The sequence below is a fragment of the Apodemus sylvaticus genome, chromosome 14 (genome assembly GCF_947179515.1).
Source record: "Apodemus sylvaticus chromosome 14, mApoSyl1.1, whole genome shotgun sequence".
NCBI classification, from domain to species: domain Eukaryota; kingdom Metazoa; phylum Chordata; class Mammalia; order Rodentia; family Muridae; genus Apodemus; species Apodemus sylvaticus.
The window spans coordinates 90,730,357-90,874,535 of record NC_067485.1 but is presented as its reverse complement, the minus strand read 5'-3'; the positions used below and the strand labels follow the sequence as shown (position 1 = coordinate 90,874,535).

Below are 144,179 nucleotides of genomic sequence, written 5' to 3'. Positions count from 1 at the left end.
CCTACTGCCTTGCAGTGTTCCTTGAATTTCAAGTGTTCCTCCTATCTTAGGGGCCATGCACTAGATGGCACTAATTTGTGTCAAGTGGTACTGTCTCTGGGGGGACTCAGTTCATAGCCATTTATTTCACACCACTGTCAGGTACTATATCAAGGATGATACAAAGGTAAATGAGATGTAGGATTTACTAGTCTTCCATGGTCTGGTAGGGAGGCAGATTATTCCAGCATTAAATAACAAGGATGGTGGCTAATATCAATCATCAACTCAGCAGGATCTAGAATTACACAAGAGACAAGTATCTGGGTCTGTCTGCAAGAGTGGTTCTAGATTAGGTTGATTGAAATGGGAAGATTCGCCCATGTGCATGGCACTATTCCATAGGCTGGAATACATAAAAAGGACAGGGAAGCTGAGCAGCAGAGTTTGTCTTTCTCTACTTCCTGACCATAGACACTATGTGACCAGCTGCTTCAGACTCCACTGTCTTGACTTCCCTACCAAGATGGGCTGTACCCTGACACCGTGAATCAAAATAAACCTTTTGTTCTTGAGTATATATTCTTTCTTTTTAAAAATTAATTTATTTGTGTGTTATAGATAATATATTCTAGTCACACTCACCACCACACAAAGAAGCATTTGTTAGGTATTTCAACATGTTCCTGAAAAAAAGTTATGCAAAAGTTATGCATAAAAGGAAAGACAGGCAGTGGGGAAGAATTCTTACCCAACTGAAAAGAGAAAGGACCAAAGAAGGTTTAATAGAGGAAGTGGTCGGGGACAATGGCTTTAAAAGAAGAGAAGACAGCCTCCACCTACACATGGGACTGAAATATGGTATTTTATGGACAAATCAGAAAGTGATGTATAATTAATCAGAAGTGTGTGCTGGGTCCAAAGCAGGAAAGGCTCTGGAGTTATGTCTGAAAGCTAGATGTATAAGTAGCAAAAGGTCACTGCAAGATTTAGGCCAGGTCTGGGGTGAGGTGATACTGGATTTGAGAAAGGAACACTTGGAGTCACAAAGAGCACAGGAAGTATAATAAGGATCTAACCAGTTTGGTGACAGCAAAAAATCCAAGGTTATACACAGGTTTAAGAGCCTTGAAGAAGGAAAACTGGCAGGACCTGATCCCTGTTTCAGCCTGAGATAGGGTATAGGGGGAGAGGTGCAGCAGAACAAGACAGAGATTGGAGACAGCTTGGGACCCCAGGAAAGCAGGCAAGGCAATGGATATATTGGTGGACCTATGTTGGATTTGAAATTCTAGTCACTAGAATCTAGTCACTAAAGCTTGAGAGAAACAAGCTGAAGGTCTGGGTTGGAATTCTAGATTTTGGGGTTATTGACTTAAAAGTGATTAAAAATGATGAAAAAGAAAGTTGATCCTCAGTAGACTGTGTGGGCAGCAAAAAGCCAGGACCCATAGATGGGCTTGCTGGGGAAAAGGAGTAGCAGCCTCTAGTTACCTGTCCAGTGATTATTAAAGTCCCATTGCCTTCAGACAGGCACTCATCTTGATGCCAATATCTAATAGACTCATTGCTTGTATTGATTTCTTTAATCTTCTACAAAGTCCCCAGAAGTAATTTTCCCATATTCTAATTGTTAATTAGTAAGTGGAGACAGGCATCCCTGGGGGATGGAGTTCTTTAAGGAGGGGAGTCAGATGATGGTGTTTCTTGACCCTCATGAGTCAGTGGCCAAATACTTCTTTCAATGTTCCCCACCTTTCTCACTGACAAAAAGCTAACCACGATTTTGATTGTTAACTACACCAATTTTGAAAAAATTGGAAAGAGAGAAATCATCTTCCAATCATGTCAAGATTTGAACAAGATCTTCAGGGATTAATTTTGGATTCCCTCTGGAGTCCTTGTGAAACTCAACAAATGTTTCTGAGAAAGGCGAGGGGTCCGCACTGTGCCTATAAGCACATTTTGTTCTGGAAGTTGGCCATGAGTGGGAAAGAGAAGCAATCTGTGTGAAGTGCACAAAGCGCACATAGATCATTGACATTCCAGTGGAGGATGAACATGCTTTAAAGGCCATCCCTGTATTTACTTCATGATTTCTGAGTTTAAATGGTATATTAAGAAACACTTTCCTGTTAAAGAATTGTATTATATAGCTTCAGGAGCTAGATCTATATTCGTTGGTTATACTAGTGCCATAGCAAAAATCCCTGGCAGAAACTACTTAAGGGGGAAAGGGTTTGTTTTGGATACAGTCCATCATGGGGGAGAAGGTATAGCAGTAGGGATCTTTTTTAGGACTCCTCACATCTCTATAGACAGGAAGCAGAAAGACCAAAGCCAGATGTAGGTCCACACTATGACCTTCAGGGCTCGCCTCCAGTGATCTGCTTTCTGCCAGCCAGGCCTCTTAAAGCTTTCACAGTATCCCAAAACAGTGTCATCACACTGGGGCAGGATGATGTGACATATCCAAACCACAAGATCTATAACTCATATTACTGACTATTTTTTAAAAATGTTTTTATTGGTTCTTTGTGAATTTCACATCATGCACCCCAAGCCCTCCATATCTTCCCTCTACCCTTAGAAACAACCCCTCAAAAGAAATAAAAAATAAAAATAAATAAAAATAAAAAAGTAAAATTAAAACAAGACAAAGCAAAACAAAAAACAACTCCCAGTGGAATCTGTGCTGTGTCACAAACACTATACCTTTTTCCCCCAAACTGCCTAACTTGCAAATGTTCATTACAATGAGTCATTGGTCTGGTTCAAGGCTTCTGGATTCTGCCACACTATAATACTGGATCCTCACCAGGATTCCACTTCTAGAAATCTAGATTTGAACTTCAGACAGCTGTATAGAATCATCTAGAACTTGCCAAGATGCAAAACCTCTGACTTCCTGCAACCCCACTACACAGAGGGCTAGCATGAAGTCAAGTGCCTCTCCCTACAGTTCCACTTAAAACCCAATATGAACCCCAAAGAGAATTCCTAGTGACCTCATCTGAACCATTTACCTCCTCTTCCCACCTTAAAAAGTGATAATAACATATCACACAACAGAGAGGACAGGGATGGAGAGAAGGCTTGGGGGTTAAGAGCACTGATCACTCTTCTAGAAAACCCAAGTTTCATTCCCAGCACCCAGATGAATGCTCACAACCATCTGTAACACCAATTCCAGGATGTCAGACATCCTTCTGGCCTCCATGGGCACTGGACATGCAAGTGGTGCACAGACCTATTATATTCAAACAAAACATCCATATACATATAAAAATAAAATAAATCTTTGGAGAAAAAGTGTTCTGCCAGAGAAGTCTACTCAGATAAAAGTTTAATCCAATGGAAAGTCTTTATTAGCCAGCTAGCAACTATGCTGGGTGTTTGGGATCCCAGGGATCAAGGGTCCCAGTGAGGCACCGAGCCTTTCTCAGGATGAACTTTTAAGCATAAAAAATATCTTCTGGAATAACAAATTTCAGCTAACAGTTAACCAGAAGCAGGACTACAAAAGCCAGAAAACAAGATTATTTATATTTAGAGATTTTCCCCAGAATCATAGACTTTGAAGGATTAGTTTTTGTTTCTGCAGTTGGTAGTGTCTATGTGCTGAGTTTTATGGCCTGAATGGTACTTCCCTCGTAGAGTCAGTTGTACTAAAGTCTGAGGGCTTTCTAAGGTTTAGGGACCCTGTCACAAAAGAAAAAATGAAGGGGATAATTAGTAAGAAAAAAGAGTAAATGAATCAAGAAAGTTTGGGGGTGGGGCTTAGAAGATCAACATGGTAGCCGTGTAGTAGACAACAGGACAACAAAGGAACCACCTGTGAATGGGGGCAGGATGTGGTGGTTTTTCAGAAGCATATGTGCATGTGGTAGCTGGAAGCAGTGTGATCTCAGCATTGATTGATCTCACTGGCACTCTGGGCACACAGCCTTTCCTGACGCTGTAGTGAGAGCTTCCTGCAGCAGCCAACCTTTCCACCAGACAGACGCTGGGCTTGGGGACATCATGTCTCTTGCTCCTGCAAATGTTTCCAGCCTCTTGTTGTTATGAGTGTAAATCAATTGGGGCCGATGTCAACTCATGACCCTACTTTCTCCTGGGACTCACACTCCAGCAAAGAGGATCATGACTCCCTAAAATTGAGTGACCCAGTGCTATGAAAGCTCAGCTCCTTACTCCTCATATCGAGGAGAGGTTTTCTATGGGAGAAGAGCTTGAAGCCAGCCTGCAGTTGAAATACAGCCAGGCTTGGTTCTGCAATTTGAGTGGCTTGCCTATCTGAAAGGTGATATTGAAATTAATCCCTGATGTGTTGCTTAGGAGTAGGAACAGCCTGACTATGGTATTTAGAAATGAGGCCTTTGGGAGATGAATAGGAGCTGGTCCTGAAGATGAACCCCATGACTGAACACTGGGAGAAGAGAAAGATGAGGACAGAGAGAAAGAAGAGGAGAAAGAGAAAGAATGGGAAGAGAAAAGGAAAAGAGAGGAAGCACAAGAACATGTGTGTGTGTGGGGGGGGTGTATTCTGTCTCTGTGTGTCTCTTTCTCTCCCCCCGCCCCCCCATGTGATACCCTGGGCCACCTAAAGATTCTGCCAGAAAGCAAGCCAGATATGGCTTTCTACATTGTTGCTCAACAAGCACTATAAGTGAAGCCCAAACTTCTTTTTTATTGGCTATTTTCTTTATTTACCCTTCAAATGTTACACCTTTTCCTGGTCCCCCGCCCCAGAGCCCCAGGCCATCCCTCCTCCCCCTGCTTCTATGAAGGTGTTCACCCGCCCACCCCCACCTTCCCACCCTGGCATTCCCCTACACTGGGGCATTGAGCCTTCACAGGACTGAGGGCCTCTCTTCCCACTGACGCCTGACAATGACACCCTCTGCTACATTTGCAGGTGGAGCCATGGGTCCCTCCATGTGTACTCTTTTGTTGTGGTTGTTGTTTGGGGTTTTTTTTTTTTTTTTTTGGTTTTTTGTTTGTTTGTTTGTTTGTTTTTATTTGATATATTTTTATTTACATTTCAAATGATTTCCCCTTTTCTAGCCCCCCCTCCCCAAAAGTCCCATAAGCCCCCTTCCCTCCCCCTCTTCTCCCACCCACCCCGCCATGTGTACTCTTTAGTTGGTGCTTTAGTCCCTGAGAGCTCTATGGGGTCTGGTTGGCTGATATTGTTGTTCTTCCAATAGGGTTGCAAACCCTTTCAGCGTCTTCAGTCCCATTCTAATCCATTGGGGATGCCGTGCTCAATCCAATGGTTGGCTGTGAGCACCTGCCTCTGTGTTTGTCAGGCTCTGTCAGAGCCTCTCAGGAGACAGCTACATCAGGCTTCTGTAAGCAAACACTTCTTGGCATCCACAAAATTTCTGGGTTTGGTGACTGTATGTGGAATGGATCCCCAGATGGGGCAGTCTCTGGATGGCCTTTCCTTCAGTCTCTGCTCCACACTTTGTCTCCGTATTTCCTCCCATGACTTTTCTTCATAACTTACCCAGTTGCCAGTACTAAGCTAGTTAACAACAGAAAATGGCTAAAGACATATACTTACTAGACTATCTATAAGAGCACTCAGTACCTGCTGTTGTTTTGCTAGAAGGTTTAAGTCATACTTAGTGCGTGTGTAAGGAAAGAAGGTTTCTACCATCACAGACAAGTTCGAACATGATCCTGGCTTGGTGGGAGGACACACTCACTTTAAACAGTATGCATCATTAAAGTTCTGGCCTAGTTATTATCTGATGGCAGTCTGAATAAATATGACTGGGGCAGCTTTTCTAAAACTTTATAACTTTAATAACCAGAACACAATGTCTTTGAATTTCTTGGCATCTGTGGAGATGATTCATGCATCTTATAGCTGCAGAGACTAAGAAGGGACTGACTTACACAGGGCCAGACAGCAAGTCAAAGAATACCATAAATCTAACACCATGGGGTCACCAGAAATATTTGGCCTCTTCCCTGCCCCTGTTCTGCCATTGAGTCAGATATAAATACTACTAGTAGAGTGATGAAGACCCACTGAGGGGATGTGCAATACAATCCAAGTGTCCATGACCCCTGAGGTCACACACCCCTGGATTCACTCTCTTCTGCAGAGGCAGGAGAAGTCCTGGAGGCACAAGCTTGAGCAGGCAGTCACATCTCATCTATGGTCAAGAATGAATACTCAGCTTACTTTCTCTTTTGTATTCAGTTTGGAATCCTGGTCCATAGGATGGTGCTGCATTTAGTGTGGACGCTCCCACATCATTTAACCCAATGCAGTCGCTCCCTCACAGGCATGCCCAGAGGCTTGTTTCCTAGATGATTCTAGAGCCTGTCAAGCTGACAATCAGTATTAATCATCATGATGGTGAAAGTCTTCCTCCTCAACTACTCCTGTTTCAAGAGCCTTTGGAGGTCAGCCATGTGTTTTTGTATTGTTTCTGCTTTTCTGGAAATGTACAGTGGTTTTCTGGGCAAAACAATGTCACAGGAAAAGTTGAAAAGTACACCGTGATGTTTCTTCTCGCTGTTCGTGAGCATTTTGTCTTTACACTGGAAGAAATGCAGTCGACCAGTCTACCATGGTATAGCTGGTTCCTCAAGGTTGGATGTGTCTATCACCGGTTGCCATGGTCCATATGAGACCTTCAGGACAGATCGGGCCTAATAACAACCCTTATGAAGGCATTCAGGAAGTTTACAAGACTCAGGAAGCTCTTGATATGCTCATTAGGTGTTGACTAGATTTTTACAAGACCCTTTCTTGAGATTACAGTGGGACTCTTCTGTGGTGTTGCTGCCTGTACGATACCTTGGGGACTTTCCAGGTGTGTTGCTACCTTTGAGTCATCTATGTTCCTGTTAAGTAAACCCAATAAACTCATTGGTTTCCCAAGTCAGACTTTGATGGTATCTTTTCTTTGGTCTTTAGGCCTTCTCTACCTATAGAGATATGCCTTTATGTCTCCCCCAGGAAAAGCCACCCATTAACATCAGGGATAGAGAGATGTTTGCTCAAGTCTTCTAACTTCTTGGACACAGTGGGTACTACAAACAAAGCACTTCAAAGAACATGCACTTCAGCTAGGAGGAAAACTATATAGTTTCATCTTATCCTCAGGACACAAAATATTTAAGAAACTTCCAGATGTCAGATAATGTATTGTTATCAGGAAAAGACATAAAAATAAATAGGGCTCAGTCCCTGCTTCCCAGAATTGTGCTGAGTGAAGCAGATGCCATCTTGATAAGTAATGAGCTTTGCGGTAAGTCTCCAATGAGAGGTGAGTGCACAGAAATCTGAGGAAGCACAGAGGAGGAGATTCTGACATCATCTGTAGCCCTGAGAGAAGTTGTCTTACACAAATTTACTGATGCCTAAGCATCGTGAAATGATACTTATTATCCCCAGAGTTATTTCTTATTATCATGGAGTTTATGAAACAAAACAAAACACAAATCAGAATAATGTCCCCAACAATTCCCACATCTTAATTTCCAGACCTTGAGAATATATTGTCTAACATAAAAAAAAAAAAGGACTTTGCTGATATTAATTAGAAGGTCTAGAGGAAGGGAAGAGCGGAACAAAAAAGGGCAATGGAAGGAGGAAAATGTGTGTTCTCCTCAGATGTGGACTCCAGATGTGTAGGTGTGTGGCATGAAAAATAGAAAGGTGACTGTGGCAAGAAAGGGGACACTATGGGGAAGGAAGGACAAGGAGGTTAATGAGGAGGGCAGTGACTCAGGGATATATATATGTTCACACACACACACACACACACACACACACACAATTAAGAAAAAATAAAAGACCAGGTTAATATTAGAAGATGAGGCTTGGTCTTTCACTTCTAGAACTCAGAAAAGGTGAGAAAACTATCCTGCTGACAGCTGATGTGGCCTGAAGATAACCTGTGAACTTCTGCAACTGCAAGAGAATAAATTTGTGTTGTAAACTACTCGCTTTGCAATAGGAAATGACATTGAACTTGAGCAAGAACTTGCCAGATGCTTCACATAATGCTGCAATGAAGCCTGAGTTGAAATCAAGTGTGACAAAGTCTAGAACCAAAGGGGCCTCTCCCAAGAGCTCAATCCATTCTCACGTGGTGTTTGTTCATTGTAAAGTATGTCTCCCTGTCCTTTATTTCTTGTCTAAGGCACAAATCTATGCAAGTGGCATTCTATGCTAAAATGCAGGGAACTAAGACATAAGACAAACACCTACAGATCAATGAACTGTTTGGTTTTTGAAGAGCATAAAAGAGCTAAGTTCAGAGATTTAGCAGTTCCAGCTGGGCTATGGTGTCCAACACCTTTAATTCTAGCATTCAGGAGGCAGAGATAGGTGCATATCTGTGAGTTCAGGACCAGCCTGGTCTACATGGAGAGTTCCAAAACAGCCAGGGCTACACAGAAAAATCTTGTCTCAAAGACAGACAGACAGACAGACAGATGATGAATAGATGGATAAATGGATTGAGGGATGATGGATGGATAGGTGGATGGACAGAGAGACCTAGGTTTCAGTCTTAGCTTTACTACAAACCAGTTCTAAAAATAGAGTAAAAGTACATTTCTGGGTTTTGCTTTTTCTACCTGTGCAAAAAAAAAAAAAAAAAAAAAAAAAAAAAAAAAAAAAAAAAAAAAGTCAGCTTGGCTTAAATGGGGTTTGTGGTTCTTTTTAGTCTTAGGCTTCTGCAGTCAAAGATAGTCAGATTGCAGCCCAGCCTGCCCGCCTCCCTGCAGACTCACATCCAAGTCCCAGATGGGTTTGCTGTCCAAACTGCTTGGTAACAGTTCACCTATTATTAAACCAAGAGAGAGGAGAGAGAGAGAGAGAGAGAGAGAGAGAGAGAGAGAGAGAGAGAGACTGCTGAAAGGGGAGCTTTAAATAAGACCTGGCCCATTGGCAGATGATCTGGGGCTCCCAGGATGCTAGAGGGCCAAGCTGTCGCAGCTTGGAGCTGCGACAAATGTCGGAACATTCATATGAAAGGACAGTCTGTGGTCCTATGTGGTTCTGAGGTTTTTGCTGTGCTGGAAGGTTGACCTGTGGGTTTTCATGCAACCTTATTGATGGTGCTTTTACGTTACCTCTTTGCATCTCTGAAGCATGGAAACCACAGCACATTTTTTCCTTCTGTTTAGTACGCTGGTCTTCAGTACAGGTCTATGAATGGATTTCCCTCACATTGTTCTTCCTGTATTAGAGATGCCAAATTATATGCAGAAAAGCATATTAGTAGCTCAGTCAATAAATAATTAACCATTACACAGCTCTAAACGACTTGCTTTCTTTATCTTGAAATACAGCATGGGATTCTCCTTTGCATTTTCAGTCCATGATGCTTAACTGGGCCCCTTTCCATAGCTGCTGAGCCTAGTTCCCACCTCTAACATTTACTCTGCTGGCTCTCAGCCTCCATCACCACACTCCATTCATGGCTCTTTCTTCTGCACGCTACCTCCCTTAACAATGGCGTCCACTCTCAGGGCTCTCATCACACCATTGGTGTGGAGCGCTCTGCAGCTTACTGTGGGTGGTAAGTCCTTTTGTAAGTCAACATCCCTGTCTGAAGGACACCAGATCCCAGATCCCAGGCTGAAGCTCATTTCTGACACTAATAACAGATGTGCAAACATGGACAGGTGAGTTAGGCCTCAGTTTTCCTATCTTCAAAAAGGGGAGAATAATAGAGTCTACTTTACAGTAAGCATTCAGGAAGTTACTCTTATAAAGCGCTTGGCTATGATAGCCATACAATCAATATTATCTACAATTTTATTTGAATAATTGAGCTTCAGAACTTGAATGATCTATTAGCCAATTCTATAGTCATCTTACGTCTCTAAATAAACAAAATAATCCCTCTAACCATCTCTATTTCTGTTATCAGTGTCAACTGCACTCCTGTTTTTTAGACCCAAAAGTTTGAATCATCTTGGAGCTATTTGATGTTTTTGATTTGTTTGTTTGCTTGTTTTGAGACAGATTCTCACAATGTTTCCCAGGCTGGCTTCCAAATTCACCATCCACCTGCCCAGTCACTGGGTGTATTATAAGTAAATTCTGGGATTATAAGTATATACTCCACACATGGCCCTTAGTGCCTGTTTCTTTTGCTCCTACTGTAAAGGCAGGCTTTCCCACCCTTGCATAAATTCTCCAAAATAGCAACACTGAGATTTCATTATATTTTTGAATAAATGCTTAGGCCATAAGCTTGGACCTGTTCCCCAACTAGCTCATAATTTATTATCCTATTTGTTCTATTCTAAGTCCTGCTGTGTGGCTGGTTATCTCGTCCTCAGTTTCATACAATCATCTTCTGTATCCATGGGAATATTCCTGTGCCTCACTCAATCCCAGAATTCTTCTCTTTCTGCCAGATGTCCTGCCTTCTAGTCCTGCCTCAGCTCACTGATCAATCAGCATTTTATTGACAGGTGAATGCTTTTACACAGTGCACAAGAGATTATCTCTACATCCTACACAGAGTCAAGTACCAAATCCCACCTCTCCATTCACATCTGGTTCCTGTTACTACTGTTTTAGTTTCTATGGAATACCCCTTTGGTTCTCTACCTAGTCTTTCAACACTCAGGTATTTCTTACCACTATTCCATGTGAACATCACAGAAATATTCATCCTTGCACAGACTTGCCACTGCTTGTTACATAGTCCTAAACACATGCATGTATACTTACTCATGCTGCCCATGGAAAGCCAGGCTCTCTGTGGGCTTCTATGCAGTATTACAGAAGCTCGGCTCATGTATAGGGGCTGGGACGCTGAAGGCTGCCTTGTGCACAGCACAAGTAGGCAGCAGCTTCTGGTGGGAGAAACTATGAGTCACTTACCACATTCCGTAGGCAGCCAAAGGTTTTAAAAGGAAGGACAGGCAACAATATCTGAAATAGCAAAAACAATGAAAATAATATGTACATGAAGAACATTCAGTCACAAATATTTGTCACTTATCTGTTTTGTGCCAGACAACACAAGAGCGTTTTGGGGACCCTGAGATGGAGATGGCTTGACCCTTCCTTTCCAGGAAGGGCAGCTGGGGAAGGAGGTAGAAAAATCTAGTCTCAGACACACCATGAGGACAGCAGGACTCTTCTATGGGAAGGTGAAGGGGACATGCTCACATGTGTCAGAGAGCATAAAGGAAACTTCTAGAAAGAAGCAACATGGCTGAGAGGAATGGAAAGCACAAGTTAGGTGAGGGTAGAGAGATAAGAATGGGAGTTTTCAAGGCCAAGGGATGGCCTAAGATCCAGAACACTAGAGGCTCCATGTGATATTGGCATGTGACCTACCTGGGGACAGAAGAAGTCATGTTGAAAGATGCAATGCATTTCAATGCACCTGTGGTGCAGAAGTCAATAATTCTATCATATCTCCATCCATCTATCTATCTATCTACAGTGCCTACAGTACTGAGGCTTTTTGTACTCTGACATTGAGGTCTGTCCACAGTCATCTTTTCTGTTTTAATTTTTGAGATAGGATCTCACTAAGCTGCCTAGACTGGTCTTGAGCTTACTCTGCAGCACAGACATGTTTGATCCTCTTGCCCGCACCTCTCAAGTAGCTGGGATAACAGGCCTGAGCCATCTAGGCCCACAGATACATATATTTTTATCTGCCAATGGGGGGGGGGGAACTCCTATGATAAAGGATGCAGTTAAAAAGCAGAGTTGAACCATGAAGGACTCTAGCTTGAGCAAGAGAAATGCTGGCAAGTTTGAAACAGGGAGTAGGTTCATTGCACTCAGAAGCTGAAAGAAGCTGGATTTGAGTTAGAGAAAGGCAACATAGACCATAGCAAAAAGAACTCAGGCTGCATGTGCCCATTCGCCAAACCTGTTATGGCGCTCACTGTCTCCCTTCTGTTGCGTTAGAGATGGCCAGGGCAGCCACCAGGATGTCCACTCTGGTCTTATTAGGGGAAAATTATGACAGTCTGAGGACAGCCATTGATTTAGATATAGAGAAAATAGAGACTTTCATCAGTCATCTTCAAGAATTATTGACTTCACTATCAGAAGTAGTACTACAGGATAGGAGGGCTCTGTGCTGCCTTAGCTGAGGACTGTTGTTCTTATGTAGACCATTCGGGGCTGTTAACCCTGTTAGGACCCCTAATTGTTCTCCTGGGAACTTTTGGCCCCTATATTTTGAACTGCTTAGTCACTATTGTTAAGAAACACTTAGGTACAGTACAGACCTTAGAGCAGAGATACGAAGAACTAGATACAGAAGATCAGGAGTATGAGCTATCAGAATACCAGCAATTGCTTCAGGCTTGAAGGATGCACACACAATAAAGGGGGGAATGAAAGGGTTAACTCAGAAACTTTGAAAAGGTCATAGAACACTGGCCTCTCCCAGAAGGGCAAGTGTCCTACCCCCTCCCACCAGAAGGGAAAGACTAAATTACATTCCTCAGACCACAGGGTGGTCCCTATGGCTAAGAAAGTTCATTGCCCACCTACCTCATCCCCTATCACCCAATTAGTTTAATCACAACCAATCACACTGTGCCTAATGGCGGCTGCCCAAGAACTGTATAAAAGGCCCATGCAGGCTGGAGTGCGGGTCGTTCTGTCTCCATGTACAGGGTGGTCCCATCATGCTGGATAATAAATAAAAATCCTCTTGCTTTTTGCATCAAAAAAAAAAAGCCCCTCCGACTGATTTCATTGGTGACAAGAATCTTTATTCTAGCTAGTTACCACTAAACCCTGAAGTACATAGGAACTGAGTGGCGTGTCCGAAGACCAGGACTCTGGGATGCCAGCACTCTGAAATGATCTCAGGCAGGGCTTACTTCAAAATAAAAGGGATATGTTGGCTAGGATAAGAGGCACTCATGAGGCCTCATCCACCCTCAGGATTTACAGACAGTTAACATTTGCTGGGAGAGGGAAAGACATGCTCCTCAGTGGTGGAACCATTGGTAAATTACCCACGCTACTGGAAATAGCCCCTAGTCATCCCTAATGAAACTCATGGGATCACAATAAAAGAAAAAAGAAAAGGAAAGGATATGAAACTAAACGAAGAAATAGGAAGAGGAAGGGGATCAGCAGGAGGGGGACATGATAGAGCAATACAGAAAGAGCACAAAAATATACTAACTACGGGTAGGAAATGTCATAACGAAACCAGCTACTCTGTGCAATTAGCATATACTCATATAACAACATAAACTCTTGTTAAAAGAGGTGTCGTGAATGCTGGGTCCTCATCTTTTCTGTCTGGTGCCTTCATCAGCACTGAATGTTCACCTTCTGGGGCTGTTGAATGACTGTGACGTGGCTGGAGGTGTGGTGGGGGGACTGAGAAGTCTCTGGGCTGATCAAGCTGCCCAGACCCCGCCCAGGGGGACAAGTTACAATGAGCCTCCACTCCGATAAGTTCCCCTGAGGAAGAGAGGAAAACAGGGCTATGCAAAGCGAGACACAGCTCTCACCTCAAAGGTAGTAAGATATAATTTATTCTTGAGCCAAATACGAGTGACCATGGCCCCTGAATATGAACAGTTTACCCCCAAACACGTTGAAACATGGAAGTGATTACATGAGGATACCTTATTAGTTACAGGACAAGGAACACAAATCACAGCATTTTCCAAGGGCGTTTTGGGGATCTTAGGTGTGGGTCTGAGTTTCATTCCACTACTGGGGAGTGGAAAACGCTGCTGGGCAGAAGAAATGCGGAGATGTTGGACTGCATTTACCCTGCAGTGCCACTGTCTGGTGTTGGCACTGAGATACCACTCAGGTAGTGGGGAAAAGCAGCCTTGGATATCAGAGGCCAAAACTGGGTTCCCACGCTCCCAGGCATCCAATCACCTCTGGAAAACTGCACAGAGTTGGGAACAAAGTATCTGGAGTTCAAGGGCCACAACGAGGCCTGAACCAGACTCTCCCAAACTCCAGGACATCCAGGCATCGCTGGGTCACTGTGTTGCATGGAGTTGGGAACAAGCTTGGCAGACTACAAGTCTGGGTCAGAAGAGTGAGAGCCATAAAGTTTGGCTCAATAGAGAAAGTCCTTGGCTCAGCAGTGGCTGTCTGGGCGCGCAGAGGGGCCTTCTACCGGAGACTTAGGCTGCGGCTCTGTCGCCCTCTCCGTGTTCCCCACGGCAGTTTCGATGGAGACAGTCTGTGGTTCCAAAGTGTTTCTTGATTGTTCATGGAAAATGGGTGCATATCCTCTCCTCAGGGTGGACCAGAGATTAAATACCTTTTGTAGGGAGGAATGTCCGGAAAGGGAAGCTTATTGGCTAAGCCCTCAGGGCCTCTAGGTACCTCATTAGCATGGAGAACTCTAGGGATGTGCAACTATAGGTTACAGTGTTGCACCTGTTCCAAGCCAGGAAGCTAGTAGGGAGTAAGGAGACACCGACTGTCTCAGGAGGGTGCCTGGGTGCTAGGGTCTCAGACCCACTCAACTTTGCTAAGTTTCCTGTCATGGTCCACTGCCACATACTTGGGTAGGCAAGTTATAGCAAAGTGGAGAAAACAGCCGTTATCTGAAAACACTCTGGGCTTTGAGATTGGTGGAAGCTAGTGGCCTCTACGAATACATTTAAAAGCTCCTGATGTTAGGGCAGACATAGGGTGGGCAATGGAGGGCTTTCAAAGGGACTAAAAATAGGACATGATGATTTGATTCTGATGTGTAGAATTCCAACTTTCCACAATCATGAAGGTCAGTCACTGGGCCTTGTCATGATCACTACATGGAAGGTGTTGAGTGTCTTCCTTAGTTTTGAAGACAGATTCTCTCTCCGAGCCTGGACTAGATTTTCCTGTCTGCCTCCCTAGCTGCAATGCCCAGCTTCTTACATGAGGGCAGGGGATCAAGCTTGGGTCTTTGTGGTCCTGCAATGAATATTTTGCCACCCACTAAGCCATCTTCCTAACCCTCCTGTAACAGCATCTTTAACACAGGTGTGAGTTTTCTTTTTTCTGAGAACGTGTATGCAGGAGGTAGGGAAGTTAGGCTTCCCAAAGGGAGGAGAACTCTGCCTGGCTATATTAACAGACTCTGTCTCATCCAGTTTTGAGAGATGCTGACACCACCTCCCCTCCAGGTCCACTCAAAGGCTGGCTAATAGGATTTCGTCCCACGTGTTTCATGTCATCAGTAAAAGCTTGTGTCGCAGTGGCTGAGTCATCCCATAGCTCTTAAAGCCCTGGAAGAGGGTATTAGTCACAGAACTTCCATCTGATTATCCTCACAGCGAGGCTGAGGAAGCCACCCTCCCTCAAGCTCAAGGTAGTTTTTGAAGGTTTCTAGAGATTTCAGCATCTCTATTCTCTGACAGTCCAGGGTCATGCCCTGACTTTGTTTCATGGCTTTGTCACCTGTCACAATTGATTGTGCCAATTGATATCAGCCTGGTGGTTTCCCTTTCTGGGGACACTGGTGCCTCCTGTCCTGCTTATCTGTTGCTATTGTTTGTCTGCTCTCTACTTCCCTTTTTATTTATTTATTTTTTGTTCTTTCTTTTTTCCTTTGCAGTGCTGGGCTTTGAATCAAGGGCTTTGAATCATGCTAGGCAAGATCTCCACCACTGAGCTACACTCCCCACTCACTGTCTTCTTACTTCTTTTTACATTGTGTCAATTCTTGAGAGAAATTGCCCAGGTTAGGCTTACCCACCCTACAGTCCAGGCTGGCATCAAATTCAAAGATCCTCCTGCCTTAGCCTCCCTTGTAGCTGGAATGACAGAGCTGCACCACCAGGCCCCACTTGTCTGTCCACTTTTGACATCTATCTATATGTCTGTCTGTCTGTTTATCTCTATCATCTGTCATCTACCTGTCTATTATCTATCTATCATCTATCTATGCTCTGTGGACACACATTTGGAGTTCAGTGTACAACCTAAGTGAGTTGGTTCTCTCCTTCCTCTCCTTCCTATAGGTGGGATCCTAGCAATCAAGTTCAAGTCGTCAGACTTAGAAGCAAGTGCCTTTACTTGACGAGTAATCTCACTGGTCCTCATTTGTCCATTTTCTAATTACCAGGCTCACCTAGATCAGTCTGTACATTGCTCTGCAAGCAGGAGCATGTAGATCAGAGACAGCCTCACAGGCCACTGCTAGTCCCCAGGCCTGCAGATGCCAGGGAGATTTTACAGTTTCCTTTGCAGTTGCCCATCACAATCTGAGAGCCCTTCGCTTTCATAGGAACACCCAACACATCTTTTCTTTCCCTTTTTAAAAAATTCTGGTGGTCCTAGGAACCAAACCCAGGCCTGTCAACATGAGAGGCAAAGGCTCTCCCTCTGGGTGGTGTCCCCAGCCTTCTTGTGATGTTTTATGTTGAGATACTCTAAGTCACTGACACTCTTCTCCTTCATCTTCAGCCACTTCCTATTTCCCCCCCAATACTATAGCATCCCTTCTCTGCTGGGAACTCACTGACCATAAGATTTTACACCCAGAGTACCAGGATTCAAGGAGCAGAAATGATGCTTCAGGAGAAAACTATGCTCTGATGAAGGCAGCATCCTCCATGACACAGTGGCCAATTGCATTTGTAAGTCAGGCTATTGCCATCTTCCCAGTGCTCCCAAGGTGACCCTTGGGCAAGAGGCTGGCCTTTGCATAGGATTTGAAAGATGGGACTAGGGAACTGTAGATAGAAAACCTAGTAAGGTCGAGCAGATTCAGAAACCCTACCAATTCTCATAATTGAAAATGGTAGGCATTTAAATCTACACCCAACCAGGTTTCTGTCTTGGAACATGTAAGTACAATATCCTATGGAGAGCGTGTAATAATCAGTCACATAAGAACAATACCTGAAGCCCTTCTACTTGCAGATGAGGCATCCCTAACATATCAGACCAAGCCAATAGACAGCATCTGCCTTCAGATCCCAACCTAGCCCAAAAATGTGTATAAGATCCTATCCACAAGGAATAAAGTGCATGCGTTATTTCAACCCAAGATCGTCTGAGAGTGCCTGTCTAATCGAGGTAACACACTAGGGAAGAGAATTCTTTCCCAAAGTTTCCTTCCCCGGAAGCTACTTGAGCCTGCTGCAGCCACTTCCTATTCAGTGGCCATGGCTTGTAGCCACCGACTCCGGGGCAGCTGCAGCCACAGAAGGGGCCCAGCAGCCCACCTTGTTCTGGCTCCCCCCCAGAAAGCTGCAATTTTTGGCTGCTCTGGCCAAGCCCATCAGATCCCCAAGAACAGTGCCTGGTACACAGACAGGTGGGGAACCTTAGGGAGCATAGAGAGAATAGAAGGCTGAGGAGAAACAGGCGCCATCTCTGAAGAAATGGCACCTTGTTGCATCAGACCAAGCCAATCAAGTGACTTCATCAAGTGCGGGGCAAACCAGATTGAGTAGCTACTTACAGCATATGCAAACATTGTGTCTAGCCAGGGCATCTCTAGCGGGCTGCTCTCTCCCTTCTCTTCTCTTCTTTTCCTTAATTAAGCTCCTAGAATACAGAACACATCTTTACTCACTGCATAATCATGTTACTGAAGTTGCCAGGATGAAATCCTGGACTCTGGCAGACCTAACAAGCTAGGCCAGCCACAGAGCTTCATCAAGCCAGTTGAAGAGACAAGCAGCAGTGAAAGGCAGAGAAAGGTGATTTGTTTTCAATGTGACCACATTAGGGAAAAGAACAAAGGTCCAGTCAATCCTCCCACACCACTTAGGGGTCCAAACATAAGGCTGGGGTTTAAATAGAGGGCAAAATTTTAAGCATTCCTAATCAAGGTGTCATCTGGCCCAACATTGATTTATTGTTGCCTCTGCACCCGTTTCTTCTGTTGTGAGTGAGTGAGTGAGTGTGTGTGTTTGTGTGTGTGTGTGTGTGTGTGAGAGAGAGAGAGAGAGAGAGAGAGAGAGAGAGAGAGAGAGCTCAGCATGGACTCCTAGGGAAATTCTAACTTCATAGGGTCCATTGTTTCAATAGACTGTTAGCCAAAGGGAGGGGCATGAGAATCTCTTTAGATTATATCTCCATTCCTTCAGGATGGTTGCAATCTCAGCGACTAGGAGCTTTGTCTAAGAGGTGTCTCCACCCCCAGCATCTACGTTTTTCCAGCACTCTTCACAAGCCACATGCTACATGGTACCTGAGAATCCAGAGGTGCTGCTCAGGGCAAGCACAGTCCCTATCGACTCATTTTCCCTTGTCTGGCAGTTCCAAACCCAGTCTCCATACCCAGAGAGCAAGGGTGATATGCCAGTGAATACTAGTGGTTTCTGAAGCATGGCTTGGAGTATATTCCAAGTGGTTTATGCAGCATTCTCTTTGGGTTCTTGAGATTGTTACGTTCTTATTTCAGATACCAGAAGCCAGCAACACAGAAAGTTTAAATAATGTGATGTAAGTAACCTAGCTTAGATAGGAAATCTAGGCATGTCTTTTGTCATGGCTGCACTAGACAATATTGTTTACCCATTGTTATGGTTTGAGTGTGACATGTCCCCACAGGCTCCTCTGTTAAATGCTTGGCTCCCAGCTGCTGGGGTTGGTCTTAGGGTTATCACTCCTGTAACCAAGCCAACTTAGGGGAGGAGAGGCTTTATTTGGTCCATGCTGCATATCATTGTTCATCACCAAAATCAGGACAGGAAGTCAAAGAAGCTACAGGCAGGAGCTGATTCGAGGCGATGGGGGCTGCTGCTCCTCATGGCTTCTCAGTCTTGTTTTGTATAAAAACCAGCACTATCCACAATGGCTGGGCCCTCCCACATCAATCATTGCTTAAGAAATGCCCTATAGGCTTGCCTATGGCCAAATCTTATGGAGGTATTTCTTAAATGGAGTTCCCTCCTCTTGAATGACTTTAACTTGGGTCAAATCAACATTAAAGTCACCAGCAGAGGGTTAATTTTGAAAATTTCAGAAAGGAGGTACCTAGCTATAGAGTCAGATCACTGGGATTGTTTGGGTCCTTGGGAAATAGCTTGTCACTAGCTCCTTCCTAGAATCTCTCTATTTCCTTTCTGTCGGAGAACCACTTACCTCCACCACAGGCTCCCCAACCATGATGCTCTTTCATGCACATGGGGCCAAGCAATCATGAACTGAATCCTCTGGAACAATGTCCAAAACCCATTTTTCCTCCTTTCTTGTGTTTAGTCAGGTATCTCATGACAAGATGTGAAAGTAGCTAATGTGCCTGAGAACTCTCAGTGCACCATAGATGAACTGTGGAAAGCAAGGTGAGTTATTGATTTACTAAATCAGCAAAACTATGGGAAACAAAAAGATGGTCAAGGTGGGGAGGGCCTGCAGACAGGTAACCCTGCCACTCAAATGGAGAAGATGATAGGAGTCCGTTCTTTTCTCCTCAACAAGGGTCAAAAATTATTTTCTTATCCTCAGATCTAGAGAGAAACTCAAAGCATCATACCACTGTTTTCTAAGCTGAGGTCATTATCTATGGTTGAGGCACAAGCCAACTTAATCAGTTGTCACCAGTGCTTTCTTATTTGTAATTAGAAGAGCATTTTTATTGTGTGAGTGTTCATGTGTGTGGAGTTATATATGTGTATCCAGGTGCTTGTGTACACAGGCTCACATGCAGGGGAGGTCAAAGGGCAGCTGTGAGTGTTTTCCTCAAGCACCGTGATTCTTGCCTTTGAGCTATAGTCTTTCATCTCCTGGAAATCACCAAGCAGGTGAGGTCCAGGAATCTACACCTACCTACTTTTGGAATTAAAGCTGAGTTTATAAGCATGTGCCACCATATCAAGATTAGATCATGTAGGTTCTGGGGACCAAACACAGATCCTTATACTCACTGAGATATCTCCCCGGCACTGTCCAATATTTCTTTTAAGAATATAAAATGAAGCCAAGGAGAAAATAGAGCACCCAACACCTTTCATTTGGAGTTCTGAGAAATTATTTAACCCTATGTCTTGTGATGGCATGTGTAGGCAAGGCCACATGTATTATGTGGGTGCATACGTATGTGTGTGTACTGAGATGTGAACATTTTCGAAGCGTCTGAGCCAGCCAGTTCTCTTGCAGAATGCTCTGCCATCTGGACGTGTCTGTTTCCATGTGTGTTGGAGCTGTTGTTCCCTTACAGCTGATTCACGGAAGGTGTGAACTGTGTGATATTTCTGGAGAGCAGTCTGCCTGCTTGCATGGAAAACAGAACTGAACGTACACTTCCAGGAATGTCTCTCAAAGGAGGGGATGACAGGTGTGCAAAGACTTTCATGCAGTCAGCATTCCCAAAAGCAAAACAAACACCACCAATTACAAGAACCTAAATAATAGTCAGGAAAGATTAAATAAGCCTCACTGTATTATTCTACATCGTGTGCAATGAAGCAGTGGCTCAGTGAGATAAACTGAGATAAACCAGGCATGCATATGTAGCGCATACCTACAATCCCAGTGCCTAGGAGATGGAGGCAGGAGGATCAAGAGTTCAAGGCTCACCCATGAGTGGTGGTCCACAGCTTTGATCCCTGCACTCTGGAGGCAGAGCAGAAAGATCTCTGTGAGTTGAGGGCCAGCCTGGAAACAAGCAAAATTGAAAAAGAATCCAAGAGCTAGGGAGACTTCTCAGTGGATAAGGTGTTTGCTCACAAACGTGAAGACCTGGGTTTGGATTCCCAGAAGCCATGTAATGCATAACAATGTGTCTAAGCCCAGTGTCTCTGTGCTGAGATGGGAGGTGAAGATGCTGGTTAGCACGGTATTTATGCAGTAGCAAACTAGTTGAGACTTGCTTCAAACAAGATGAAAATCCACATGGGTGTTCCATGTTTTCATACCTGCTCTTACATGTGCTCACACACAGTTTAAAGTTATCCTTCCATCTATGAGGAGTCTGAGGCTAGTGTAAGCTATAGAGGCCTTGTCTAGGGAAAAAATGCAAGACTTAAAAATAGCGACTAGTTCTCCCGTGTGCTTTAGCAGGAAAAAAATGCAGTTAAGAAAACTGTCAAAACTGCTGACATTTTTAAAATGAAAGTTAAAATGCTATTTATGAACAATTGAGAGAGGTAAAGGTCATCTAAAGAGAGTCAAATGGTGTTAAAGCAGGATGTTTATGTCTCCTAAAGGGAAAAAAGAGGAGAAAGACAGAGAGAGGGAAAGAGAAAAGGAGAGGGAGAGGGAGAGAGGGAAAGAGAGAGGGAGAGAGAGGGGAGAGGGAGAGAGGGAGACAGAGAGGGGGGGGGAGAGAGAGGAGGAGAGAGGGGGAGAGAGGGGGACAGAGTGGAAGAGAGTGAGAGAGGGGGAGAGAGGGGAAGAGAGTGAGGGGGGGAGAGAGGAGAAGAGAGGGAGAGAGAAGGAGAGAGCAAAACTCAAACAACAAATGTCCAATGTCTGCTGTTCTTGGTGGTCATCGTATGGTACTGGCATCTCCAAAACACTGCTGACTTCTACTGTAATTAGGCTTCACCAATAGCCTCTCATAGGCTCTCTTCATGGTGACAAGCCTCTGCTCCTATGCATGACCTCTTCACATCCTGGGCCATCAATTGCAACTGAGGTTGCACCTTCACCAATGGCCTTCTGTGGCCTCTCACTGTGCCAAGGGCCTCAGCTGCTCTTCATGACCCCTTCATGCCTTCAAAACCAGTACCATCTGGGTGACTCTTACACAGTACCAAGTCCAGTCACAGCGCAAAATACAACTGTGGCTATCACTGGAACACACTCTCTGTGCTCTCAGAAAACACTTCCAAGAAGATTTCATCTCAGTGATGCTGGTCTCTTCTTAATCACTGCTAATTTCTTAGCTCCAACTAACCAGCATCAATAGTCCCAATAACACAAAGGGTTGCTTTAGTGGTTCTGGTATCTTGTTACTCACAGCTGATTCTTCAGCCCCAGCTAACCAAAACCACAGAATCTTCACAATCAAAACATGGCCACTGTAAGAGTCTTTAATCTTCTCTCTGAAATTTCACAAGCCAGGCCTCCATCTTTTGCACTGTTCTTAACATTGTCTTCCAAGCTCCTACAGAACTTTCCACAGCTTTTCTAGCTCAAAGTTCCAAAGTCCTTCCACAATCCTCCCCAAAACATGGTCAGGTTGTCACAGGAATACCCCACTATGCTGGTACCAATTTGTCTTAGTCAGGGTTTCTATTCCTGCACAAACATCATGACCAAGAAGCAAGTTGGGGAGGAAAGGGTTTATTGAGCTTACACTTCCACGTTGCAGTTCATCACTAAAGGAAGTCAGGACTGGAACTCAAGCAGGTCAGGAAGCAGGAGCTGATGCAGAGGCCATGGAGGGATGTTTCTTACTGGCTTGCTTCCCCTGGCTTGCTCAGCCTGCTCTCTTATAGAACCCAAAAGCACCAGCCTAAAGGTGGTACCACCCACAAGGTGCCCTCCCCACTTGATCACTAATTGAGAAAATGTCCCACAGCTGGAGCTCATGGAGGCACTTCCCTAACTAAAGCTCCTTTCTCTGTGACAACTCCAGCCTGTGTCAAGTTGACACACAAAACTAGCCGGTACAGGCTTCCTATCTACCCAAGCTGTGGCTGCAAGAGCCTGGAAGGAGCACTCGGAAACTGGCTCAGACGCTCTAAACTTGGGGCTCTCCTGATAAGGAGGCTGAGCCTCCAGCACAGGAAATTAGTCAGGCCTTTGGAAAAGAGCCAAGGACCAGCAGGAAGCTCGGAGTGGGCCTCAAAGGAGCGATATGCAGTAAAACAACAAGTGCAGTGATGTTGACAGAATCACTTGATGCTCTGATTAAGAGGCATGAGTTGTCACTCGTGATGGGCACTGAGAAAGACAGCCTGGAGACATCAGCTGGACAGGCAGCCGTGAGCATTTCTGAGCAGTCAGGGCTGCAGACTTACCAAGTAGGCTGTACTTGAAAGAAGTGGGGAAAAGGTAGCATTGATTGGCATGTGCTGACATCCTTCCAGATGCTGGCTGGAAACCAGCTACCTGTGCATTTCACCTGCTACTCCAGTCTTTATTCATTCTGGGCCTTTCGTCTGAGTGTTTTGTGATACTCTTGCTATTTAGCAAAGCAAGACTTGAACTTGTGACTAGCCTTCTACTTCAGTATTTGGAATGTTGGGATTGAAGGAGCCAGCATGCCTACAAGATCTCATATATCTCAGACTGACCTCAAACTTGCTATGTAGACAAAGATGATTTTGAACTTCTGATTCACCTACCATTACCTTCTGGATGTTGAGATTAAGGACATGAACCACCAAACCACATGAGGTTGCAGGAGACGTGATCCAGGACTTGTGTATACTAGGCAAGCATTCTACCAACAAACTTTTGGGGACCATAGCTCCAGGTCTGTTTCTCTATATTTTTAATTCACATCTTAACCTTGCCAAGAACTTGGAAATATGATTTGCATAGCTAAGAGCGTCCACATGTCTATCCATGTGTGCTCTTGAACTTGTAGCCTAGTGTTGTTCACACTCTTCCAATGTGGGCTTGGGGTGCCCTGAACTCTGAGGTAGTCACCAAAATCTGGGGGTGTCTTCCATAGAAATAGAGAGCTCTCTGTTCTGGAGATGCCTGCCTGGAGCATCACTGGAGGGATGTTCCCTTAAGCCAAAGACATACAGCATTGGTGGTGCATCACATGCTGGTGCCATAGCTTATGACTCCATATCAGAGGCTGCTACTGGCAGAAAGGAAATGACAGCGCTCCCAGACCTCAGAGGACACTCTACGGTTTGTACTTGAACTGTTCCATTTCAAGAGGTCACATGACTTTTTTTCAAACACAGGAAAACTTACAGGTCATATATAACATACCTCTTCCCTCTTTCTTTCATCCTTCCTCCCTTCTCTTCATTGAACCCTGCCTGACACAATGAACCATTTTAAAAGGTACCATTCCGTGTTATTTAATGCCTTCCACGTTATATGCACACTATGCACATATATACACTATGCACATTATACAAATACTACACACATACTATATACTATACACATTACATACATACATATGCTGCACAGACATATGTACACTTAGGCATACATATCTGTCACACACATAACTACTCAGTATACATACGTGTACCCTATGCCCACTGTACACACTACCCACACTGTCTTACTTAGGGTTACTATTGCTGCAATAAAACACCATGACCAAAAGCAAGTTGTGGATGAAAGGTTTTATCCTGCTTACACTTTTCTATTCCTGTTTATCATGGAAAGAAGTCAGAACAGAAACTCAAACATGGCAGAAACCTGGAGGCAGGAGCTGATGCAGAGTCCATGGAGGGTGCTGCTTATTGCCTTGCTTCCCCTGGCCTCCTCAGCCTGCTTTCTTATACAGCCCAGGACCACCAGCCCAGGGATGGCACCTTACACAATGAGATGGGCCCTCTCAGGCCTGCATGCTGGCCCAGAATAAAACATCGAAAATGTCTTCTGTTCTTTCCTCTTCAATTGCCTTACCATTGGTTATCATGGAGGCATTTTCTCACTTAAGATTTCCTCCTTTCAGATAACTCTAGTTTCTGTCTCAGCATTTGCCCAGCTAGCACATACACACTAGCTGCACATAAACACACTCACAAATATACCACACATGTGCACAGACTTAGCACACACACACACTCACACACACACACACACACACACACACACACACACACACACACACACGCACGCACACACTGTTACCCATAGTCTGTGTAGCATTGGCTTTGTTGTTTTTTTTTTTTTTTTTTTTTTTACTTTAAATGATGTAGAGCTCCTTATGCATTGTTGGGGCAGAATGGTGTGGTAGAGACAAAAAACTATAGAGCACTTCCTTAAAGTGATAGTCACAAAGTCACCCCATCCCATATATATATGCCACATATACACATACAATTTACATGTTGTACTGTCTGATTTTGTGTGTCAACTTGATACAAGCTAGAGTCATCAAGAAGAGAGGAACCTCAGATGAGGAAATGCCTCCATTAGATCTAAGTGTAAAGCATTTTTGCAATCAGTGATCAATGAAGAAGGTGGTCCCATCCCTGGGCTGGTGATCCTAGGTTGTATAAGGCAGGATTGCTTATACTCCGTGTGTGCCAAGCCAGTAAACAAGACCCTACCATGGCCTCTGCATCAACTTCTGCTTCCAGGGTCCTGCCCTATTTGAGTTACTGTCCTGACTTCCTTCAATAATAAACAGCAGTGTAGAAGTGTAAGCCAAACAAATCCTTTTCTCCCTAATTTGCTTTTTAGTCATGGTGTTTCATTGCAGCAATAAAACCCTAACCAAGACACATACACTATATAAACACTATACACATATACCGTATACATTACACATTTACCCATACATTTCACACACACTCTACTCACACAAAACAAATATACTGTCCACAAATACATACATCACACACACCACACATCACTTTACATATATATACACATTATACATATTGTTCACTGTGTGTGTGAGTATGAGTGGGTGTGTGTGTGTAGGTGTGTGCGCGCGTGAGAGAGAGAGAGAGTGCACACGCATGCGCATGCATGCAAACACACACACACACACACACACACACACACACGGGATAATTGACAGAAAGCTGTACACCTCTCAACTCAAACTGTAGCAACTAGCCTGTGTTATGAGCCTTATCTAATTTAGTAAAGACTATTGAGAAAAATTCTTCATGGTGGAGATTTTTAAAGTCCCCATTTAATGGCTGCAGACACCAAGATTCTGTGAGGTTCACTTACTTTCTTAAGGTTTTGAAACCAAGGCTAGGGATATTAAGAGTTGATACCTGTCACTCCTGGAGTCCAAACTTCCTGTCCAAAATGTATAGACAGGATCTTTACAGAGGCAATCAAAATTAGGTCGTTAGGGAAGGCCCTTTTCTAATATGTTAATGTCCTTATAAAGGGGAGCATTTGGCTCAAAGGCAGGCACACAAAAGAGAAGGCCATATGGAGATGAAGGTGGGGGTAGTTGTCCCAGTGATGTCACTGCAGCCAGGGAACACCATGCATGAGGCTCTAGTGTCATAAAGAGGCAAGCATTCTTGTTACAAACAAATTCACCCCACATGTACATATGCTTATATGGGGTGTTTATGTGTGCACACAGAGGCCAGAGAGACCAGCCAGGGGTACCCTTCCTAAGGAACAACTCACTTTATTTTGAGACAGGAACTCTCACTAGCATGGAACTTGCCAAGTAACCTAGGCTTACTGGTCAACGAGCCCTAGAGAACGGCCAGTCTCCACCTCCCAGCAGCTGGAGTCTGTCACCATGCCTTGCCTTTTCTACATGGTCCTTAAGCTTGTACAGCACCTTACCAGCTGAGTCCCAGGTCCCAGGCTCATGACTTGAATGCTTAGTCTCCTGCTAGTGCTGTCCAGGTGACTGTAAGACCATTGAGGGGCAGGATGCCATTGGAATAAAGAATCACTAGAGGTGAGCTTTTGAAGGCTATACCAGCATCCTGGATCCTACTGGTCTTCCACGCTGTGAACAGCATCTGCCACATGCTTCTGCCACCTTGATCTGCATACCTTCGCCTTACTTTCCCTACCAGGTGGAACCTGTCCCTCTGAAACCAAGAGCCAAACCAAATATATCCTCTTGTTTTATTCAGGCATTATGGTCACAGGGATGCAAAACCAGCTGCTTATATATTCAGACTCACAGACTCACAGACACACATGCACTTGCTCAGCTGGCAAGAGTGTGTGTGTGTGTGTGTGTGTGTGTGTGTGTGTGTGAGAGAGAGAGAGAGAGAGAGAGAGAGAGAGAGAGAGAGAGAGACATCCAGGAACATTGAAATTCTGATCGCATCTCTAAGTAAAGAATACTGGTATCAGAAACCAAGAATGTGACAGTAAGATGACATTGTATACTTAAACCCTAATGTTCAATTGATTAGTTGATTGGTTGCAGTACTAGGGATCAATACCAGGACTTTGAGCATATAGTGACAGGCTTTTTGATTTTTTTTTTGTTTTTTATTTTTACTAAATTTTCATTAAATTTCCTCAGTCCTTGATTCTGTTTCTACAATAATGAACAGCATCTTTGGGCTGGGCTCTAGGTTAGAATCTGGGAGAATGAAGAATCTGGCACAGCTGCTGACTCCAAGAGGTTCCCAAAATGGCATCCTGTAAGTGCTCTAAGGAAAAAGGTCAAGGGACATCCTCTCAGCCCAAGCGTCTGAGGGTGGAAATGGGGTCAATGGGTGCTCCCAGCCAAGGGATTGCTTCTTCCAGGGCCAGTTCTTCCCTCTTTCCCCACCTCACAGAGGGTGTGAGGGTCTGGGTAGCTTTGTAATCTCAACCACAGAGAGGTACCCCGCCCTTTGTCCCAGAGAAACTCCAGCTTGTCTCGTTACTATTGCCACATGACACCTGGTGCCATCTGATAAGGATCTATTTCAAAACTGAGCTCCTAATTCCTGCCAAAGTGAGCAAGCTGGGCACAGCTGAGGGCTGAGTGTGGAGCCATGAAGTGGAAATCAGTGAAAGGAACGCAGCGGCCACCTAGAAGGAGGTCACATGCACTCGCTTGGACTCATGTGTGGGTATCTTGTGTGTGCTGCAAAGATTACACATATGTGTCCATGTGCGCCCATGCCCTCTTCCCAGCACTCTGACAGGATCATTTCTACACTTCCATGCCCAGTTTCTAGAATAAGGAAGTGATCCTGAATGCAGGACATTGGAAAATAGTCACAAGAAATTCAAGAGCGTCCCATAAGGAGGAGGACAAGGGAAGGGTTTGGTTTCCTGTTCTTACAGAGATACGCCCAGGTGGAATGTCCTAGTTAGGTTTCTGTTGCTGGGATAAACATTACCAAAAGCAACTTGGGCTGCAGAGCAGTTATTTAACCCTGCAGGTTACTGTCCATCATCAGGAGAATCAAGGACAGGAGCTCAAGACAGAATTCTGGGGGCAGGAAATAAAGCAGAAGCCATGGAGAAACACTGCTTACTGGCTTCCTCCCCACAGCTTCCTCAGCTACTTTTCTGTAGAGCTCAGGCCCACCTGTCCAGAGATGGCACAGCCTGTCCCTGGTAAGATAGGCCCTCCTGCACCAGTTAGCAATTAAGAAAATGCCCGACTGGCTTACCCATAGGTCAATCTGATGGAGGAAGTTCTTCAGTTGGGATTCTTGCCAGACAAGTCTAGGTTTGCATCACACTGACAAAAACTATGGCATGAAGTTTGTGTCAGCACATCAGCCTAATCCATTGGTGTGCTCGCTATATCTGGAGTGTAAAAGCTAGAGGCATCATTCAGACCAGACATAGATCCCAAACGGGGATGTTCTAGAACTAAGCTAGCTTGATAATCCTGTTAAGACGGTTCTAATAGATGAAGATTTCCAAGAACACACCACACCCTTGCACCTATGCTGAGGGCTTGCATGTACTGGCTCAATGAATTCACAGAGTCACCCCCTGCAGTGCTTCCTGATAATATTCCCATTGCCGTAGTGGGAAACACGAGCCTTAGAGAGATAAGGCAGCTTGCTCAAAGATCGTGTATCTACCAGTGAAGAGGCTGGAATTCGAGCTGAACCTGGGTGGCCACGGGAGGGACCTACAGTCTGGTGGTGCTCTGTCCCCTCTTGCCACCACGCTCACTCTCTGCTTTGTGCAATGGCAGGTTCCAGGCTGTGCTGCCCTGAGATTGTATTGTGGGCAAAGAAAGGAGTTGTGAAAAGGCAGAAGCACTTTGGAGCCTCAGGTGCATTCAAGGGTGCCTCACTACACCTCAGTCCTGAGTTCCCTGTCATCCACGCAAACGCCTTCTTTTATGTTCTTGCTTTTTTCCCTTTCCCCTTCCACCTCCATTTGCACCACACAAACATGCACCAAGTATGCATGGGTAGCAATAGTGAGTGGTGTGTGTAAATGTTCCACACGTGATACTGTGTCACCAACTTGACTCTTCACTGTTATATTTTTAGAATTCATTCTTGATCTACCTGTGAGCCTAGTGTTTCTCTGTACCACTTTTATTTACAGCTTCTGATGTGTGTAGTTACAGACAGACAGACACGCGCGCGTGCGCGCAAACACACACACATACACACACAAGGGTGATTTTTGTCTGCTAGTGCTCCCTAAGATTTATGTTCTGAGGGAATTGGGACTTCTTTTCTTGGCCACTGTATCTGTAATTCCTAAAACTGTACAGCCACATTAAACTCATAAATATTGAAGAAATGAGTGAATTTGCCTTCACTCCAGACTTATCTTTGTCTAATCAGGAGTATTTTGGTGGAGGGAGGCTTTCTTTTATACATTATTAGCACAAATGCTGTCTTAGTTCTCCTAATGCTGTTATCATGGAACACCTGAGACTGGGAGTTGTTTGTTTTTGAGACAGGGTTTCTCTGTGTAGCCTTGGCTGTCCTGGAACTTGCTCTGTAGATCAGGCTGGCCTCAAACTCATAGAGTTCTGCCTGCCTCTGCCTCCCAATTACTGAGGTTAAAGGAGTGTGCCACCACTGCCTGTCTAGACTGGATGTTTTTAAAGAACTGCTTTTCTTACAGTTCCGGAAGTCAGAAAATTCCAGGTAGAAGGGCCGTGTCCAGTAAGAGCTTTCTTCAGTCTTGTTTAGTTTTGTTTCTGTATGTATATGTGTGTTGTGTATCTGCATGTGTGTTCACAGTGTATGGATGTGCATGTATACATATGTGCATGTGTGTAGGGAGTCTGGAGACTGACATGGAGTCGGCTTCAATTGCTCCAGTTTATTACAGACACCGTATTTACTGAGGCAAGGCATCTCAGTTGAACACGGATCTCAGCAATGGAGCTGGGCAGCTTGCTCCCCAGGCTTCTGAGTGTTGGCATCACGGGTAGGCTGCCACGCCCGCTCAGCGTTCGCCTGGGCTCAGGAGATCCAAAGCCTGGTTCTTACCTTACATAGCAAGAGCTGTTAGCTACCACTTCCCCAGCTCCCCACCCAACTCCACTATTTTTCAGACAGAAGCTCACAGTGTAGCCCTCACTCTCTAAACCCAGCTAGAGTCAACCGTGTGGTGACCCACTTCCATTCGCTTCCTTGGTGCTGGGATTACAGCCATGAACCTCCAGGCCTGGGGTGGTGAGAGCTGTCCTGCAGGCAGTCAGACAGACGGGTACAACATATACTAGAGAACAGAGAGGAGAAAACACGTGTGTTCTTTTATCTGGATCCTATTTCTGTGATGACCCACCTACTTCTGCAGTAATGACATTGATCCTTTTGTAGAGGCTGAGTATCCCGACCTAATCAGCGCTCAGAGGCCCCAGTCCTCAGCATTTGCACTGGAGATTACGTCTTCAGCACATGGATCTCGAGGGATACATACAGACATGGATGGAGTAAACTGGCTGCTGACAGAGGTGTGTACATATTAAATTCTTCCCTCCTCCACATCTCTCCTCTCATCCTGCCTCCCTCCTTCCTCCTTTCCCCTCTTTCATCCTTTTCAGTATAAAGCCATTCAGAGTTCTTTCTGTGTAACTCCCTCCCTACCAGGCAGAAAAGCCTAGGTGTGTTCTTGGAGGCCCTATCCCAATACCAAGAGGAGAAATCTTTGTCAAAGACCACTGCTGCAGCATTCCCCTGGAAGAGATGCACAGGACTGAGGTTTACACTCTGGTTTATTTTGTGGAGCCCTGCTCCTTGTGACCTTCTGAAGGGCAAGGAAGGGGTGTGAGAGACCCATAGGGTCCTGAATACAGGGAGACAGATGGGTAACAGGACAAAGTTCTTAGAAGACTTGCTGGGAGCCGGCAGGTGTGATGGAGTATGTAGTCTTCCAGTCTGTTATAGAATCCCGCCGCCCAGGGACCAGTCTGAGACAGACAGGATATTTATAGTCTTAAAAAAATCTTCCGATTGGTTAGATGTCACATCATGCGCTTCCCAGCATGACACGCTGAGAACACATTATTTATGTAGCAATTGTGCCCAAAGTTAATCTGAACCTAATCACAAGACAAGTTAGGCATGTGAGGAACAGTCTGCCAACTGTACTCTTCAGAAATGATGTGTGGTGCTGGTCTTGTGGTACACACCCAAAACCCACACTCAGGAGGTGGAGTTTGGAGGACTGAGAGTTTGGAGCCAGCACACAGCAAAATACTGACAGAAAAAGGTGGTGGTGGTGGTAGGAAGGACGGAAGGCCACGCTTACCATGTAAAGCAGAAAAGTAAGACTGAAGAGCATCCCCAGATTAATAGCCTGGATTTGTTTCTGAACTGAAGGGGAAAGGGGGCGAAACAATTCTTCTAGTTTTAGATCATCATTAGGTAAGGTTTAAGTGTAGTTTGACTATCAGATCACAGGACTAATTAATGCTGAGATTTCTGCATATGATCTATGGTTGTGTGAGACAAGATCCTGTTTTAAGAAATAGAATATCAAGTACCTGAGGTCAAATACTTGAAAGTTTCAACCAAAATATTGACAACTGAGTTTACAAACAGAAAGCAAATATGGGAAACAATCATAATCAATTGTCAGGCAGTTTGAAGACTATTTGGAATTCATGCAAACCTGCTTTTAATGTGTATGAATGTTAGCCTGCATGTGTACCTGTGCCTTGTATCTGTGCCTGGCGCCTCCAGAGTCCCACAAAAGTCAGAGTCCCCTGGAACTGCAATTACACACAGTTGTGAGCTGCCATGTTATTATTCCACATTTGGAATTGAACCCACATCCTCTGACAGAGCAGCCAGTGCTCTGACTGCTGAGCCATCTCTCCAGCCCCCATCCAAACATCCTTGCAGATTTTCTGTAAAGCTTTTTCTTTTCAAAATAAGCTTAAGAAAGTCTGCACTAGTGTTAAATTCAGGGTCACAGGATGGCGTAAGCCTGTCATCCCAGATTCTTGGTGGGCTGAGGCAAAGGATTGCATGTTCAAGACCCACCTGTACTATAGAATTCAAAGCCAGCCTGGGAAACAATGAAAGCTGTCACAAGGAAAAAGTAAAAAGGGAGGCTGGAGATGTAGGTCAGAGGTAAAGCTGCTTACCCAGCAGGCATGAGGCCCCGGGGTTCAGTCCCCAGTAAGAAAACCAACTACTCCAGGGGCAGTCTCAGGAGGAGAAACAAAGTAGCTGTCTCCTGCTTGCTTAGGTGCTTCATCCACACGTCACTGATTCTGGTAAAGGAATGGTTATCATGCCCACTTTACAGCTGTGGAAACTTGCTCAATTCACCAGGGAGGTGGGCAGAGGCTGGGATTTAAGCAGAGGAGGGTAGGCTCAGAGAGCCTTTCTGCACTGCTGCCTGTGTGGGCAAAAACCTCCGGCTGAGTCACACACCAGGCCTCAAGTCCTATACTCCCTGTGTAACTGGCCGCCTGACCTCAGACACTCTGACGGCCACAATGACCTGAAGAATTTTAATTTTTCTTTCTTGCTTTGGGTTTTCTCACAGACACCTAGAGATGTTTGCGCCACAGGCTGGTCACGTCCTCTGGTGTTAGCTGACTGCCTGTGTGGAAGCAGCGGTGCCCTGGCAGGAAATTGCTCCATCTGCATGGAAACCAGCCCCTCACTCTGGTTTCCTCTGAATGTTGCAGCAACTGCTTTGCTGGCAGTGGCAGAGACCTGGCAGTGGCAGAGACCTGGCAGTGTCTAGACCTGGGGCCACCCAACTGACCATTTTGTAATCACGGAAACATCTTGCAGATGTACCTTCCAGTGACTCCCTGGCCTTTTAAATTAATTAGCTAATTAATTATTATTTTTAGACAAACTCTCATTCTGTTTCTTGGTGGCCCGGAACTCACTATGCAGCTCAACCTGACCCACAGTTCATAATCAGCCTCCAGGTGTGCACCCCAACGCATCACTAATCGCAAATTTTTCACATCTGGCTTTCTAGGTCTGATGACAAAAAGTCGGGCTGGGTCTTTGGCAGCTTCACTGCCCTTCGTGGTGCATGACCTGAGGCAGTTGTGTGTCCACACTGGAAGCACTGAAAGGGAGGGCAGGGAGGGGCCCATCATGACATTATTACACGTGTGTGTGTCACCATGCTCAGTCATGTCTGTGCCTCCTGCTACTCTATCCCTCGTCTTGATCCACCCCACTCGGGGTCCCTTCTGTTCTATAGTATTTTATTAACTCATTCATTGCATGTGTTCATGCCAGTGAGAGTGCTTGTGACCATGCGTGCACGTGAATGTGGAGGCTAGCGTTCCAACTGTGATGTTGCTTTCGAGGCAGCGCTCATCTTGGGTTCTTGTTGGGGGTGAAGAAGCTTTGTTTGGCTGGAGGGCTATTCGCTCAGTGTGTGCACATGCCGCAGCCCTGTGGGAGGTCAGAGGACATCTGTAGGAGTCATCATCATCTCCTCCCACTACTGGGGACCTGGGCATTGGACGCAGATTTTCAAGCTCAGGGGTAAGCACCTTTACCTACTAGGCCCTCTCACAGGTCCGTTGTAAGCTTTCTGTTTTCATCACACACACACACACACACACACACACACACACCCCTAGATTTCTCCCATAAGAAAAAAAACCTGGATATTGACATTCTGAGTAGTCCTGGCTGTCCTGGAACTCACTCTGTAGACCAGGCTGGCCTCAAACTCACACCAATCTGCCTGCCTTTGCCTCCTGAGCACTGGATTAAAGATGTACGCCACCGGGAAGGAGAGAAGCCCGTGGCCATATTTGCTGCCTGCCAGGGACGGAAAAGGATCACAAAGTACTGTACCACTCTGAACTTTAGATTTCTGGTGGTGCAAACCACCAGGGGTCTGCCTGCACTCAGGAACTGAGCACATAGGCGGTTCATCTGCAAGCCAGTCCATTGCAGGACCTGTGTCCTATGTGAGAATCAACAGAGGGAGTGACCCCCCACCACAACTTCTTCCCTCCTTAATAGAGCAGACAGAGAACACCTGGTTAACCTTGACAACCTAAGTATAACATTGCTTGAGGCAAGACAGAGAAGGGCTCCAAAGGCACAAAAGAGGAAGGGAGCATATCAGTAATCTGTGCCAGAAGAAACCCAGTCATCCAGTGTTGCAGAAATAACCTTAAAGATCCACAGTAGGTTGAAGCACCAGCCAGTGACAATAAGACCATCTAACACCTGGGAGAACTAGATGGCTAAAGGCAAACGTAGGAATGTTACTAACAGAAACCAAGGCATTGTGGCAGCATCTGAACCCAATTCTCTAACATTAGCAAGTCCTGGATACCCCAACACACCAGAAAAACAAGATTTGGATTTAAAATCACTGGTCATGATGCTGGTACAGGAACACATGAAGGACATACTTAAAGAAATTCAGGAGAAAATGGATCAAAACTTAGAAGCCCTTACAAGGGAAACACAAAAATCATTGAAAGAAATTCAGGAGAATACAAAAGCCAATAAGGAGGAAATGCAAAAATCACTTAAGGAAATACAGGAGAACCTTGATCAACAGGCAGAAGTCATGAAAGAGGAAACACAAAAATCTCTTAAAGAATTAGAGGAAAACACAAACAAGCAAATGACAGAACTGAGCAAAAACTTCCAGGATCTAAAAACAGAAGTAGAAACAACTAAGAAAGCACAAAGGGAGACAACTTTGGAGATAGAAAACCTTGGGAAGAAATCAGGGACCATAGACGCAAATATCAACAACAGAATACAAGAGATAGAAGAAAGAATCTCAGATGCCGAAGATACCATAGAAACCATGGACTCAACAGTTAAAGAAAATGCAAAATGCAAAAAGCTTGTAACCCAAAATATCCAGGAAATCCAGGACACAATGAGAAAGCCAAATCTAAGGATTATAGGCATTAATGAGAGTGAAGATTTACAACTTAAAGGGCCAGCAAATATCTTCAACAAAATTATGGAAGAAAACTTCCCTAACCTAAAGAGAAAGATGCCCATGAATATACAAGAAGCCTACAGAACTCCAAACAGACTGGACCAGAACAGAAATACCTCCTGTCACATAATAATCAAATCCCCAAATGTACTAAACAAAGAAAAAATACTTAGGGCAGTAAGAGAAAAAGGGCAAGTAACATATAAAGGAAGGCCTATCAGAATTACACCAGATTTCTCACCAGAGACCATGAAAGCTAGAAGATCCTGGGCAGAGCTCATGCAGACTCTAAGAGAACACAAATGCCAGCCGAGACTACTATACCCAGCGAAACTCTCAATTACTATAGATGGAGAAACCAAGATATTCCATGACAAAACCAAATTTACACAATATCTTTCTACAAACCCAGCCCTACAAAGGATAATAGGGGGGAAACACCAATACAACGAGGGAAACTATACTCTGGAAAGAGCAGGATATTAAGCTTCTTTCATCAAACCCAAAGAGGATAACCACACACGTATAAAATTAAAATAAAAAATGATAGGAAGCAATAACCACTACTCCTTGATATCTCTTAACATCAATGGACTTAATTCCCCAATAAAAAGACATAGACTAACAGACTGGTTACGTAAACAGGACCCTACATTTTGCTGCATACAGGAAACACACCTCAGTGTCAAAGACAAAAACTACCTTAGAGTAAAAGGCTGGAAGACAATTCTACAAGCAAATGGTCCCAGGAAACAAACCGGAGTTGCCATTCTAATTTCAGATAAAATTGACTTCCAACCTAATGTCATCAAAAGAGACATGGAAGGTCACTACTTGCTGGTCAAAGGAAAATTCCAACAAGAAGAACTCTCAATCCTGAACATATATGCCCCAAACACAAGGGCGCCCTCATTCATAAAAGAAACTTTACTAAAGCTCAAAGTACACATTGCACCTAACACAATAATTATGGGTGACTTCAACACTCCACTCTCACCAATGGACCTATCAGGAAAACAGAAACTAAACAGGGAGACAATGAAACTAATTGAAGCTTTGAACCAATTGGAGTTAACAGATATATATAGAACTTTTCATCCCAAAGCAAAAGAATATACCTTTTTCTCAGCACCTCATGGTACCTTCTCCAAAACAGATCATATAGTTGGTCACAAGACAGACCTCAACAAATATAAGAAGATTGAAATAACCCCATGCCTCCTATCATATCACTATGGAGTAAAAGTGGTCTTTAGTAACAGTAAAAACAACAGAAAGCCCACATACACATGGAAACTGAACAATACTCTACTCAATGATACCTTGGTCAAGGAAGAAATAAAGAAAGAAATCAAAGATTTCTTAGAATTTAATGAAAATGAAGGCACAACATACACAAATCTATGGGACACAGTGAAAGCAGTGCTAAGAGGAAAACTCACAGCTTTGAGTGCCTCCAAAAAGAAATTCGAAAGAGCATACACTAGAAGATTAACGGAACAACTGAAAGCCCTGGAACAAGAAGAAGCTAATTCACCCAGGAGGAGAAGAAGACAGGAAATCATCAAACTCAGGGCTGAAATCAATCAAGTAGAAACCAAGAGAACCATACAAAGAATCAACAAGACCAAAAGCTGGTTCTTTGAAAAAAATCAACAAGATAGATAAACCCTTAGCCAGACTAACCAAAGGGCACAGAGAAAGTATCCAAATTAACAAAATTAGAAATGAAAACAGAGATATTACAACAGAAACCGAGGAAATTCAAAAAATCATCAGATCCTACTACAAAAACCTGTACTCAACACAACTGGAGAATCTGGAGGAAATGGACATTTTCTTAGACAGATACCAATTACCAAAATTAAACCAGGATCAAATAGACCATCTAAACAGACCCATAACCCCTAAAGAAATAGAAGGGGTCATAGATAGGCTTCCGACCAAAAAAAGCACAGGACCAGATGGCTTCAGTGCAGAATTCTATCAGACCTTCAAAGAAGACTTAACACCAATACTCTTCAAACTTTTCCACCAAATTGAAACAGAAGGAACCCTACCCAACTCCTTCTTCGAAGCCACTATTACGCTGATACCAAAACCACACAAAGATCCAACTAAGAAAGAATTTCAGGCCAATTTCCCTTATGAATATCGATGCAAAAATACTAAATAAAATTCTTGCCCACTGAATCCAAGAACACATCAAAACAATCATCCACCATGATCAAGTAGGTTTCATCCCAGGGATGCAGGGATGGTTCAATATAAGGAAATCCATAAATGCTATCCACTACATAAACAAACTCAAAGAAAAAAACCACATGATCATTTCATTAGATGCTGAAAAAGCATTTGACAAAATTCAGCATCCTTTCATGCTAAAAGTCTTGGAAAGGACAGGAATCCAAGGCCCATATCTAAACATAGTAAAAGCAATATACAGCAATCTGGTAGCCAACATCAAATTAAATGGAGAGAAACTTGAAGCAATCCCACTAAAATCAAGGACTAGACAAGGCTGCCCCCCTCTCCATATCTTTTCAATATAGTTCTTGAAGTCCTAGCTAGAGCAATTAGACAACATAAGGAAGTCAAAGGGATACAAATTGGAAAGGAAGAAGTCAAACTATCACTATTTGCAGATGATATGATCTTATACTTAAGTGACCCCAAAAATTCAACTAGAGAACTCCTACAGCTGATAAACAACTTCAGCAAAGTGGCTGGCTACAAAATCAACGCAAGCAAATCAGTAGCCTTTATATATTCAAAGGATAAGCAGACTGAGAAAGAAATTAGGGAAATGACCCCCTTCACAATAGCTACAAACAGCATAAAGTATCTTGGGGTGACTCTAACCAAACAAGTGAAAGACCTATATAACAAGAACTTCAGATCTCTGAAGTAGGAAATCGAAGAAGATCTCAGAAAATGGAAAAATCTTCCATGCACGTGGATTGGCAGGATTAATATAGTTAAAATGGCCATCTTGCCAAAGGCAATCTACAGATTCAATGCTATCCCCATAAAAATCCCAACCCAGTTCTTCATAGAGCTAGAAAAAGATCAAAATTCTCAAATTCATCTGGAATAACAAAAAACCCAGGATAGCTAAAACTATTCTCAACAGTAAAAGAACTTCAGGGGGATTCAGTATCCCAGACTTTAAACTCTACTACAGAGCAATAGTGATAAAAACTGCATGGTATTGGTACAATATCAGGCAAGCAGATCAATGGAATAGGATTGAAGACCCAGAAATGAACCAACACACCTATGGTCACTTGGTCTTCGACAAAGGAGCTGAAAGCATCCAGTGGAAAAAAGATAGTCTTTTCAACAAATGATTCTGGTTCAATTGGAGGTCAGCATGCAGAAGAATGCGCATCGATCCATTCTTGTCTCCTTGTACCAAGCTCAACTCCAAATGGATCAAGGATCTCCACATAAAACCTGACACACTGAAACTAATCGAAAAGAAACTGGGGAAGACCCTGCAGGACATGGGCACAGGGGAAAAGTTCCTGAATAGAACACCAATAGCTTATGCTCTAAGATCAAGAATTGACAAATGGGACCTCATAAAACTACAAAGTTTCTGTAAGGCAAAGGACACTGTAAAAAGGACAAAACGTCAACCAACAGACTGGGAAAGGATCTTCACCAATCCTAAATCGGACAGAGGGCTAACATCTAATATATACAAAGAACTCAAGAAAGTAGAACCCAGAGAAACAAATAACCCCATTAAAAAGTGGGGTATGGAGCTAAACAAAGAATTTTCACATGAAGAACTTTGGAGAGCTGAGAAACACCTTAAGAAATGTTCAACATCATTAATAATTAGGGAAATGCAAATCAAAACAACCCTGAGATTTCACCTCACACCAGTCAGAATGGCTAAGGTCAAAAACTCAGGAGACAGCAGATGTTGGCGAGGATGTGGAGAAAGAGGAACACTCCTCCACTGCTGGTGGGATTGCAAGATGGTGCAACCACTTTGGAAATCAGTATGGCAGTTCCTCAGAAAACTGGGCATGTCACATCCTGAGGACCCTGTTATACCACTACTGGGCATATATCCAGAGGATTCTTCAGCATGCAATAAGGACACATGCTCCACTATGTTCATAGCAGCCCTATTTGTAGTAGCCAGAAGCTGGAAAGAACCTAGGTGTCCTTCAACGGAGGAATGGATACAAAAAATGTGGTATATTTACACAATAGAGTACTATTCAGCCATTAGAAACAACGAATTTATGAAATTCTTAGACAAATGGATGGAGCTGGAGAACATCATACTAAGTGAGGTAACCCAGTCTCAAAAGATCAATCATGGTATGCACTCACTGATAAGTGGATATTAGCCTAGAAACTTTGAATACCCAGGACATAATCAACAAATTAAATGATGTCCAAAAAGAATGAAGGAGTGGCCCCTGGTTCTGCAAAGACTCAGTGCAAGAGTATAGGGGAATTCCAGAACAGGGAAGTGGGAAGGGGTGGATGGAAGAATAGGGGGACAGAAGAGGGCTTATGGGACTTGCGGGGAGTGGGGACCCAGAAAAGGGGAAATCATTTGAAATGTATATAAAAATATATCAATAAAAATAAAAAAAAACTAAAAAAAAAAAAAAGATGTACACCACTACAATCTAGCTGACTTAGACATTCTTACGGCATGTTTTGAGGTCCACTGCTCTGCACCCAGTGAGGGATACTTAGTACGTTCTTGGGGTAGGCTGGCATGTCCCCTACCTGAAGGGGCAAGTGACCACTGCAGTGCCTGCCAGCAGACACTGGAGGCCTCACCTCTTCATCACTCCCATTCTTTCCATCCTAGCTCAGGTTTGAAGCCCTTTAAACATTTTTTTCCATGAGGATAGATAGCTAGCCATCAATGCAGCCCAACAAAAAATTACAAATGTAACTAAACTATTATGAGTTTCTTGTTATGTTTTGGTAACTTGATTGTACAGTCCTCAAGAGTAGACTTTGTTGATGATAGCATCATGTCCCAGCCCAGAAATACTGGAAACAAGTGTGATCCTAAGCTTTCACTAGGTACATAAGCAGTGACTGGGGATAAGGTACGGCTTGTAGAGTGCGTTCCTAGTGTGCCTGGACGAGTGGTGTTCTACACGCAGCACATAAACTGGGCCTGGTGGTATATACTTGAAATCTCTGCACTTGGAAGCTGGATGCAGAAAGATCAAGCACATCCTTAGCTACACAGAGTGAGAAAGAGAACTGAGTGGCAGCTATAAGGTAGTTCACAGCAGGCTGTGTCTGTCCATGGCCAACCCCACAGGTCCAAAGTTCTCCAGAGACCTCAGATCCTTCATGGATAGCTTGTCTTATGGGCTTTCTTTCCGCCAAAACCAAAGCCTGTGTGTCTCTTAGCCTTTTCGTTTATGCTCACTGAACCCAGAAGCAGGGTCACTGTCCCGGGAGGAGCCAGAGGCTGAGATGGCTCCAGAAAGCTCTATTCACTTCCCATAAAGATGTCCTGTTGGGTAACAAGTCCATTCAGAAGTAGCAGGCCCAGCAGAAAGCACCAGAAAGCCCATTGCCACATTCCTCCGAGCCACAGACAGTTTTTTCACTGTAAGAACACGCTAAGCTAAAGAATTCTCAAACGATTTTCTAGTTTTAAAAACTGAAGAGTGGGTTGTCAGGACTCATGCCTCTGGTCCTAGTACTCAGGTGTTTGAGGCCCAAAGACTGCCACAACTCTGAGGCCCAACCTAGGCTACATAATCAGACCTTGTCTCTGAAAAATAAATAACCAAACCAAATAACAAGGAGGTAGTTGGGGAGCTGGCTCACTAGGTAAGAGCACTTGCTGAGAAAGCAACAGGACCCAAGTTCAAATGCTCAGGGGCTGCGTGAAAGCCTGCCCAGCCCGGCCTGCACCTGTAGCCCCAGCACCACTGCCGGCAGAACCAAAAGGATGCTGGGACTTTGCTGTGAGACCTTGTCTTAAGGTAATAAGCACAGAGAGGTAGGAGATGGCATCCAGAATTCTCCTTGGCCTCTGTGTATTTGCATAAGTGTCTGTATCTGTATTTGTGAGCATAACACACACACATACACACACACACACACACACACATACACACACCACAAAAATGAGGATACCAGCTTTTATGACGCACAAAGGAGAATAGCTTGAAAGGAAAGGGCTGGTGGCAGAGGCAGTTCCTGGGACATACAAGCCCTGCTCTGGGAGGGCAGCCAAGCTCCTGGCTACTTTTCTTCTGCTGTATTGGCATGTGAGCTAGAATAGCCTTGTGAGGCCAGAAAGCCACATGATGAGGATCGAGGGCAGGGGTCTTTTAGGGCAAGACATCAAACATAAAAATTTAGGAGGCTGAGACCTCGAATTCCGAGACCTGAAGGGTCACATTAACCTGAGAGAATGCAGCTGCTTGGCCTCTTATGAACTCAACCTAGGGCAGGTTCCATGAGTTCTCTGTATCTATTCAGCTGGCTCTGTTCTTCTGAAAGGGACTGACCCCACACCTTGCAATTTTGGATTGCTTGCAATTTGTGTGTGTTACTTCTGTCTCCTTAAATCAGAGTCACTGAGAGCAGTTTCCAAACACAGTAGCATTGGTTCTGTTCAGACTCCCAGAATTCACATAATGCTTGGTGGCATGACAGCCAGCCTGTAATTACACCCTCAGAAGGCCGAGACGGGGCTTCTCGGGGCAAGCTGACTGGTTAGACTAGACAGATGGACAAGCTCTGGGCCTGATTTAGAGACCCTGTCTCAGAGAATAAGGTAGAAGTGCCTAAGGAAGAGTCCTGACAACCTCAAATCTCCATAGGCCTCACATACATGCACACACCACACACAAGCATAAACATACATGTGAAAAAAATAAAAACAGAAAGATGTATGGAACTTGAGGAAATGACACCCGAGGTTGTTCTCTGATCTCCACATGTTTATATACACACATGTGAAGATGTACCCATAGGTGCAGGCACACATGTAGCACATTCATGCGCACCTGTGTGCATTTATATTCAAGTGTTTGTATACAGGCTTACAGACAGAGAGAGAGAGGAGAAAGAGGAGAGAGAACGAGAGAGGAAAGAGAGGAGAGGAGAGAGAGAGAGCTAATTCCAACAAAAAGTGCTCTATTTTTTTTTTACTAGCACTTTTCTGACCCTTTGCCTGCTCCCTCCCCCATCCCTGCCTCCTGCCCAAGGCTAAGAGTTTCTGGGCTGTGTGCAAGCCAGCCGGAGGCTTTGTGCATTAGCCACAGGCCGTGTAGCAGAGTAGAACTAAGTGCTTGTCTTCTCAGTGTCCTCACTCAGAGCAGGGTGGAAAACCCCAGAGGCAGAGGGCCCCTCTTTGTAGAGAAGCAGGAACTGCTGTAAATAGTCACCTACTTTGTTAAAGGGCCTAAGTACTTTAGAATGGGACTTCCCTCCTTGTCACACAGCAATGACAACATGCAAAGCAGGCCCTGAGCAGGACAGGGTAGACAACACAGGTTAGAAGCTAAGGTGCAAGGTGCCATCAAGGTGGTCCTGAATCCTCTGTGAGCCCAACAGAGCATCTGCTGACCTGCTGAGCCATTTGTACAGGTATCTAGAAACATCCCATCCCCAGAGGGCAAAGGGCAAGGGACCCACCCTATACTCGCCCAGCCCAGTCACCACAGCTTCCTCTTTGTTACTTCCATAGATACCTCCATTCCCCCAGAAAGGAACTGCTGCAAGGCTCCAAACAGCCATGCTTGCTGCAGCCCTGAAGACAGGGTGAGCAGACTATGCTGCAGAGGGAACATTTGCAGTCTGGTCTTGGAGCAGCAGCTACAGCGGGGTTAATGGTCAGCCTGGTAGAGAGCCTGAGGAAGGACAAGTGTGCTCCCCTCGGGCGTGTGCCTGTGGCCTGTGTGGGTCTGTGCACACCTTCCAGCCCTAAGGGATTCCACTGGAGCATGAAACTACCCAATAGCCACAGCCACTGGGAAGGGGAACCCAGCCACTTCCCACTTTCAAAGTTCTGTTACTGGCAGTACTGAGGAAGATCTTTCCTCACCTCCCAACTAGAAATGGTTTAAACTGTAAGGGCATTGTGTGCTTATACTGTAACATTCTACTTACAGAAGAAGACACTAGACAATGAAAATTCATATCCCCCTGCACTCTGAATGCTTCTACCATTGCTCACCCCACAGTGGACCATCTTAAGAATTCCTGGGACACCCTTCCATGGCTATCCTGAGTGAAAATATACATATATCTTGGATTATACAAAACCCAGGTCACAGAACAGACTCCTTTCTATGACCGCCTTACTCATTTATCTCTGTGTCCTGGGCATTCCCCAGTGTCACTAAAGATGAGTCCATCTCCCATTCATGTTCACTCAGCTTTAATTTTTTTTTAAGGACAGACACTGTTTGTACAAGTGAAATCATCTAAGCTATAGCTGTCCTGGGGAATGGGGTTTGGTATGGTACCAGTCACAACAAAGTAGAAACTGTCAGAGTCTGGAATGCCAGCCCACCAGTGACATTTCACCTTCATAGGTGACACTGGGCTTAGATGCTGTGGGAGTAAAATGAAGATCAGGGCCAGGATGTGGTAACTGCTTAAGAGTTACTACCCTTCTAGGGTAGAGGAGATGGCTGGGGCTGTGCAGTACTTGCTATGCAAGCCTAGTGTCCATCTAAAGGTATGGCACCACATACCTGTAACCACAGTGCTAGGTGGGATAGACATAGGCAAATGCATTCCACCTCACAAGCCAGACTAGACAAATCAATGACAGGTTCAATGATAGAACATGGAATAAAGTAGAGAAGTGACTGAGGAAGATGTCCAATGTTGGCTCTGACCTATACATGCACCCCATCCACTTAGCATACGCATACGCAATTTCCAATGTTCCTTTTTCTCTCCACACATTTTTCTTGAAATCAATATTTACAGATTTGTGTTTAGGGGAGTCACACCATGAGATTGATATTTCATGAGCTTGCATATTGTTCTTTCTCACAGCGTAAGTACCATAGACCCCAGTACTGCTCCATTCTGACACTTAACCTTGTCAGATTGTGTTGTTTGATTTTATTTCTACAAATAGCATCTCCAAGAGTACTCTACCCCTTAGAGTGGGAATGGAAGAGTCCATCCTTGGTATAATAATGGGACCAGTAAGCCAGGTGGTGGTGGCACACGCCTGTAATCCCAGCACTTGGGAGGCAGAAGCAGGCGGATTTCTGAGTTCGAGGCCAGCCTGGTCTACAGAGTGAGTTCCAGGACAGCCAGGACCACACAGAGAAACCCTGTCTCAAAAAACCAAAAATAAAAATAAAAAATAAAATAATGGGACCAGTTGGAAAGCCAGTCTTGTAAGCTTCCTGTACACCTTTGAAAGTGACGGTCAAGACCAGCTCTGTTCACAGTCTTCCTGACTGACTTGCTTGTTGGGGATTGGTTATGATGCTTTGAATTAACCCAGTCCCCCAAATCAGGAATCTGCATGTTCAGACGCTGAAGATCCTTGTCCCTAATTGGTTTTTGATTAATCAATAAGGAGCCAATGACCAATAATTGGGCAGGTAGACTGAGGCAGGATCTTTAGATTTTCGAAGGCTAGGAACTAGGAGAGAGGAAGCAGAGATCACCAGGACAGGGAAGAGGAAAGACAGGTCTGCAGACATGTGAGAATCAGGGAAAGGGGGCACAAGGGCCACTTCCCCAGTTGTGTTTGGGGTAGCAGAGATGAAATCTAGATTTTAAAAGATGTTAACTCAGGAGTACCGGAGAGGAGTGTTTGCTAGCAGCAAGAAGGATTAGAAATGCCCAGCCGACTTTTGGTGAGTGGGGGTCTAGAAAAGGGGAAATCATTTGAAATGTAAATAAAAAATATATCAAATAAAAGAAAAAAGAAAAAAGAAATGCCCAGCCATTATGCTAGTCAAGGCATATTAAAATTAACTGACGTGTGTGTGTGTGTGTGTGTGTGTGTGTGTGTGTGTGTGTGTGTGTGTGTTCATTTGCAAATCTAGATAGCTCTTGGGCAAGTACACACGTGTGACCCATTGGGAGCACAGAGCAGTTAACAAATTATCTCTACACTTGCTACTGTAGCTTTCCAGGGTTGGTGCTCTAAACCCACTTCTGGTACTTTTCTATTGAGCAAAATCTTGGCCCAAATCTCTTTTCTCCTAGGAATAAGTTCCTGTTTAAATACCCATTAGAGTTCTTGCTTTCTGGGCATCTCTGTTTGTTGTCTTTCCATGGGAGGCATGGTATCTGTATTAGTCACAGTTCTCTAGAGTCACAGAATGTATAGGTAGTCTCTATATAGTTAGGGAATTTGTTGATGACTTACAGTCCAACTCCCCAACAATGGTCAGCAGCAGCTGTGGATGGAAGTCCAAGGATCTAGCAGTTGCTCAGTCCCATGAAGCAAGCAGGCAAAGAAGAGTGAGTGAGTTCTTCCAATAACCTTACGTAGGTCTCCAGAAGAAGGTATGGGCCGGATTGAAGGCATGTGCCACCTTTAACCCCAGATGACCTTGAACTTGGAGATCTCCTTGTCTTAATAATCTTATGGAATTCACAACCACTATTCAAGATCTCCATGCCAAGAACCCAGGTCAGAAACTTGTATCTCTGAACCTCCAGATTAGTATCATAGGTGAGCCTTCCAATTCTGGATTGTAGTTCATTCCAGATATAGTCAAGTCGACAGCCAGGAATAGCCACTACAGTATCCAAGCAATCAATGATCAATATCTACCTTCAACAGGATATAGCTTCTTCTAAATTCATTTTCATGAATTATAGCTGGAACACCCTGCACTTTGACACAGTTTACTTGGAGCAGTTACAGAGGTGGCATGGAAGGACTTCTTTGAGGCCCCTGGCAGAATTCTAAGTCAGTTGTTTTTCTGACTCAGTTGGTATCCCCATTTCCCAGTCCCTTCCATGTGTGTATGTGTGTGTGTGTGTGTGTGTGTGTGTGTGTGTGTGTGTGTGTGCATGCAGGCTCAAATAATCAACCTTAAGTTCTTTGAGGCAAGATTTTTTTTCTTTTTTTTTTTTTATTGAGTATCTTCTCATTTACATTGCCAATGGCAAAACCTTTCCCAATTTCCCCCTTCCCAAAAGCCCCCCTCCCTAAAGATTCCCTACCCCTCCTCCTACCCCCTGCCTCCATGTATATGCCCCTCTACCTGACACACTCCCACCTCCCCCACCCCCACCCCCCAACACCAGCACCCCCCCCCCCCATCCATTTCCCTTTGTTGGGGCCTCTATTGAGTCTTTACCTGACCAAAAACCACTCCTCCCATGATGCCCAACAAGGCATTCCTCTGCCACATTTTTGGCTAGAACCATGTGTACCCCTTGGTTGATGGTTCAGTCCCTGGGAGTCTTGGAGTGTTTGGGTGTCCAAAGTCATTGTTCTTCCCATGGATCTGTAAACCCCTTCAGCTCCTCCGGACCACCCTCCAGATCTTCCGTTGGGGACCCCAAGCCCAGTCCAATGGTTGGTTGCTAGTTTCTGCCTCTGTATTTGTAAGGCTCTGGCAGGGCCCTTCTGGAGACAGTCATGGCATGCTCTTTTTGGTACATGCTTCTTGTTGTAGTGTCGGGGTTTGGTGACTGTTTATAGGATGAATCCCCAGCTAGGGCAGTCTCTGGGTGGCCTTTACTTCAATCTCTGCTCCACACATTGCCTCCCTTATTGCTCCTGTGAGTATTATGTTCGCTTTCTCAAAGAAACCATAGCACCCTCACTTAAGTCCTCCTTCTTCTTGAGCTTCCTGTGCTGGGTGAATTGTAAATTGTTTATTTTGAGCTTTTGGACTAGCATCTGCTTATTAGTGAGTGCATACCATGTGTGCTCTTTTGTGACTGTGATACCTCACTCAGGATGACACTTTCTAGCTCCATCCATTTGCCTAAGAATTTCATGAAACAAAGAGCCACAACTGGGTGTCTTAAACAGCAGAAGAGTATTTTCCTGGTTTTTGATATTAGAGTTCAAGGTCAAGATGTTGCAGGACAGCTTTGGAGGCTGTGAGGGGACTTTTGTGTCAGACTTCAGGTATATCTGGGTCTGTATAAGGAATTTTCTGTGTGTACTATCTTTGAATCTACTTTCTCCTTTTAAGAAACACCCTGGTCCAGTTGGGTTAAGGCCCACCCCATGATCTCATCTTCATCTGACTATATCTGAAAAGACTTTATTTCTAAATATCACATTCTGAAGTACTGGGATTAAGGCCATGCCTATCTTTTTGGGAGGCTACAGTTCAACCCAAGGCAAATGTTAAGGAGTTAAAATGGCATTTTATGAGTAGGAACGATGATTCAGTGGTTAAAAGAAATTCAGAGGATGAGAATCCAGTTCCCAGCACCCATATTGGTAGGTTCAAAATCACCTAACTCCAGTTCCAGGGGATCTCATGCCCTCTTCTGGCCTCTGTGAGTACTATGTAGACAGACAGACAGACAGACAGATACACAAATACATAAAATGTTAAATTTAATATTGAAAAATAAAAGTGGTATTTTACATGTAAAATATTATAAAATTGGTCTGTTGGCACACACCTATAACCCCAGCACTTGGGAGGTGGAAGCAGGAGGTTCTGGAGTTCAAGATCATTCTCAACTACACAGTGAGATCCAGCATAGATGGACTACAGGAGATCCTATTTCAACTAAACTAACTTAATTAATGAGTTACTATATGAACTTGAACACAAAATTCATGTAGATTTGTAAAGACAAAACTATGAAGTGCTCCTTCAACCTCTGGCTTTGGATAGGCTCAAACACACACACACACACACACAGTGTCCTCTTATGTCCTTGATGCAGTGCCTTGCCCCAAGACTGTCCTCCGGCTGAGGGCTACTACCATATTGATCACAAAGGAGGAAACAGACAGAAAGGACCGAATGGTCCCAACAAATAACAAAACATCTTCATTTTGTTCAGTCAAAGCAACCAGAAGGTTAGAGATTTCTAAGAGCTGAAGAATCGTCACAAAAGTCCCTGTGCACTGCCTCACCATCAAATGACGGTCCTACCTAATATTAAGAACACTGAAAAAAAAAAAAAAAAAAGAACACTGAAAGTCTGGGCTAGGAATGCCTAAGGACTCAGGTTCAATTCTAGTACACCACTGGTGACACTTGAGATTTATAACCTATTTTTCTTTTTTTGTATGAGGTTTATTTTTCCTATATTCTTTGTTTACATTCTAAAAGCTTTCCCCTTTCCCAGTCCCCCCCCCCCCATATGTCCCATAAGTCCTCTTCTCTCCATCCATTCTCCTATCTTTCCCCCTCCCTTTTCTCTGTCCTGGTATTCCCCTACAATGCTGGTTCAAGCCTTTCCAGGATTAGGGCCCTCTTCTTCCTTCTTCATGGGAATCATCTGATATGCTAATTGTATCTTCAGTGTTCAGAGCTTCAGGGCTAATTGATATCCACTTATCAATGATTGCATTCCATGTGTATTCTTTTGTGACTGTGTTACCTCGCTTAGGACGATATTTTCCAATTCCATCTATTTGCCTAAAAACTTCATGAATGCATTGTTTTTAATTGCTGAATAGTACTCCATTGTGTATATATACCACATTTTCTGTATCTGTTCCTCCATTGAGGGATATCTGGGTTTTTTCCAGCTTTTGGCTATTATAAAAAAAAGCTACTACGAACTTAGTGTCTCCTGAGTTTTTAACCTTAGCCATTCTGACTGGTGTGAGGTGAAATCTCAGGGTTGTTTTGATCTGCATTCCCCTAATGGCTAATGATGTTGAGCATTTCTTAAGGTGCTTCTCTGCCATCCGAATTTCTTCAGGTGAAAATTCTTTGTTTAGGTCTGTACCCATTTTTAATAGGGTTATTTGGTTCCCTGTGGTCTAACTTCTTGAGTTCTTTGTATATATTGGATATTAGCCCTCTATCAGATGTAGGGTTGGTGAAGATCCTTTCCCAATTTGTTGGTTGCCGATTTGCCCTTTTGATGGTGTCCTTTGCCTTACAGAAACTTTGTAATTTTATGAGGTCCCATTTGTCCATTCTTGATCTTAGAGCATAAGCTATTGGTGTCCTTTGCCTTACAGAAACTTTGTAATTTTATGAGATCCCATTTGTCAATTCTTGATCTTAGAGCATACGCTATTGGTGTTCTGTTCAGGAACTTTTCCCCTGTGCCTATGTTCTCAAGGGTTTTCCCCACTTTCTTTTCTATTAGTTTCAGTGTGTCTGGTTTTATGTGGAGGTCCTTGATCCACTTGGAGTTGAGCTTAGTACAAGGAGATAAGAATGGATCAATTCGCATTCTCCTGCATGCTGACCTCCAGTTGAGCCAGCACCATTTGTTGAAAAGGCTATCTTTTTTCCACTGGATGTTTTCAGTTCCTTTGTCGAAGATCAAGTGACCATAGGTATGTGGATTCGTTTTTGGGTATTCAATTCTATTCCATTGGTCCACTTGCCTGTCCTTGTGCCAATACCATGCAGTTTTTAACACTATTGCTCTGTAGTATTGCTTGAGGTCTGGGATACTAATACCCCCCAGAAGTTCTTTTACTGTGGAGAATAGTTTTAGTTATCCTGGGTTTTTTGTTATTCCAGATAAATTTGAGAATTTCTTTTTCTAACTCTGTGAAGAACTGAGTTGGGATTTTTATGGGGATTGCATTGAATCTGTATATTGCTTTTGGCAAGATGGCCATTTTAACTATATTAATCCTTCCAATCCACGAGCATGGCAGATTTTTCCATTTTCTCAGGTCTTCTTCAATTTCCTTCTTCAAAGACCTGAAATTCTTGTCGTAAAGATCTTTCACTTGTTTGGTTAGAGTCACACCAAGATACTTTATATTGTTTGTGGCTATTGTGAAGGGTCTCATTTCCCTAACTTCTTTCTCAGCCTGCTTATCCTTTGAGTATAGGAAGGTAACTGATTTGCTTGAGTTGATTTTATAACCTGTCACTTTGCTGAAGTTGTTTATTAGCTGTAGGAGTTCTCTGGTGGAGTTTTTTGGGTCACTTAAGTATACTATCATGTCATCTGCAAATAGTGATAATTTTACTTCTTCCTTTCCAATTTGTATCCCTTTGACTTCCTTATGTTGTCTAATTGTTCTAGCTAGAACTTCAAGTACTATATTGAAAAGATATGGAGAGGGCAGCCTTGTCTAGTCCCTGATTTTAGTGGGATTGCTTCAAGTTTCTCTCCACTTAGTTTGATGTTGGCTATCGGTTTGCTGTATATTGCTTTAATTATGTTTAGGTATGGGCCTTGAATTCCTGTTCTTTCCAAAACTTTTAGCATGTAAGGATGCTGAATTTTGTCAAATGATTTTTCAGCATCTAATGAAATGATCATATGGTTTTTTTCTTTGAGTTTGTTTATGTAGTGGATTGCATTGATGGATTTCTGTATATTGAACCATCACTGCATTCCTGGGATGAAGCCCACTTGATCATGGTGGATGATCGTTTTGATGTGTTCTTGGATTTGGTTGGCAAGAATTTTATTGAGTATTTTTGCATCGATATTCATAAGGGAAATTGGCCTGAAGTTCTCTTTCTTTGTTGGATCTTTGTGTGGTTTTGGTATCAGTGTAATTGTGGCTTCGTAGAATGAGTTGGGTAGAGTTCCTTCTGTTTCTATTTTGTGGAACAGTTTGAAGAGTATTGGTGTTAGGTCTTCTTTGAAGGTCTGATAGAATTCTGCACTGAAGCCATCTGGTCCTGTGCTTTTTTTGGTTGGAAGACTTTCTATGACCCCTTTTATTTCTTTAGAGGTTATGGGACTGTTTAAATGATGTATTTGATCCTGATTTAATTTTGGTGTTTGGTATCTGTCTAGGAAATTGTCCATTTCCTCCAGATTCTCCAGTTGTGTTGAGTATAGGCTTTGGTAGTAATATCTAATGTTTTTTTTTAATTTCCTCAGTTTCTGTTGTTATATCTCCCTTTTCATTTCTAATTTTGTTAATCTGGATACTGTCTCTGTGCCCTTTGGTTAGTCTGGCTAAGGATTTATCTAGCTTGTTGATTTTCTCAAAGAACCAGCTCCTGGTTTTGTTGATTCTTTGTATGGTTCTCTTGGTTTCTACTTGATTGATTTCAGCCCTGAGTTCGATGATTTCCTGCCTTCTACTTCTCCTGGGTGAATTTGCTTCTTTTTGCTCCAGGGCTTTCAGGTGTGCCATTAAGCTGCTAGTGTATGCTCTCTCCATTTTCTTTTTGGAGGCACTCAGGGCTATGAGTTTTCCTCTTAGCACTGCTTTCATCATGTCCCATAGATTTGGGTATGTTGTGCCTTTTAGAATTTTCATTAAATTCTAAAAAGTCTTTGATTTCTTTCTTTATTTCTTCCTTGATCAAGGTATCATTGAATAGAGTATTGTTCAGTTTCCATGTGTATGTGGACTTTGTGGGGTTTTTTGGTATTGAAGACCACTTTTACTCCATAGTGATCTAATAGGAGGCATGGGATTATTTCGATCTTCTTATATTTGTTGAGGTCTGTCTTGTGACCAATTATATGGTCGATTTTGGAGAAGGTACCATGAGGTGCTGACAAAAAGGTATATTCTTTTGCTTTAGGGTGAAATGTTCTATATATATCTGTTAACTCTTAACTGGTCCAAAACTTCAATTAGTTTCACTGTGTTCCTGTTTAGTTTCTGTTTTCCTGATCGGTTCATTGAGGAAAGTGCAGTGTTGAAGTCACCCACAATTATTGTGTTAGGTGCAATGTGTGCTTTGAGCTTTAGTAAAGTTTCTTTTATGAATGAGGGTGCCTTTGCATTTGGAGCATAGATGCTCAGGATTGAGAGTTCTTCTTGGTGTGTTTTTCCTTTGACCAACAAGAAGTGTCCCTCAGTGTCTTTTTTGATGACTTTAGGTTGAAAGTCAATTTTATCTGATATTAGAATGGCTACTCCGGCTTGTTTCCTGAGAGCATTTGCTTGTAAAATTGTCTTCCAAGCCTTTTACTCTAAGGTAGTGTTTGTGTTTGACACTGAGGTGTGTTTCCTGTATGCAGCAAAATGTAGGATCCTGTTTATATATCCAGTCCATTAGTCTATGTCTTTTTATTGGGGAATTGAGTCCATTGATGTTAAGAGATATTAAGGAATAGTGATTATTACTTCCTGTCATTTTTGATGCTACCTTTTATATTTTATTGGTAATCTTTTTTTGGATTTGATGAAAGAGGGTTACTATCTTGCATTTTCCAGGGTGAAGTTTCCCTCCTTGTATTTTTGTTTTCCTCCTATTATCCTTTTAGGGCTGGGTTTGTGGGAAGATATTGGGCGAACTTGGTTTTGTCATGGAATATCTTGGTTTCTCCATCTATGGTGATTGAGAGTTTTGCTGGGTATAGTAGTTGTGGCTGGCATTTGTGTTCTCTTAGAGTCTGCATGAGCTCTGCCCAGGATCTTCTAGCTTTCATAGTCTCTGGTGAGAAGTCTGGTGTGATTCTGATAGGTCTTCCTTTATATGTTACTTGGCCTCTTTCTCTTACTTCCTTTAATATTCTTTCTTTGTTTAGTACATTTGGGGTTTTGATTATTATGTGACAGGATGTATTTCTGTTCTGGTCCAGTCTGTTTGGAGTTCTGTAGGCTTCTTGTATATTCATGGGCATCTCTCTCTTTAGGTTAGGGAAGTTTTCTTCCATAATTTTATTGAAGATATTTGCTGGCCCTTTAAGTTGTAAATCTTCACTCTCAACTATGCCTATAATCCTTAGGTTTGGCCTTCTCAATGTGTCCTGGATTTTCTGGATGTTTTGGGTTACAAGTTTTTTGCATTTTGCATTTTCTTTGACTATTGAGTCTATGGTATCTTCGGCATCTGAGATTTTCTTCCATCTCTTGTATTCTGTTGTTGATATTTGCGTCTATGGTCCCTGATTTCTTCTCAAGGTTTTCTATCTCCAATGTTGTCTCCCTTTGTGATTTCTTAGTTGTTTTTAGATCCTGGATGTTTTTGCTCAGTTCCTTCACTTGTTTGTGTTTTTCTGTAATTCTTTGAGAGATTTTTGTGTTTCTTCTTTCATGACTTCTGCCTGTTGATCAAAGTTCTCCTGTATTTTTTTAAGTGATTTTTGCATTTCCTCCTTATTGGCTACTATTGTTTAACCCATATTCTCATGAATTTCTTTAAGTGATTTTTGTGTTTCCCTTGTAAGGGCTTCTAGCTTTTGATCATTTTTCTCCTGAATTTCTTTAAGAGATTTATTTATGTCCTTCATGTGTTCTTGTAACAGCATCATAACCAGTGATTTTACATCCAAATCTTGTTTTTCTGGTGTGTTGGGGTATCCAGGACTTGCTATTAACAGAGAATTGGGTTCAGATGCTGCCATATTGCCTTAATTTCTGTTAGTAACGTTCCTATGTTTGCCTTTTGCCATCTAGATCTCACTGGTGTTAGTTGGTCTTGTTGTCAATGCAGGACTCACCCTTGCAAGATGCCACCCTGCAGCCGGCCTCCAGATGCACCGCTGGCCCTCTGCACTGCTTGGGGATGGGGCGAGTGGCCCAGGCTGCTCCCCATCCAGAGGTGGCAACCAGAAGCCTCCCCCTATTTTTCTTTCTGACTTTGTTGACCCAGTTTCACTACTTGGAAGAACATGTTGTATTTATAAGATGCTAATGTGTTTCTAGCGCTGATCTCTGGAGGTCTTGTTCTCATACAGGCCAAGCCATTTTACTTTTAGCAAGCTTCATTCAAATTCTTGTTCACTGTTAAAGGTAACTTCCCACAGGAGTGGCCACTTTTGAACATAGTTTATTGCTTTTAAACTTCTTCAGAGTTTAACCCCCACTGTGAGGCATGGAACAGTTTCAGAATAACTTCACCATGGTGTTTTACAAGTTGAACCTTCAGGAGGTGACCAGCAAAAGATCTTTACTAACCCTACAACCAACAGAGGACTAATATCCAATATATACAAAGAACTCAAGAAGTTAGACTCCAAGTCGGGCAGTGGTGGCACACACCTGTAATCCCAGCACTCTGGGAGGCAGAGGCAGGCCGATTTCTGAGTTCAAGGCCAGCCTGGTCTACAGAGTGAGTTCCAGGACAGCCAGGGCTATACAGAGAAACCCTATCTCGAAAAACAAAAACAACACAAAAAAATGGGGTACAGAGCTAAATAAAGAACTTTCAACTGAGGCATATTGAATGACTAAGAACCACCTAAAGGAATGTTCAACATCTTTAGTCATCATGGAAATGCAAATCAAAACAACCCTGAGATTTCACCTTATACCAGTCAGAATGGCTAAGATGAAAAACTCAGGGGACAGCAGATGCTGGAGAGGATGTGGGGAAAGAGGAACACTTGTCCACTGCTGGTGGAATTGCAAGCTGGTACAACCACTCTGGAAATCAGTTTGACAGTTCCTCAGAAAATTGGACGTAGTACTACCTGAGGACCCAGTTATACCTACCACTCATAGGCATATACCCAGAGGATTCCCCAGCATGTAATAAGGACACATGTTCCACTATGTTCATAGCAGCCTTATTTATAATAGCCAGAAGCTGTAAAGAACCCAGATGCCCCTCAACAGCTGAATGGATACAGAAAATGTGGTGTATTTACACAATGGAATACTACTCAGGTATTAAAACAATGAATTCATGAAATTCTTAGGCAAATGGATGGAATTAGAAAATATCATCCTGAGTGAGGTAACCCATTCACAAAAGAATACACATGGTATGCACTTACTGATAAGTGGATATTAGCCCAGAAGCTTGGAATATTCAAGATACAATTCACAGATGCTCAAGAAGGAAGACCAGAGTGTGGATATTTTGGTTCTTCTTATAAGGGGGAACAAAATACCCACAGAAGGAGATACAGAGACAAAGTGTGGAGCAGAGTCTAAGGGAAAGACCATCCAGAGACTACCCAACCTAGGGACCCATCCCATCCCATATATAGTTACAAAACCCAGACACTATTGTGGATGCCAACAAGTGCTTGCTGACTGGAGCCAGATATACCTGTCACCTGGGAGGCTTTGCCAGAGCCTGAAAAATGCAGAGGGGAACACTCTCAGGCAACCATTGAACTGAGCACAGGGTCCCCAATGGAGAAGCTAGAGAAAGGACCCAAGGAGCTGAAGGAGTTTGCAGTACCATAGAGGAACAACAAGATGAACCACCCAGTACTGCCAGAGCTCCCAAGGACTAAACCATCAACCCAAGAGTACACATGGAGGGATCCATGGCTCTAGATGCATATGTGTCCCTTCCCCCACAGCACTGAGCTGGGCTCTTCAGCCCATTCCATCAGCCTGCGACATTCTTGGCCGCCCGCCAGCCCCCAGCCTTCAGCTTGTGTTATCCCTGGCCATTGTTCCTCAAGAACAATACATCTGCTTTCACCTGGAAATCAAGGCTGCCTCAGGGCAGTGTCACCTGGAAACATCCTGGGCCCTGTGAGACAGGAAGTCCTTTAATCACAGCAGGTGACTCGCGGAGAAGAGGAGCCAACGAGTTCTCAGATGTCTCCTTGAAGTCTGGGGGCAGGGTTTTACTTTAAAGGCTACATATATTGACTAAATATTAATAAAGTTTGTTCTTGATCGGCTAATGTCGTCTCCCCATTTATCCCCAGAATTCTCTTCCAGGTCTCAAGTTCATCTGTGGTTGTGGGCAACTACACATATGCAGCAGAGGATGGCCTTGTTGTACATCAAAGGGAGGAGAGGCCCTTGGTCCTGAGAAGGCTTGATGCCCCAGGATAGGGGAACCCAGGACAGGGAAGCAGAAGGTTGTGGATTGGTGAGCAGGAGGAGGCGAGAATGGGTTAGGGAATTTTTGGGGCGGGGGGAGGGGGCAGGGACCAGGAAAGGGGACAACATTTGAAATGTAAATAAAGAATGTCTAATTTAAAAAAAGAAAGAAAGAAAAAAACAAAAACAAAAAAACAGCAGGTCATCTTGTGATGCTTCATGCATTGAGCGGCTCTGACCTCTTGTGGTCACATTTGGAACTGCCTTGGCAAAGCAGCGAGATTTACACTGAGAGACCAGGCTGAAGAGAGATTGAGTGCCCTCTAAGCTCATGGGTGCCCCACTGAGAGCCATGCGTCCAAGATGCCATTCTCAGAGTTCTCGAGCTTTCTGGCATTTCAATGTCTTATTTCCCTGTCGTCTTTTTTTTTTTATTCGATATATTTTTTATTTACATTTCAAATGATTTCCCTTTTCCTTCCCTCCTCCTCTTCCCCCACCCACCCCTTCCCACTTCCCTGATCTGGTTTTGCCCTGTACTGCTTCACTGAGTCTTTCCAGAACCAGGGGCCACTCCTCCGTTCTTCTTACACCTCATTTGATGTGTGGATTATGTTTTAGGTATTCCAGTTTTCCAGGCTAATATCCACTTATTAGTGAGTGCATACCATGATTGATCTTTTGAGAATGGGTTACCTCACTTAGTATGATGTTCTCCAGCTCCATCCATTTGCCTAAGAATTTCATGAATTCGTTGTTTCTAGTGGCTGAATAGTACTCCATTGTGTATATATACCACATTTTTGCATCCATTCTTCTGTTGAGTGATACCTGGGTTCTTTCCAGCTTCTGGCTATTATAAATAGGGCTGCTATGAACATAGTGGAGCATGTGTCCTTATTACATGCTGGGGAATCCTCTGGGTATATGCCCAGAAGTGGTATAGCAGGATCTTCCGGAAGTGAGATGCCCAGTTTTTAGAGGAACCACCAAACTGATTTCCAGAGTGGTTGTACCAATTTGCAACCCCACCAGCAGTGGAGGAGTGTTCCTCTTTCTCCACATCCTTGCCAACACCTGCTGTCTCCTGAATTTTTAATCTTAGCCATTCTGACTGGTGTAAGGTGAAATCTCAGGGATGTTTTGATTTGCATTTCCCTAATGACTAATGAAGTTGAGCATTTTTTAAGATGCTTCTCCGCCATCCGAAATTCTTCATGTGAAAATTCTTTGTTTAGGTCTGTACCCCATTTTTAATAAGGTTATTTGGTTTTCTGGGGTCTAACTTCTTGAGTTCTCTAACTTCTTGAGTATATATTGGATATTAGCCCTCTATCTGATGTAGGGTTGGTGAAGATCTTTTCCCAATTTGGCATCCAATTTTTTAGGCTAATATCTACTTATTAGTGAGTGCATACCATGATTGATCTTTTAAGACTGGGTTACCTCACTACATAAACAAACTCAAAGAAAAAAACGACATGGTCATTTCATTGGATGCTGAAAAAGCATTTGACAAAATTCAGCATCCTTTCATGCTTAAAGTCTTGGAAAGAACAGGAATTCAAGGCCCATACCTAAACATAGTAAAAGCAATATACAGCAAACCGGTAGCCAGCATCAAACTAAATGGAGAGAAACTTGAAGCAATCCCACTAAAATCAGGGACTAGACAGGGCTGCCCCCTTTCTCCTTATCTTTTCAATATTGTACTTGAGGTACTAGCTCAGGCAATTAGACAACATAAGGAGGTCAAAGGGATACAAATTGGAAAAGAAGAAGTCAAATTATCATTATTTGCAGATGATATGATAGTCTACCTACATGACCCAAAAAACTCCACTAGAGAACTCCTACAACTGATAAACAGCTTCAGCAAAGTGGCAGGTTATAAAATCAACTCAAGCAAATCAGTAGCCTTCCTATACTCAAAGGATAAGCAAGCTGAGAAAGAAATTAGGGAAATGACACCCTTCACAATAGCCACAAACAGTATAAAGTACCTTGGGGAGACTCTTACCAAACATGTGAAAGATCTGTATGACAAGAACTTCAAGACTCTGAAGAAGGAAATGGAAGAAGACCTCAAAAAATGGAAAAATCTCCCATGCTCATGGATCAGCAGGATTAATATAGTTAAAATGGCCATTTTACCAAAATAAATATACAGATTCAACGCAATACCCATCAAAATCCCAACTCAGTTCTTCAGAGAGTTAGAAATCGCAATTCTCAAATTTATCTGGAATAACAAAAGACCCAGGATAGCTAAAACTATTCTCAACAACAAAAGAAATTCTGGGGGAATCAGTATCCCTGACCTCAAGCAATACTACAGAGCAACAGTGTTAAAAACTGCATGGTATTGGTACAGTGACAGGCAGTCGGATCAATGGAACAGGATTGAAGATCCAGAAATGAACCCACACACCTATGGCCACTTGATCCTTGACAAAGGAGCTGAAAACATCCAATGGAAAAAAGATAGCCTTTTCAACAAATGGTGCTGGTTCAACTGGAGGTCAGCATGCAGAAGAATGCGAATTGTTCCATCCTTATCTCCTTGTACTAAGCTCAACTCCAAATGGATCAAGGACCTCCACATAAAGCCAGACACTCTGAAGCTAATAGAAAAGAAATTGGGGACATGCCTTGAGGACATGGGCAGAGGGGAAAAGTTCAAGAGAACACCAATAGCTTATGCTCTAAGATCAAGAATTGACAAATGGGACCTCATAAAATTACAAAGTTTCTGTAAGGCAAAGGACACCATCAAAAGGACAAATCGGCAACCAACAAATTGGGAAAAGATCTTCACCAACCCTACATCAGATAGAGGGCTAATATCCAATATATATAAAGAACTCAAGAAGTTAGACTCCAGAAAACCAAGCAACCCTATTAAAAAATGGGGTACAGAGTTAAACAAAGAATTTTCACCTGAAGAACTTCGGATGGTGGAGAAGCATCTTAAAAAATGCTCAACTTCATTAGTCATTAGGGAAATGCAAATCAAAACAACCCTGAGATTTCACCTTACACCAGTCAGAATGGCTAAGATTAAAAATTCAGGAAACAGCAAGTGTTGGTGAGGATGTGGAGAAAGAGGAACACTCCTCCACTGCTGGTGGGGGTTGCAAATTGGTACAACCACTCTGGAAATCAGTCTGGCGTTTCCTCCGAAAACTGGGCACCTCACTTCCAGAAGATCCTGCTATACCACTCCTGGGCATATACCCAGAGGATTCCCCAGCATGTAATAAGGATACATGCTCCACTGTGTTCATAGTAGCCCTATTTATAATTGCCAGAAGCTGGAAAGAACCCAGGTATTCCTCAACAGAAGAGTGGATGCAAAAAATGTGGTATATATACACAATGGAGTACTATTCAGCTATTAGAAACAATGAATTCATGAAATTCTTAGGCAAATGAATGGAGCTGGAGAACATCATCCTAAGTGAGGCAACCCAGACTCAAAAGATCAATCATGGTATGCACTCATTAATAAGTGGATATTAACCTAGAAAACTGGAATACCAAAAACATAATCCACACATCAAATGATGTCCAAGAAGAATGGAGGACTGGCCCCTTGTTCTGGAAATATTCAGTGAAGCAGTATAGGGCAAAACCAGAACAGGGAAGTGGGAAGGGGTGGGTAGGAGAACAGAGGGAGGGAAGGGGGCTTATGGGACTTTCGGGGAGTGGGGGGCCAGAAAAGGGGAAATCATTTGAAATGTAAATAAAAAATATATCGAATAAGAAAAAAGAAAACGAAAAATGGGACCAGATGTCTCTGCTCTTCCCCACTGTGATGGATGGGATCCTTGACACTGTGATCCTTAATAAAAAAAAAAAAAAAGCCCCAAATAAAAAAATAAAAATAAATAGGGCTGCTATGAACATAGTGGAGCACGAATCCTTCTTACATGCTGGGGTTCTGTGTCATCTTAACAAGGACTACTCTGTAGGCGCCCGCTGTCTTGCTAAGAGTCTGTAAGATTTTGACTGTAGCCTTTGAGCTCCACACGCTGGTTAAAGAGGAAATGAACAGATAGTTTTGCTACTGAAGGATCCTAACCTCCCTTTCAGAACTGTGGTCTTCAGATGGGTTTGTTCAAGTAGCCTGTAAAAAGAATGGCGGCAGGGATGAGGTTGTCACTCAGTCGGTGGAGTAGTTACCTAGCATGCACAAAACCAGGTCTTGGATCCCCACCAGGATCGCACATAGCCCTGGCTGACCTTGATCTCAGTGTGTAACCAAGGATGGCCTTTAACTTTTGATCCTTTTACCTCCACCTCCTAAGTGCTTGGATTACAGGGAGGAATCACTCACTATTCTTGGTTTTATTCAGAGCGAAGAGCTAAGGGTCAAACCCAGGGCTCCACACACGCTAATCAAGCTTACACCCCCAACAGAAAACAAAGCAAGAGGAACAGAGTTTGATCCCATGTTTCCATGAATCCATGTTTTGTTTTGTTTTTTAAAAAGCTGCCCATGAGAGTTGGGATGGAATGGGGGGGGGGGGCACAAGCTGTTGGGGCTGGAGAGGTGGCTCGGTGTGTAAGAGCACTGGCTGTTCTTTCTGAGGACCCTGGTTCATTCCCTGCACCCACATGGCAGCTCACGGTTGTCTGTAGCTCCAGGTCCTTGGAATCTGGCACCTTCACATACATGCAGGTACCACACTAATGTACAGACATAAATAAATAAAGAAATAACCACACTAATGCACAGAAAGAAAGAAAGAAAGAAAGAAAGAAAGAAAGAAAGAAAGAAAGAAAGAAAGAAAGAAAGCAGGCAAGCTTTGCACACCTTTAATCCCAGCACTTGGGAGGTAGAAGCAAGGCCAGTCTGGTCTACAAAGTAAGTTTCAGAACAGCCAGGGCTATACAGAGAATCTCTGTCTCAAAAGGAACAAATAAAAGCTGGTCATGTGGCACTACGTGCTTGTAATCCTAGTGCTTGGAAGGAGAATCCTTGGAGCCTCTTGACTTGGGGCCAGTCACTGAGAAACCTTGTCACAAAAAACCCCAACAAACAAACAAACAAAAACAACGGTGAATAGGTTGTCTGCAAAGTCCCTTCCTCGCTGCAGTACCTCAAGCAAAACCTCACAGAGTCTTTATAGGAGTCGTCAGCTGTGACAGTGCCCAGAGCAGTATTTTGTCCATTTTAGGAAATTTGGCTCTGTGGTAAAACAAAACAAAAAAACTTTATTGCAATATAAATATAACATAATAAATATACAAAGCTCATAAGGCTATACATGACAATTTTAAATTGTAGTAGAATATTGTTACACAACATATAAACATGTATACGTATTTTATGCATGTATGTACTACAGAACTGGTGTGATGGCATAGGCCATCACATAATCCCAGAACTGGGAGATGAGGCAGAAAAATTTTGAGTTTGAGGCTAGCCTGAGCTACACGAAGAGCTCTTAATAAAGTAATTAAACAAAAGAGAATATATAATTCAAAAGTTTCCCTTTTAGCTATTTTAAATGCATACTTCAATGTCATTAATTACATTTAAAAATGCTGCAGCCCTCACCGATCTATTTCCAAAAGCTTTTTATTACCTCCAAGACTCTAATTATTAATAATTCCATCCCTCTTCCCTCTAACTTCTGGTGACTTAAAATCTACTTCTAGTCTTTCTGAATTTGCCCATCTAAGTCCCTCCAGTAAGTGGAGTTATCTAATCCCTGTCCCTTTGCCCTCGTCTACTTGTCACAGCACCGTGTCCTCAGGGCTCGCCCATGCTGTCGTAGATAGCAGAATTTCATTTCTTTTCACAGTGACTGTATGTATGTGCATTGTCTGTATATAACATGTCTCATGGTCATTTCCACTTTTCAGCCTCTGTGAAGAATGCAACAAGGAAGATTTGTTTGCTCGTGTCTGTTCCAGCCCCCTTCATCTCTTTGGACATACATCTTGAAGTGGGATGGCTGGCCAGATCATGTGGTCATTCCAGATTTTGTCTTCCATGGGACCTATGCCATTTTATATTCCCTCCAGTAATGTACAAGGACTCCATTTCCCCATATCTTCTCCTGCCGTTCTTTTTAAAAATAACTTTTTGGATATGAATTGGCATCAAGTTTTGGGATTAATTTGCATGACTTTAATGACTAATGATAAGAACTTTTCTGAGCTGGGGTCAAACCCAGGAACTCGCCATGCTAAGCGAGCACTGTACCTCTGAGCAGCATCCCAAGCCGTGAGTGTCTTTTCATGCGCTCACTGACCAATGGTATATCTTCACTACAGGAATATTTATTCAGATCCACTATTCATCTTTGAACTTTGTTCTCTTGGTTGTTGAGCTGCAAAAGATCTTTATGTTCCTGAATAACTAGTTCCAGAATAATGCATTTGTAAACACGTTTCCTTCCTGTAGACTGCCTTCTATTCTCTTGATAGCATGCTTTGATGCACAGCTATTTTTTGCTTCTTTTGATGTTTTCACAGAATCAAGCCAGTCAGTCTTTCAGCATAGAGTAGGGCAGGGCTACAAACCCAAGCCCTGACTGATGTGAGAAGGTATTGACACTTCTGGGGGAAAGGTAATTTTTTCTTAAGGGTGTGGGCCCGGTAGATCAATCTTGTTCCAGTGGCTGTCCCTATACCCAAGAATATAAAGGCAGTACAAATTGGACTTAATGCCTAATTAAAAGAGAGGGGGGTCAGGAAGTTAGAATAGGGTGGGAGGGGTCTGGGAGGAGTTAGAGGGAAGTGAATATGAGCAAAATACATTATACTCACCTATGAACTTCTCAAAGGATTAATAAAATGTTTTCTTTAAAAAAAATAGCCAAATTGTGTTATAATATATCAGATTTTTGGAGAGCAAAGTTCTCCATCCATGATGAATCCAGTAAACCAGACTGTGAATGTGTGTTACAACCCCAAGATCTTCCTTCCAAGGGTTAAACTGTTTGGAAATGGTAGGCATGACTAAAGTTGAAATTAACTGCAGTTCACTAGCCTCTTCTACACTCTTCCCTAGGTGTTCCAAGTATTGTTTATTAGAATAGTGGATAGTGTATAAGTTCCACACCCCAGGCCCAAGACAGCTGCTGGTTCTGATGGAGGGATGGATTCTTGGAGATTCTCTTTCTAGTATCTTCCCTTATGCCCTCTGGATAAAACTAGGCTTTATGGCCAGAATAAACACTGAATTTTAGTTCTCGTACAGGGTGTATCCTTCAAACACCATTCACAGGCAGGCAGGTACTCAAGATTACTACTGAGGACATTGTATCATAGAGACTCCTTGCTCTGTAGCACTGAGCTCTGAGAACCTTAGTCCTACCTGGGCCTCTTCCCTCAGTCTAACTCAGACCATTCACATCCTAGTATGGGAATCCTGGGTAGCACCTCCCATTGGTGAAATGGAACAGATCAGGTCTTATGCTCAGGCCCTGTCAAGAAAATGTCCTTCCTCTTTCTGCAGATAAGAAGGGCGTGGCAGCTTATCTCCACAAGGAGGCAGAAAACACCCCTGCAACAGAAAATGCATTGGTCTAAAGTAAGGAAGGTAGTGGAGACTTGGGATCCACCTGGTTTGGTAGATTGTTTGCCGAGTGTTCCCAAAGCCACGTGTGCTTGGCTCAATCCCCAGCCCTACCTAAGCTGGGCTTGGGGTAGTACACAAACGCCCAGCACTCAGGAGACAGAAACAGAAAGAGCAAAAGTTCAAAACCATTCTTAGATACACTGGGAATTTGAGGCTAGGATGCTGTATGAGTTCTTGTAAAAAAAAAAAAAATAGATTATGAATGGGAAGAGGATAAACAGACAAAAAAAAAAAAAAAAGAAAGAAAGAAAAAAGAAAACAGAGCCCATAACAGTCATTTAAGGTCTGGGATATATAAAGCCATTCTTTTCTGTGAACTATCTGGCCAATGAACAACCTCTTAGATAAAGCCTTGGGCCCACTAGGTCTTATCAACCATTAAATCTCTGTGTTTCCATAGTGGACTAGCTCCACCATTATACTACGGTAGCATATGCCTTTGATCCCAGTTCTCAAGAAGCTGAGGCAGGAGGACTGAGAGTCTGAGGTCAAGTCTAGGCCTCAACATTGCAATATCCCATCATGGAACAAAAAACCAAAAACACGTCAAAATAAGATTTTATTTTTAACAGTTTTTTTTTAATTTTTCTACACTAATATTCATACAGTTGTAAACTCAAGGAATCATACAATACTTGTATAAATCTGGAGAACCATTAATAAGCACCTTCAGTGGTTTCCACAGCTTAAGAATTTACCATTAAAACATTTTAGAAGGAATCTAGTAAAATGAATAAAAGTTATAAAAGATACATATCATGAGGAACATGAGAAAAAAAACAGAAAACAAAAAACTGAGGGTACTCTATGAGGTTGCATAAAAGAGTCACAGGTTCCCTAAATCTTATAATTTAAATTCCAATTATTTGAGTAAAGACTCCCTCCCAATTTAGATTCCCAGTCCATTGTAAGCAGGTGGAGGTAGGAGATAGGGATGGGGGCTGAGTATGGTGACGTTAGAAGAAAAGGAGGTAGGGGGCTCTGTTCCCCCAAGAAAAACATCAGGCAAGTTCTTTGTCTTCAAGGTTAAACATTCTTTTGGAAAATGTGCCATATTTCTCTGAAGTTATTTAAGGGTTTTCATTTTAGCTGCCTTTAAGCCTCTCTCCTGCTGTTTCTTCTCAGGTTTTCCATTCCTGTTCTCCATCCTTATCCACCACTTTGTGATAGTTGCAACTGAATCTTGTCTATGCCCTTACTTACATCATGCAAACTGAACTTCTGATGCTTGACTTTCAATCCAAAAATTGTAATGCTTTAAGTGTCTAGGAAGCATTTGAAAAAAAAAGAGATAGATGATGATGAAGATAGATAGATAGATAGATAGATAGATAGATAGATAGATAGATAGATAGATAGATAGATAGATAGATAGACAGAAGAGTAGGCCAGGGAATATTTTTAAAACAAATCACAGACAGAAGCATAGAAGGCAGCAACAGTCCCTCAAACTATACTGATGATCAAATAAGGATCTGAACTACTAGTTAGATCTTCCTAGATTGTGTCTTCAGATGAGGATCTAGTCAGAAAGGGCCACAGAGAGAGGGAGAAACAAAGATAGAATTCTAAAGGTGAGGGACTATGACTGGCCACTAGTTTGTCCAAGTGACTCTCCATGAGAAAACTCGGAAACTGGAAGCAGGAGTGGGCTGAAGATTCCTATGACATCACAGACCAGATACTAATACAGGCACTTTGGCAAAGGGGAAGAATTTGGTACAATTCAAGAAATATCAAGATAATAACCCCTAGCTTCTAACATCTTGAAATTCCTCTCACAGGACATTTCCTTGACTTACCTACCTGAACATCAATGGACACTGCTAAAATGACAGGACTTTTTAATTTGGGAAGGGTTGCTTTTTACCATCCACCAAATACCATGAATCCCTAGGATATGGTTGGGTTTTGATCATATGGCAGCGAAGGCACTAAAAGCAGAGTCTTGGGCAGGATGAAAGTGTACACAGGAGAGTAGTTAGATGGGAGCATAAAGACAGAGATTTGAGTACCAAGAGAAAAAGTATGGCTCGTTTTCTTGCCTAAGCTGGATCTGGATGGTATGTTGAAAAACTGAGTAATATCTGAGCTTGTAATGCCACAGAGACGTAGCCTTCTTAGGTCTATGAGGGTCTGCTTACCATGGGAGGTCTAGGATTGGGAAAGGGTTCAATGGCTCTAGAATGGACACATAATCTTCACCCTGAATATGTTTTGAAGAAGGGTGTCTTGTAACTCAGGCTGTCCCTAAACCCTGCTACACAGACAAGATAGATTGGCCTTGAACTCCTGCTCCTCTGCCTCTACCTCCCAAGTGCTGGGGTTGTACCATCCTTGGCTTTTTATCCAGAACTCTATAATCTTGTCTAAAGACTGAGGTCAAGTGAGGTCAAGGTGTGTGTGTGTGTGTGTGTGTGTGTGTGTGTGTGTGTGTGTGTGTTTGTGTGTCCTGACCTCATGTTGGGGTAGAGATTTTTCCCACTACTGAACTAAGAATAATTGTTTCAGGGAAGGTTAAGGGGAGGTTGCTAGGCTAGATCTGGGCCCAGTGGTCACTCCACTGCAGGACATCTTTCAGTCTGGATCAAGTCACTTCAAGTAGGGTGTTACTGTGAAATACTTGGAGAGGGAGCAAGAAATTCTTGACATCATTTCCGTTCAATGCAGTCAACTCCCAGGGTGTTGTCAGGACATCGGCAGGTCCTGCTCCCTGGAGTGGGCAAGCAGAGGTGGGTGCAGCCACCATTATTCACTGAGCAGTAATTGTGGCCTGGAAAAGATGTAAATGAGCATTATAGTCTTACCTCTGACTGACGTGGCACCTACAACAGGCTCCCCAGTAACCTCCTTGTGGGCTCAAGGGGCCAAGTTGAGCTGCTGTTGGTTTCTTTATCATAAATAAGAGGCAAGAACAAGCATTCCTGATTCGGAGCTGTGTGGTTAATCTTGATTATCAACTTGGTAGAATCACAACAGAAATAAACCTCTGGGTATGTCTATTAGGAGGGTCTAGATTAAGCTAATTGAGGCGGGAAAATCCAAGAATCCTTCAGGAAAGGGATATCCAGGATATGCAGGCTGAGATCCCTACAGGAAGGAGCCCATGGGTGTACTTAGGCCACCCCGATTCTCTTAGGGACTCTGAGTGTTGACCCCCATTCAACACATGGATGTTACCTTGGGGACACTGGGACAGGGCAATGGTGATGCCATATAGCCGGGTCTGCTTATGTGGGTGGAAGGCATCCATCTCTTTGGATATAGCAAGGTCCATGGCAATCACTGAATTCCTGCAAAGCACCAAAGCACAAAGTGAACATGCATCTGATGGCTTGAACTCTTCTCAGTGTGGTTAGGCAGCCTCTTCTATGGTTTGGAAGAGAAAAAGACATGGTGGTCTTGTCTCTGTGTATCCGCTTCTTCCTCCCCCTGGGATGAGTCAAGCCTGTAGTTCACTAGCTTTTTAAAGCAAGGGCCAAAACAATCTAGCTCTCCCCTTCTGCTCTAAATTCCAGGTGACACATAGGCTACCTCCTTGATGTGGCCCTCCCTTTTGAGGAAGGTTTGGTCCAGAAACAGCTGTGAAAATATTGCTGTTTAAAAACTACATTGATGTAGAGGTATGACATAATCAAAGAGCCCTTCAGTCATGTGACCCTAGGTAGTTCCTGGAGAGAGAGCAGGCATGCTCAGGAAGTCCCAGGTCTGGGTATATAAATGGCACCTCTGTCCCCTCTGAGATCAGACAGCTCTCTTCCTCTACCCTCCTCCGTATCTGACAGCCAGAAAGAAGGGGGATCACTGGAAGGTCAAAGGTCAGGAGAAGAGGCAAAAGGGAAAGATTTCCACAGAGACAAAGGGAAGAGCATAGTTTGGCCCAGCCAGCATGGCAGCAGCCTACATACGTCTTCCAGTCTGTGTAGTACAAATTCTTCCCATAGCTCGTCACAGCAAAAGGATACTGGAGCCCTTCAAGAACCTTGCGTCTGCCGGGCTGAGCTGGGTTCAGGCATTCTGCCCTATGGGTGCCTGTGAGAAGCGAACACAAGTTGGTCATTGTTCATGCAAGAAATGGGCCCTTTGTGTCAGAAAACAAGAGCATGAAAGACAAGGATGGGGGAGTTCAGTGTTGCAACAACGGCATGTCCTGGAGAGCGCAGAGGGCGGGCTCTTCAGCATTGGCATTGTCTCTGTTTTCTGTCTTTTCCCTTTCGTCATCCTACACCCACCTGAGTTCTGGCACCCACACCTGGCCATATTGAGGAGAGTCAAGCTAGGACAGAGAAGCCACAGCCTGTGCTGGCCTTTCTAGCCCTTTGTCTCAGGAGAGACCCTGCTATCTTCTGGCTTTTGCTCAAGTCCCTCCCCTCTAAGTCTCCAGAACCTTTCTCCCCAAAGTTGGGACACTGAAGAACTCTGACTGATCAGCATGGGATTGGCCTGCACTAACGCCTGCATGATAGTTGTCACGGGTTTCTATAAACATGTACGCATTCACACCCTACTTTTTGTCTTACTTAGTTGCGGGACAGAGAAGGTACTCAGTCATAGAATTTCACAGGGAGAGATGAAGGGTGGTCATGCTTGGTAAGCATCAATCCCCCACCTCATCTCAAGCCTGAGGTGCACCCTGCACAGCTGAAACAGGGCCGCATCAGGGACTCTATGCAGGATGCACTATTACCTCTGAAAACTATAGCATAGACAGGACCCTAAATTCAATACTCAGTATCCTCCCACCAAAATAGGAGTCAACCATTTTTATTGACCCATATAGCAATTATTTTGGATTCTTCAGGCCAAAAGGCAAAAGCAAGCATGATACCAGGTATTCATTATAACAACACTTAAAATGGTAACATTTAACAATGTAAAATTTGTTCTGAGCTTATTCACTAGACAAAAAGAGGCAGTGGGTGAGATTTGCCAACTCTAGAGCAAGAAGAATAAGACAATAAAGAATTATGTGCATATGATCTCAAGCTTCCTGTACCTGCGTCCACCCAGCAAAGCTGAGATGAGAACGCATCAAAGGTCAGGCCATTGGGCAAGCCCAGGTTGTCCTGTGCGAGAATCCTCCGGTTGGTGCCATCCATGTGAGAAGTCTCAATTTTGGGATTATCTCTGTTCCAATCTGTCCAATAAAGGTTCCTGAAAGAGGTATCAAAGTAGACAGAAGAATCAAGATCCTGAAAACATTTTAAAGGGACTAGGTAGAAAGTGATCAGCAGACAAGGAAACGGTACAGCTAAGTGAGATTCTGAGATGCTAAGGTGAATTCTAGGGTTACTTTGCCTCTTTGTTCAAATTGGGTTATCTGTTACTAATGAATCTCCTTTAATATTTCCTTTATAGTATCTTGAAAAAACTCAGTGGGCAAAGTGAGTACCTGGGTACAATCCCCAGCACCGTGTTCAAAACATAAAGCTGGGTGTGGTGGCTGAGAGTTGTGATCCCAGTGCTGGGGAGAAGGAGGTAGATAGATCACTGGGTCTCTATGGCTAGATAGCCTGCACTACTTGGGGGAGGTATAAGCTAGTGAAACATCCTGCTAAAATCAAGATGGACAATGAGTGAAGAATTATATATAAGGTTTGTTACCAAATACACATACAGACACATAAACTTTATGTGGCCGGACATAACAAACAGTAATACTCTGAGTGATAAACCTATGCAGGAGGCCACAGTGGAGCAATGTGATTTGACTAAAGCAAGAGTCAAACACGAGCAGAGAGTGGTGGAGATTTCTGCTGTGTATGAGGTAGAGGAATGGCCTCAACACCGGGGATAGCGTCTCTAAGGAAACGATCTCTAGGAGCTGGGGTCTGGGATGTAAGACTGAGAGCTTGCCACGGGGTGAAAAGAGAGAAAGCTGCAATGGGCTGAAGAATCCCTCCCTCAGGAAGGGTTCTTCCCGGACGCTCAGGCCACAGCTGCTCCAACAAGGTGTGGTTAGGCCAACCCAACACTCCACAGCATTCGTGCAATTTGAGTGTTCACAGTAAACCTGTCTAGAAATTACTCAATTTCTGAGCTGTCAACCTACAAATTTTCTTGACAGAATTGTGAAACTGGAACATGGCAAGGTATGAGCACTGTGCTAAATGTGCCAGCATCTCATCAGCTTGTAGGCTTTGTTTCATCTTGCATGGAGGGCAAGGCTGGCATTAGAACCTGACCAGAGATCTTTCAGAAAAGCCAGAGACTAAGAACAAAAAAGCCAGTCACATGTGTAGGCAAACATACCCTCTTACAGAGTCTGTCACAATGCCTCTGGGATTCACCAAACCCGTGTCAAACAACACTCGGCGCTGGGTGCCGTCCATCTTTGCAACTTCTATTCGATCCAGGTGAGAGTCCGTCCAGAAAATGGTTCGGCCAAGATGGTCAAGGGCGATGCCTTCAGGGCTCCCAAGATCTGGGAGGAAGGAAACATTGAGTCATATCTCAGCCTAAGAGTCTCTGATTATTCAGTTGTCTTAAACATGGTAGTCAAACCTTGAGAAACCAAATGGGAATGTGAAATTCTTACTGTTATAAGATGATCAATTTTCCAAGAGACAAATTTAACCACCCTCATCCATCCATTGAGTACCACTCTGGGAACCAGGAGAGTCACTATGACAAAAATATAGCCCTGTCCATTAAGAAGCCCACAGCCAAGCACCATTCAAACTGAGGTCTAGTTTCTATGGGCAGATGCAGGTACAGAATCAGCTTGACTTCACCAGGGAAGGATTCTGGGAAAGTGGGCACTATAGAAGCTAGTTCCTGAAGGACCAACTGAGAGTTTATCAGATAAGGATCTTGCATAAGTATTTTCAGATACCAAGAAGATTGCAAGTGGCTTGAGGTGGGCTGCAATTAATTTTATATGGCCAGAGACCAGGGGAGTGAAGGAGTGGCCCATGGCGAAATGAGGATGGAGGTAAAGAAAATAGAGCTTATCTCATGACAAGTAGGAGGCACGAAGTCTTAAGTAAGGATGGGATGGCAGATCTTTCTTCTTTAGCAGCTACAGGACAGGGAGGCATTTCAAGAAATTATATTGCTTATCACATTCATAGCACTTAAATACAAATATAAAGAGTAAAAATAAGGTGTTTGGTGATTGCAAATTATATTTCCCACTTGATTGCAACAGCAATCAAGACACAGGTTGGCACTGTAAAATTCCATGTAAGTCACTGTAAGATAAAAATACTAAATGTTGTTGTAGGATTTATTGACATCCTTGAGATCCTCCCACTGTCCTAACCAGAGGACTGAGGGTCATTTAGCTTAGCTGGAGTTTAAGTAGGAAGGGAACCAGGCTGTGTTACCCTAAGGCATCAGGCATTTGAGAAAATCACCCTTGCACCCTCTCATCCATATACAAGCAAGTCAACCTCTCATCTCAGCTTTTCCTAAAACAAAGAATGGTATAGGGACTGCAAATTCTCTGTCTGGGGTTAAGGAGATGGTTCAGTTGGTAAAGCATTTGCTGTGCAAGCATGAGGATCTAAGTTCAATTCCAGCACCATATAAAAGCCAGGCATGGCAAAGCCTCTTGTAATCCCAGCACTAGGCAAGCACAGACAAGAGGATCTCTGGGGCTTCTTGGCCACACAGGGTAGCACAATTGATGAGCTCTAGGTTCAGTAAGAGACCCTGTCTCAAAAAAGGGGACAGTACAGGGTGGGGGTGGGAGTGATTGTGGCATTCACCTGATACCAACATGCATATGTGTATGCACCTCCAACCCACACATACACACACAACACACACAGCCTCTGACAAAAGCCTAACCAGAGGACAGTGATTCAGATAAATAAAATGTACATTTGGTTTATTATTCATATCGAAAGAAGAATTGTTTAAATTGTTAAGCTCTTTCCCACACCATTAGAGGCCTCAGAACAATGGCATTGTCTCCCAGGGGTTCTCCGTGGCTTCAGACAGAATACAAACACATACCCCAGCAGCCACTCAGTTGGGAAAGTTTGGAATGAGCACATCCTGTGGGGTTTCCTGAGCAGCTCCTGCATACCGCAGGGATGGGAGCTGCCCAGTATCTTCACTGAGCATCCAGAGGAAGCCTATTAGGAGTTTATGTCACACCGTGCTGGTCCTGATCCCAAACCACTGAGGACTAGGAAAAAACTCATAGGAGTGTGTGTGTGGAAACTCTCTGGAAGTCAGTCTCAGCCAAGATGTCAGGCTGTGTCCTTTCAGTTAGTCAGTTTTGGCCTTTCTTATAGCCTCACTGTGCTTAGAGTTCCCTTGGCTGATTTCCGGTGCCAAAAGCAACAGGAAATAGCAGACAGTGACCTATTCCCCTCTTCTCTAGGACATGAAATCAGATAACAGCAACATTTCCAACAGAGCGGGTAAAAGGCATTTTCAAAGTTCTCTGCATAAGCCAGAGCATGAAGGTGAACCAACATCATCTAAATAGCCCATTGGCTTTCCAAAAAGGATTCTCGAGCCAAGTGCAAAGCCGGGGTGGCTTGGTCAGCCTCAGCCTGATCCCTGATGTATTATCTCTAAAGGGAAACAAGGAAGAGGAGAAACAGCCAAGCAGTGGACCCTTACAGAACATTAGCTGTGAGAGGGGTGCCAAATTAGAAGTTGACTGCTTGGCAGAGGAAGCAGGCTAATGTCAGACAGCTTCCTACAGCTAATGTCAGCGTGACAATACCTTCTGAGCAAAAATATTCTCAAATCTGAAGAGTCATGACTGAAGTAGCTCAAGTTCCTTGCCCATTTCGTACTGGGGACCTTTTTGTGTAAAATGGACTTTTTTAAAACTGAAGCTTGAACCCAGGGCCTCACACATGCTACACAAAGGCTCTAGCACTGAGCTATACCCCTCAGCCCTCATTACATTTGATTTTGAGGCAGGGTCTTACAAGCTGCCCAGGCCCTTTTGCCTCAGCCTCTCAAATAGCTGGAATGACAAGCCCACAACAGAGAACCTGGCTATTTTTTATTTATTGAATGATGGTATTAAAATGTTGCATATTTCTTTGTTCAAGCAGGCACCTAGATAAGGTTAAATGTTTAAGTTAGGCTCTGTCAATACAACATATATATTATCATATTAAGCAAAATAGAAATCTCTGTGAGAGCTGATCCTGGCTATTTAGATTCCAATAAAAAACTAGGGAGAGGAGAGATGTGCTAAGGTAAGGAAATGATGGCTTTTTAACCCCAACATCGCCTTGGGAACAGACTCTACTTTCAGAGCTGAGTGTGGTGATACATACTTGTAACCCAGGGCCAGAGAGAAAAGAGGCAAGAGAAACAGAACTTTCAGACTAGATAAGGCTGCCAAAGATTGGTTTAAAATAAATAGTAGACAAAATAGCTCAGTTGGGAGAATGTTAGACTGAAGATATTAATAACATTAATTAAGCAAACTGAGTGGTGGTGCATGCATATAATCCTGACATGTGGGCAGTAGAGCAGGAAGATCATGAGTTCAAGGTCATCCTCAGCTACTTAATGAGGGTAGCCTGGTTCACATGAAATCCTATCTCAAAATTGATTAAATAAATAGTCTTCAGCTTCTGGGTAAGTATCTGTCAATATGCTCGCTCATAGGTTTCTAGACTATTCCTTCCACCCGCTGCCTTTGACTAAAACCCTATGCAGCACACAGTGGAGCACTCTGTGAGAAGCCATTGCAGGTTTGGAAGCTAAAGGAAGAAATGGAATGTTGAGTTTGGTTTCATGACGCACAAAGATGGACCATATAAGCTTCCAGAGGAAGGGCACAAGCCTCTGCCTTGTTTCAGTTAATTCTCCTGAGACAAGCAGCTAGCCTTGGCCAGAAAGTCCCTGATTTAATGACTCGAAGGCTGATGGAAAACTTCAGAGGGGATGTAAAGGACAGAGTGTAGAGGCAGAAGACCTGCTTCCTAGCAAACGAAGCCACTTACCCTCCACCCCTCACTTCCTGCCAAGAGTAGCCTGGGCTGCTAGAAGCAACCCCTAGAGGGTCAACGTTTGCTTGCCCACCTTGTCGAATGATGGTTGTTGGTTCTCCACCATGTAGGCTGGCTCTCCCAATGGAAGGACCGCTGATGTCTGTCCAGTAAACCATCTTGTCCATGCAGTCAAAGGCCAATCCAATGATGACTTTTGCCTGGAAGTAATATCAGTGATTGAGAGCATTTCACTCACTAGCTAGTGCTGCCTTGAATCCTCCCACGTGCCAATACATCCTCAGTATTTTAAATAAAGTAAATATGTTTTGTCCATTCATATTTTTAATTATTGAATTACAGAAACTATATAGTTCAGAAAACAATCACCTACTAGCTAGTGTTACCTTGACCTTTCCCATGTGCTTGTGTACACATCCTCGGATAGTATTTCAAATGAAATAAATGTTTTGTCCATTCACATTTTTGATTATTGAATTGTAGAAAAAAGAGCTCAGAAAAGCTCTTGTCTAAACACACGTGTTTGCACTTGCACATGTATGTGTGTATGTATGCTTCCCTCCAGTTTTATTCTCATTTATTTTATTTCCTGTGTGTGCATATGCTCATGTGTCTGTATTTGTGCCCTTGGAGGCCAGAAGAGAGTGCTGGGTCCTCTGAGCTGAAGTCACAGGTGTCTGTGAATGCATAGTATTTGAGTGCTGGGAATCAAGTGAGTCCGTGTGAAAGCAGCAAGCGCTTTTAACCTGTGAGCTGTCTTTCCAGACCCCAAAATGAGCATTTCAAATCACAAGAACCTACAATGAGTACTGCAAAGCATTAAAGAATGACATTAAAGATGACCTGGGTAATTAGACAGAGGTAAATCGAGTTACTGGGCTCTGCAGTTTAATACTAAGACATCAGTTCCCCTTAGTAATGGTTTCAGGGACCCAGTGTCTCCTTTGTTAAAGCTACCAGGATGTTTGGTTCCTTTTTTTTTTTTTTTAATTGTTGTTGGGTCTTACACATAACACTGGCTGGCCTGGAACTCCCTATGGAGACTAGGCTGGCCTAGCACTCACAGAGAGCTGCCTCCTGAGTGCCAGGAGCAAGCCACCATTCACGGCTGGCTAGGTTGTTGTTGTTGTTGTTGTTGTTGCTGCTGCTGCTGCTGCTGCTGCAGTTCTTATTGTTGTTGGGTTTTTTTAATGGAACAAGAAGTTTACTTTAAATATTACATAAACATGTGAACAGCAGCAGCGGTGTGGCTGCTCATCTCTGTAATCTCAGAACCCAAGAGGTAGAAGCCAAGACTTCAAAGCTGGCTTTGACTACAGTAGCATGTTCAAGGCTAGCCTGATCTATAGAATAGACTGCCTAAAAAATGAAATAAGTATCTAAAATAGTCCAAACCATCTGAGAAAGGACCTGAACTATCCCTAACTCTAATACCTACTATAATCAAGGCAGAATGGCATTCTATTTACAAATGGATATTGTATTACATTAGATTACAAATATAACTGCTACCTTGGTACAATATTATAGTATACATATCTATTAACTACATTGGTATTATGGTGTGTTGTGTGATACTATATTGATATCATACATTATATACATTATATACATAGTATATTTAGCTATTAACTATCTTGATATTATATTTTCTTTTATTATACTATCTTGGAATTATGCTACAATTTATTTTATATTATATTATATGTAGATATTAACCACATTAATGTTAAGTTATACTGTGCTGTATTATGTTAATTATCTTGGTATTCTATTATACTATTATATTTTATATAGCCAGTAACTATCTTGGTAGCCTGGCCCCTAGAGCTGGCGCTGTCACCAGAGCTTTTCAGCTGACACTCACAGGGATATGGAGAAAGGCTTTGGCTTCTGTCTTCTTCATGGTGTTTCTCTCCAGGGGAAGGCGTTCAATCTTCCCAGTCTGGGCAAAGAGCAAGTGTGTCCCTGGAGGTAGGGGGATGGCGGCTGTAGGTACCACTGGTCCCTGGTGGATAGGAGGAGCCACTGTACTCAGACCTAGAGGGCAAGAGATGGTTCATGAATGAGGGGTGTGAATATCAGAAATGCACAGGTGCATTCTAATGCTCAAGCATGCAGACACATCTATGAACCCATGTGTGAGCACACAGGCACATACACATGTGACTATATGTGTACATATGAAGATATGTGTATATGTGCTCATTCATCCATCTATATATCACCTAGGTCTTGACACATTTATTGTATTCAAATAGCACAGGCAACCACACAATACCCATTTTCTGTCTGCAAATTCCAGACAGAATGCCTTCTGCTAGTCAAAGGGCGTTTATGAGGAAAGCAGGGAAGAACATGAGTTTAGTATAAAGGTCCAGTGGGGTAAAGAGGTAGCTTTGCTCCACCTTACACAATGACTTGGTTATTTATGTTCTAGCAGGATGTTGGGCTGGTGTGAAAGCCAAAGCAGTGCTGGGGGCAACAGCACCAATGCCTCTGCCTTCACGGAGTGACATTGTCTTTAATACTGAATGGGGAGCGCTGCCAATGAGGGCACCTGTCCATTACTATGGCATGGGGCATCCTCTGGCCTCACAAGTGGAAACATGTCCACCTAGGCAGAGGCGGCAGAGGGAGAGCTGGGAGCACATAACAGGGAGACCAGGCAGTACAGCCACTAGCACGGACCACTCTAGTCCCTGAATCTATGTAACAGCTGTCTACTTACATGGGGGCCTCATCCCAGATGAGGTACGGGTACCCTCCAGCTCCCGACCATCTCGGTCCACACACCAGCAGTAGCCAGTGCTGTGGTGGCACTGGGTGGGGACATAGTGGCCATAGTCATCACATTCGGGTACAAACATCCCCTGCAGTGTGGGCCGCTGTGCGTCTGCTGCCCCGGCTGTTCCAAGGATGTGCTCTCGTTCCAGTTGACACCGGGTTTTGCTCACTTCTGTCAGTCAAACAAAGCAGACTGTCATTTGAGCCAAACATGGTGTGCCCAAATGCTACCTGTCAAACTTGGACCACAAAGGTAACCTGTTATCAATGGATTTTTATTCATTGTTTTCTTTTCAAATTTAAGGCAGCATTATGAGAGCCAGGGATGTAGCTCAGTTCATAAGAACGCTTGCATGCAAATGAGTCCTGGGCTCAGAAGTTCAAGGTCATCTTCAGCAATGAGTTCATGACTAGCTTGACCCTGTCTCAAAAAAAAAGACTTATTTTAAAAAGCTATACCATGCTATGCATGATGGCACGTGCCTTAAATCCTAGCACTTGAGAGGCAGAAACAGGTGAATTTCTCTGATTGCAAGGCCAGCTTTGTCTATATAGTAATACCCTGACTTTGAAAAAAATCAAAATTATCATTTATACATGTATTTTTCATTCCTACACAGTTCTTTTGAATTTTTTAATAATAAGGCAAAACAGACATAAAATAAAAGGGAACACTTTAAAGAGCAATTCGGTGGCATTTGGCACATTCACAGTAATGACCAGCTATGGCTGTTTACATCCGAACCATTTCATTATCCTAAAAGGAGACCTAGAGAGCAGATGCTGCCATGGCTTCCTCCTCCCCACCCTAAAGTTCCCAATCTCCATCCTTTCTGTGGACTTTCCCATTTTGTTTATTTCATACCAGTGACCATAGAACATGTGGGCCGCATCTGACTGCGTCCTTAGCAGATCGCCCAGGCCATCCTTGTTATGATGCCTGTCAAGTCTCCCTTTCTCTCAACAGCTGGATAATACTGCACCTTGTGGAAAAGCCACATATTTTCCAACCATGTTTCCACTGATGGATAGCCCTGGACTCCGTTCCAAGGCATTTTAAGTTAATCTTAAATTCTTCTTTTACCCTCTCAAGCTTCATGTGATCTACATCAAGTCCAAGCCAAAGAGTTTGGAGACGAAAGACCATGAAACACTTACCAGCTTCTTTATGTTCCCACAATAAAGGCCCATGTCTTCCATGAAACCTGGCACTAGCTAAGGAAGAGACACGTCTGCCCAGCACGGCTACACTTCCCAGAACGAGAATTCAAAGGGGCAGAATACAATGTCTCCAACATAGTCCTTACCCTGGAGTCCCTAGCAATTTCCTAAGAACAACAATTACAATAAAAACATTAGATGTCTACTTGTGAATGGGTCAAGCACCTGCCCAACATGAACCCAAGGATGCCGGGTGGGAGGAAAGCTCAGGAAGAGAAAACGAACAGGCAACAAGAAAAGGGCAGACAATGAGAGAGAAATAGAAAAAGGTATTAAACACCAGGAAAAGCCATGGCCTCTAGTCTCTATGTTGCTGTTGTCACTGTGGGAAATGATACTATAGCTTTTTCCCAGACCAAAACCCTGGGGGATCCTCAGAGCACTTATCTGCTTTATTTATATTATAAACACTTACTGGAAACTGCCAGGAAAGGCCTCAGAGCATACAGGTGGGAGGGAAGATGAGAATCATTTCTCAGGGAGTTCACAGGGAGGAGTGGTTCTTATGGAAACAAAGCAGAGGCTTACTGTTTGCCTTTGGGTCTGTGGTGATGCACAGCTTCATGGTAGGAAATTCATGGTAGAGGAAAATGAGTTGCATCATGGTGACCAAAAAGCAAGAATAAGAAAGAACTGGCATTTCAGCATTCCCTTTAATAACCTATGGCCTCCAACCCCACCTCCTAAAGTTTCCTCCCCTGCAATAAGTCCTCTTCCTCCTTCCCCATCTTCTTCATCTCTGTTGGGGATTGAGGCTGGGGCCTCACATGTGCTAAGCAAGCACCCGACTACTAGGCTGTATCCCCTTTCTACAGCAAAATGAAACAGATAAACAAAGCAGTGTGTGTGTGTGTGTGTGTGTGTGTAAAACCTCTTATAAATTATTTCAACATTATCCTTTGATAATGTTTATCTATTGTTCCTGTCTATTTGTTTTGCTGCCTGTTACTTCATAGCACAATTTAAACTAAAGTTCATCTTTCCATTCTTCTTGTTGCTAGATATTTAGATTGTTTTCTGATTATAAATGATACATAAACACTCTTGTACATTTCTAGTGCATGCCCTCTTGGGTATATAACCGGATGTTAGATTTCTTCTGAGAAGAACATTAAATAAATAAACCATCTTAGCAGATGGCTCTTATTGACATATCAGTGTCCTATACACATCCCAGACTACAGGTCTATATCTGTTTCTGTTTAGTAAACAGAGCCTTAAAGACGGGGCAAAAAGTCAGACTTTTAAAGGATTGAAACAAAAACTTAGACATCTGTTTCTCTTTGAACTGGAGATGTGAACCCAGCCCACAGAAATGATGAATGCTGGCTGTTTTCACAGCAGCTGGAATACCTCACTCAACTCAAGTGACCAGGACACTTCTCTGTGTCCTTCCCTCAAAGTCTGTGGGCAGGGCTATAGCCACAATCCATAATTTCAGAAACAGAAGGTGGCCCTCTTCTCCTCTGGGAAGATTTTTTTTCACTTTTTAAAACAGTGTGTGTGTGTGTGTGTGTGTGTGTGTGTGTACACATTCATGCACACAAGCCCATGTGAGAGAGCACATGTGGAGGCTAAAGAACAATGTGTAAGACTCTCGCCTCCCACCATGTCTTCTGGGGATCAGACTTAGGGGCAGCAAGCACTCTGCCTGCTGAGCCATCTCACCACACTTTCTTCCTGCTTCTTAGTTGCCTGTGAGGTAGCCATCTTTGCTCCATGCTCCCCACCACAAGGGTCTGCCTCATCCCAGCCCAAAGCAACAACATTAACAATGATCTGACATCATGAACTGAAGCAAAACTTCCCTTCTTCAAGTTGATACCTTGGGTATTTTATTCTCTTGACTAAAAACTGACAAAGACAGACACTGGGTATGCCTAGTAGGTTCTGTATAGCTGGCAGCCAACTATGCTCATTCGTTCAACTGCATTTCCTGAGAGTCTTACCAGTTCCTAGTCTCAAACCCAGCCTGGCTTGAGGCTTCTGGGTGTCTACATGCCAGGGAGGGTCCACTCAAGTCTCAGGTAAGCAGCAACTCCCAAAGCTGCATATTCAGGTCAGGTATCAGGTGGTGTAGAACATTGCGTACTTTACTTAAACCTTCCCCCGTCTTGGACCCTTCATCCCATCTCTGTCTTACACAGTCCATTCTCCAAGACTCCCAGCCTTCTATTGATTTTATGTCAATGTGGCTGGACCGTGGGATGCCCAGGCATTTGGTCACATCATCCTGAGTGATTCTGGAAGGCACTGTTTAGTGACACACTGTGTTCTTCCTGGTCACATCCAGTCATGTAAAGACATAAACAGAACACAGAAAAAAACTGTTCCTCTTCTGAATAAAGAGAACTCTTATCTAGACATGGTAGCACACGACTTTGATCCCACCATTCTGGAAGCAGAGCTAGGAGGGTCTCTGTGGGTTCAAGGCCAGCCTAGTTTACATAGGGAGCTCCAGGACAACCAGGGCTACATAATAAGACCTATCAAAGGGGAGGGGCAGGCAGCAGACAGACAGACAGACAGAGACAGAGAGGCAGACAGAGAGACAGGGAGATGGAGAGACAGAGAGAGAGAGAGAGAGAGAGAGAGAGAGAGAGAGAGAGAGAGAGATTGTTTCTGTCTGATAGCCTCCAAATGAAAAAAATCATTTGCCTATGTTTTTGATCAAGCCAAACATAAGCCTTTTCTGGGTCACAAGGCTGGGTCCAGCTTCTAGACTGGAATTCCACCACAAGTTTTCTTGGTTCTATGGCCTTTACACCTGAACTAAAAGATTATTGGCTTTCTTGCGTTTCCTGCTTCCTAAAAACAGATGCTAAGGCTTGACAGTCTTCAAAATGATAAGATTAAATTTCATATAAGTGTGTGTGTGTGTGTGTACATATATGCACATATATTCTCTTGGTTCTATTTCTCTATAGTACCCTGGTAAATAAAACTCAATGTCTAGTTTTTGTCCTGTGTTGCTGACTCCAGTGCCTAGGAACCAATACAATCTAAAATTCCAGCATGGCTTTGGGTCCTTTGAGATATCCCCTAAAGCTATGCACCATATATTTCTACACTAAAGCCTATGGTCTAATCTCCAACTTGCACAACTCAGAGAACTTTCCATGGGCCACTTCCTCACACCCTCTTCTCCCCAGGCCATCAAACCTTAGGAACACATCAAGAGGCCATCACGTCCTAAGACCCCCATCTTACCTCCAGGCATGCACCGGAAGCCATCCCCCTGATAGCCAGGCTTGCACTGACATGTAAAGGAGCCTGGTGTGTTGTAGCAGAAAGCATCAGGGTGACATCGGCTGTGCTGGCATTCATCCACGTCTGCAAAACAGCCACAGGCCCAGAGACCATGTGATTGCTTCCAGAATTTGTGGTTGATACAATAATTTAATCCACACACTCAAATCTATGTGAATATGCTTCTAATTAGAGATCAGGGACTCATTTAAACTCACTAAATGCTAATTTTTAAGACACTCATACGCCAACTTCTATCTAGTATATTTACAAATGTGTTTCATGTGACAATAATGTTTTCAGGAAACACTGAACACTGAAAAGAGAAAAATTTGCACTCTCAGATGTCCCCTCTTTATTGTAATAAGGAGCTCCTAGAAGTCTTGAGTGTTTACAGAGAAAAGTTATATAGTCAACAATAGAGAAACATTATCTCTGAAACCTTTGCTGAACTAAATGCAATGAGTTCAGTATAATGTTGTATAATTTTACAAACCAGGAGCCCTAAGGTACACTGTTAATTATTATTATAAATCCCTCTGGTAGCCAACTATAGGCTGATCCCAAGCCTGGAAAAATTCTATGATGTCATTTCTTCTCTGACTTCAAACTGGGAATTTCGCTTCTTGCACAGGTGAGTGCAAACTCATTACATACCGAGATGGGCATTAAGCTCTTCATAAGCAAGGACTGTTTGTGTTTTTAAATCAAACCAGCCTCACTTCCCAGGAAAAGGCAGCTATTTAACTGCTGCCTTGGAGTCAGGCCTAAGCAGGTCCCAAATGAGGACAACTATCCAAGAAAATGCACAGTTCTAGTTGCCGGCAAGAGAGAAAAGGCTACCCTCTTGTCCAGTGGCACAAGAGGAACACGTTTCCTTATATACAGGGTGTGTTGATGATTAGCGTGTAGTAAGTACTACCCAGGCCACCGTTTAGGGGTATACAGGGAAATTTGAAGCCACCACATACCTCGGCAGGCTCTGCCATCCCCAGAGAAGCCAGGCAGACAGGAGCAGGTGTAGGAGGAGCCACCCATATAGATGCACTGGGCTCGCTGGGGGATATCACAGTTGTGGAGACCAGTTTCACAGTAGTTGATGGGATGCTGGTCCTCGGCAGCTTAAGAACAAAAAAATGAAAAAAATTTCAGAGCTCTCTATACATCAGTAGTTTGGCTCAGAGATGCTCTGAGGAAGCAAAGTCTGGATGGTGCTGAGTCCAGACCATACCATTCTATATAATCACCATCCATACCATTCTATATAATCACCGTCCATACCATTCTATATAATCACCATCCATACCATTCTATATAATCACCATCCATACCATTCTACATAATCACCGTCCATACCAGTGAACCTAGGGTTTCAAGCTCCTGAAGTATTCTGCCAATGAGCTGCATCTCTAGCCCAGGTTAGCCTTGAATTTACTCTGTAGGCCAAGGAAATGTTGAACTGTGAACCTCAGCCTCCTAAGTAGCTGAAATAACAGGCCTGGGTTGCAGGCCTGCCTTGTTTTTGAGCAATGGAATCCATTATTCAAACAGCGTAAGCAGAATTTGATCTATAGACAATTGGAAGGCTGAGAGCCAGGGAAGAGGACAGGATTGCTGTAACTCCTCTGTCCTTCCTTGGCAGTTCCTTGAGGCACCGCCAAGGCCTCCACATGCTTTGTGAAACGATCATATCCAATTGCCTCATTTTGAAGACAGAGAGCTAAGGCCTGGGAGGCTAAGTTTCTTGCTGAGAACTGATGTCTGGGAGAAGACATTAACACTGCTCCCCTCCCCCACTCCACCCCTCACACACACACACACTCACACACACACACCACTCTCTAGTGAGTGTGGACTTAGGGAATGGGCAGACCCAGGTCAACCTGCCTCTTTCACATAGACCCCAGGTTAGATCTCAGTGAGATCTAAATCTTCACAGACCACCACCCATTCTGTGTCAATGAGGGATGACAATGGTGTTGCATTAAAAGCAAACTTTAGAACCTCCCTCAGAGCAAAACTCACAGGGAAAAGTCAGGCCAAGAAAACCGATGTTCTCTGACTAAGATAGGAAAAAAAAAAATAGTTTCAACACAGCAAGCTAAAATCTCAGCGCTGTGGAACTCAGGCCTGGCCTCCTGGGTGCACAGATGTTTGGGTCCCACTCAAATCATGAGAACTGTCTGTTCCTTCCCGCCCTACAGACACCGCCTCATCCAGACCTTAGCTCCTCATCCAAGCTCTGTGACGAGTGAAGGGAACACATGTATACTACACAGTAAACAGCCAGGGAGCACACAGGGACAGGACAATGCCTGGCACAGTTAGTTTCTGTTTTGACTCATGCAGACATGCATGCCCTGTTCGGCATGTTAGCTTGTAGATCTGGGAATCTCCAAGAATCTTAGTTCTTGGAACTTGGGCTGGGGATGTAGAGTGGGAAGTGTGCTTGCCGAGCATGTCTGAGGCCATGGGGTCCATGCCCAGTACTGAATAAACTGGGCATGGTGATGCACGCCTGCGATTCCGCTGTTCTGGAGGGAGGTGAGTTCAAGGTCAGCCCTGACTACACAGTGAATTTGAGGCCAGCCTATGATCATGAGACCCTGTCTCAAAAATAAAAAATGTCATGGAAATGCCATGTTATGTGGTGGGACGGGTGACATTTCAAAAACTTTGTTCTTCTTAACTGGCCCAGTATCTTCCTTATCAATATCAATCAAGATCATAATTGACCTAATGAATTAATAAAATCAATGTACTTTAGTAAGTCTTAAAAGTTTTGTTTTGGTTTGTGGCTTAGTAAATTAAGACTATAAATGGTATGCGGCTAAGTGGGATTTCTTTTCTGATGTTAACTCTTAAAGAGCATAAAGGTGCTTAAAGTCGACCCTTCACCATGAGTACCATGGCTGCTAATCACAGAGGATGGAGACTGAAGCATCAAATGTATGCTGGAAATGAGCCAAGCAAATGCAGAAGCAGCAAGTGCCACGGAGAGGCTACAGGAGAGGCTACGGCGGGGGAGGGGACGCATACTAGCCTGTGGCTGTGTACTTGGTATGAGAACACTCCTGTTCCCGGCAGCTGTGACCATCCAAGGAAGCAGAGGGCAGAGCTTCTTCTCATCCCCTTGTTACCAGCCCCTCTCTGACAGCAGGAACTGGATCTGCCTGCCCACTAGGATCAAAACCTGTAACCATGCCTTTCCCATAGAGCTAGTCTGCCCAGGAACATTTCTTGCAGAACTTACCCACACATATTCCTCGGTCTGAGAAGTGGTAGCCCTCCACACATTCGCAGCGGAAGGTTCCTGGGTGATTGTTGCAGATTGCATGGTTCCCACACCGGGAAGGCTGCTCTGAACATTCGTCAATATCTACAGTAAATTGTTGATTAAAAAAAAAAAAAGCAGACTTTTCAAACTTCATCAAACAAAGTCAAGTAGAAATCTATTTGAAGACATTTTTCTACATACCCAAAGTAATATAAAATAGACATAGTCTTTTTCCCTTTATATAACTTAGGATGCAACCCTCAGTTCATTTTTTTTCTGAGTGATGTATGTGTGCTTCCTTCTGAATAAGTTACCAAGACAGGACACACTTTAAAACAGGCCACTCACACTGCAATGGCAAAAACCACATTTGAAAAAGCAGATGTCTGCTCTTACAGAGGATACAGATTTGGTTCCCAAAGAAAAAGTAAGTAAATCTTGAAAATAAACTACCTTTCTACAGTTTTGATGAAAAAGAAAGGCTGGACAACATATGGCCAATTGAAGATTTTAATTACTTATTTACTTTATGTATATGAGTACTATAGCTGTCTTCAGAAACACCAGAAGGGCATCAGATCCCATTATGGATGGTTGTGAGCCACCATGTGGCTTCCAGGAATTGAACTCAGGACTTCTGGCAGAGCAGTCAGTACTCTTAACCACTGAGCCATCTCTCCAGCCCCAAACTGAGCATTTTTTAATGTTACTTAGGATTTAATGGGCTCAGATAGCAGAATAGTGGACTTTCATGTGAAAGTTCCACAGCCATCATTGTGGGTAATGAATAAATTCTTATGCCTTGGGGTTGAACAGAACTAGGTTTAAATCCTGCCTCCTCTTGTTATTGACTTATGCTGTCTGTACAGTTAACCACTTAGTCTCAGTTTCCCCATTAGGAAGCAAATATAATACAGTATGGGCCAAAGGAACGGACAGCACACTCAAGACATGTAGCCATGATTATAATAACCACACACCTATATTATACCCTAGTGCATTCTGGGAATATAGCTCTCAGATGGCCACCAAACAAATCTGGCTATGGCTTATCTATGAATACCAGTAATATGAGATTGGTTGGCTTAGATGACCCCTCATTATTCTATCTGTCCAAAGACATTTTAAAATGCAAGCACATAAGGTACTTCCTCCACTGGCCCCAAATTCAGAGAGTGAGTACACAATCTTCCCTGAGACAGGGTTTTAATATAACTGGATACACACATATATATGTTTACGTGGGGGTTTTATAATAATTGAAACTATTCAACCTTCTCCCCTTTCAAGTTTCCTAATGCGAACTGTTCACACCCAGAAAGCAAAGCATCCTAGGTTCACCTTTGATGGACAGCTTAACTAGTACCCTTCCTGGTTAGTTTAAAAAAAAAAAAAAGTCTGCTGACTTTTAGGCATTGCATAAAAGCTGCATTTGCAACATTAGCCCTGTTTATCCTGTATTTTGCCCTATAACATCATAAAACCGATGCCATTCAACTTTTAAAAAAACGTGTGTGTATATGTGTGTGTGTGTGTGTGTGTGTGTGTGTGTGTGTGTGTGTGTACACGTGACCACACGTGTTTAGGATCCTGGGCAGCGGATGTTGTTAGTGGAGAATAGCATGACCTGGAGCTGGGATTGAGGATGGGGGTTCTGCCGCCATCTGCCAGCTTCTGCACCCACAGCATAGAGCACAACCTGTCATGCTTACCACCTGCTCCCAGAACGCTCACAGCAAGTGGCTGGGCCCCTGTGCTGGGCCCCTGTGCTGGACTGCAGTCTGAAGGCTTAGACCAAACAGAGCGCCAGAACAGAACATCAGCTTTCCATCTAAAAGCCAGGGCCAAGTCACAAAGGGAACTTGTCCAAGCCCCTTCTTTGCTGGAAACATTTACAGAGATGGAAGATGTGTTATGCAAGAGCTGCAGAGGCCACAGCAGGTCAACAGGACCTTGGCGTCGTAGGGTCCAGGAGTACTGGGCCCACGCTATCAGGTCTGTAAGGATAAGCCAGGCTGGACACCACTGTTTCTCTAGGGACAAGACCCTCCCAGTATCCCCTCTAAGATCTCATAGTCTTTATAGTTTGTACATTGTTTGTCATGTGTGATTTAAATCTTTTCTGTTAACTGAGTCCATGTCCTTAACCCTTTGTTGATAGGCATTGTAGCTAGGTAACTGACAACTGTCTGTCCATAGCACCCCATAACATCTGCTTGAAGAGGATTTTTCAACATTTGGTCAACATCCTTTCTGAAGAGAGGAGAACCCCTTTTAACTGAATAGGAAAACCATGGATTATTTATTTTTATTAAAAATAATTATTTTTGAAGCCAGGTATCATCATGTCGCTCAGGCTGTCCTCAAACTCACAGCCCTTTTATTTCCCCCACTGTGTGCTGGGATCCCGGATTTGTTCCATACACTGTTCAGAATTACTTTTTAGTTGTTGTTGTTGTTGTTGTGCATGTGTGTGTGTAAGAGTGCACACATGCCACTGCGTGCATGTGGAGGTCAGAGGACAACTTTCAGGAGTCGGCTGAGGCAGGGTCTCTCTCTGCTGATTTTGCTGTGCCATGTACTCTGGCTTAGCTTGACCTTGAGCTTCCGAGTAGTTGGTTCTTCTGTCTGCCTCCGTCTTGCTGTAGTAGTGTTGGGAGTACAGGTGCATGCTTCCACAGTCTGCTTTTGACATGGGTGCTAGGATTTGAACATGGGCTGTGAGACTCGGACGGCAGTCATCTCACCAGTCCTAGGGTAAGCCTACTTCTTCTCCGCAGTGACTGGTCTTGGTACATGTTTACTCTAAGTCTCCACAAGTCGTTTCCTTTATAAGTGCCCTCCCTTTGTGGAGGTTATTGACATGTGGAATGCTTTCTAGAAACTCAAAAATATTCCCTGAGATATTAGCTGACAATGCTACTCTGGATTGCAATCTGAGAGATATGTGGGGGCCGTTGTGAACCACAGGTACATTACTAAGCTCTGAGATTCCCCCCCACCTCAAAAAAATCTCTTTTTTGAATCTTCTGATTCCATGGGAAACTCTCTGGGAGACCGTCAGCTAAAGCCAGCCTTGCTTTGCATGCCATGGGTCGTCTATCCCACCACAGACTTAAATCACAGAAGTTCACCCTGGTTCCCCTCTCAGGGATCTCCTTGGGTTAAAACCACACACAAATCCAGATGCTTAATGAAATTTCCTGTCAAAAGCCTCACGTCCAGATGCATTAACACCAGGCTTGTTCCGGCAACTCAGAACAACAAGGGGCCTGACTCAGGACATTCCACAGGGCGAATATTCCAGGACAATGACTGACCATGGACAAAAGCCAAGTGCACGCATGGCCACCCATCTTCCTGAACAAGGCTGGCCAAGGATCTCCAGGGACAGTGGCAGAGTGTACAAAGTCCTAGGGAGCAGGGAGCACCTCTGTGTGTCTTAAGAGGAGCACTCCCTGGGACCAAGGTCTGCATGAGAAGGGCACAATAAGCAACAGCAGACACATCTCCACAGGTGAGTGTAATCCTGATGGTCATCCAGACTAGACCTGGAATCACCTAGGAGACAAGCGTCCAGGCATGGCTGTGAGGGCTTTTCTAGATTAGGTTCACTGAGATGGGGAAACTTGTTCTAATCATCCACAGTACCACCCCATGGGCTGGGGCCTGGACGGAATGGAAAGGAGAAAGCTCAGTAAGAGCCAGTATTCATCTCTGCCTTCTCACGGACACCAACGTGACCAGCTGCTTTAAGCTCCTACTGCCACACCCTCCCTGCCATGACAGATCGTAACTTCAAACTGTGAGCCAAAACTAAAACCTTTTCCTCCTCAAGTTACTTTATCAGGCATTTTGTCACAACAAAAGCTACTAATAAACCATGTCCCATCACTATGCAGGTGGCTGATGACATTATACACAGACTAAGACGATATGGAGACCTAAAGGAACCCCTCATCCCCAACAGTCTCCACCCCTCAACTAGCATCTTCGTGACAGGGCTCCACGCACATAAAACAGCACCGTGCTGCTTCAGACGGTCCTGAGCCAATGTAGCCACTCGTGTCAGGGAAGACCTGGCCACTAACCATCAGAAGCAAGTCAGTTCTTATGACCCTTTACTGTGCCTTGTGAGCAGACGGGTATCGGACTGAGTAGTAACTGATACACAATGTCATCAGCAAGACACCCAAACTATCACATCACTCATATCCGTGAGCACAGAGCTCTGCTTGCCAAGTGTCTCAGGGCACCATGAGGAAGCATCCTGCAGGGAAGGTTGCTCCAAAGCAGCACCCCACCCCATGTCCTACATCAGGATCTGCACACCAGACCTGCCTCTTACTAGCAAGGTGGGATTCCAGACCTAATCCAGCATGATTCCAAAATCCTGAGCATCCTGGGCTTGCCGGGGCTTGTTCCCTAGACACACGGGGATGAAGACAGCAGCCCATTGCGCTGGTTAGATACTTGTGAGCACACTACTCTAGATGTAGAAAACTACATCTAGCATTTCTCCTCACTAATGACAGCTTCAGTTCAGGTTCAAGCGGCACTGGGTAAAGTACCTGACACTCTTGGCCTTAGCAAGGAGAAACTGTCCTTTGGTGAGAGATTAACATTCAGTTACCGACAAATATCATGCTGTCTACATGAAAGCCTTTGAAATTAAATTTAAATAATAAAATAAATGCTACTAGGAGGCAGGGTTCCAGAGGCTCCAGTGGGATACCTGAGTTACTCACTGGCTCACTTTAATGTCTTTCTCAGATTAATTAGCCTCAGTTTCTATGAAAGAAAAAGCAATACAGATAGCAGATGTTGACCAAGTTATAGAGAAATTGGTGCTTAGGAGCTAAATGGGTCAGCAAAGCCCTTGCTGTGTGTCATCGTAGAACCCGCACAGAAAGTAGGGCATTGATGCTCATGCTTGCAATCTCTGCAGCCCCTGAGATGCAGAGATGGGATCCCTGGGCCTTGTAGTATAATTGGTAAGCTCCAGACCAATAACAAACTCTGTTTCAAAAGAAGTAGACAGAGTTTCTAACAACAGCGGAGATACTCTCCGGCTATATGCATACAGTGACCCTACATATGTATGTTTATGCCAAAAAATGGAAAAATGAACTCCTGTACACTCTGTGTAGACAGTACTGTGATGTAGCTGATACGGAAAACAGCATGAAGAGTCCTCCAAAGTCTAAGCACGGAATGATCCACAGAATCGCTTTGGGGATTGTGCAAGCAAAACAAAACAAGAAATAAAACCTGAAGGCAGGAACTTCACACCCATGTTCACACCCTGTCTAAAATAGTCAAAAGGTAGGTGCATTATGTTCACTCACAAGGGACCACCAACAGGTTCTATAGAGCACAGCTGGCTGGGCCTTCTGAAGAAAAGGTGCTCTCTTCATCTGAATGGATGGATAAGGAAAAAACTATCATGTGGTACATGACACAATGGAATAGTATTCAACCTTCAAAGGAAAAAAGAGTCTTACACAGGACACAACATGGATGAGTCTTGAGGTGAGACTTGCACACACAACCTTGGATCTTGAGTAAAAGAAGCCAGTGGCAAAGGATAAATGCTGTGGGTCCCACATGCATAAGGTTCTAGACTGGTGGGACACATCAAATGGTGGGACACAAAGGAGTTGCGGCTGGAGACGCCACAGTGTGTTGGGAGCTGTGGTCTAATGAACATGGTTGGTTGTACAAGACAAGAAGGATCCAAGGGAGGATGACTGTGACAACTTCACAACCATGTGAGTACGCTGAGTAGCACTGAACTGCATACTGAAAAACAGCTAAAAACAGCCAGACAATGTACACCTCTAATCCCACTGCCTAGGAGGCAGAGGCTAAGAGGCCTTCAGTTTGAGGCCAACCTGGGATCCTCAAGGAGACCCTATCCTAAAGCAAAAATAAAACCAAACAAGGAACTTTGCTCTGTTGCTGAGAAATAGGTTAGGGCTGATGATGAAAGGGGCAGAACCCCCTGACGTTACCAAGGAGACAGCAAGGGGCATACAGAAAGCATACACAATCCAGGTATGCCTTTCATGGTATGTTTGCATGTCACACATTCAGCACATTCATTCTTGTTCTATACACCCAGCTTTCTGGTTTACAGAACCTATAGGCTTCCTCCCAGCCTGATATCCCAGCACCCCACACATCAGACCCCAAAGTAGTACCATAGCAAGTCTGCCCGTCTCCTCGGAAGCCAACGGAGCATTCGCAGGTGAACTGTGTTCCAGGGCCAGGGCGGCAGGCTGCATTGCTGTCACACCCATGGGTGCCGATGTAGCATGGATTCTGAAGGGCATCAGGGGAGCCATCTGTGAAGGTAGACACAGTGTTCAAGAACCTTCCAGAAGCAGCCCTCCTGCCACAGGAAGTAAGGCCACTACTGCAAAAGAACAGAGTAATGAGGACCAGGGCCTCTATGTCATACTACAGTACTACAATGGGACAACCAAGCTATATATATATACACACACACACACACATACACACACGCACACACACACACACACACATATATACACACATACACACATCCACACACACACACACACATATATATGTTGTGTATATAAATATATACATATATGGGAGATATGTGTGTGTATATGTGTGTATATATGTGTATATGCGTGTGTGTGTGTGTGTGTGTGTGTGTGTGTGTGTGTTAAATGGGAAATGTTCCCCATAGGCTCACGTATTTGAATAATTGGTCACCAGTTGGTGGCGCTGTTGAAGGAAGTTGTGGAATTTTCTTGGGAGGTGGCTTGCTGGAGGAAGTAAGTTACCAGTGAAAAACCTTGAGCTGGCCCAACCTCCAGTTCACCCTTTCTGCTTCATGTTTGTAGCTGAAGACACTCTGCCAGCTTCCTGTCCCAGCCCCCTGCTGCCGCACCTGCTGCCCACCATTATGGATGGCCTCTCTCTAGAACCCTAAGGTAAAATTATCTCTCTCGGTTCATGGAGAGATGGCTCAACAGTTAAGAGCACTGACTGTTCTTCCAAAGGTCCTGAGTTCAAATCCCAGCAACCCCATGGTGGCTCACAACCATCTGTAATGAGATCTGATGCCCTCTTTTGGTATGTACAAAGACAGCTACAGTGTATTTACATATAACAATATGTTTCATAGGATGTCTCACCTTTGGGCTGGAGCAAGCAGGGCCCATAGGGAGCAGAGATCCAGAGTTCAATTTCCAGCAACCACATGATGACTCAAAACCATCTGTACAGCTACAGTGTACTTACACATTAAATAAATAAATACATCTTTAAAAAAATTATCTCTCTCTCTCATAAGTTGATTCCAGCTCTGGTATTTTATCACAGAAACAGAAAAGCAACAAATATGTCTATACACTGTAGAATACTAGTTAGCCATGAAAAGAAATGCCATCCTTTGATTCTGACTACATGGAAGAGCCTAGAAATCACTGTGTTGAATGAAAGTAAGTCAGACACAGAAAGATAAATGTTGCCCGGTCTTAAATGTGAATGCTAAAAATGTTGATTTCACAGAAGGAGCAAGAATACTGCCTACCTGAGGTAGGGAAGGGTTGAGGGTAGGGGGAGGCCAGTGGATGCTTAACAGGCCAAGAGTACAGTGGATGGATAAGGTCTAATGCTTTGTGGCACAGTGGGGTAACTAAAGATGACAACAATTAATTACACATGTCAAAATAGCTAATAGAGAAGATTTTGAATGTTCTCAACACCAAGAAATGATACCTTTGGGGATGGCCATGCCCGTTTCTCTCCTGTGATCACTGCTCACTGGATATGCCTGTTGAAATTAGTTAGCTCATATCCCACAATATGAACAATTACCAATGTGGTCCTTTAAAAAATAATTGCTTTAGTTTTAAATTTTAAATAGAGTTTTTAAAAACATTGTTCCCTAGAGCCTTTGGTTGGTTAGCTCTGTGAGAGAACTCATCAGGATGGCATTCTGCCCTAATAGCTCATGAATAAATAGCCCAGACACCCCCATGAATAGGCCTTTGGTTGAATGAACAAAAGCAGGTCTGTTTGCCAAGAGCCACTGATGACCATGTGTTTTTTTCTCTTTCATAGGATGTCTGACCATCATTTTCTTCTATAGACAGAGAGCATGAGACTAAAGACCTAAATCCAACAGGCAGAGATTGGCAGGTATGAGTGCAGAGAGTACAGAGGCAATGCAATGCACAGTCATCGCCAGCCTGCAGGAGCCCCGTCCTCCTTACCCCTCACAGGCCCGATGGAGTTACTGAGGGCATAGCGCAAGATCCTCTCCTCCTTGTTGTACAGGACAAACACGCTGTCCACAGAGAGCTGCTGGGTGCTGGGCAGGGCTGGCCTGGAGTCATCGTGGGCACACTCCTGGAAGGTGATGGTCTGACGCCACTGGTAAATATGGGTTTGTGAGGGTGCAGCACCATCCTGATCAGGCCCCGTCACTGTGTACTCCCGGGTGGAGGAGGAAGTGATCACTGAGGTGTGGGAGACAGACAGACAGACACATGTGAGGAGCTTCATCAAAGACCTTGAGGACATCAGTAGCTGCTCCTGCCTACAATGAAATCGGATGACAGGCCTGCTGGAGCAACTTACACAGGACCACTTGTTTGTGCTTGTAGTCCTGTCGCTTTCTCCTCCCCTGTAGCAGCCCCAGCGATGACTTTCATTAGTACTTGCCGAATCCTATCATCTAGAGACAAGTCTAGAGACAAGTGAGGTCCAACAGAAGGAAAAGCTGCTCAGGAGGAGGCACGCCTGGACTCGCCCCTCCCACCACCACACGACTCGCCCCTCCCACCACACGACTCGCCCCTCCCACCACAGGTCAGCTGAGCTTGGAACCGCAACCTGGTTCTGCCTGCTTTGGCCTCAGCTTCTTTTTCAGAGGGAACTGTGCTGAGAATCTTGGGAGGTCGCGTGTGCAGATTACATGGAATCTATATGATCAACGGCATTTGAACTGGTTTCCATAGAATTTCTCACTCAGGAATCAATAAATAGTGGTCGCTCCCAACCACCTTAGATTAAACAGCTCTGTGGTATTAAAAGATACAATGTGGAATGTTTTGTAGCAGCCAATTTTAGAAAAATTATCAAGAGCAAATCTTATCCAAGGAGAGGGGAGAAAGTCTCCCCACCCAGGAAAGGAGCAGTGTTAACCCAGGCAGCAAAGTCCTCCATTCCCCGCCCCTCTTTATTAAGTATAAAGGACCCTTTTTCTTTCTGAGTTCTGCTGCAGCCTGCTCCAATCCAGAGCCAGGAAAGCCAGAGGGTAAATAAAACATCAGTGTCCGCTGTCTCCCCACCCCACCCCCAGCTCCCCTGTGCTGGCTGCCAGCAGGCCATCTGGCTGCAGGCAGTCTGGGGACCTCAGCTCTGTCTCCCCTCCTTCCATTGGCTTCCAGCCCCTAAAAGGAGAATGAGCAGAGGCCAGGCCATGAGTGCTGCATGCCTGGATGATCCTTAACAGTGGCATTATTTAAAGCTCATTCTGTTTGACTCAGCATCTGTCTAGGGATTGAACCTCAGAAAAGGGTCAGAAAGCCAGGCTTGATAACGCAAGCCGGCATCCCAGCTACTTGGGAAGCTGAGGCAGGAGGATTCCAAGTTCAAGGCCTGCTTGAGCCATAGGATGAGTTCAAGCTCAATCTAGGCAACTTAGTGGCACACTTGTTTTGTTTCAGTCCGGGACAGAGGGCTGAGGTGCCTATTTAACACGTCAAAGCAGACAGATTCTCCTGCCAGTTACAGGGCCGTCCTGGCTGGAAACCCCAAGCCCTACCCTGACCCCTGACCGCTCCAGCCCAGGGGCTGGGCCGTCCTTCCCCAGCTGCTCTTCCCTGTAAAATCCCTGTAAAGCCATTTATGTTACCTGCTCTCTTCCTCTCTTCGTAGCTCTGGGCCTCCTGGTAGCTGCACCTGGTTTCCCCCTCCCCCACCTCCCTTCCCCTCCCCCTCTCCTCATGTGGCACCGCTCCCCTCTGGACTCTGCCAGATGTCTCTACCTCTGACTGTGCTTTCCTGTGTATCTATAAAATATACTTTCTCTTCCACCATACCTAGGAGCAGTCGGATCCTTTCCTTTTCTTTTTCTTCTTTTCATCTAATACTAATTTAAAAATGAAAAAACTAAAACTTTATTTAAAAAAAAAAAAGAGCAGGGCAGTGGTGGCGCACGCCTTTAATCCCAGCACTTGGGAGGCAGAGGCAGAGGCAGGTAGATTTCTGAGTTCGAGGCCAGCCTGGTCTACAGAGTGAGTTCCAGGACAGCCAGGGCTACACAGAGAAACCCTGTCTCAAAACAAAAACAAACAAACAACAACAACAAAAAGAGGTGCTGAGGGTGTAGCTCAGTGGCAGGGCATTTGTCTAGCCCTGTGTGTGCACAAGGCCCAGGGCTCCATTCCCAATACTGCAGAGACAGAAATGTGGCCAAGAACTTGGGAGGTGACTCAGCATTGCAGAGTTTGCCTGGGGAGTCAGTTCAGTCCCTAGCAGCATAAACAAGCAAACAACAGATGGAAATGTGGTCAAAATTCACCATGCAAGAGGTCATTTCAACTCAGTGGGGGAGGGGGAACTAGTGTCATTTATAATTCTCAGACTAGGAGGACCACCAGGAGGATAACAGAGTCCCTTAAAAGGCCTTTCAAAGCCACTTAACGAAACCAGTAAACAGTCACGATTGCATGTAATAATGAAGTACAATTGATTTACACGGAAATGACAGGCCAAAGACTACATACTGGGTTTTCTAGGCTAAATACCAGAAGCCAGATGTGCTGGCTCATACCTGTAATGCCAGCATGTGGGATACAGAGGCAGGAGGTTGACTTTCAGTTGGAGACAAGTTTGGAATATAGAGCTTTAAAAATAATCCTGACTTTCTAAATAGTTTTGATGGGACTATTAAGAAAATGTTCTTTTCCTTAGGAAAGAGATGTCTGAAGCATTAAGCAATGACCTATGAGGATAGTTAGGGAGAAAGGTGTGTGTGTGTGTGTGTCTGTGTGTGTGTGTGTCTGTGTGTGTGTATACAGGTGTGTGTGTGCAGGTGTGCGTGCAGGTGTATGTATGCATGCATGCATGTGTGTGAGTGTGAGTGTGTATGTGTGTGTGTGTGTGTGTGTGTGTGTGAGTGTGTGTGTGTGCGTGTGTGACTGGGTATGTGTGTGTGATAATATACATTTCCTAAGGCAGATGTAGGAACTAGCCAAGCTGAGTAAGTGGCAGATAGAAGCTTTTGTCACTCTTTTCAGCTCCAAACAAATGCCAAAAAGAGAATAAGTGTAAAAACTATAAATAAATACATTATAATAAAATTTTGAATTATATAATAGTGGTGACATATAACATTAATATAGATGGTAGACTCTAGGGGAAAACTTACAAAAATATATTTAAATCTAAAAGTTGTATTCAGGCTTATTTCCTGGAGTTCTTTTGTGTCATTTTGTTTCCTTTTTTTAGACAAGGTCTCATGTAGCCCAGGCTAGCCTTAGACTCAGTGTGTACCTGAGGATGATCTTGAATTTCTAGTCTTCCTGACTCCCCTTCCCAAATGCTAAGAGTGCAAGCATATGATACCTGGCCTGCTTTGTGTAGTGCTGGGGATTGAAGTCAGGGCTCCACACATTCAATATATGTAGGCAAGCCCTCAGCCAACTGACATCCTTCCCACTACATTTTCTGGGTGTTGTTTTGGTTTTTGCTATGTAGCTCAGGCTGGCCTGGAACTGCAGCACTCACTCCCCCTAAGTCAGCTTCCCAAGGGCAGGAATGACTGGTGTGCTCCAATATACCTTATTTTCTTGTTTTCCATTAAATTCTCTTCAAGTGTGTCTTCTGTTTGTACTTAGGGAGAAAGAGATTACAGTAAAGACCAGCCTTCTGTGTTTACCATTACAGATCCCACGGAAGGCCTGCGCCAGGAACCCCAGGTCATCGCAGTGGGTGGGCACATGCAGACTGACAGGCTGCCCTGACAGGCGACTCCGGTCTAGGACTTACCTGAGCTGGAGTAGTGGTACAGCTCGGTGTAGGGCTCAATATGCACGGTAGCACCATAGGGGATGTGCGGCACTCGGCCTTCCAGTTCCGTGTTGATGGTCAGGTGTCCATGTTCATCGATACCACTGAACTGCTGCTTCAGGACCAGCTTGCCTGGGTGCCCCAAGAAGGTCACCTCAGCTTGCCGGGTGAACTCACCCCCTAGAAAGTAAGACAGGCCTGTCACCCTGCCATCCGGCAAGTATATCCTCCTGCTGGCCCTAGGTTCAAGAAGTGAGAGGCAGGCAAAGAACTCATGTGCCCTGGCTTGTTTAACTGAGCTAGACTCAGAGCTACAGAGATTGTGTGGTGTCTCTCCTATGCAGAATCAAGATTTAAATTTATATGTTCAGTATTATATATTCAAATATATTATGTATTTGTAGGACACATCAAAGTAGAAAGGAGAACATGAGAGAGGAAGGAAAGAGCTAAGGGAAGAGGGAAGGGCACAATGATACTTGTGACATGATGGGAGTACTGGGGGAAGAGCAGATGGAGCAGGCAAGTCTAGTGAGGAGGAGGCAGGGTTAATGTGCCCAACTCGAGATAATGGGTGCAGGTCCTGGAAATAATGATGGACTCTATGCTGACTATGTTATCAGCTTGACAGAAGCTAGAGTCACTGGAAAGGAAGGAGCCTTAATTGAGAAAATGCCTCCATAAAACCAGGCTATAAGCAAGCATATAAGGTATTTTCTTAATTAATGATTAATGTGGGAGGAGACAGCTCATTGTGGGTGGTGCCACCCCTGGGCAGGTGGTCCTGAGTTCTATAAAAAGGTAGACTGAGCAGCCCGTGGAGAGCAAGTCAGTGAGCGGTACCCCTCCAAAGGCCTTTGCATCAGCTCCTGCCTCCAGGTTGCTCCCCTGTTTGAGTTCCTGTCCTGACTTCCACAGTGCTGTGGAAATGTAAGCCAAACAAACCCTTTCCTCCCCCAAGTCGCTTTGGTCATGGTTTTCATCATAGCACTAGAAAGCCTAAGACAAAGACTCTTCCATCCCGGGCTCCAAGCAGCATCTACATGGAGCTGATTTTCTCAGAACACAGAAGGAGACATTGTGACATCAAGGAGAGATCCCCTCAGTGATCTGCCCACACATCTACAAAAGACTCAGCCTGCCTTACAGGGCATGGCCTCTGAGAGCCTCCAAAGTTTCCTGGTACTCACAAGGATGGTGTTGCCAGCCTCTTTTTCCTGGAGATATGAAGATGTCAAGCCATGAGATGCATGAGTTGGTAACGCTTGTTCAACCTTGGAGACTTTTCTATGTTTGTGTGCAGGTTTGTATGTGTGAGGGTGTATCTGTGTGTTCAGGTTTGTGTGCATGGTTGTGTGTGTGTGCATTGTACACTTTTGTACACAGGTGTACTGGTATGTGATAGGATGTGTGCATGTTTGTGGGTGTGGGGGTATATCTATATGTGTAGGTGTGTGTGGCAGCCAGAGGTCAGCCTTGGATGTTTTTCCTCAAAAGTTATCTACATTGTTTTTTGAGGCAGAGACTCTCACTGGGTCCTGGAGGTCAACGAGCCATTGGGATGGCTTGGCCATCGAGCCAGCCAGCCATTGGGATCCCGTCTCTGAGTCCCTAAGGATGGTATAATCAGAACATGCTATCATCCCTGGCCCTTTATGTGGGTTCCAGGAAATGGATACAGGTGATTATGCTTGCAAGGCAAGCACTCCAATGGCTACGTTGTCTCCTCAGCACCACATATGGGGACTTCTAAATCCCCATCAAGAAACCGTTGCTCCATCAAAACATAATTCTATATTGTCTCCCTTAATGAATATTCTATACATGAATTTTTCCTTGTCCTTATTTCTGAAGAACTTCCTGAGGGGAACTTTCTGAGGGACCATCCACAAGTGAAATGCTTCCAGGTGTCTGCAGACAGTTGCAAACCCACTCATCCTCAGACCTCCCTGTGTAGCCCACTCGCTTTAATTGGGGGTTTCAATTACCAGTGATGCTGAACCCATTCTTGAATCCATCCTGCTCCACTGCAAACATCCATCCAATGATGCCGCCAATGGGCGCCAGGGGAAGCAGGGAATACCCGACGGTTTCAGGGATGGTGCTGATGGCTGTGTAAGAGCGTCCATGGTTCATCACCACGTAGGAGTGTAGGTCAGTGTTCTCAAACACCACGGGGACCTGGCTGTTCCCCACAAAGATCCTTCCCTTCACCTTGCCGTTGACCCTCTGTGGAGAACCTGGGCCAGATGCAAAGGGAGACGGTGAAGATGGTTTTCCCTACCTCCAAGAGAGGAATGTGTCTATTCATTAGGAAAGCAAAGAGATGGCATTGCTGTGGGAAATGGTTTTGGGGGAAATAAAAATACTTGTACCTGTGATTGTGTGCCATAAGCCCCCATTATTCCAATGCTCCTCCCGCCTCTGTTGCACATGGCTACTACTGGGCAGAAAGCTAGGTACCCAGCACTGTGCACCAGGGGCCTCAGGGATCCTAATACCTCTCCTTTCTCCCACATGACTGATAATGGACAGAATAAAAACTTCCCATAATTGTGCATCACAGGCGTTAAGAGTCCCAGCACTACATAACCATAAGGACCTAGGTTCAGACACTAGCATATAAAGAGCCTGGTGTGGCAGTTACACTTGTAACCTCAGCACTAAAACAGACAGGAAAGACAAGAGGACCCTTGGGCCTGGCTGACCAGCTAGACCAGCTGGAGAGCCTAAGGTTCAGTGAGAGACTCTGTCTCAAAAGAGTAAGTGGAGAGCAGGAGAGGGAAATACCTGATGGTGACCTCTGGCCTCCACATGTGCACACACACACACACACACACATACACACATACACACACACACACATTATACTACAAAATAAGAAAAATACTGAAGGAAGATGTAAAGCAAAAGGTCAAATAAAGGTCACCTTACATTGCTGAAGTCTGATACAGAATTAAATTCTTTGGCGTTTTTTCCTTTTTTCTTTTGGCATAGGAGCTTGAGTAAGGGCTTTGCCACTGAACTCCACCCTGGCCCACTATCAGCCACACATGATATATCTTATTTAGTTTTCTAGGTTGTGACTGATCAGAAATATGGGCTCTTCCCTCCTCCCAAGCACATGGCTATGTTCCTGGTAAACACTATCCTCTGAGGAGAGCTGCTGAGTGGGTCACCCACCAATCAGGACATAGCTGACGTGAAGTAACTCTGTGTCCACTGTGTCACTACACTGGGGATCCTGTGACCACTTTCATGCTAATGGCAAAAAATGCATTCCAAGAACATTAGAGAAACAACAAAGAAGCCAAGTTAAGAAAGTCAAATAAGTGCTTCCATCAGACACTAAGCTAGCTTTTCTCCCCCTGGTTTTTTGAGTCAGGGTCTCTCTCATTCAATAGCCCTAGCTGGCCTGGAATTCAGCCTATAGCCCAGGCTGGCCTCAAACTTACAGCAATCCCCCTGCCCCAGTCTCCTGAATGTTAGGATTATAGGCATGAGGTACCAGCATAAAAATGCATGCCTGTAACAAAACAAATTTAAGTAGCAAAAATCCAACAAATATTTACAAAGCAATTACAGGGTGTGCACAAAATGTCACAATGTGTCGCTGAAGAGTTTGTCATACCTGAGCTCAACACCACTTTGCTCAGCATTTTTAGCTCTGATATGGGAGTGAGAAGTGCTAACAAAGTAGCCCTGGGAGAATATGCTGTTGGGCCAAGGAAATGGCCTAGGTGGCAGAGTGCTTGCCCGGGAAACACAGGGTGCTGGACACAGTACCCAGCACCCAGAGGTGCTGATGGTGGGAGGGGGGAAGAGGGAGGGGGGAAGAAAGAGGAGAGAGGGAGGGGGAAGGAGGAGGGAGGGGGAAGGAAGGGGAGAGAGGGAGGGGGAGGGAAGGGGAGAGAGGGAGGGGGAAGGAGGAGGGGGAGGAAGGAAGAAGAGAGAGGGAGGGGGAAGGAGGAAGGAGGGGGAAGGAAGAGAGAGGGAGGGGGAAGGAAGGGGAGAGAGGGAGGGGGAGGGAAGGGAGAGAGGGAGGGGGAAGGAGGAGGGAGGGGGAAGGAAGAGGAGAGAGGGAGGGGGAAGGAGGAAGGAGGGGGAAGGAAGAGAGAGGGAGGGGGAAGGAGGAAGGAGGGGGAAGGAAGAGAGAGGGAGGGGGAAGGAAGGGGAGAGAGGGAGGGAGGGGGAAGGGGAGAGAGGGAGGGGGAAGGAAGGGGAGAGAGGGAGGGGGAAGGAAGGGAGAGAGGGAGGGGGAGGGAGGAGAGAGAGGGAGGGGGAGGGGAGAGGGGAGGGGAAGCAGGGAAGGAGGGAGGGAGGAGGGAGGGAACACACTTCCATGTGGATTTTAGAAGCTTTTCCTAGGGTCAAAGGTGTAAAAGCCAAGCCTAGCACAAATACTCAAAAGCACCCCACCCCTGTGGTGACAAGATCTGGAAGGAAATAAAAATAGTTTAAAATTAAAAACATGCTCCCAAATTAATATGACATCTAAACTGCATGTAGGTTCATTGCTGAGGAGGGATGAAAATAAAACAAATCCTACTTTCCTTAATTATGACCCAGAAGGAAATGTGTGTGTGTGTGTGTGTGTGTGTGTGTGTGTGTGTGTGTGTGTGTGTGTGAAATTAAAATAACTGATTTCAGGATAACAAGGGTAAGGAATCTGGAAAACAGAACATATTTCTCCAACTAGGTTTTAATTAGTCAGACTTTACAAAACAACTGAAGTCCCCACGTGAAGGTAGCTAGTGACAAATGAGGCAACTTGGTGGCATCTGAAGGGACAAAGGCCAAATACAAGGTTCTGTCACTTTGTTTCATTTTAATTTATAACCCCAAAGGTCTCCAATGACTGTGACAAAGACCCTTAGACTTACACAGAAGACTCCTCTGACTGTGTGGGCGTAGCCACTAGCCAGTCCTCTGGGAGACAGAGGTCAAAGCCAAGCTCAGCTATCCTGGATCCACTGCGGAGCTGTATTTGCATTAAGTCTGATAAGCTAGAACTGAAGGCCACACCCTGTCAGCTTCACCCCAGGCAAGACGTGGTCTCAGGGACATAAGGAAAGAAGGTGGAGGCAATGGAAAAATTGAGCCCACTTCATACCCTGGTCTAAGCCAGACAGGGAGGGACAGAGCTGTGGGAGGGAAAAGGAAGGAGGGCGGGAAGAAGAGAAAGGAGAGAGAGACCCACGAGCAATGCACTCAGAGGTAGAGAATCCAGCCAAGTGTGGAGTGCACACTTCAGCCCCATCACTCTTCAGATGGAGAATCTCAAGTTTGAGGTCATCCCAGGCTACATAGCAAGATGGTGTCTCCAAAGCAAGTAATAAACAGAGAGGACTGCAGAAACAAAGCTATGAGTGAAGGAAAATGGGGGGGGGGGGGAGGACATCCTGGGAGAAATGCCCATCAGAGAATGTTACAGAGATGATGTCATTAAAAACTGCACAACCCAGAGATGAGGGCAAAGGACACATCGATAAACAAGTCCCAAGCCCCAAGACTCTTTTCCTTCTCTGTGAAGCTGAAAATGCACAGGAATAGTATATTACCTTCTGCCACGCACTGTCTGCCATTGCCCGTGTAGTTGGCCACACACCTGCAGCAGAAGCCAGTAGCATAGTCTCTGCACTCCGCATGCACGGAGCACTGGTGTCTATTGTTGGCACACGTCTGCTGGGAACCTGTGTTGTAGCTGAATACTGTTTGGAGAAAATAGAAGCATATCTGTCAAAGCTTTGCAGGTTCTCAGCTGAGAGACATTTTCTACAGGTGCCCTTGAGTTCAAGGACACTTGAACATCTACCTAAGACCTTCAAGGGGCCAAGCCAACCACAGCAGCTAAAGCCCATGGAATAAGTGTGGCCATTTGGACAAAGATAAGGCTCTAGAACTCATATCACTGAAGTAAAGAAGTCTAAAAGAAGCTGAGAAATCATGCTTTAAAATTGCCAGTTTTTTTTTTAAGTTTCATTTATTTAATGTATATCTACAAGTACACCTGCATACCAGAAGAGGGCATCAGATATCATTATGAGTGGCTGTGAGCCGGGAATCAAACTCAAGACCTCTGGTAAAGCAACCAGTGTTCTTAATCACTGAGCCATCTCTCCAGCCCCCATAGTTTTTAAGTGTATATATATATAGAGAGAGACATAATATATATTACATTCCTATATACTCAAAAGCTGATCATTATAGAAATACACAACAACAACAATTCATTTAAGAGGCCATGAATTTGAAAGAGAGTAAGGTGGGGGGGTTATATAGAGGGTTTGGGGAGAGAAAGGAAATGGGGAAATGATATAATTATTTTATAATCTCCAACGTAAAATTTAAAAAACAACCAATCAGAAAAAATCCTTCAATTATGTCTCTGCTGAGATCCTTTGACCCAAGACTCAAAAAGAATCCCTCTCTCCCTTAAATTTCCACCACCCAAGTTTGTTTCATTAGACTTGCAAACCTGCCCATTAAATTTAATAATCTAGCTAGAGCAAATTCCTTTGGAACGAAGTTCAAAATCCCAAGAGGAGTGAACTTCTAGAAACAACAATAATCCTGTTTATAATTGACTTTATGAGTGAACATCAAGATAAAATGTATCCTCAGGTAGATTCTATTGGCTGCAGTACTTGGAACTTCCAGTGTGTACAAAGATGAGTCGTGACTGAACCGAAAGGCACCTGAGTAAACCCAAGGTTGTGTGATTACATAAGACTGAGCCAGCAGTCCCCGTTAATGGGTCTGCTGGGTTCTGTGTATCTGAACTATTTAAACTATCTAAACAACACCAGAATGTTACTGTGGGCCTCAGAAAGCTGATGTTTCTAATAAACACAGTGAAATAACTTGGAAAAGGGACAAAAAAAAAAAAGCCATCTGTCACCAATACATTTTGAGTTGAAATCTGGGCTTCTGCGACTATCACCACCATTTGTTGTTGGGAGTAAACAAATGTGACAGTTTCATAAATTATCACTTCAGATATTTAGGAAGGGTAGAAGAAAAAAACGAGGCTCAAAATTTAACATCTGAAAGCAAACATAGACAATAACAGAACCAAATGCTGATGGCAGAGAAGTCAGGGTCCCTTCTCTCCCCTAGATCCAGAAAGCAGTGTTATGAGGCATAAAGCTGGAATCCATGAAATCATCATTCCACCAAATGGCATCCTGGTCACTTCTGTGCCTCAGTAGTGAGCACAATTCCCCATCTTGCCCACTTTGGGTACTCAATATGGACAGACAGTAATGCCTACAGCCATGAGGTCCATCAGAACAAGAAAGGAGAAATAGACACCAGTAAAGACGACTTAGTAGGAGGAATGGACTAAATTTTTCTAAGAAGTTTCATAATAACTTCTTAGTAGAAAGAGCAAAGAGTCCTATGAAATACATTTAAAGGCTCTAACGGTCCCATTTAGAGTCTCGATGGGAGCTGGAGAGATGACTCAATGTTTAAAAGCACTTGCTGCTCTTTGAGGACCCAGGTTCGATTCCTAACACCTTCATGGCAACTCAGGACCATCTGTAATTTCAGTTCCAGGGCATCTGATGACTTCTTCTGGATAGGCACCAGGCATGTACATACTTACACGTACACATGTACACAGAAAATAAAAATAAATAAATCCTTTTTAATGATTTCTCAATTGGTGTCCTATTTTTCTTCCTGTTTCCACTATTTAAATTTTTCTGAAAAAATGCTGAGCAGTATTTACACACCTTTAATCCTAACACTCAAGAGGCAGAGGCAGCAGATCTCTGTGAGTTCAAGGCCAGCTTGGACTAGAGTGAGATCCAAGACAATCACAGTTACACAGAGAAACGTGTCTCCAAAACCAAAACAAAACCCTGGCAAAAAGCAACTTAGGGGAGAAGAGGGTTTATCTGGCTTATAACTCTATTGTACAAGTCAGAAACTTAAAGACGCCAATTGTGTCACAGACACAATCAAGGGCAGAAAGGAATAAATGCACGCGTGCCTCCTGCTAGGCTAGCCTTCTCTTCTCAGACAATCCAGCACCCCAAACAACGGACGGATGCAGCTCACTGGAGTCTGGGTCTTCCTACATCCATCAAGACAATTAGGCAACCACAGGCAAGGCCACGGGCCAACCTGATACAGACATCCTTCTCTGACACTCTTTCCATGTGATTCTATGTTGTATCAAGTTGACCATTAAAACTAACCATTGTGTCTGTGTGTAGGTATGTGTGTGTGCGTTTGCATGTGTGTGTCTCAAGAAAAATAAAGACACATTTTGAGAACTTCTTATAATACTTAAAAGAATGCCCAAGTAATTTTCCTTAAAATGTAGGAAACACTTGATACAATATGGTTGATTAGAATATATAATACTGTACAGTACATGCACAGCGACTCGCACCTTTAATCCCAGCATTCAGAAAACAGAGGCAGGCAGATCTGAGTTTGAAGTCAGGGCTACGCTGGAAAAACCAAAACCCAGAAGGAGGAGGAGATACCACATTGTATAAAACTACATTTTAAGAGGGGTGTGATATGTGTGTGATGTGTGTGTGTGTGTGCATGTGCACTCACACACACATGGGGGGGGTAAGAGAGACGGAGAGGGAGAGGGGGAGAAAGAAAGGGTTCTTTAGAAAGCAACTGCAACTGTGACAGGAGGAAAGATAATCATTTGCTTGAATTTTAAAACCAAGAAGAAAAAATGTGAAAGAAAAGCAGAATAAGGAGCCAAAGGAGCTTCTAGAATGTTTTTTCAGGTGGGTGAACACATCTCAGAAGTCACAAAGAAAACACTTGAGTTCCAAAATCTTCTAAGGACTTCCCTTCCTTCTCTTTTGGTTTTTGAGACGGGATCTTACTGTATCCTAGGCTAGAAACTTCGATTCTCCTGCTTCTGCCTTTTCAGTGTTGAGCTAACAGTACTCAACAATGATCTTTTTGGTTTTGGTTTGGGGTTTGGAGACAGGGTTTCTCTGCATAGCCCTGGCTGTCCTGGAACTCACTCTGCAGACCAGGCTGTCTTCAATTCACAGAGATCTACCTGCCTCTGCCTCCCAAGTGCTGGGATTACTTAGGAGTCCAGCCAACAATGATATTTAAAAAAAAAAGAAGTATTAGCCATATTACGGTAGTGCACGGGAAGCAGAGGCAGCAGGATCTCCATGAGTTCAAAACCAGTCAAGTCTATGTTAAATCCCAGACTATCCAAAGCCACATAAATAAGACCTTGTCTTTAAAAAAAAAAAACAAAAAAAAATACATCTGTCTGTTCATCTGTCCATCCATCCATCCATCCATCCATCCATCTGTCTGTGTTAGAGGACAGTTTGGGAGAGTCATATCTCTCCTTCTACTATGTGGGCTTCAGAAGATCAAACTTCATGCTCCACTATGTTCATAGCAGCCCTATTTGTAGTAGCCAGAAGCTGGAAAGAACCCAGGTGTCCCTCAGCGGAGGAATGGATACAAAAAATGTGGTATATCTACACAATGGAGTACTATTCAGCCATTAGAAACATTGAATTCATGAAATTCTTAGACAAATGGATAGAGCTGGAGAACATCATACTAAGTGAGGTAACCCAGTCTCAAAAGATCAATCATGGTATGCACTCACTGATAAGTAGATATTAACCTAGAAACTTGGAATACCCAAGACATAATCCACACATTAAATGAGGTCCAAAAAAGAACGGAGGAGTGGCCCCTGGCTCTGGAAAGACTCAGTGCAACAGTATAGGGGAACTCCAGAACAGGGAAGCGGGAAGGAGTAGATGGAGGAACAGGGGGAGGGAAGAGGGCTTATGGGACTTGCGGGGAGTGGGGATCCAGAAAAGGGGAAATCATTTGAAATGTAAATAAAGAATACATCGAATAAAAAAAAGAAAAAAGATCAAACTTAGGTTATCAGTACCTTCACCTGCCAAGCCATCTCTCCCTGCCCTGTCTCTCTTTAAAACAGAATGTTATGAGAAATCATGAAATGAGGCATACTCCCACTGTGTCCAGAACCAAATCTCTAATCCTAAAAGATCTCTGTGTCACTCAGAAGCCATGGGGCCTATGCACCCATCGCGCTCCAGTGAAAGCATTCAGTCCTTGCCCCCTCAGATTATCTGCCCCCCCATAAAGTCACCTCATGGGGCACATGACCCACGCGCCAGTAGCCAACTCCTGTCTAGAAACCAAGCAAGCAAATAAATGCTCCAACTTGTAAATTAGATGTCTTACCAACTCCTGTTTCCTCTACTTCATCCACATCAATGACCTGGGGGTGGTGCTGGGGGAACCTCTCCACTGGTAGCTGGAAAGATCTTGTCCTTTCAGTGGGGATTCCATGGGGTCTCTCTGTAGCCTCATAACTAGGAGAGAGGATCCTAGGCACATTGTGTGGGTCAGGGTATCCCTGTCTTGGACTATGGGAGGGAAAGGGTTGGGTGGCCACATCCTCTAGGCCAAGATGAGAGGTTACTAGGTCATAATCTTCATCCTCATAGTCTGCTCCATCATCATCCAGGTCCAGGTTCACATCTGCAGGTACCACCCCTTTGGCAGTAGCAGGACTTCCAATCTCAAACACCCACACGCCCTGGTGCCCAGCATTGCTGCTCCTAGAGGCAAAGAAGACATCTTGAGAATAGGCCACAGCCCACAAGAGCCCATATTGACCAAGGAGGCAGGAGGAGCTCAATAGCCTATGTCCATCTGAAAGATGTGGCATGCGTCGTCTACCTTGGCTAGTGTCCAGGAGGGTAGCACAGTGCCACAGGCGGTCATCCCAGAGTTCATACGGGCATGGACTATTCAGTGAGACTGAGTCTAAATAGACACAATGCCATGAAGAGCTTACCCTCTAGGGCTGGCCCAGGACACCAAGGACTCTCAATGCCACCAGCTTGGTTAATTCACAGCTTATGTGCCCCGGCCTCATGAGGGACCAGAGAGTCATTTCACCACAATTGTCTTTTCACCAAATGGAGTAAAACCTACTTAGTTTTTTGGTTTGGAGTTTTTGTTTGTTTGGTTAGTTGGTTTTGTTTTTGTTTTTTGAGACAGGATTTCTCCGTGTACCAGTCCTAGCTGTCCTGAAACTCGGTTTGTAGGCCAGGCTTGTCTCAAACTCACAGAAATATGTCTGCCTCTGCCTCCCTAGTGCTGGGATTAAAGGCATGCACCACCTCACCTGGCCACCTTGGCTTTTTGTTTGTTTGTTTTGTTTTGTTGATTCTGTTTTGTACATATATGTGTATATGTACTGTATATACATACACATACACTGAGCTATATATTTTAAAACTTGAGAAGTACCTAAACTTTTCAAAAGATACTCATTTGCTATACTTGTCTTTCTGGTTTTCTAAGTCATGACCATGGCAGACATATTTATATCACAGCACAGGGCAAGTACTGCGTCTCAGGGCTTCTCCTATTGCATAACGTCAGTTGTTCTGCATTTATCAGCAGTACTTGGCAAAGGACAGGAGAATATTAGTCTAGACCTAAGAAGACAAAATGGGGGGTGGGGGGGCGCAGGGAAGGACTTAGGCCAAAGAATTTTGGGAGATGTAAGATTTTAACTCTGAAAAGCCAGTCTGGGAGCCAGGTGTCTCACACCTGCAACTCTAGCATCTTGGAAGAGGGGGGAGATGAAGGATCTGGGGTTCAAGGTCAACCATCCTTCCCTATGTAGGAAGTTTGGGGACAGCCTAGGCCATATGAGGTCCTGTCTCAAAATACGTAAACAAAACAAAACAAAAGAGAATAATCTTGGCTATCCGTCTCTTCTGTATAATATCCTGTTACCCCTGCTTCTCCACACTGCACTACAATGAGGTGTCACTGAGTGCAGTAAGGAAGAGTTCTGCAGCAGTGCGGAGGACAACCACTTTTCGTTTAGGTTCCTGGCAGCAGACAGGCTTAAATTCCCATCATTTCTGACTTCAAACTTAGGGGACATAGTAGGGACAGTTTTGCAGGAGGGTGCACTCTAAATGAGCAACTATTGGGGCTCGATCGAGAGAGGGCTCAGAAATGAAGAGCATTGGTAACTCCTCCAGAGGTTCTGGGTTCAATTCCCAGCTTCCATGTGGTGGCTCAGAACTGTCTGTAACTTCAGACCCAGGAGATCCAATACTTTTCCGGTCTCCACAGGCACTTCACGCATGTGATGCAAAATGCTCATACACATAAAGATGAAAATAAGAAAAAGACCTCTTCATGCTAAATATATTCCCTAAGATTCATTAGGAAAAAAATACTATTTCAGCATTTAAATATCTCTCTATAAAATTTAAATCTATAAGAACATTCTTAGGTAATTTAATACTTATTACATTTTGTTTGGTAAAACAATATACGGTAATATTATTAAGAGGAATATAATGAGGAAAAACAAATAAGGAATATGCATACTTGGCCAAATTTTCAACTGATTCTCTGTCATTGGCAAATATGTTATAGGCTCCGTCGCTCTTCCATAGAAACCCTACGAGCCCTTTGCTGAAGCCAACCACGGCAGGTACTTGGTTTTCATCCTTCTTCGAGAATGTTGTAAAGAACTGTAGACCATCTTCAGGATAAAGGAAAATGGCGTAGGAGCTGGAATTTGAGGAGGCCAGAACAGCCTGGAATGTGTTTCTCTGTGAAGATGAGATCAAAGTCAGTTTCTAGCAACACAGTCACACTCTCTGTAGTGGCTATTCCTGGTTGTCAACTTGACTATATCTGGAATGAACTACAGTCTAAAATTGGAAGGCTCACCTATTATCCTAATATGGAGGCTCAGAGATATATAAGTTTCTGACCTGGATCTTGGTATGGAGATCTTGAAGCATGGTGGCTAAGACAAGGAGATCTCCGAGTTCAAGATCATTTGGGATTAAAGGCATGGATGCACACACTTTTAATTTAGGCAACACCCTCTGCTGGAGACCCACACCTCAATAATCTGGGCCACACCCTCTGTTGGAGACCTACAGCCTTTAATCTGGGCTACACCCTCTGCTGGAGATATATAAAGACATTGGAAGAAGGAAGATTTACTCTCTCTCACTCTTCCTTGCTTGCTTGCCTCGTGGGACTGAGCAACTTCTAGATCCTTGGACTTCCATCCACAGCTGCTGCTGACCATTGTTGGGGAGTTGGACTATAGACTGTAAGTCATGGACAAATTCCCTAACTATATAAAGACTATCCATATGTTCTGTGACTCTAGAGAACCCAAACTAATACACTCTCAAGGCATGCTGTTCACTGGGCTCCTTGTAGAAAGGACAGTGGAAAGCCAGAGTGTCCACTCCACTCTCCTGCAATTGAGAATGTGCAGTCTACATGGAGAGGTGGATATATGGACAAAACGTGGCCTAGCCTGAGGACAGAGGCTGTACCAGAGCTGCACGCAGCATACTCCCTGTAGGTCAAATAAGGAAATATTCTGTGTTGTGAAGGGTTCCGGTAGGAGAAGCCCTTGATGGTCAAGGCTTCACAGGAGGAAGTCATGTCAAGAACAAACAGTGAGTGCAAGATGTTGTGGGCTAAAAGCATACCAGAACAAAGGGAAAGGTATGCTCAAGGCAAATATAAGAGATTAATACAACTGCAGGAAAGGGCTTTTATCAGGTTAGTCCCAAGAGGCAGGGCAAGAGCTCAGTATTCTTGGGTCAGGCAATCTTCCAATTTTGCAAAGCATGTGAGATATGCAGACCTACCACAGACATCTCCAAAATGTGTTCTGTGGAATGCTATGTGTCCCATGGGGGACAGTGATAAGAGGAGATAAGGCCAAAAGTTTGGGGATCATTCCATTAAATATTCTTAAGGCAGTTTCTTTACTAAAGGACTTTTCTTCAATCAGGAGGAGCACATTGATCAGAACTTTGATATCTATCATTTCTTATTAATAACTTCTCTAAAATTAGAAGCTATCTTCCCACTCTTTCTCAATTGAAGAAGGAGCTCAGGTACTATCTCCCAGGCATGTGTTTGCCTTGGAGCAATCTCCTCAATTAACTGGCCTTCTCAATATCAGATAGTCACAGAAATGATTTAGGCAGTCCTATAGATAAGCATCTGGAGGTTGCTGACCTACATGCAACAAGCAAATTTATCGGACTTTCCTCTAGACTTCCTGCCTTGAGCAACAGCACGGGCATGTTGTCCACTGGAACAAGTGCAAACCAGAAGCCCCAAGACTACACTCAACACACCAAACCAGCTATCTGCACCTCCATGTGGGGTGCACTCACCTTGCCTTCCTCAGCAGGGCTTCCACTGGGCCCTCCATAGGGGGCCACGGATTCCCAAGTGACGACCACCACACTAGTGGGCTGGAAAGAGACCTCCGGGAAGCCTCTCCTGACATACTCTGCTGCCATCTGAATAATGAAGGGGGATAAGTCTTCTCGATAATACACATTCCCCAGGCCATCTGTTGTGTCCAAGTCAGCATGGAAAGGCGCTACTGAGCCAAAGCTGGGTGGGAAGGTTCCAGGATGGGATTCTGTGGCTGGGGGCTCACTCATGGCGATGATACCATTTGTGGTGACCTGTAAGGAACCAAGTGTGGTTAGAGAGAATGGAAAGATGAACTCCTTACGGGAATGTTAGGGTTTGATTTTAAAACAGTCCCTACAAGTTTTCCAGCTGGTGGTACTCTTTTGAGAGGCTTTGGGACCACGAGTCACTGGAGCCTGGCTGAAGGAAGGAGATCATCAAGACCTTTGCTCCTAGCTCCCGCCTTGCTCTCTGTCTAACCAACCATCATGTGAACAGCCTCTGCCACAGGTTCTCATCACACAGACTGTGCAGCTGCGCGATGCTCCACATGATGGGATAAAAGCCCACCAGAACCGTGAGACAAAATAAGGGTTGCCTCCACTTAGTTGTTGCTATCAAGTTATGGTGGTCACAGCAGACGCAAAGACACAAACGTAACACAGGAAGTGATCACTCCCTCATCGGATACTGTTGCAGCTGCCCATGGAACACTAAACAGAACTGGAGAAAGAGATGAGTCTGACTGGCCACACCGACATTTGCCTTTCTGACATGAGAAGCTGGTTAAGGAGGATATGGTGGGCAGGAATCTTAGGACATAATGCAGGGTGCCTTTGGTCACAGTCTCAAATATCTCAAGTTTCCCCTCTGTGTCCTCCTTACAATGATGAGAGCAACAGAGCAAATGACTAATTAACTCAACAAGGGCAGGAAGCCCCCAAGGCCTTCCACACTGGGTCTGTGTTCTACCACTGCAGGTACCAGAGAGGCACTGGATACAGCCCCACCTTAAAGGAACCCACAGTCCAAAGAAAGGAAAGGATAACACAGATGATTAAATGAATGTGTTAGGAGGTAAGTCTGCACAGCATCGCTAACTACTATGACTAGCTTAGTGCATAGAATACCAGCTAACAACATTCACAGTTCACCACTTAGTAGGCAGAATCTAACCCTTGGGAAAACACCTGAAGGCTAAGTGTCACTGATGCCCATGGTTTTCTAGTAGGAAAATTAAGTAAAGCAATTAAATTGTCCAAAGTCACCTTATATACATAACATCACTGGAATTCTGGCCTAAAGATCTTGACTCCAAGGTCAGCCATCTCAGGACAGCGGACATACCTGCCAGTAGGAGCCTTCTTGCCCACCCCCCAGCCCTTGGGGTTCCATTGCCCCAGCAATGTGTAAACTGGATGTGACAGTATGTGTGGCACAGGAAAGGTGGGCGCAGGAGGAATGCAGGGTCATTCTTTGCTACATAACAAGGCCAACTTAATTATGACTTGTATAGAGTTCTCAGAATCTTTTCTAGTTCTTATAAAGTATTGTCACTGTCGTGTGTTTAAGAAGGCATGTAGAAGCCAGAGGTCAGGTTGCTTTCCACTTTATATATTTATCTGGAGACAGGTCTTTCATACTCCAGAACCTGATAATAAGCTGATTCCAACCTAGGAAAAAACAAAAAACAAAAACAAGCAACCAAAAGAAACACCAAAAAACAAACAAACAAACAAACAAAAAACCCTAGAACTTTGAAACTTAACAAAAGCATTATTTATTTTTAATTAATCAATAAACGTGTTTATTTAATTATTTATTTATTGGAGTCCAGGGAGCTGACTTCAGGGCTTCACACTCAGGCGCTGAACCACCAAGCTAGATGTACTTCCAGCCTCCTGACCGTGAACTTCTGACCATCCTGTCTTTAACCCACAGCGCTGTGATTACTGGTTTATCACTTCTGGTTTATATTATGAAGGGACCCAGGACCTTGCGCATGCCAGGCGAGTCCTAGACCCACTGAGCTACATTCCCCTGTCCTAAAACCATCTCTTTTTATAAGTGTCATGGGCTATTAATTTTACCTCAAGTAACATATTTTCCTTCACTTGGCAACAGTAAGACTCTTCCAGAATAAATTGACAGTCTGCAGAGATGGCAATCAGGCAAGACGCCTCCTGTAGCCCAATTCACAGCATCGAACCTCCCCCAGCACAAACATCCCAACCTTGTGAGTGGGGAGCGTGGGAAACTGCTCTCTTTCTCAAGCAGATGCCAGATGTTGGCAGCGACCGGCTGCTGGTAGGAAACAATCCCATGGAGACCACATATAGTCAGCTCCTTTCCACAAGGCTATTTTCTAAAGAAATTCAAAATCATCTAACAATCCTGAAAACCCTCCTGGTACCATCTATTCTTTGGAATCTGGGCATGGGAATGATTCTACTTCCACAGGGAATGCTTGCCTTAGAATTCAAATTTCATGCAAGAACCTTGGGTGACTATCTGACGCCAGAACTCATAACTCTCTTAGGTATTATTACTGGGAAAGCTGTTTCTTCAGCCAGTTTGACCTTCAACTCAGACATCTGTGAGAACAAAGAAAGTCAAGTTCAGAGAGAGACGCTATAAGGAGCTAAATAACCCAGCTTCTGATGATTCCTAACTTCAGGCTTCTCCCTTTAAGGTTTTTGGGGTGCTTTGTTTTGTTTTGTTTTGTCTTGAAATATGTCAAAGAATAGCCAGCTCGGTGGAACAGTTTCCCCTGTCAGGCATGAAGCTCCTCGCCCAGTCCAAGGAACCCTGCAGCTGGCCATGGCTGCATCCTCCCACCTGGAGCAACTGGGACACGTGGGAAGTATCTTAGCTTGACTTGTTGTTTTGTTGTTTGTTTGTTTGTTTTGGAGAGCGCTAGCCTGAAACTAAATATAAACTCCTATCCTCCTGCCTTCACCTCCCAAATGATGTGATTACAGGACTGAGTCAACAAGCCAGTTTGGTTCCTTTGCCTCTCTTCTTCCCTGTAGAGTCCCAGCATTCCCAGTGCTGACACCTGGGTTCCCTTGATTGGCCCATCCTGTCCTGCAGGCAGCTGAAACAGCAGCTACTCAGACAGGCTCCTCCTTAAACTTCAGTCCTCCTCCCACACCATCTCCACCTCCTGTTCCCTTAAGGCCCGTTCTGCCGGCCCTTGCCCTATGCACTCAACAACCAGGGGTCAGTGACCCTCTGTCTTACTCATCACTGCAGCTCCAAAGCTTATACATCACATAAAGTCCCCTGCAGCTTCCTGACTTCCTCCAGAGTACAGGGCAAGACACCAGTAGCGAAGGACAAGAGCTGTGTACAGGCTGCCTCAGACAGCCTGGAGCGAGCCCCACTGACTCACACAGACCAAAGGAAGCAGCCCTGTAGTCCCTCAGAGCACAAGGGAACCCACGTGGTGAGGCTCATTTACAGGGTTCCCAGCACTGCATAAACTGGGTGTATATATACATAACGTACAATTTAGCTAGATTCTGATTTGACCCAGTCACTGAAAAGAAGAAAGAAAAAAAAAGCCAAGTGTGTTGACTCTCAGGGGAGAGAGGCAGGTGGGTCCCTTTGAGTTCAAAGCCAGCCTGATCTATATAGCAAGTTCCAGAACAGCCAAGGCTACACAGTCAGAGACATTGTTGGGGGTGGGGAATGGGGGTGGACAGCAAGGGGGAGACAGACAGACAGAGAGACACCGAGGGAAGGAGAGGGATTACAGTATTTAGATGTAATTGTGATTTCTTGGTTTGTTATTTTTTAAAGGGTCTTTTTGACACACATTCCAAAATATTTACAAGGAAATAAAATGCTTAATATTTGCTTTAAAATAACCCAGTTTGGGGCGGAGAAGGGAATGCCACAGACATCTGGGTAATAAAGGAAGCATTGTTAGTCACGGTTGACTTTTGTTGAGGCTGGGTAAAGGAGATGTGGGAGTTCACTCTATTTTATTTTTTAATGTTTGGAACTTTTCTAAAATAATCTTAGTTTTCCCAAATCCACATATAGATACATAGTCATAAACAAAATTAAAGATAATTTTTTGAGACAGGGCCCTTGCTGGTCTAGAACTCACTCTGTACATTAGGATGGGTGAGAACTCAGAGATCCACCTACCTCTGTCTCCAGAATGCTGGGGTCAAAGGTATGCACTGCCATACCAGGCTAAAAAGTAAGCCTTTAAAAAAAATTTAAGCTAAAATTTGGCAGTGGTAGTATACGCCTTTAATCCCAGGACTCAGGAGGCAGAGGCAGGCAGATCCCTGTGAGCTTGAGACCAACCTGGTCTACAGAGCAAGTTCTAGGACAGCCAGTAGGGCTATATAGAGAAGCATTGTTGCGAAAGAAAAAGAAAAGAAAAGAAAAGAAAAAGAATATTTGTTCTGTTCAGATAAGGCAGTAATAGACTGAAAAAACAATTCTTTCTACAAGAAAATGTTAGCAGTCTTATGTGACTACCATAGCCTTAAGTATCCCTGGGTTGTTTTGCTTGGTCTTTTGGTGTGGCAGGTATTCTCTAAGTCCTTGCTCAGTGAAGGCAAGGCCATGACAGCCCCAGAGGAAACTGCTTCATGCCAACAAAAATGAATAGGATTGGGCTAAAGTTTAGAAACCAGGGCAAGTAGGTGAGACAACACTAAAGATCAGTCAGTAGTCAGCCCTGGTCTTTGTTTGGGTCTTGTTTTGCTTTCGAGCTACAATGAGGTATAATGAACCTACGAAATCATACAAATATGACATACAAACTATGAGATGACTAGCCCCATGAGCATGAAGCTTCCCAACAAAGCTGACGGACATGTGAGCGAATGGACCACACGGGGACTCGGAGGCCTAGCAGAAGTGGGGTAATGGGGGGAAGCAGCAGTAAAACTAAACATACAGTCAACTGAGCTCTCACAAGCCTGCCAAGAACACACCGTGGGACAGGCGTTCTCTTCAATAAGCAGTGCCAGGGAACCTGGATTTACCCATTTAAAGCAATAAGGATGGACTCCTGATTTTATAGCACCCACAAAAAATTAACTGGAAATGAATGGATTAAAGACTTAAATGAAAGGCCAAAACAAACAAACAAAAAATACCCCAAACCTAAAGACTCTTCTTGGAATAAATCTGGGGGCCCTGGCACCCAAAGCACAAACAGCAGAAGCAGAAATAAACAAGAGGTGGACATCACTGCTTGGCACTCCTTCCTAGCCAGGCCTCCCTCCTAGCTACCCAGCCCCACAATCAGGTATGTCACTTGCCCTGGGCTGATGATCAGAAGAAGGCTCTGGCAAAAGCAGTGCCTATTGTTTAAAGTTAATCAAAAGTCACAGAGTCCTGTGGCTCCAGAACTGCTCCAGAATCTAGATGGAAACTAATCCTAACAAAAGCATTTTGCAGGAGACACCGATGGTGAGTCCACCATACCTGTGATGAAGTCTGGAGATGCAGCTCAGGTGGTAGAAGGTTTGCCTCCATGCACCAAGCCCTGGCTATAACCTCCAGCACCACATGAGACAGGGGCCATTGGTGTACACCTGCAATTCCAGGACTTAGGAGGGTAAACGGGAGGAGCAGAAGATCAAGGCCAGCCACAGCTACGTAGACAGTTCTAGGCTAACCTAGGCTACAGGAGACCCTTTCACAATAAACCCAAAACAGGGCTGAAGAGGAGCCTTGAGTAAAGTGCGTGTGACATGGGCACTCCTACAGGGAGAAGGTGGGGACATCTCTGGAAGCTCTCTGGGCAGCTACCTAGTCTAACAGATACAGCACTGAACAAAAGCTCTATCTCAAGCAAGCTGGGAGGTGAGGTCCTGTACTGAGGTTGTCCTGATTTCATGTGTACCATAGCATGCATGTACCCCATTCATTCTAATGAACACACATATGTACACATACACACAAAGATTTTTAAAGCAAAACACACACACACACCAAATACCCTAGTTTAAGCATGTTTTGGGGAAAGTCTGTCTGAATTGCAGAATAATAAATAAGGATATTATATTATTATTATTGAATGAGTCACTTAGCTATCACACAGTAAATGAATGGAAGCCTGGCCTTTTTTGCCTTCATTTGTCTGTACTCTGTCTGAAGATATGGAGACCAAGTCAATATCTTAAACCTTTCCTCTTGTGTTCCTCTAAATTTCCACAGTAGCAGACCCTCTTGGGAGAGGGCCCTGCCTACCCCACCCCACCCCTGGCCCCAGAGTAGGGCTGCTGTCCATGGCTAGAGCAGGAGTGAGCATCTATTCCTGCTAGACTGACTCCTTTATACGGACTTGGACCACCTCACAAAGTGAACACCAAGATGGATAAGCTCACACCGACATCGGGACTGTTAAACTACAGAATGCCTGCTCCCTGCTCTAAGACTTTCTCTGTGGAATCTAAAGTTCACATCAGCACCTAGACGGTAGCTAGCCACAGCACCCTTTATCTGTCCCTCCTTCCAGTGTGGCCACGCTGAGTGAACCTCCTTTCTCTATCTTTTAGCATGACTAAATCTCTTTCATTTACTGTGAATAGGTAGCTCAGCTTTTTGGGACTGCTGGAGCCCTCTTGCCCTGAAAATTCTAGTGGCAACTTAACTCAAACTAGCAAAACATTGCTTAAGAAAGATACTTGATGACTTTATATTACAGAATAAAAACAAATTCACTGAAAACTCATAGACAGATGCAGATACTAACCTAGAGAGTGCAGATATTGTTCCTGCAGGATTTAACTCTCCTGTCCTCACACAATCCAAACCACCTGGCTTTTCATCACCTGCCCTGGACTAACCCATGTCAATTATATCACACACACACACACACACACACACACACACACACACACACGCCCTACAGGAGCAACAGCTGGAACCACTTAGATCTAATTGTTTCAACTCAACTGCAGAGGAGGCGATCAGAGCCACTTGGAATGGAAGGGTACTTCCTGTTTTAAGAGCAGTTCCTATCTCTTTTCCAACATTAATGGAAACATACAGACATGGGAATCACTGAGTGCGATCTTTGCAGACAGTCAATGGGAGGAAGTCATGTCAGATTCCACATAAATGCACAGAAGAGAAGAAGGCTGACATGCATCTTTCTTGGCTTACATACAACTTGTGGCAGCCCCTAGGGCAGCCTTCAGTCCTGGAGGGAAAGGCCTTCTCCAAAACAGTGTGTCAGAGAATGCTGGAGGAAGACCCAAATAAGAACCAGGGCCTTGAGAAACAAATGGCAGGGAGGGGTAGACAATGTGACATGAATAAAGCAGACTCCCTGGGTGGGAGACGGTGGGGACTCAGGCTCAGAGAATCTAGAATAAACAGTGGCAAGGGAACAGACATCTGGAGTGTGCGCTGAGTGTGAGGTCCTTCCCTATGGCTGTGCACATTTGTAAACGTTTAACAAAATGGGCATCCATTCCAAGTCTGCTATCACACATATGTAACGGAGAGCTGACAAGGCCTTAACTTACCCTGCTCACACAGCCGCTGGGCGAAGCCGCAGCTCGGCGCACACGTCTGCAAGAAGCATACCCAGACATCTTTCTGTTTTCATGTAGCTGCTTAGTTTAGGGACTTTGAGCATAAAAGCAGGGGTTGCATGGGGGAGGGGCTGTTATGCTTCCAGCTAGAAAAAGCTGGAAAATGGGAAGGGCCCATGAAAGAAAAAGCATGGGAAAACAATAGGACATAGCCAAATCTATTTATAATGGAGGTGGAAATTGATTTCAGAGGTAAATCTGGGGCCTGACTGTCTGAGCAGCACAGGCACTTAGACCCTTCTGCCCAAGAGCGCTGAGTCCTCACTTAGGTGCACCAGGTAACTAGAAGAAGTGTGCCCTCCCCCAGCCTTTGAGCGGGAATTTCAGATGCAAGCCTCTACTTCCCAGCGAGGGTGTAGCTCTAGCCCATTGTTCTCCAAGGACCTGCAGCTTCCTGAGGCACCAGTCACCTGATGCCACCACCTGCGGAGCGAGCGAACCAGTTCTGCAGACCCGTTTCCAGCCTTTGGGGGAAGGGTCTCCCCCCACCCCCTCCACCCACCCCCACCTATATATTTGGAGGACCCCAGTAAACTTTGAGCCTTGAGCAGGAAATCTTTTCTTGGCCTCACGTTTCTCTCGCCATCCGGTTCCTAGCCCCAGCTCTTCTTCCAGGGAACCCGGTGACCCGTTCAAATGAAGGAAGCCACCGACCCTGCCCTCACTCCATGGCTGGGCCTCCCTTTGACTCACACCTGCTTGACTCTGCTCCATGATCCATCTCATTCCCCTTCATTGCTCAAAGCACAGGGACAGGCCCCTCGCCCTGACCCTGAGGCCACCTTCAGTTCCCAGAGAAGAACATCTCAATGTCCATCCACTCTCAGATGAGGACAATTATCCATGAGCTCAAGGGAGGCTGCGCAGAAGTGAGCATCTCCCTTCTCATCTGTCCCCCTCAGGCAATAAGAACTTCTTTGGGACCACCAAGCAATAAGTACTTCTTCAGGACCACCAAGCAATAAGTACTTCTTCAGGACCACCTTTGAGTATACAGAGTTGAGGTGATGACACAGGAGCCTACACCAGGACCACACTGCTTAGCTATGCACACTTCTTACCCTAACCCTGTCTGTGTGGAACCCTAAAGCTCCAGCCAGTAGCCCAACTTGGGGTCACTAGTTGCCTTTATCCACTCCTCTAAGTCTCAACATGGCCACACTGAACAAATCTATTTGCCTTTTGCTATTGTTAGTCTCTCTAGTTGTTCTATCCAGACAGGTGTCAGAGTTTCACTAATTGGGGCCGCCAAAGCCCTGGCGTTTACCCTACAAACTCCACTACCGTGCGTTCCTGTGTGAAGCAGTTATTGCTCTGACAATTCACTAAACGTTGTGAGGTGGGCAGAGCATCCCCTTCACGGCTGGCTTTAGGGGGAATGTGCTTCAGCTCTTCACTTGCCTGAGACCAGACACTGGAAGTGCAGAACACTCCAGTGCTCCAGACTGCAAGTGCTTCCCATTAACCCAGGAGCCAGAGACAATGGCTCTGACTTAAATTAGAAATGAAAGAAAGGATTACCAAATAAAGACAGGCGCAGCCCCGGGTTACACTCACCATTTGCTTTGGTTTGGTTTGGTTTTTTCAACCTAACCCAGTTGTATCCAATGAGAGATTTTAGATAGCTTGCTCATCTCTTCTGTGAGAATCTCTACTGAGAATAATCTTCTGACATGAATATTGCTAGTAAGGCATAGGGGTGCGCCTCTGTAAACTCCCCACTAGGGAAGATGAGGCAAGATGAACACTATGAGTTCGAGACCAGCATGGGCTACACAGTGAGTGCCTTCCAACCTGGACCACAGAGTGAAACTCAAAAGCTGAAGGGTCAAGGTCTTTACATCATAACCATTAAAGAAGACTTGAATAGACACTGGAAAAATGGCTCAGCAGATAAAGGCACTGCCTGCTCTTCCAAAGGACCTGAGTTCAGTTCCCAGCACCCACATAGTGGCTCACAACCATTTGAAAATCCAGTTTCAGGGGCTCTGATGCCATCTTCTCACCTCCACAGGCACCAAGCATTCAAAATGCTCATCCACATAAAACAAATTAATCTGGGGGTGGGGGAACTGTTGTCCTTATCCTTCTACCTCTAGAAGACCAGGGAAGAAAGGAAAGGCCCTGTGCTAGCCCTAATCTCTAGACAAAGCTGTGTGTTTCCCCAGCACTAGGGTACAGACAACAGGGCCTTTCCTGGGAGCCTGTTACTACAAGAGGGTCTTCAACCTTGAGGGGCAGGAGCTCCACACTTGATGCTTTATACTTCTTGTCTTTCCAGGAGCCCCACTCCCAGGGGGGAATACAACCAATGAGAAAAGGCTCAGTTGCATTATTTGTCACGCAAGGCTGCCCAAAGCCATTTCCAGCATGTATGTGATGAACTTTGAGCATATTGTCCCCGCCCCCAGCCCTGCTACCCTCCTGCCTCCCCCCTTAGCCTCCCCAGTTCCCTAGACAGTTTCATTTCTACTTCATGCCTGCAATGTCATCACCTGGGGACTGAAGGCAGAAGAACAAGGCTTCAAGATTATCCTTCACTACATACCTACTGAGTTCAAGGACAACCACCACGAGAATAGAAGTCCCTGTCTCAATGTAAACAATTAAATTAATATGGTGATAAGGATGCTGTCCTAATTAGCTGATAAACATCGCGACCCAAGTGCCATGGGAAAAAAAAAAGTTTATTTAGCTTTGAGATGGGGATCACAGTCTGGATCACAGTCAGGTCCTAAGGAAAATCTGGGCATGAACTCAAGGCTGAGATCTGGAGGCAGGAACTAAAGCAGAGCCCATGAAAGAATATTAATTACTGGTTTTCTCCCCATGGCTTGCTCAGTTTGCTTTCTTTTTTTTTTGTTTTTTTGTTTTTTTGTTTTTGTTTTTTTTTGTTTTGTTTTTTGAGACAGGGTTTCTCTGTATAGCCCTGGCTGTCCTGGAACTCACTCTGTAGACCAGGCTGGCCTCAAACTCAGAAATCTGCCTGCCTCTGCCTCCCAAGTGCTGGGAATAAAGGCGTGTGCCACCACCACCCGGTAGTTTGCTTTCTTATACAACTCAGAACCACCTACAGTGGGCCCTCCCATATCAATCATTAATCAAGAAAATACCTCACAGACATTCCCATAGGCCAATCTAATGACAATTCCTCAACTAAGGATCCCTTTCTCCAAATAACTCTAATTTGTGTCAAAATTAACTAGAAAATTATCCAAACACAAAAGAGTAAATCCCGTGTACATTCTACAGCATGGATGAATTGCACAAACATTGTACTATACCATTAGAAGTCACCCACAAAAAGATATACAACCCATTTTTCTGAAATGTCCAGAAGGGGACATCCATGGAGAAAATAGGCTAGGATTCCGGGAGGAAAAACAGGAAGTGACTGTTAGAAATAGGACTTGCCTACGAGCTCTTAAAAACATTCTAGAATAGATATCTGTAGTGGTTGTGCCATTCTCTGAACGCACTGAAAACCACTGAATGTTTATTTTTGCTTTGATTTTGAGACAGAGCCTTCTCATATAGCCCGGGTGGCTTCAAACCCTTCCTCCTTCCTCAGCTTTCTGCGTGCTCAGATCAAGGTAGTGTGTCACCACACCTCCCTTAGCATACATTTTATTTATTGAAGGGGGCACTCATGTACCATGGATCCCTGTGGAGGTCAAAGGACAATTTTCAGAAGTCAGGTCTCTCTTCCCATCATGTGGTTTCAGAGACCAAATTCAGATTGTCGGTGTTGATGGCAAAAGCCCTTACTAGCTGATACATTTTTGCAGGGTAGATTTTTGACAGGTGTAGTGGGATTACAGAATCCTAGCACTTAGAAGGTAGATGCAGGAAGATCAGGAGTTCAAAGCCAGCTGCAGTGACATAGTGAATTAAATGCCAGCCGGGGCATCCTTATACTCTTATCTCAGAAAAGGGGAGGCAATATGAATTTTTCTGCACATGAATTCTATCTCAATAAAGCTGTAACTTAAAAAAAATAGAAGTCAGCTATACCAGGTCAAATACTTAGGATGCTGGGGCATAAGCATTGTCATAAATTTGAAGCCATTCTAGGCTACATAGTAAATCCCAGGCCAGGCCAGACTTCAGAATGAGACCATGTCTCAAAAAACAAAACAAATTGCTGGACAGTGGCACACACCTTTAATCCCAGCACTTGGGAGGCAGAGGCAGGCAGATTTCTGAGTTCAAGGCCAGCCTGGTCTACAGAATGAGTTCCAGGACAGCCAGGACTACACAGAGAAACTCTGTCTCAAAACAAAACAAAACAAACAAGCAAACAAAAACCCCCCCAAAAAAAAAACAAAAAAGAAAAATTAAAGGTTATTAGGGATATATAAAAAAAGGGACGAAAGAGGTACAAAGTGCTCAGAAGAGGGCTCAGTGGGCAGTATTTGCTGTGACCCTAGTTCAGTTCCCCAACACCCACATAAAAATCTGGGCCTGGCAGGTCCTGTAACCTGGTGATATGTTTGAAGAGGTCACCCCTGAGACAGCAGGAGGATTGCTGGAGCTTGCTGGCCACAACTTAGTCAAAACATCATTTTTCACTGTGTTAGAAAAACTCTTTAAAAATGAGACATTGAGTGTATTGCTAGCTCCCAAATTAATTTTGTTACTTTATTTATTTACCTCAGGTGTGCTGGGCAAACACTCAACCCCTGAACTATCTCCTCAGTGCTCCCAAATCTAAAGGATAAAAAAGTTTAAAAAAGTTTAACCTGAATGTTCTCAGAATAGGATCCCAATAACCATTTCCAGGAAATGCCACAATGGAATAACAAGTTAAACTTCAGGACAAAGAAACAGTGGCATGCAGGCCTAGAACATTTTGCAGGACAAAAGGCAGTGATTCCTTAATAATCGTGAACAAACAGGGAGACACAGCAATGCTTGTGAACTCGTTTCTGAATCCCTGGCTTAACAAAGCTTATAAAGGGCAGCTTTGGGAATAGTCAATAATTTTTTTTCTTTGTTTTTTATTTGTTTGTTTTTTGGTTTTAGTTTTTAGTTTCTTTAAGACAGGGTTTCTTTGTGTATCCCTGGTTGTCCTGGAACTTGCTCTAAAAAGCCAGGATGTCCTTGAACTCATAGAGATCTGCCTGCCTCTGTTTCCTGAGTGTTGGGATTAAAGATGTGTGCCACCACCTCCTGGATATCCAGGAAAGCTAAGCAGCTTGAGCATGGCTCAGTGGTAAGGAGTTACTGATTTGGTTAACTATGGTATTAGGATAACAGTTTACATTGCTCTGGAGGGGTGTATTGATTTGGTTTGGGCTGGGTTTTTTGTTGATGATGTTCTTTATTTGTCTTTTGTTGTTGTTGTTGTTTTTACTTTGAAGCTGGAATTCCTGATTTCTCAAACTGAGTATAGTAGTGCTCTCATGTAATCCCAGCATTTAGAAGGCTGGGATCACTCATTAAAACAAAAGTTAAAAAATATACGTATTTAAAATCCTGATTTCCCTTAGTATACCAACCTCCACGTTGAACATCAGCTGACTCTGGCCCTTTCCTGGACAGCCACTCCTCTGATCTGTGCCCCAAATGACATATTGCTGTTGCGCATGGGGCTGGGAGAGAAGGTTCAATGGTTAAGAGCACACACTGATTATGTAGAGTTTGGTTCTCAGAACCCATGTCAGAGAGCACATAACTATCTGTAACTCCCTCTTCTGGCCTCTGAGGGTAACTGCACTCACTAGCACACACACACACACACAACTAAGAATAAAATAAATCTTTTAAAAACTCATCAGCAACAAGAATAAGGAGAGGGTCACTGGGAATAGGATTCAGCGAGCAAAGAACTTATACACAAGCCTGAAAACCTGAATTCATGTCTCCAAAACCCATGTGACGCCACGTAATAACAGCATGTATGCAATTCCATGTTTCTATGTCAAGATGGGAAGCAGAGACAGAAAATATCCTAGAAGCTAGAGGCCAGCTAGCCTGGTGCACACAGTGGTAAACAACCAAGAGACCCTGCCTTGAACAACATGGAAAGTGAAGACCCCACCCTGTCCTCTGACCTCCGTATGTGCGCCATGGTGCACATACAAAGATTAAAAGTTCAGGGGAGGAAGCAATGACCTTTGACAAGGGTGATCACTGCTGTTCTTGACATTTACAAAACTGGAAAGAGATCTTGAGACTAGGTGAAGATCAGACTGGTGTCATGCTGCCTCCTTGTCTGTGAGAAGGCACCTACCAGGTAGATGGTCCACTAGCTCATAGCTTCTCTCTCTCTCTCTCTGGCTTGGTGTCCTTGTTGTTTGTGACAGTCTCACCATGTAACTCTGGCTGTCTGGGAACTATACGGACTCAAGAGATTCACCTGCCACTGCCTCCCCAGTGCTGTGATTAAAGCATTAAAGGTTTGCACAATCATGGCCAGACTAATCAGCTCTTCTCTCAACAGAGACCTCTCTCCACCAACACCTCAGCATGCGCCCAACTGGCTCCCATTGCAAGAGCCACCAGAGCCACCCACCAGAGCAGTGCACAGGTGCTATTTGCTGCCAGTACATCACGGTTTATTCTGGATAGTTCAGTGACATGAAGTAAGCATGGAATTAATCCACCCTGGCTGGGAAAGAACAGTGGAAAGGGTCACCAAATATCCGTGTCATGGTCGTGCTGTGATGTCCATTAGAGTCACAGTGCCTTGTGCCTCTTTGTATGTTTAAAACTTGAGAGAGAGGGGGGGGAGGGGAGGAGGGAGAGGGAGAGGGAGAGGGAGGAGGAGGAAGAAGAGGAGGAAGAAGTAAGGAATAAATCTGTCTGTGGGCAGTTAAGTCAACATTCAGGGACCAGGGACTAAGATCCAAGGGCAGCTGTAAGCATCACAGGAGGCAGATCACACTGCATGTTTCGCCTCACTGTGGCCCCAACTCATGTAGCATAGAGGTCTGCTCAAAACAAGAGCCAATGAGACAGGAAGGAGGGGAAGGAGGGAAACAGAAAGGTGGCACTCAAGACAGCGTGGTATGAAGAACACTGGACTAGGGACTGAAAGAGACAACCGTGGTCATGCCCTTGGGCATGTATGCTTCCTGCTCTCAGACTGCAGACCACAGCTCCTGCCGGAGGCTCCTCCCAGGGCTGCTGAGAATATCCAATGTGCACAGTATTAACAAGCCTTCTGTTTCCACCAGAAACTCCAGCCCAGATCCAGAGTCAGGCTCAGCCGGTGACCTTCCCCCACCACACCCTTTACCTTGACCTTGGCAACTGGTCTCTAGCCACAGGATTCACTGCCCCACCCGCCCGCCGGTCCGCCCTCTAAGATTCCTCTTTCCGGTGGGGTGACAGAATAGTTTTCAAAAACATTTCTGTAAAACACTACCTGTTTAGGGATTTTCAAACAGACCTAAAATACAAACTTACCTCCTCCCCAGCACATATCCACCCATCGATAGCTCTTGCCATTCCTAGCATACCATGTTCTTATTTTCTTCTGTTCCTGTCCTGCCTGTGTACCAGCTCAGGACACCCAAGACCATGTTCTCAGCATAAAGGAGATTTGTTTGTCTCAGAGGGAAAGAGAGCGGAATAAAAGACAAAGGCAGGAGACAGAAGGAGAGGAAGAAGGGGAAGAGAGAAGGGTAAGGGCAATTTGTCCCGGAGGACAAAGGACTGCCTCTAGGTACTGGATAGGAAGGACACAGATGTAGCCCAGATGTGGCCCACAAAATAGCAGTTTATAAAGGCAAAGGGGAAACCCCCAGTCAGGATGAGGGGTTTAATTTTAATTGGAAATGTTAATTAGGTGAACCAAAGGCTGCTTTTGATTGCTGGTCTTCAATATTTTGATAGCTGGACTTGGTAGTCAGCCTCGGGAAGAGGAAATGGCCAAATAAGGGAATAGACCCTGCTGGCCAGCTTTAGGACTATAATCTAACAGTTTTTAGCCAGGCACAGGGAAGTGGGGAGAAGGGGAAGGCCTGCCAGAGCCACGTGAGCCACACCCAAACTGGCTAGAATCCCTTCAACCTGTCTTCATTCTTTTCTTTTGAAGTTTTCTTGAGGGGGTCTTTTGGTGGTGGTTGTCATGTTTGGCCTTGGGATGAGGTCTCATCATGTAGCCCAGGCTGGCTTTAAACTTGCAGTGATCTTCCTGCCTCTGCCTCCTGAATGCTGGAATTACAGGCGTGGACCACCATGCTCTGCTTTTTTAATTTTAAATGAAATCCTACCTGCCAGGGTTTTGAGCAGTTAAACTGTGAGGCCCTGTGTTTGACCCTCCACACAGCAAGAAAAAGAAAGTCACAGTTTGTCTGGAAGAGAGGTCTTTGTGTGGCCAGATTGTTTAATCAGGCTCCAACCAGAATTAACATTCTCATAAGTCTCTTTGAACTTTTACAGGTTCTCTCTGCTTCTTTGACTCCTGTGCAATCTTATTTGTTGAAGAAAATAATATTAGAGGCTGGGGAGATGGCTCAGCAGAAAGGTGTCTGCAGTCAAGAGGACCTGAGTTCAGATCACTAGAACCTACCTAAAAGCCTGAACCAGTAACCCCAGCTCTGGGAGGTGGAGACAACAGGATTCCTGGAGCTCCTCAACCAGTCTAGCCAATTGATAGGTTCTAGGTTCATATTGTCTTCTGTGTTGGGGAAAGAGCAGGGTTATAGGGGTCAGAGCATTGAAGAGGATGTCCCTAGCCTCAGGCAAATGCAAATACTCTAATCTCTCCTAGCAAGAGGCCATCACAAGAACCACTAGGCGTGTGCTTTCCAGCAGATATCCAGGCACACAAAAGCCACAAACAAGACAGGCATGTGCAGACATGACAAGCCACAATGAGCTAAACATACTGGACTACAGACAGACACACAGACAGGTTGGTGAAGACAACGGCAAAGACACAGCCCCCTGACCTCAAAGCCTTATTTATACAAAGCCTGCACAAAGGTGACATTCTACCAGGAATAGTTAGTTATATAACAGTTTACATCTCTGATTACTTTGGGATTTCTCAGACATCCAATGTCAGCCATCTTTTGTTGACTTATGCTCCCACTCCATGTCTAGCATCAACTATCTTGATCCATGCCAGGTATCCATGTCATTGTCATGGTGTCTATACATAGACTTCCCAAAGCCAATCTCCATCATTTTGTAGTTGCAGCTATGCTGGGGAGCATTTCTAGACTGCTCCACTAGCCGGACCCTACTCCAAATTTTCCTACCACGAACTTCTGCCTCAGAGGATGCAGCATGTGGTAATAGTCCTATTAGAAGTGGGGTCATTGAATGTCACCTCTCTCATGACAAGACACTGTGGGCATAGAAGACTGGTCTTGTTTTCACTCTATCACAAGCCTCACACTGCACCTAGCATGTTAACAAGTTAATTAAAGTTGGGTATACATCTCTGATCCCAGCACTTAGGAGGCAGAAGTAGATGGATCTCTGTGAGTTCCAAGCCAGCCTGGTCTACATAGTGAGTTCCAGGCAGCCAGGGATATGTAGAGAGGCCCTGTCAATAAATAAAATGATTGATGATGATGATGATGAGGAGGATATCTGTAGAATGAATGGATAGTGGAGCTTAACATTGGAGTATTGCATATGCATGTACACACACACACACACACACACACCACAGGTAAGGCTGGGATAATATGCTCAATTAGTAGAATGTTTGCCTAGCATTCATAAGATCGTTCAAACCCTAGCACTACACAAAGTAAATATGGCAGTGCATACCTGTAATACTACTACTCAAGAGGTATAGGCAAAAGGATCAGGAATTCAATCCTTGGTAGACACACTGGGAGTTCAAGGCCAGTCTGGACCACATGAGACCCTGGTTCAAAATAATAATAGTATTAATGTCCTGAGAAAGTAAGTGCAATTTACTATCAGGTTACTAAAAATAATAGCAACAAGTCTTTAAGATTTTTGAAGTAGGGTCTTACTCTTTAGTCCAGGCTATCTTTGGACTCATTATGTAGCACAGGTTGACTTGATGCCTCTTGAAGTAATGACATTATAATAGGCTTGTATCACCATGCAAAAGAAAAGGTATTGGAAATCCAAAATAAAATTAGTCTGGGAACAATTTTCCTCAAACTTCTTCATTCCATTAATCTGCTACTTTATCAGAATAATGATTTGGCTTCAATTAAAAGTTGGTCACTATAATTAGTCAATTAAATTTCAGTCCCTGTTGGAATTAATATTCTTGGATTCTGAGATACAGCCACAGTCATTGTTCAACCACTGGGAAACCTGCAGAAACTGAGAAGCACATGCTGTTCACCTGGGAGTCATGGTCCCAGGCTAAAGCTGGGTGATCAGGGTTTAAGACAGGCTAAAACAGCCATCTTCCTTCCTGGGCCAGAGCCCCTGAGGGTAGAGCAGCAGCCTGTGCGGCTTCAGACAGCAGTCCATGAAGGTCCTGTGACACAGTAAGTTAAGCAGTATTACCCATGAACAGCTGGAAGGTTGTATGTGCTCATATGTGTTCATGCATGTGAGCATGTATGTGTATATTGTACACAATGAGTTTCTATGTGTGCATATATATACATGTCTGTACAGGCACATGGCCCTGTGCATTTGAAAGCCAGAGGTCTGTATCAGTTTTCTTGTTCAGTCACTTTCCACCTTATTTTTTGAGACAGTGTCTGTCACTGAACCTGTGGTTTGCTAATTAGGCTAGAAGAGCTGTCGACCGCTGACCCAGGAATCCTCTGTCTGCCTCCGCAGAGTGCTGAGGCTGCCTTTGCCTGTGGGTTCTGGGGAATCAAACCCCAGTCCTCATGTTTGCAAGGCTTTTAGCTTAGCCCATAACTTTCTGGTTGCTGAAGATATTCAATTTCCAACTGTATGGAAGGTTTTTTGGACAAAACAGACTGAAATATTAAATCATATCTAATTTACTTATCCATCTTTATGACTCACAGGCAAATGATTTAGTAATCCTAAAATCCTGTTCTAGAAATTATTTTACTGCCTTACACACCCAATGAGGGTGGCCAGTCAACATGATAGCAAGCATGCAAATTGAGACAACATTCCAATCAAAGGCAGGAAATGGTTTTCATTACTTTTTCATTACTCTGAACAACTTTACAATAGTTCTGAAAAAGTCTCACCCAGGGAGTTTAAGGTTCATGGGCCATGGCAACAAGGCTCTGAAATTTCCTGTGCTTTAGTGCTCTGGATGGGATCTGGTGAATAACTGGTTTTATTGGCTGGACTCTAATGATGACCTTTTCTCTGGGGAATCACACATCATGAAGCAGGGAGGGATTCTGATGAGGTCCACAGGAGGGCACCAGCATCCAACATGCACCCGCCTCTTCCAGAAGACATTCCCAACAATGCTTTCTTCCTGTCCTTATACTCAATATCTGGATATTCATATATATGACCAGCCCTCGGGCATATGGCCTTCAGGAGCCCCTTAGACACAACATTTTTGAAGATTCCCCAAATACCGTAATCAACATTTAATCATATAGAAAAGGGAAGCAAAGATTAAGTTAAATTCTTACATTTTAATAATGACCAGGTTACATATTAACAGAAACATTATTTTAATGCAAGTAATTATATTTCCCAACCAAAACTACACTTGGAGAGAAATGAGATTTTGTTTCACGTGTCTGCAAATCACCCTGATGTCCAACACTATGGAAGGCAGATAGATGCGTGTACATTTGACCTGTGGGAACAGACATGTGGGTACCATGTGTCCCCTAGTGACCTCTACCATCATTCCTGAACAGCTAAACTGTAAACTCAGTGGGGGTTAGCAAGATGGCACAGCAGATAAAGCCTCTGGTCTCACAGACTGAAGCCTTGAGTTGCCTAAATCCCATCCCTGCAGCTGGAAGCAACAGAAGAAACCCCACTCCTACGGTGGCCCTCTAGGCTCCACACATGTACCTGTATGTACACATGCACACATATGTGCCCAGATACTGCATCATCATCATCATCATGCTTACTAAAATAAATAATAGACTTGAGAGATTGGTCAGCAGTTATGAACATTTAACCTGGGCTGCAGAGATGACTCAGAGGTTAAGAGCGCTGACTGCTCTTCCAGAGGTCCTGAGTTCAAATCCCAGCAACCCCATGGTGACTCACAACCATCTGTAATGGGATCTGATGCCCTCTTCTGCTGTGTCTGAAGACAGATACAGTGTACTCACATAAATAAATTTAAAAAAGGGGGGGATCCTTAAGAACATTTAACCTGGGGCTGATGCCCTCTTCTGGTGTGTCTGAAAGCAGCAACAGTTAACTTACATATAATAAATAAGTAAATAAATACATCTTAAAAAAAAAAAAAAGAACATTTAACGCAAGTTCCATTCCCAACACACAGGTGAGATCCCCAGCCCCACAGGAGAATCTGTTACTTTCTTCTGGAATCCTCTAGCAATACACATATGTGGTGCCCAGACATACACGCAGTCAAACACCACATACATAAATAAGGGGAAATAAGGGAGGAAAGAAGAAAACAAAAAACTTAGTAATCTGTAAAATATCTCAAACTTCTGAATTCCTTGACTTCAGAGGTCCCTGGGCCATACTTGGGAAATTGCTTCTTTGGAGAATTATTAAGGATAGCTGTCATTTTTAGAACTCCAAATAATCATCTTAATTCTGTTTGCTTATTGAGAGTTTCTTGTACCCCAGGGTATCCTCAAACTCAAACTCATGATCTTCTTCCTTCTTCCTCCGCATGCTGAGATCACAAGCCTACGCCACCACCTCCAGTCCATTTATGTATTTATTTGACTCATTCCCCTTGTAAGCCAACATCTCCAGGCTTCCGCTTCCTGCCCGGACTGTTGGCTCGGGGCTTGGGTGTCTGCTAGACACAGGATATTCTCCATCTGGTTTCCTTGGTAGCTTCCGGTACCACAGTTAAATCAGGCTAAATCTCTTGACCCTTAGCTCTCTCTGGCTTGTTTGGTCTGGTGCTTTGCTTGTGTGGGGAATTTTTAAAATTGGGTAAGGAGTGAGGGGAATGGGGGGGGGTCGACCCACGACACAGGACAACTTGGATGAGTTAGTTTTCTTCTTCCATTATGTGGGATCTAGAGCTAGGGGTATGAGTTTAGGTTGTCAGGATTGACAAATAAAGTGCCTTTCACCCAGTGAGTCACCTCTCAGGCTATTTCCTGGCTTTTATAGACAAACCCCATAGTCCAGGCTGGCCTGACTCCAGATCTTCCTGCCTTTACCTCCCAAGTGTGGAATTTCAGGCAAGTACCACTATGGCCCCTGCCCACCTTCTTGCCTTGTGTGGAATCTGACAGACACTATTGATACACCTCGGGTCGCTTCTCAGACCCACCCTTTTTGACAGTTACCAAACCCATTGCTCGGACTACCACTATACTTAGTGTGGTTTAAAAGTGTAGAGTTCTTATCTTTCATGCAGGAAGTCCTGGTTTTGATTCCTAACTCCTCCCTAACACATCCCTAACTGGGGGAGGGATGGGAGCTGGGGGGGGGGGGTTAGGAGGGAGAAACCGCAATACTACATACATTGGTGCAAGCTTGGGGGGGGTTAGGAGGGAGAAACCCCAATACTGCATACATTGCTGCATGTGCTTTAATATTCTGATGTGTGTTGCATCGCGTTGCTTTCTTTGGTAAGGTGGAGGATCTCATCATGTGTATTTCAAAGTATGCTAAAGTCTATAGGCTTCTCCGGGCTTCCCACGGTGGGGCCAGGGCAACCAGCCAGCAAAGGGTGAGAGTTCTTTGTGGGTGTGACCCATTCTTTCTAGGCAAAGCTGACAACCTGCACGTGGGTATTGCCCCAGGCTATCTGCCCAGGCCAGGCTGAGAAAATAGCCACGCCCCGCAGGACAGGCCCCAGATGCTGTCTGTGTAGCCCTGGCCCCCCTCCCCCCACACACACACTTGTGGAATGCACACAGGCTTTATATCAAATCCACATGGTGTGCTGGAGCAGCACGAAAGGGCTTGACCAGGCTGACAACGTGTCCAGGCCCTGCCAGCCCTGGAGAGGTTCAAGGGAGCTAAAAGGTCATGAAGTCCGGCTCCTCATCTGGGGCCCCTGAGTGACACGCTCAGCCACAGGAAATTGGATCACTGGGGCGCCCTGCGTTCCCAGTCCTGACCTCTGTACTCTGAAACCAGCCCAACTAAGAGAGCAGAAACTCTGCCAAGATGTAGCCAGAACCCATGCACACAGATGGAGGGACTGTCCACTAAAATCTGGGGCAGAGCAGGAGGGTTCTCTGTCCTTTCCAGCTCACCATCGGCAGAGTCCCTAGGCACACTCGCAGGACACAGGCCAACTTTGGCCACTGCACTGCAGGGTTCCAGTGGGAAGGAGAGAAGCACACAGAATCGAAAAGAAAACTCTACCCGAGGTGCCCAAGTCCTGGCAGGGCGCACGCGGAGATGAGTGGATCCCGGAGGCAGATGCCACCCTAGACTTCGAGTGCTACTAGGGTGGTAAGACAGGCAATGCAATCCTCTAGATTAACAGACCCAACGGAGAACCCGCACAGGGACAGCTAACACTCGGGTCCCGAGGGCAACGCCCAAGTTCCACATCTGTCTCTCTGGACTGGCGCCCCCAGCATACCCTGCCTTCCTCCCCACCCGGCTGCAACTCACATAGACCGATGTGATGTCTGAACGATCATAGAAGCTCATTTCTCCGATCAGTTCCAGGGAAGGGGACACCACGTCGTCCCCGGCCTCCAGCTCTAGGTCCCCCTGCCCAGGGCCGAAGGGGAAGAGCTCCTGGCGGCTCAGGCAGCCTCCGGGCCCCGCCAGCAGTAGGAGCTGCAGCAGCGCCCATATCCACATGGCCCATCTACAGCCGCTCACGTCCAGCATATTTCCCAACTGTGGTCCCGCAATCTCGGCTGTTTAGCAGCTCAGGCGGAGGAGGCGGAGATGTAACCCTACGCCCCTCGCAGTCTCTCTTCACCTCCCGCCTCCCGTCGTCCCCACCCCTGGAAATGGGGAGGAGAACCCAGGGGCTATGGGGGAGTTCCCGCCCATCCGCCCCGTCTACCAATGGCAGTGAGCAAGGGGAAGAGGGGCGACACCAAGGTTCCCCCCCACCCCAGCGCGGGCAACAGTGGGCGTTGGTTCCCTGCATTCCGGATCCAGCCCTAAGGTGGGCTCCTATCCAGAAAGAAAGAGCTTTGCTACAGAATTCTGCAGTTAGGCGAGTTCCTGGAGAGCGGAGAGCGGGCAACCAGGAAGCAAACACTCTGGTCCAGGGACAGAGCCCACCCTAGAAAGGAGATTGAGCGGGTGCTGGAATTGAGCAAAAGGCCTGACAAATGTATGTGTCTTTACTGATCCAATCATTAATTGAGCATTTTTCTAGTTCCTGAGTCTGGGTTTCTTACGTTATAGAATTCCAGAGGAAACAGGAGCCCATACCTGCCAGACAAAGTCACAAGTGTAGGGTACAATTCAAAATCGGATTTGTTTGGGACTGGAGTAATTGGCCAGAGAAAGCTTCTGTGTGGCATGCTGGGAATGATGACAGGTTTTCTGGAAGCAATGCAGTTTCATCAGAGGCTAGAGAAAGGTGGTCCTGGGAACTGGAAGGCAGGAGCAGGGTGGGTTCCCCAGGAACTGATCATCCCTCCTCGCAAAAAATTTGGGAGAGATGGTCCAAGTAATGTTGAATAACAAACCTAAGAATCTGAGATCCTCTAAAGCCTGAGAGTCCTGGACAGTCCTCCGTAAAGATAACTTTTAAGGGATATGTCCAGTCAGCTGTTGATCATTAATTTGGCACCTTAAGTGAAAATATAGAGAGAAACCCCTGGAACAGCCTTGTTGGGGACTGGGGGTGACCGGTGAAATGGGAAGAAGTTGAGATAGAGAGGAAATCAATAGACATTGCCATGAAAGAAAGAAGGAATGAAACTGAGAAGAAATGACGTTGAAGTTGAATTCCACTGGAAGGCTGGAAAACTAGTGCTGGCTTTACAAGCAATGGAAGAGGATGCTGGGGGTGTGGAATATCCGACCCTTGACTCAGGGGTCAGTAGGATGCTGGGGGTGTGGAATATCCGACCCTTGACTCAGGGGTCAGTAGGATGCCCCTGCTTCCTCTCATCAGCCGAGAGTAAAGGCCTGGGACCTCCATTAGTTCTCCCAGTACACAGAAAATGATGTGTGATGAGACCAATGGAGAACGTGAGCCTTGGGCCAGCAAAACCACAAAGAACGAGGCAGATGGAACACAGCTCCGGCCTGAGCATAAAGTTATTGATGCATGGGGGATGCCCTTTCGTTTACACTCAGCAATAACAGGTACCAAGAGCTTGCTAGGCACCAAGTGTTCTGTGGTCAGTATTTCCTCTTCGGTTCTCAATAACAGGTTCTTCTGCTGGCATGGTCAACACTTTACCCAGCTGAGCTATCTCTCCAGTTCTGGATATACACGAACGCATGCATGTGCATGTGTACACACACACACACACACACACACAGGGCATGGAATGAAACCTAGCCCTTCATCACGCTAGGCAAACACTCTGGCCAGACCCTTGTTTTGTTTTGAGACAGTGTCTCATTACATAGTCCAGGGTAGCCTTAGTTCATGGCAGCCTACTAGCCTCAGACTTCAGAATGCTGGAATTACAAGTATGATTCACTACACCCAGCTAGTTATCAGTTTATCTGCAGTGCAAAGACTCAGACCCAGGGCTTTACACACAGCAAGCCCCTCCACCACTGTGTGGACTTGAAACCTCTATACTAAGTTGCATCTGTTAATATTGCTACATTATCCCCCCTACTCAAGTCTGCTGTCAGATCCACTGTGTAGCTCTGGTCCCTTCCATATGCCCAAGTGTCCTTCAGAGCCCCGCGACAACCCCATGCCGTCTGCGCATTGCCTGGCTGATGTCTAAGACCCTAGGCCTTAGCTTGCCTTGCTTTGGTCACTGAGAACTTTGTGTTCACTGAGGCTTGGGTTCCCTGCCCAGAGGACTCATGGACTCCGACAGCACTGAGACCCAGCAGAGGCCAGGAACCTGCCTTTTCCTACCTGCAGCCTTCCTTTTTCCTTCAACCCCCATCCCAAGCTCATTACCCATCGGGGCTGTCCCAAAGCTGTGGTCAGTGCCTGGAATGTGCTTATCCTCTCACAGATTCTCTCCCTTTTTGGTACTCAGACAGCCGCTGAAACTCCTATTGGCCGGTGGAATTTTTCTTGGTGACTGTAGGAGCAGAGCCTGCCTCCTCCTCCTCCACCCTCCCACACCCCCCACCCTTACTAGCTGCACAAGCGTAGCAAAAGCATACAGTTTCTGTCTCCCTATCATTTGATTGAGATATTCACAGGGACAATTGAGGAATTGTTATGAGGGTTAGATAAGGTGATCCCTGAAATTAGACAAAGCACATAATCCAGTTAACGCAAGCCTGGTTATTATCTGAACTTGTTGTTTTAGTGATGTTGATTAGCTCAGCCTCTCCTGAGAAGGCATCGGTGAGTCAGATACCATAGCCATGAATACACAACCCCTTTTGTGAGAAAATGGCAATATCCTGGCGGGAGAAGGGCAAGATGATGGCCCAACAAATACACAAAGAGTGAGGTGAGATGCTGCTTGGAGGAGGGGCTGGCTTCCACTTGGTGCTCCCCGGAGCCTAGTGAAACCACAGCCGCACAGCCAGGAGCCATGTAGTGAATCTGGGGAGCTTCATAGGGTCTCACACAGCTAGTGAGAGGGCAAGGACCTAAGCAAGCCTTGCGTTGTTCAACCCCAAAACTGATGCACCGCCTTGCCTTTGCACAGCACCCAAGGGTTCTGCAGCCTGCATAGATCACTCAGTCTCCACACGTAGGTGCCTCTGCTCCAGTGTTCACAGCTAGCAGCCACACTCTGTGTGTTTATGGTTCGTACTTCATCGGCTCGGACTGTAAACTGGCTGTCACTATTTATAACTCTGCATTCACTTCTCGTTGCTGTGTAGCTGGGAGACATGATTCTACTGCTGAGTATCCCTCAAGGACACTGCAGGCTGTGTCCCCTGTTCCTTTAGGACTTACACTTCCAGATATTTCTCCTAATCTGCAACATAAACTGTGTTCTGAGCATTTTTCAAATGGATGTAGAGTCAGGTGTAGTGGTATACGCCTGTAATTCTAGCATTTGGGAGGTGGAGACAGGAGAAACAGGAATTCAAGGTCACCCTCAGCTGCTCAGTGTACTCGAAGCCAGCCTGGGCCAAATGAGACAGTTCATGACAATGGGATTTTTTTTCAAGTTGTTTCATGTGATTTTTTTTTCTTTCTTTGGAGAAAGGATCTATGTCCTAACCCTAGGGCACTGTGTGCCCATGAAAAGGGTTAACTTTTTAAGACTTCAGTAAGTCACATATGATGGCACACACCTGTAATCTCAGTGTAATTACAAGGGAGTAAAGATAGGACACTTGGGAGTAAAGACAGGACAAAGTTCAAGGTCATCCTTGATTGCACAGAAAGGTCTGAAGCCAGCTGAGACTACATGAAAACCAGTCTCAATAAATGAAACCAGGCGTTCAAGAGGTGTCTGTCAGGTTAAAGTGTAAGCTCTGCAAGTATGAATGTGGAGAGCTACGGTCATCCCCAGAACCCACATAGATGTCAGACAGGTGTGGTGACCTACCTGGAATTCTAACCTCTGAAGATGAAAACAGAGCTTCCCCAGTCTATCTAGTAAGACTTGTCAAATCCATGAATTCTGGATTTTATTAAAAGACCTTGCCGCAATGAATGAAATGAAAGAATAATTAAAGATAATTCCCAATATTAATCTCAGGCCTCCACATTGGTGTGCTGCAAGTGCACATGTACTATACACATGTAAAACTTCACACACACACACACACACACACACACACACACACACACTAATGGAAATAAAAAGTGAAACTGTAATAACACTGTTTTGTTGAGGTGATATTTTGTTAAGGTTGACCTATCTGGTACTCATGTAGTCCAGCAGGTTGGCCTCAAACTCACAGCAATGTCCTGCCTCAGCTTCCCAAGTACTGGGATTATAGATGTTTGTCCCCACTGAAGGCATCAATGATGCTTTTAAGAATAATTTGATGACTTCACTAGCAACAAACAAATCCAGAATTCCATAACACATCCTTTTTTAAAAATGTGGACCATGGGGCTGGAGAGATAGCTCAGTGGTTAAGAGCACTGACTGCTCTTCCAGAGGATGAAATAAAGTAAATAAAATAGAGTAATAAAATAAATAGAATAAAGTAAATAAAAAAGATTTATTTACTTTATGTATATGAGTACACTGTTGCTGTCTTCAGACACACCAGAAGAGGGCATTGGATCCCATTACAGATGGGTGTGAGTCACCATGTAGTTTCTGGGAATTGAACTCAGGACCTCCAGAAGAGCAGTCAGTGCTCTTAACCACTGAGCCATCTCTCCAGCCCAAGTAAATAAATCTAAAAAATAAAATAAGATAAAATAAAACGTGGGCTAGGGGTACAGCTCCACGGTAGATTGTGCACTTAATATAAGCAAGGGTCTTAGTTGATCTCCAATGCCGCAAACATTCTTTTTAAAATTTAAGTTAAAAAAATGAAGAGTGTGGCGGCCCATGCTTGTGATCCCAGCCCTGGGGAGGCGGGGTCTAGAGAGGAAGCTCCTGAAGCTTGTTCTCAGCACTTTCCAGGCCAGCGAGGCAGGCGCTCTATCTCAAAAAACAAGGTGGGAACTGGAGAGATAATTCATCACTTAAGTTTGTCTATTGTTCTTGCAGAGGCTCATAGTTTGATTCCCAGCATCCACATCTGACAGCTCACAATTGTCTATAGCTCTCCAGCAGATATGATTCTATCCATGTCTAGATGTTGCTTGCAAGATCTCAGGGGACTCAAATAGTGTTCTGGCTACTTTTATGTCAACTTGACGCAAGCTAGAGTCATATCTGAGAGGAGGGAATCTCAGTTGAGAAAATGCCTCCAGGGCTGGTGAGATGGCTCCTCCCGAAGATCCTGAGTTCAAATCCCAGCAACCACATGGTAGCTTATAACCATCCATAATGAGATCTGACACCCTCTTCTGGTGTGTCTGAAGACAGCTACAGTGTACTTACATATAAATAAATAAATCTTTGGGCCGGAATGCATGGGGCCAGAGCAAGCAGAGGTCCTGAGTTCAATCCCCAGCAACCACATGAAGGCTCACAACCATCTGTGTGAGCTACACACAGTGTACACACAGCTACAGTGTACTCATATACATTAAATAAATAAATAAATAAATCCTAAAAAGGAAAAAAGAAAATGCCTTCATAAGATTGGTCTTAGGATCAGTCTGTAGGACATTTTCTTAATTAACAATTGGTATGGGAGGGCCCAGTATACTGGGGTGGCCCCAACCCTGGGCAGTTGGTCATGGGCATCAGAAGAAGACTGTGCAAGTCATGAGGATCAAGCCAGTGAGCAGTGCCTCTCCATGGCCTCTGCACCAGCTTCTGCCTCCAGGTTCCGCCCTATTTGAATTCTTTTCCTGACTGCTTTTGATATGTACTGTTCTGTGGAGTAAGATAAATCCTTTCCTACTTGCTTTTGTGCATGGTGTTTCGCCCATCAATAGAAGCCCTAATGAAGACAGTTGGATCACCAAAAGTCCCACCACGGAATGCGACAACTTATCATGCCTGCTAACCCTCAGCCAACCTCTGCCTCTCATTTAGCTTGGCACCGTTCCCCCTTAGCCCACGCCCACAAGCAGCTAGAACTGAAACAGGAGAAAATGGTGACTGTAGGCCCAGGTGATGTCTGTGACATCTTTCCCTCCTTCTGAGACGTAACATCAACAGTTCTATTACCACCACTATGGGCAAAGCTATCCAATGCCTATTGCTGTACCATTTGCTTATTTTGTTGCCATGGCTATAGAGTCAAGGTAGTCTGTGGGTCACCACAACCATCTCAGCCCTAAAATGGTCCGGAGTTACATGGTCCTGTGAGGCCTAGAAAACCTAGTGAGTTCAGAGCTCTATAAACACCAGCGTATGCAGTTGGAAGCCTCTGGCTTTAATGTGTCAGGTGCTAGAGTCGCAAGGCTGGGGCTGAGCGGCTGTCCTCACCCTCCCTCACCTTCAGGGTGAGGACCAGGGTGTGTATTACATCTGCCACATCTGGTTGCATCAACATCAACACAGGGCGGAGGTCAGCTCCTAACCTCTGGAGTTCTTTTTCAGAGACTCTCCTTGGGCAAGAACTAGATCTGTGGTGTTGTGGTCAAATAGCCTAAAAGAATTTCAGGATGAGCAGAACTGGAACTTACTCAAAACAAAAGGTGCTCAGAGAAAGGACGTAAATGTCTCCAAGTGACTTCACAGAAGATTTTGGAAGCTTCTGGAATTTTGTTGTTCGACAGGTTCAGCCTCCTTCATCTGTTTCTCTTTTCCAAATCTGAGATTAGAGAGTGGCTTCAGGAGTGACTTCAGAATTACGATCTGATAAGATAAACCCAGGAGCCATAAGGGTTACGTAAGGGTTTGGGGTTATGTAAGGGTTGGTGTCCTTTTACTGTAAATCCCATTTCTAGGGAGATGACTGGAAAATTGCAGGCTGGCAGCTGGGAAGTGAGGAAGGCCTTAAGCTCACACTGCTGCCTGTACCTGAATGTTCCCGTCTCAGCCAGCAAGAGGCTTCTGCCGGGCTCCAGAGTTAGTGCTGGTTCCATTCCCCACCCTAGTTCCCTTCAGTTACTCTGCGTTCTTCTGGCCACTCCATTCTGATTCTGTATCCTTTTCCAGGCCCCTAGTCACCACATTCTCAGATAAAGAGACGTCCCTGCTGTCCAGCCCGCCCATGAATATGCCTTTGAAAATCAAACTCTACCTGGAGTCCCTTCCCCACTGCTGCTTTGAGTTCTTTCAATGGATCTTAAGGAAGCACTCATCACGTTCCTTCATTTGCTCAGACCTACTGTGTGCTAGACCTACTGTGTGCTAGGCATTGTTTCCAGCAGGGGTGAAATCATTTCCTGTAGAGGGCCAGCTGGACGGTAAATGTTAGGCTTTGCGGACCACAAGGTAAAATTCTTTTTTTTTTTTTTTTTAAAGATTTATTTATTTATGTTATTTATGAGTACACTGTAGCTATCTTCAAACACACCAGTAGAGGGCATCAAATTACAGATGGTTGTGAGCCACCATGTGGTTGCTGGGAATTGAACTCAGGACTTTCAGCCCCCATAAATTCTTCTAATAAATTTTCTCACCGTAGTGCCTTTCCCTTTTAAAATGCAAAATCCACCTGCCCCTGCCAAGTGATGAGATTAAAAGTGTGAGCTACCGACCAGAGCAGGGTATAGCTATCACCTGGGAGGCTCTTCTAGTGCAAGACAGATACAGAGGGGGAACCTCTCAGCCAGCCATTGAACTGAGCACAGGGTTCCCAATGGGGAGCTAGAGAAAGGACCCAAGGAGCTGAAGGGGTTTGCAGAGCCATAGGAGGAACAACAATATGAACCACCCAGTGCTCCCAGAGCTCCCAGGGACTAAACCATCAACCAAAGAGTACACATGGAGTTACCCATGGCTCCATACTCATAGGCAGCAGTGGATGGTCTTGTTAGACACCAAAGGGAAGAGAGGCCCTTGGTCCTGGAAAGACTTGATGCTGTAGTGTAGAGGAATACCAGGACAGGGAAGCAGGAGAGGGTTGATTGGGGAAGGGAGATGGCTTATGGGATTTTCAGGGGAGGGGGGAACTAGGAAAGGGGACAACATTTGAAATGTTAATAAAGAATATACCTAATAAAAATATATAATAATAATAATAATAAATAAGTGTTAGCCAGGCGGTGGTGGCGCACACCTGTAATCCCAGCACTCTGGGAGGCAGAGGCAGGCGGATTTCTGAGTTCGAGGCCAGCCTGGTCTACAGAGTGAGTTCCAGGACAACCAGGGCTATACAGAAAAACTCTGTCTTCAAAAAACCAAATCCAAAAAAACCAAAAGTGTGAGCTACCACTTCCCAGCCACATTTTTTGATTAATGATTGATATTAGCCCAGCCATTGTGGGTGAGCATTTCCATCCCTGGGCAGGTGGTCTTCAGTTGTATAAGAGATCAGGCTGAGTGAGTCTTTATTCCTCGGTGGCCTCCGCTTCAGTTCCTACCGCCAGCTTCCTGCCTTGAGGTCCTATCCTGAGACAAGAAAGACACCCTACATTATTCTGGGAGAGAAGGAGGCCAGTGTGGCCTCACCCAATGAGTGCTTCTGATTCTGCCCTCCCATCCCTCAGAATACTGTTGGGGGGTTGTCCAGTTCCCAAGGCATCTATTTTAATATTCCCACAATTTTGGAATCTCTAGGCCTATGAAAGTTTGAGGAGCAGAGACCAAAAAAAAGTTACAACTTAAAAAAAAAAATACATGGGGGTTTTCACTCTGTAGACAAAGCTGGCCTTGAATTTGTGGAGACTGTCTTGCCTCTGTCTCCTGGGTGCTGGGATTACAGGCACACATTGCCACATCCTATTACAATTTACTATTCTCATCTTCTAAAGATAGTACATTTAAATTCCCCAAGAGAAATGACATCAGAATCAGGGTTCTTTTAACTATATAGGCTCAACTCTCATGTTGTATAAATTACATATATATGTGTAATAATTATATAGTGCTGGTGTGACTTATAGAGAGTATGTAATTATGTATAATACACAAGGATATATATATATATACACATACATATATATTTAATACACATGTAATTCTTTTTAACAGTTTTACCACGGGTGGATAAAAGCTTTCTCACAGACCACAGCAGCCGGTGCTTGCCAGGAGCAGTGCTGCCTGGCTCGGCCTGGGGACGCCAGGCCCACTTTGCCTCCTCCCCACACCCCTCCCTCAGCCATTCTGCCCCACCTGCCCTGGCCAGAGCCTTCCCTTCTTCCCATGCCCTTCCCTACTGGGTCTTCATTCACCCACCTCCTCCTGGTGTCAATAAACCGCGCTCCTGTGTTCCCAGAGCTGCTGCTGGCTTTCTTCATACACACTTGGGAAGACACGCTTGGCTGCAGGAGCCTCATGCTACAGCAGCCTGGCCTGAGAACAGACTCACTCCTCGAACCTCTGACAGCTGAGAAGCCTGAGACCACGGGCACCGCCTTCTCCTGGAGTCCTCACAGGGCGGAATAGCAGAGCGGGCCAGCTGAAGCAGAAGTAGATAAAGATGGATGGGGCTCGGGTTGTACAGGGGGTAGCGAGGGCCTAAAGGTCTTTCCACTTCCTCCACCTGTGGGGAAACTTTAACAAGTCTGAGACTGAAGGGCTCTGGATGATAACCACACCTCTCTGATTGAGATGCTTGATAGCTATTATGCTCAAGGATAGTAGGAACTTGCCTCAAAATAATTAAAATAAATATAACCAAAAATAAGTTTTAAGGAAAAAGCTGAGGATGTAGCCCAGCCATGGAGCTCCTACAGTGCAGTCCAGGTCGGCCATGGATTCCGTGGGACACTGTCCCCCAGAGCGCTGCCCTCAGCCTCTTCTGCCTCCTGCTGGGATTAAAGACATGCACCTGCCTGGCGTACAGATGTTTTTGACACAGGGTTTGATGTAGCCTAAGCTGGTCTCAAACTCACTATGTAGCCTAGCCGAGTACCAGAACTCCTGACACTCCTGACTTTACCTCCTGAGTTGGGTTGAACCCAGGGCTTCATGAATGCCGAGAACAGCACCAACTGGGCTCCATCTCTGAGCCCCCAGCACCTGCCCTCTCTCTCTCCCTCTCCCTCCTCCCTCTCTCCCTCTCCCTCCTCCCTCTCCTTCTCCCTCCTCCCTCTCCCTTATCCTCTCCCTCTCTCTCTCCCTCCTTCCTCTCTCTCCTGTTTGCCTTTGAGACAGGGCCTTTCTATGTACTTCTGATTGTCTTGGAACTCACAGAGCCCCACCTGACTCTGCCTCCTGTGTGCTGGGATTAAGAAAAGGTGTGTGCCACCATGTCAGGCCCTCTTTTTTAAAAAGGGAATATGTTGTACTGCAGGTGATTTCTTTAACCTAAAACTTAATCATTTACTTAATCATTTTCTTTAAGTACCCTATAGGGCAACATTCTGTTTTCACACACACACACAGACACACACACCACACACGAGAGAGCGAGAGAGAGAGAGAGAGAGAGAGAGAGAAGCAGGCGCACACACACACACACACACACACACATGAGAGAGAGGGGGGGTGTGAGGCACATCTGTGTCTCTCTCTGGGGACAAGTTACTATCTGACACGCTGGCAGCTGGCTCCTCAGCCCACCTTGAGACCTTTTCAGTCCTCTACAGAGCCAGTCCATCTCTGCAGCTGTGGGTGTTTGCGGGCCAGGCTTGCCCCAGCCTGCCTGCCAGGTGAGCAGGATTTTTAAATTGTATTTTAAGGAAATGTTACTGGTGCCGGCCCTGCTTGCTCCAGCTATATTTATTTCATATATGTGTGTACACTGTCACTGTCTTCAGACACAGCAGAAGATGGCATCGGGTCCCATTACAGATGGTTGTAAGCCACCATGTGGTTGCTGGGATTTGAACTGAGGACCTCTGGAAGAGCAGTCTGTGCTCTTACCCGCTGAGTCACCTCTCCAGCCCTACCGGTACCTCCTATAATATGTTTTCTCTCTCTCCTTCCTTCCTTCCTTTCTCCCCTCCTTTTTTCCTTTCCTTCCCCTCCCTCCCTCCCTCCCTCCCTTCCTTCCTTCCTTCCTTCCTTCCTTCCTTCCTTCCTTCCTTCCTTCCTTCCTTCCTTCCTTCCTTCCTTTTCCCCTTACACTTTAAAACACGGTCTCACAGGTTAGCACATATGCTGGTCCGTTTCACATGAATAATCCAGATTTACATCTCAAAACAAAAAGTGCTGGGTGCGGTTTGGTCGGTAGGGCTCCTGCCTAGCACACGAGAAGAGGGTATCGTGGACACACCCTTGATCTCGGAGGCAGGGAGGCCTAGAAGGTCAAGGTCATCCTCAACCAGCCCGATCTAAGAGAGACCTTGTCTCCACCCCCAACCCACCACACCAAACAACAAAGTAGACTACAAAACAAACAAACAAACCAGAATCTCTTTTTCAATGATAAACCAGTGTTAGGCTATTTAAAAAACATAAATGAGGGCTGGAGAGATGGCAATTAAGAGCACAGACTGCTCTTCCGAAAGTCCTGAGTTCAAATCCCAGCAACCACATGGGGGCTAACAACCATCCATCCGCAATGAGATCTGACGCCCTCTTCTGGAGTGTCTGAAGACAGCTACAGTGTATTTACGTATAATAAATAAAGCTTTAAAAAAACAAACAACAGAAACAAACCACACAACATCCAGAGATGTAGATGCAAAAAGGGAAATTCTTTTCTGCCCTTTCCCTACAACCCCTACTAATATGTAATATGAACTTTGAATCTCCCCAGTTATTTTCCGTGGATGTTATGTGGAGCCCACAGGCTGTGGGGACACAGCCTATGTGTTTGTCCCAGCTCTGCTGTTCTTGAAAAGCGTGAGCCTGGGTCTGTCGTGATCCTCATCTTTATGCTAAGTCCTCTGTGAAACGGGTGCTATCAAAC

The 144,179-nt window shown here is 44.6% G+C and overlaps 1 protein-coding gene across 1 annotated transcript; it reads right to left on the bottom strand.

Annotated features, from left to right (window-relative positions):
• Nucleotides 1-63,729: 63,729 nt before the first annotated feature.
• Nucleotides 63,730-132,571, bottom strand: Nid1 (nidogen 1). The gene is made up of 20 exons (XM_052156849.1): nucleotides 132,222-132,571; nucleotides 109,965-110,264; nucleotides 108,133-108,359; nucleotides 105,952-106,331; nucleotides 101,277-101,426; nucleotides 97,704-97,955; nucleotides 95,700-95,895; nucleotides 91,911-92,161; nucleotides 89,856-89,999; nucleotides 83,629-83,754; nucleotides 81,347-81,496; nucleotides 80,337-80,459; nucleotides 75,850-76,077; nucleotides 74,986-75,158; nucleotides 73,192-73,318; nucleotides 69,436-69,607; nucleotides 68,180-68,337; nucleotides 67,092-67,215; nucleotides 66,364-66,476; nucleotides 63,730-65,956 (listed from the first exon to the last, which is right to left on the bottom strand). Exons 1-20 carry the CDS (start codon nucleotides 132,444-132,446, stop codon nucleotides 65,835-65,837), a joined length of 3,741 nt encoding a protein of 1,246 aa, XP_052012809.1. The 5' UTR covers nucleotides 132,447-132,571; the 3' UTR covers nucleotides 63,730-65,834.
• Between the last annotated feature and the right edge of the window lie 11,608 nt (nucleotides 132,572-144,179).

Excerpts from the sequence above, each read along its gene's own strand:
- Nid1 (XM_052156849.1), bottom strand. The coding sequence starts at position 132,446 with ATGCTGGACGTGAGCGGCTGTAGATGGGCCATGTGGATATGGGCGCTG. Across the intron at positions 110,265-132,221 it reads CAGACATCACATCGGTCTAT|GTCACCACAAATGGTATCAT; the intron begins GTGAGTTGCAGC and ends GGTTCCTTACAG. Across the intron at positions 106,332-108,132 it reads TCAGTTGAAAATTTGGCCAA|GAGCAGCAATGCTGGGCACC; the intron begins GTATGCATATTC and ends CTTTGCCTCTAG.